Source organism: Sipha flava, unplaced genomic scaffold (genome assembly GCF_003268045.1).
Source record: "Sipha flava isolate LNK unplaced genomic scaffold, YSA_version1 76_pilon_pilon, whole genome shotgun sequence".
Classification (NCBI taxonomy): domain Eukaryota; kingdom Metazoa; phylum Arthropoda; class Insecta; order Hemiptera; family Aphididae; genus Sipha; species Sipha flava.
This window is the reverse complement of record NW_020273616.1, coordinates 2,185,915-2,330,093: the sequence shown is the minus strand read 5'-3', so window position 1 is coordinate 2,330,093 and position 144,179 is coordinate 2,185,915. Positions and strand designations below refer to the sequence as shown.

Genomic DNA, 144,179 nt, shown 5'->3' with positions numbered 1-144,179 from the left:
AAAATGTTTATTGTTCTCCAAAAGGTGAGTTCATAGGATTTTAATTGATAAGCAATAGGTATTTAATTAGTATATACATTAATTAATATTATAATATATATATAATAAATTATATAATACTGTATCACCCCTAATCTAATTATACTTATATTACATGACAAATCCATCCATTAATTAATATTTCTGTTGATCACGTGATTCAAATATACCTCCTTCGAGCGGCCACTAATGTAAACACTATCATAGATAGATTAAAAATTAAATCTCATTCAAATCGACATTCGTTTATGTTATTAATGTTATTAAATTAATTATTTCAAGTAACAATTATAATAGAGTATAAATGGTATATTATTTTTAATTCAAATACGTCATAATTTAGGGAGGGGGGAGGAATAAACTAGCAACATCGCTGATCAGGAGTCCTGATTCACGAAAATGTTAATGATGTTAACTACGCGTCGAGCGTATGGCATTGAAAGTGTTAAATATTATGAATTAAATAATATAGTTAATTTTCAGTAATATTACTTAGATTACGAAAATTCTTTTGGAGTCCCAGTTGTCGTGGCACCCGTTGTACACGCACTTCTCGTACCCCCCTAGGCATGAATCTGCATGTTACACAAAGTCACTATATTAGTAATCATCAAATTCATTGGTAATTATTTTTCTAGAAAGATTTTAAAAAATTATATGATTAATATTTCAGATTCAGACTTATTGAAAAACAATTAAAATCACTCAAATAACCTAAAAATATTGAAGTGAAAGTGTTTTTTAGATTTGTGAGAATAAATTATTATAATGTAATATTACGATATTAACGTAGATCAATTAGTGTAATGGTGGTTATACGTAGGTCAGTATCATAACAAATCGTTTTAAACATCACCTTAATGAATAAATTAAATTGGCTTTTTGTACATAAAATGGTTTTCATTAATATAATATAGCTAAAAGCAATATAATAATAATAATTATAATAACAATAGTAATAATAACAATAATAATAACAGTAACAATAATAATAGTATGTATACTGGCTTTTCTTTCCGTCGGAAATGAAATATTTTTTTTTATAAGTAATGTAAAAAAAGTTTTTCATTCAACAATTAGAAAATCACACCATTAAAAAGGGTATACATGTTATTGTACTTTCCTCATCTTTATATAATACTTTCTTTTTTGCGTTTTCTTCGAGTAGTAATTATTTTTTGCTTGCACACATATTTTTTTCTATTTTTTTCTTTAATACAACATAACTATCATTATTCATTATCATTTGATTAACATTTTCTTTAACTTATAACGTAAGTGAAACATATTCCCCAGAACTATCAATATTATCAAGGATAAATTCCATGGGTGAAATCCCTTTAAAAACACCTTCACCTTAGTGCTTCATCGAGTGAGAATCGCGTATATATATATATATATATATATATATCTGGGGTGGCCGAACGGTCGATCGCGGACGATTTCAGAGTCGATCATGTTAGTATTTATTTTTAGGCCACGTGCATTACAACAATGCCCAGATAAACAAAATAAATATTAATATGTTAATTAGACTTAAGTATTTAGATTTTAGAAATTATTATATTATTTTTAGTAATTAGTAATAAATTAATAATATTTTATGTATATTTATAGACTCTTTTATCAAGTATTTTTCTTAATAAAAAAAGGTGAAATATATTTTTAGTAGATCGTGGCCGAAAAAAGTGTGGCCGCCTCTGATGTATATATATATATATATATATATATATATGACGATGATTACTTAAAAACCTTGGTCATACACGCGAATACAGCACTATGTTGCTGCCTGTTTAATATAATCTCTAATAATAATCTCAAAAAACAATTGTTTTGAAACAATGATTTTTTCCACTTCTAAAAATGTCATTTCTTCCGTTCATTTGACACTATAACTATCAAATAACTATATTTATGAATAAATACGTTACGTTACAATATATTAAGTATTAATGGAATACTTAGCCTACTGTAGCTACGTACGATTTTGTTGTCATGTTCGTCCGTAAGTTCGGAAAGACAAATTTGGTAAAGCATATGATTATAACGTATGACAATACAATAAAATAGTGATATTCACACATTCGTATGTACTTACGTAATATCTGCGAAATCGACTACTACAGGTGTAGTACGAAGTACGCACAGGATGTGTTCGGTACGTTTTACATTGTGTGTACGAATAATACGTAGACAATACGATACGCAATTTAGAGCGTTACGCGCTGCAATAACGATCCTATCTGCAACCTTGCGCATAAACTTTTTCATAATGTCTTACTGCGGCTTCCACGACGAGCCAGCGTCCACGTGTCTTAATGAAAAAATCCATACGCGTTAGCGAAAAGCAGAACCGTTAAGTATATTTGATGCGCAGACACTGTTTTCTGTACGTCGGATCGTCCCATTATGAAATTAATGGAAATCAATTTGTTCGAAAAAATAGTTCCTGCCAACAACAATACGTTTTACCGCAGTGACACTACGCGTGTTATAAAGTAAGATCAAGTATCTTACTACAGTCGACTCTCGATAATTCGAAGTTGACGGGACTATTGAAAATTTTCGAATTACCGAGAGTTCAAATTGTTGAGTAGTTCGAAAAATCGAGAGAACGAAAAAAAGAAATTCGAATTACTGAGTTTAGAGAAAAATTTTGTTTTTTATTACTGTACATAATTATTAATTATTTCAGAAAATTAGATGGTATTAGTTATTTATTGTTTTTAAAATGTAAATTTTAACTATATGATAATTATACTATGTAAATTAAATTATTATTATAAAAAAGTATTATTTTTTATAAAAATCTGTAATGTTTTCTGCTTCATTGAATTTTATTTCATTTTTTCAATAGTATTTTTTGAATTTTTTTTTTTTTTTTATTATTGATGAAGCCACAACTACAATGGTTATTGGCTTTTTAATCTAAAGTTATATTTACATATTGAAGGGAGGTACAACTGAATACATAAAGAGTTATATTAAATTAAATTGTACATTTTTTTTAATTTTAAAAATTTAAAAATTTTGTAAACATTTTCTCGGTCTGGACTTAGTGCTTGCTGGAGGTTGTCGGATATTTCTAGACTGTCCTTGATGTCTCTGTATTTTAGGCAGTTGCAAATTACATGTTTGACTGTGATAATTACTCCACAGGTGGGGCATAGGGCAGGATCCGTTCTGTTCATGAGGTGTCCGTGGGTCAACCATGTGTGGCCAATTCTTAATCTGTTGAGGATTACTTCCTGCCTACGAGATAAAAATGTAACTGGCCATGGATATATTGAGGGTATTATCTCATTAAGTTTGGTGTGCATTATTTGCCATATCTATTGCCATTGATTTGTTATAAATTTGTTAATTATGTTTTTGCTGTCTTGTAGGGTATGGATATTAATTTGATGTGTATCAGGAGAGGTAATGGCTTCTTTGGCGTATGTGTCTGCTAATTCATTTCCTTGGATTCCAACGTTGCTTGGGATCCAAATCATAGCGATTGATTGAGATTGGAGTTCTAAAAACGATATTTGGTTTTGAATCTTTCTGCTAATGTCGTTAGGTTGAAGATAGTTTTGGATGTTGGTTAAGGTGCTTAGAGAGTCACTGAGTATGATGGATTTAGTTATTTTATTTTGTTTAATGATATTGAATGAGTGAGAAATTGCGATGGCTTCAGCGGATGAAATTGTACATGAGTTAGGAATCTTGATCATTATTTTATTTTCTTTGTATATCACAGAGGCTCCTACTCCTTCGTCCGTTTTTGACCCATCTGTGAAAAAAATTGTGTATTATTTGTAGTCTTCGAGCAATGATTGTAGTTCACTGTTATACGTTTTTGGTAGAGTTTTGCTTTTGGGTAGGTCTGATATTGAAAGATTTACATCTATGTTTAAGATCCATGGGGGGACTATGAGGTTTTCGTGTTTAATGACCCCGGATGGATCGATGGATATATGTAGAAGTTCGTCTTTGATGATTCAGTGTGTCTTGAGATTATTTTGGATTAGCCTTATATAAAAGAGCATAGTATTTTTTTTACTTATTAGATGTATTGGGGGGGGGTATTGATGATGTTATATAAGCTGGAGGTGGGACTGGATCTGAATGCTCCAGAAACTAGCCTTAATCTGGAATTGTGTATCGTTTTAATGGTTTTGAGATGTGATGGTTTGGCATTTATGAAGAGGAAGGAACCGTATTCGAGCTTGGATAGTATGATGGATTTGTAGATCTGTTTGAGGGAAAGTGAGTTAGTTCCCCATGAGGTATGTACAAGTGCCTTGAGGGTGTTAATTCTTATAATGGACACTTTTCGTAATTCTCTTAGGTGTGCACACCAAGTATTTTTGCTATCGAATATGATGCCTAAAATCTTGATAGTCTTAGAGGTTGCGATTTAAAGATCATTTATTTTGATTTGCAGTGTCTGGTATTTTTTGAGTTGAGAGAAGATGATGCAATGTGATTTTATGGCGGAAAAGCGATAGCCAGAATTTGGATAGCCAGAATTTTGAATATGAAGCACTCATCACAAGAACTTTACAACTGACCAAACTAAACTAAAATAAAACTACGTTTGGCTGAAGACTATCGAAGTGATATATTACGATTAAGAAATAAAATAATTAAGTTCTTATAATATTAATTCTATAGTTATCGAAAATAATACGCTAAATTTGTACACGGTTGTATAGTAAATTATTAACGATAAAATTATACGAATACAGATAAATTTTCTGAATATACTTTGAATTGCCTAGCGTTGAATGGATGATACTTCGAATTGTCATGTGTTAGTTGCAAGTTTTCCCAAAATTTAATTCCGAATTACCGAGTGTACTTAAATGCATTGTTGTGATTCGAATTGCCACGTGATTTTCAAGGAACCAAGCATTTATTTTGAATTGCCGAAGGTTTCGATTTATCAAAGGTTTGAATTATCGAGAGTCGACTGTAGTATGTTTGGCTAATACGTATTGTCTATGTGCGTCGGTCAAATCACTCGTCGAACGTGTAATATTGTACCTGAAGTTGAAACGAGAAAGTCGAAAGTATTTTTTTATTAATTTTGTTTTTTTTAAGTTCAACGTTTATTTTAACATTCTTCTTCTGCTCCACGTAGCAACATCTCTCGGCGGACTGCCTGTGATAGGCAAACTTTGTTACGATGATTTATTGAATCATAATTTACAATTATTAACATAATTTGCAAGTAGATTAAATCGACGGAAACGTGTACATTACGGTATACGTCCAGTAATTAGGTACAATACGCCATATGGCGTTAGTTTTTACCCTAAGGTTTAAATTGAAATATTTTTCGAGAGATGCTTGCGTTATCAAGATTTAAAATTAAAGTTGGGAAACAATTTTCTTTATGTGTCCGGAAAACAATAAGAGAGAATCTATGTTTTAATAACCGTTGTGCTTGCATTCTATCGCACTGCGCATTTTCGCTTGTTTATTTTAAACGTTCACACGCATACTACGCACTTGATCAACAGTCCCAACAAAAGGGTATTGTATTATTCATTATTTTTGCGTACATGGTAAATAAGTTGAATGCGATCGCAGGTTAGGCTGTTTTAGACGATTCCACTTAAATTTCCACTTTTCAAAACGTCTAAACTCTACCATGCTTCGTTTGTTTGACTTTCAAAGCGCAAATACTTCGTACAGTTACAGAAATTATACGTCTTTCGCTTGGCTTTAAACGATTTCACTATGATTTCCAACCGACAGTTACGCGTAGTATATCTGGTACACTGATCGGTCGGGTACTTGTTTTTTTTAGTTCACTAAAAGCCGCCAGTGTTTGAAACTATACGAAATTAATCAAACAATTATATATCGGTTGCAGCGATTGTTATGGTAATTTATAAATCCTTAGAAACGGGGAAACGATTTTGACCAAGGGCCCTGGGCTCGTGTAGAATACAATAATTTTACACGACGATTTCGGTATCTGCCAACGAGATCCATCATCCCTCGAATCAGAAACGACCGCATAATGTCGCGCCGCGGTTCGCGCAGGTACCATTACCGCCACTACGGGCCGGGGTAAACCCTGGTCGCCGAAAGTTTCCGAACATCGATAAATTATGTGATTTTATTGCACGCGATAAATTAATTGAACGGTGTAATTTAATATGCGTACACGGGCGCGCGTGCGGTACCACCACCGTGGTTACAGTATTTCACGGGGACCAGGTGGTCCGACGACGATGCATGTCGATTTATATGTGCGCGCGGAGCTACCGGCTAGTAGTGGTGGTCGGACTCTGTGGGGACGGCAATCCTTTTAAATTAAACCCATTTCAGATGTATTAAAACACGCGGCCGATTGTTATTGTATAAACATATACGGCGTAATTGACCGCAACGAGTTTAACTCGAAAAACTGTAACGCGCCAACAGCCGAATAATACTTGAAACGCCAGTGTTTTTTTCTTTTATTGAAATATTAATCGTTACGAGTGTTTTCGGTTGTGAATTCAATTAAAAATTAAAAATCCACATTTTTTTTTTTTTTTTTTTTGTTGCACGAAACGTTTTTATTCGTTGACCTTTTTTTTTTTTTTTTAAGACGTTGCCTTTACGTTTCTAACCGTACGTTGTTTAGCTACTAAATTATACATTTGGGAAACAGTACAGGAGAAAAAATATAAAAGATAACTAAAACTTTATTTTGCGCAAAATTCAAAAAAAAAAAAAACCCAAAATAAACACAAAGACGTTTTCCGAGCGCATACTTCTACGTACTCATAAATGTACATCATGATACAAGATTAATTTACGTTTACGTAACGTAACGTAACGAACTCGGTTACCAAATTAAAATAATACTGTCGTACGCCGATTATAATGTCGATCATTCAAACGAGTGACCCGTCGTATTCGTTTTACAACAACTCGAACGCTCGGTGTTCGATTCGCTGTGTATTGATGACCGGTGTAGTCAGTAGCTTACTTTACGAAACGTGCCCTGGGATGAAATTATTTTTCCATCCACCACCTCTGGAAAAAGAAGAAATTCCAAGCTAGGCAATAACAAAGTACATTTTACGAAACAAATCATAAATCAGCCGTTTTACAATATTAGTTTGAGTAACTATAAAGAAATATATAAATATAATATAAATCTATACAACTCTAAAGACCTACCATTTTTTAACTTTTTTTTCCAAATCGCTTTAGATAATATTTTATATTTATTATATACACAATAATTTATGCGACTATATTAACAATAAATAGTTTTTATTATATTAAATATATTATTTATTTAATCGAGTTTATATAATATAATAATCGATAAGCTAATCAATTTTTTCTTCATTATTTACAAGTAAAATATTCAATAATGTCATTAAAATAAATTGTTTTTGTTAAATCAGCTTCAATTTTGAGGAGTGTCAATGAATTAGGAATTATTATTGTTGCAACGCCTATAACATTATCATTAGTTTTTACGTAAAAATAATTTTTACACAGGCGTCTGAATTCTGTAGGTACTTCAATGATTATATTTGAATGTTATTAATCTTAATAATAATAAATAATAATAGTATATCTATGTATTTGTTTAGTTCCTACTATCCAATAATGACATATATAAATAAAAACAATAAAATTATTAAAAAACCAAAATAATTCGTAAAAACCTTTACGAAAAAGTATTGGACAAGTTGATCAGCGTTGTTCACACAACAATTCAGTGAAAATAACAATTGTGGAACTACTCCAAACGTTTTTTCATAAACATAATGAATTGGTTACATTATTCACGACCGCTTTGGACCGTATGTTATCTGATAATCACTAAATTCTCATCAAAACTGATAAAATGTCTGCAGGACAACACAAAAAATGTTTTAATGTACCAAAAATTGACGAAGACGCTATTGTCGTCGTGGGTGAAAATTTAGGGTTATCGAACGATTGAGAACGTTATACCTTTTTGGCCGTAAAAATTGAGAACACTTAAAATTAACAAAGAACTTACCACTGACCCAAAAAAAAACTCAAAAAAAACGATACGATTGAAAACGAATTGATGTACAACGTTGCCATAAATTGCCATATCATTTATTTGGTTTTTGAAAAATTCAGTATACATACAACAAATATTCTTGAAAAAATAATATGTAATATATCATATGAATAAAAATTAAAAGTATGTAGGACTTATAAAAATAAAATAATTATAAAAATAAATTGTAGAATATGTAGAATTAATAAAAATATCTAATTCCTATATAGTGTGTATATGTATAAAAAAATTTTAAAATATATAGAACTTATTAAATTATGAAATATATTGACGAATAGTTTGTGCGACGACTGCAAAGCCTAACCGTCATTATCTCGTATCTGATATCTAAGTTGCTATTAACATCCAGCATATCCGATAAAAGTCCGATAAATATCAACAGATTATTGTGCTCATATTATGGATAGATTACATTTGGCAACGTTGAAAAAAAAACTCGAGCGTTCTCAATCGTGTTACCAAAAATAACGTTCTCAATCGTATTTTACTGAAATTTAGAAAGCTGAGATATTGTTTTACATCGGCGTAGCAATCATCTGCAGTGTGTACATCAACGGTTTTTTTTTCCATTCATATCGCTCTCCAAACGGCCCTAAATTGTTTGGTCACCAAGATAACTGTTTTATTAATATTTCAAAAATAATTTATCATTAACTGCGTAATATCAGTTAAAATAATTTAGATGGTGTAATATAGATTCATGAGTATTATATTAACCCATGTTACAAAGTATTCATACAACAACGATTAATGCAAATAGTTTATAGCTTAAGCAATAAAACATTATTAACAAAAAATTAAAGTAATATTGTAATAAAATATAAACTTAAATTTTTGGTTTGAATATTTTACATTCATACTGAAACCAAAAAAATATAAGTTTCACAGTAATGTATTTCAGTTAACACATTTTTCGAGTAATAAAAGTGCTTTGAAAGTTTCATGTAACACTGCATCCATCAACTGAAAATTGAAACACGCAGATGGTATTTTAGAGAAGATATTTTTTAAAATTAGGTTTCGCAAAAATTGTCGAAAACTAAAAAAACAGCGAAATTTACTGTAATCTATTAAGTATATATCAAACTAAGTACTCATTTTTTAATGAAGCTTTATCATATTCGGGTAAAATAATGTTTTAAAAAAAAGCATTATGATATTCTACTAATAGTATAATGTCGGTAATGTAAACATAAGGACTATATTCTTTGTTTATTTAAATGCGGTTTTTGTATTTTTCTCCTTGTTGTCGCAAGTTTATAAAACTAATTTAATAAGTTAATAATTATTTTTGAAGTAAGTTTTCATCACAATATTAAGATTGTAAACTCTGAAATAAATTAATTTTAAAGACGTATTTCTAGATAACCCGATTCTTCATTTTGGAATAAATTTAAAAGATTTTTTTGTATTTATTCTAAGAAATTTTTGTATTTCGTATAATTATCGATTCCAACGCTGTACAAAAAACGTCGAAAACGCAACTAGATTTAGGGCTTGAAATCGCACATAGAATTTTTAAAATATGTAATTCATAGGATTAATCTCCAATCGTGGAACGAGTTGCGTAAATTATATACACTGCAATAGTACAATCATTGATATTTTTTTAACCAACATTAATTTAATATGCGACTATTTACACAGCGTTTCAAAATGAATAAAACCTTTTGCAAGGACAGTTAACATCGAAAGCGAATAATTTAAAAAAAATATATACACTTATAATAATTACCATTATATTTATTAATATAAATATATACAAGTAAATAAATCAAAATACTTGCACCAGTGGTGTGGGAAAGGGGCAATTGAAAGACGGCTGATTCTCAGTTGTATACTAATGGATTGTCTATGAATGGATAATTTACTCGTAGTTTTATTATTATGAATGTAGAAAAACAATACATTACAACAAAATATACATTGATATATTAATATATTGATGTCTGTGGAAGTTAGTATTCATTAGCTGGTCACAACAAGTCAACAAAAACGTGCTATAAACGAGCAATAAATTGAATACGGTGATTATCCCTGTATCCTTCTATCCTTCTATGTTTTTGATTATTAGGTATTAGATTATAGGTGCATAGTTTTGATTTTTACGTGCAATTATTATTCTGTAGAGTGCCCTGTAGATGAACGAGTGAGTATCGAAAAATATACTTGTCTCTGAAAATATTCGAGTTCACCACGCCACTGATTTGCTCTTAAATTCATAACGAAAAAATTAGAATTATTTATTTAATGTTTCAGTTATTTTATCAAGAATGACAATGTTTTTCTTAATGAAAAACGTAAAACCCATTAGTTTTCTCGGTACCGACTCAGTGGTCTTGTGGATCATGACACTTATTTAGACGATGATTTAAATATAATATAAATGGGTGGATGGAATAAGTTTCCAAAAAATCATTAGTATGCAGTGACTGCGAAATCTATTATACGTTTCCGCATAATATTTACTCTGCGAAAAACGTAAAAACGACTTGAAAATGTCAACAATGTGAAATGCTCATCAAAATGTAAGTAAAATTAAACCAATCAGTCTATAACCAGTGTTTGATTGATATCGTAGGGTACCTACGATACATTATGACCATACTAAAATATTTACTTCAGTATTATTTTAAATTGTTAATTTGAAAAAAAATTTAAATTTTTTTGAATAAATAATTTTGTTCATTTTTATTTCAGCACATGAATATTCCACTCATTGGAAATCTTATTATACTCAATGATGGTTAATATAATATTCTTAAATCTATTTAGAATAAAATTTTTAGAATGATTTAGACTATTTCCTTCTATAATTGATTATCTATTTGCAATCAATAATTAAGGGTAGGTACAGTTTTTAATTTGAAATTGTATCTATTTGAAGTCTTTTTCAGTCTCAATAATAAACGTAATTAAGTATTTCATATTCAATGATAATTGAAAAATCTTTGTTTTTTTTAATTTAATATCTCTCTTGTCCCAATCGTACACTTATATAACTACAACAACTATTAAACTAAACGTTAAGTTAGATCATACGATTGGAATGAAAACAAACGAGTGATTCAAAAAATTAAAAATCGATATATTTATATATATAGAAATAAATAAAAAAATTATTTTGCCACGTTCTTGCAGTACAAACTATTTTTCTAGCGATATATTTATGTGACGGACATGAAACCAATATCCGGTGTAATCGAATTCCTTACTCATACGTATTTCAATGCATTAGGCTGGTGAACGTTAATTATTATTGACATACGAACGTAAACATTAAAGGTATATGTGCCTGTACGCGCGTACGTGTTATTAGTTTAACGATGTTTGTTCTGATGTGTTTCAAGTAATTATTACCTGAACCGAAAGAGAAATGTGGAACGTTTTATTCCGTTGCCAATAGCAGCGGTCCTTCGCTTGGGCGTACAAATTCGATATGTTGTAAGGGCCATTTATAGAAATGCAAAGCCAAAATCGGTTAATGGAAATATTTTGGGTGACTAAAAATTTACCGTCGACAAATATTTCGTTACTTGAGCGCGTCTAAAGTTGGAAATTAGTCGAATAAAAAATTATTCGATTAATAAAAATTTTCCGTCAACAAATATTTTTTTGTTACTTGAACGCAGCCAGAGTTGAGCACCATTCAAATAAAATTTGATTAGGGTTATATTCTGAATAATTGTTATTCTTTGCACTCTGCAACAATCTGAATAAGCTAGACTTCTAAGTATATTTAGTTCAAGATAATCTACTCCTAATGAATTCGATATCAAAATGGTGAAACTAACACAAATTCCTTAACCCATGATTCGTAACAACTATGGCAGAGGTCCATAACGTTATCTTCTTTTGCACTGAAAAACGATAGCGTGGACGCACGTCATTACGGCTGTATTACTATTTCGTATAGAGCATAAAATATATGAAAAATATACAATATTTAATCCGTTATTGCGTGAGTGTTTTCATTATGAACAAGCATAGAAACCGCGTAATATTTATTTCAAACTACGGTCAAAATAAAACCAACTAGTATCGTATCTGAAATATCGAAACTTATAGCAGGAATTCAACACTGATTATTGCTGGGCTCGAACTCATTATTTATTTTTATTGCATCATTAAAGACTTTTTGGCATAATTATATCTAAAAAAAGAAACTGTGGAAAAAAATGTAGAAATTTTATTACAATTTACAAAAAATATAATTTTTCCTTCATAAATTTAGGAGCTCGTGACATCAAAGAGATCCAAGTATCTTAAAAGACTTTTATTCGATATTCTTATAATACAGTATTTATCGACATATACTTTGTGAATACAATCATCTTATACATGAAGAAGAGATCATAACACACCATGGTAAATTAATATTTATTTTTAATAAAATATATATATACTTTATTGCGGTGTTTCTTATATGTAATCGAGGATCTTAGGAACTAAGGAACACTGTAGTGAACAATAATGTACTATTTTAACAACCAGATTATATTTTAATCGTATGTATATTTTCGTATATCATACAATAATTTGTAATTTCGCGTTAATGATTAATTTTTATTGCAAAAAAAATATAAATACAAAACAAATACAACGAAAATACATGGCAAGACCATTTTTACTACGATCATATTATAATCTACAATATATGCTAACATTTTTACGACGGTCTTGTTTAATTGATCTGATGATTTTTAATGATTGGTTTACAACAATAGTATCATTGACGTTTTATTTTATTGACAGTGAAAATAATTTATATTTTCCACAAAATAAATACATACTACGGTTGTACATTTATGTGTCGTAAATCTGAGATCATTAAGATCATATATTTTTGATCAGTTCGTCACTTTACTGTGATCTATAAAAATCATTTATGTTTTCACAGAATTAAACAATATATTACAGCGTATTTCTCTTTTCCTTAGGAACCCACTATTATAAAAATAAGATGAGAACTTAATGCGTAAAATTGAGAGTGTGACTTTGTTTTTCTTATTTGATTTTTTACGAGGATTTGCAATTTTAAATATGTTTTGTTCCACTCACTCTCTCTTACTCTACATAAACTATACAAATATAGACATTGATGGATAGTGGTGTAAAATTTGAATTATTTATAATAATATAGGACTTTAATATATAATGTGAAATGAGGGAAAAAATGTTATTTATAAGACACTAAGGCAAAAAAGTAATGAAATACCAGAAAAAAAGTTAATATACGTGTATAGTAAATTATTTGTATAAACGACGGTGTGATATATATATTTTTTTTTTCTTTGTTGGTCATAGCTAACAAATTATTCAAATAAAAAAAATTGGGTTGATAATTATCACCATTCGCGTACTAGCAATAATTATACGTGAATCGAGTACAAAAATAAAGTGCATATTTTAAGAGCACTACAGTCGAGATAAAATACTATAACCATTAAAATACACATATGGTATTTTTATTATAAATATAAAGGACTATTAATTATTAAACTGTTTATTTTAAACAACCGCCGATCCAGATGACGGAAGAACGTTTTATATCGACTTTATTGCAAGTTAAACGCGGTACGATGGCTCGTTAGAGGAACGACGGAATTTACGAGTTGAATTATTATCATGAGCCTTGTGTGATAAGGGAAACGGTTGTTAATTATTTAATATTTATTTTTTTGTGCTCCAGACTAAAAATAATTAATACTACTCGGGCTCCACTCAGTGTTATTCTCTTGCAGTCTGCATTTATGATAATTAAAATATTATATTATAATACTCGTATTTATGTGTATAAAAAACCGTTTACAGTAACCTATTTTAGATGCTGCTCGTGTGCAGAGAAACTTTTAGTTTTCCGTCTAATGATATTAGTTTTATTTTTCCAAAAATACTAGATCAATGAAAATATTCCAAAAGTCTAAATTTTCTCTACATCGAAATAGAAGAAAATGTCATTTAGTCTTGACTTGGAAGAGTTCATAGACTTTACAAAACATCAAAATAAGTTGATAGTTTGAAAAAAAAATTGCACAAACCTCTTAAATTAACAATGACCTTGCCTCATATCAAATTAATCGTGATAAATATACAGTCTATTAATTAAATACATATTAATTATAAGACAGAACATAGATCATAATATATATATATATATAAGAATATCTCACTAAATGGTAGTTGGGTTTGTTTCCGTGATCATCGAAGAAGTATGTAGCAATTATAATATGTACCTCCTCAAAAGTATGAACGAATCATATTTACTTTAATAAATTTAATGTATTCAATCAAACCAATTCTCTTATTTTTTCATTTGTACTACAATTATACTTTAGTCACTTTAGTCACTTTAGTCACTTTAGTCACTTTAGTCATTTAAAAATAAAAAAACCGTTTAAATCTCTAAAGTACAACTCGTCATCGATCCAGAACAAACGATTGACCAATTACGATTATTCGAAAATATAGTAGGTATACATTATGCTGGCGAACATGTATTTTATGAGCCTTAAAGCGTATTACAGTCCACGTTATTCAATCAAGGAAACAGTGAACTTATAGTTACCGAATCAAATGACAGTGTACGGTGGTGGAATGTCTTTCATCCGCCGGTATTTATACTGTACCGCAAACTCGGCGCTCCGGAGTGCTCTGCTTTTTGTCTATTGTTCATACTCCGTGTACACAAAAGTTTGTAACAATAAATGATAATTCATCCGCAACCAACCGAGAGAACGAACGGTCTTTTATACATCATATTATTGTTATTATTATTATTATTTTTATTTTTTTATAATAATTATTATTATTATTATTGTTACTATTATTATTATTATATAACGCAAAGACCGTATTGTATTTCATCAGTTGTAAAATATAATACTTATGTATATATTTTAAACGTTTCGGTGTTGGTTTAAACGACCGCTTCTTATACTGTACAATATGTTTGTGTTTTGGAGTTTGCATTTTTGTTGTACGTTTTTCGAACGCCATCGTATCGCGCGCGCATTTACAAAAGCGACGAAGCGGAAAAAGCGTTTGTACAGATCCCACGCGCGTTTTTCTCCCTCTGCGCACAGTTTTAACCGAATAAAATGAAATACGCTTAATTCTGACGCAACCGTCGCGGTCCCGGACGTGCGGAACGAGTAGGTCTTTAAAATGAATACTCCCAGTGCGACAAAGCCGTTGACTTGGGTCTCTAAATAGTCCAAACGACTGTACAAACCCTCGGTCGGCAGGAAACGGGGGAAAAAAAAGAAAACCCTCAAAATTATTATATATTTTCCTCCGTGCCATTTGTATCTTGAGTCGATTCTCGAGCGACGCGCACGCGCTAGCATTAAAAAAAATCTACTTATTATGGTGGCAACAATAGAAATAATCATACAGAAGAAAAATAACGCGAAAACGTTTTGTGTCTCTTTTTCGCGACAACCCCAGATTCCAAGATCATACGTTTGACCTAACACACGAGAATCCAAATAAAGTATAAAATTAAAGTACTACTCACTCGCTGATTGGTCAACGTAAAGCCAAAACTACCATTCTGATTCATTCGAAATTTTGAGGAATTGTACTTTGTTTAGAAAATCGCATTTTTAAGGGTATTTCAGTTTTGGACTCTGAGGTGAATGCTATCAATTCTTTATTATATTATCTAGGAAATATTTTATTTAGTATGTTGATTTTATCGTTCAAAGTATATATAAATATATATTTTTTTCTAATCTAAGTCAAGTAGAATTTATTTGGTTATTATTTACTATGCTAAATTAAGTATAAAATAGAGAGACAGGATCAATTTTTAATTGGTGGTTAGGTATCAAAAATATAAGTTTACTCATCATAAATAAATAATGTTAATCAATTGTTATACGAACAAAATTATGTTATACTTTGTCGACCGCGTCGAGTTCGAAACAACTAATATGACCACGCAAATATTCGTGTTTAAGCACAAATATATTAAAGTTCGGCGGTTCCAAAACGTCAACCAAGAAAAAAATTATAAACAAAATAAGTACGATCTTTGAATTTAATTTTTCTCAAAGAAAATGTGCTCTGGACAGTGATAACATGAAATCACACATAGTGTGACATATTAATTTTTAGAAAACCGCATTGGTTGACCACGGGAACAGAATTTTGATAAATATATATATATATATATATAAACCTGTAGACCTCCACACCGCAACTGGTCGTATGGAACCATACATGGTCACATTATAATTTACATTTTGAAGTGACGAGAAAATAAGGTTCTGCTTGAATACGGTTGATTGCTGGTGGGAACTCGGTATAATTCGGGAAACTTAACAATATACTTGACATGCAGTACAGTTCTAGAGTTGTAATAATTCGGGTCATAAAATGCGTACGACCAAAGGCGTATTTAAGTTGAGACCATGGAGGGGGCAAAAATAATTTTTCTTCAATACAAACTTAAAAATAATTTACAGTTCATTACAAGGGTGTACCCAAGATGGGGTTTTCGGGTCCGGACCCCCCCCATTAAAATTTCTACAAACTCAATGGTTTAATAGTGGATTTTAATTTTCCATTATCTTCAATATACAAAGTTTATAGATTATATAATATACCTATAATGTATAAACCATGTTTAATTTATATTGCTATTTTAATATTATTTATTATTATTCATTAAATAATATATTTTTTTATAACATTTTACTATCAAATAAAAATTGATTTATAATTATAAACACTTACCTATTATAGTAAACCTTTGTACAGAATACGTGTGATATGTGTACCTAGAACTATTGTGACTATTACTATAGTTATTAACATTAATTCGTTGGTATTGAATTAAACTATAAATATAATTAGAGAACAGATAAAATTAAATTGTTGGAGCCCCCCCCCTCTCTAAAAAATTTCTGGGTACATCCCTGGTTCATTACCTACAGCTCATGTTCCTGTTGCTCATTCGAGCGAATAAATAAAAATACAAGTATCAAATTGAATTAAATACCTATTTATTTAATAAATATATTTAAAACCTACTGCATATAAGTATTAATAATAACACAAATAGTTCTTATATTAAAATTATACCTTCAGTCTGGATCCTGTATAAAAAAAAAACAACAAATAATCATAGTAGTAATAGTACCAATTAATTATTTTTTAAAAACTTTAAAAATAATTAAGATACGTAACTTAGTTCAACAAATATCTAAGTAGAAAACATAAGGTTGGTAAGTAATCAAATAACAAATTCCAAATTTCTTTTTTTCATTTTGGTAAATTTGTTGATTGTTTCATCAATGGATACAATAATATTTTTATGCACATGCAGCAAAGCCAATCCTGTTAGTCTATGCTGGCTTATTCTTGATCTCAACCATGTTTTCAATTTACAAAAATATTTTTTGGCCAATATTTGCAAGTTAAAGAATATACATAGGCGTGTCTGAAAGTTTCGTGCAGGTATGGCCAATAACATTTTTCATTAGGAAAATTAAAATTTTTATTTAGGATACGAAGAAAAAGAGTGACTTATACACAATACACTACCTCGAGAACTTACGTAGTAATTGCAGTTGCTACAGTAACAATAGCTAGCAAATAATATACTTACTCTCTTCAAAAAAATAAAAGTCTATAACAGAAAATACAACTAGAACTACATGGGTACTTATAGCTATGGATATTAGATAATAAATATTATTGGTTAGTTTTTATCACAGACATATTATACATATATAATATTTTATGTGAAAATATTTATTATTTAGTTCTGTTTTATTTAATCATTATTTTTTACTTTTTAGTAATTTTTAATGATTTAAGCATAAATTTAAAACGGACCTGGATTTTGCAAGTCTGACCATTGATAGAGTGGCCATAAACGTAAACACGCCTATGAGAATATGGAAACAAATATTGTCAGTTATAATCATTATATTATTTAGGTTAGGGGCTTTTAGCACTATAAAATACACAAATATGCATGCATTTGTGCACAAAAAAATGACTAAGTACCAGAGCTGTAAAGAATACTTTTAAAAAGTATTTAAGTAAATACTCAAATACATTTTTTTTCAAGTATTTAAGATACTACTTAAATACTTTAATTGTATAGTATTTCAAATATTACTCAAATACTTTAAAAAGTCTTTGGAATATATTTCAAATACTTCTGTAAAAAAATATTTGGAGTAAATAGTCTATGGTAAACCAACATTTTGCAGAGAAATATTCGAAAGAGATGCATTATGTGATTCTGAATCATTACTTTCATCATCAGTATTATGACTAGAATTCAGGGCTTCAAAACATTATATATAAAGTTATAATTTATAACATTATAACGGAAAAAATATGAAAATAAATAAACGAAAAACGAAAAATGTCGAATAACATTAAAAATAATATATCATTAATCATAATTAATGATTAAAAATAAACAATAAACGAATTTTTAACGTAAAAAAATTACAAATAACGTTATGTGGAAAAACGTTTGTGCTTTTTTTTACTTTGAACCCAACATAATTTCTTTTTTTAAATCTTATACGGAAGGTAAAAAAAAAGTCTCCGTACACAGTTGATAGCTTTTTTAATAACAAATAATAATAATTTATAAGTTTTATTACTTCATATTTTTAACAAACATTTATTAAGAAATACATTAATATTTTGTTTTTAGAAAAAATAAGCATATATATTAATTATTTAATTATTAACAAGTATAATTATAAATAATATTAAGATAATAACAGCAAAAAAGTCTCCATACAAAATAACATTGATATTTTAAACTTAATACAATATCATAATTATTATCACTTTATCATAATTAATGGTCAGTTGGTCCTCTTTTAGCTGTAATTATTTCATGCATTCGCTTTTCCATTAATTCAACTAATTTTGTTGTAAAAGCTGAGTCAATACTGTTCCATACTTCAAATATTGCATTTTTTAATTGATTTTTGCTTCTAGTTTGATAATTTTTTAATCGTCTACCTATTTCATTCCATAAATGTTCTATCACATTCATGTCTGGTGATTGTGGAGGTGTGTTAAGTTGCTTTGGCACTCGGTATAACAACCATTCTTTAACTTTTTTCGCGGTATGTTTTGGGTCGTTGTCTTGTTGAAAAATAAACGAATAGCCAATATTTAGTTTTTCAGGACTTGCATACAAGTTATTTCTCAAAATATTTAATTATATATGTTGATTCATAATACCATCAATAAATACCAAATTATCAACACCAGTAGCGCTCATACAGTCCCAAACTAATACGGGATTTTTTTTTATATAAATTTATTTTTAATAGTTTTAATTACAAAACTGTATCTCCTTCAAAATACTCTCCTTGGGTAGCAATTCACTTCTCCCAGCGCCGCTTCCACTGCAGAAAGGCTCTCTGGAAGTCTCCTTCCGGAATGCTCTTCAGCTCCTCCAACGATTTTTTTTTTATGGTTTCAATATCGTCAAACCTTTCTCCTTTCATGGGCCTTTTCATTATTGGGAACAGAAAGAAGTATGTTGGAGCCAGATCTGATAAATAGGGAGGCTGGGGAATTTCAGTTATCGCATTTTTGGTGCAAAAATCTTAAATGACCAACGAAGAATGCACAGGGGCGTTGTCGTGATGCAGCACCCATTTCCCGCTTGACCACATTTCTGGTCTCTTCTTTCTCATAGCTTCACACAAATGTCTCAAGGTTTCAAGGTAACGAAAACGATTAATTTTCTCACCTCTAGGAAGAAATTTGTGGTAGACAATGCCCTTGCAGTCAAAGAAAACTGTAAGCATGACCTTGACTTTGGATTTCACTTTTCGAACTTTTTTCGGTCATGGAGTGGTGTGAGTCTTCCATTGTGATGATTGAGCCTTTGTTTCCACGTCGTACTCATACACTCATGTTTCATCGCCAGTAATTATGGTTCTTAAAAAGTTTTGATCGTCATTTGCCATTTGAAAAAGATTTTCAGAAACTTAAATTCTCCGTTGTTTTTGTTCCTCGGTCATCAACCTCGGAACAAACTTTGCTGCCCTCGACGCATGTGCAGTTTTTCTATTAAAATTCCTTGGCATGAACCAAATTAAATATTGTATTCTTCTGCCATTTTACGAATGGTTATACATCGATTCGAAAACACGAGGTCATTCACTTGGGAAACATGCACGTCGTCAGTCGAAACTGTTGGGCGTCCTGAACGAGGATCGTCTGCGATTGATGCCCGGCCTTCTATGAACCTTTTAAACCATTCGTGACACTTTGAACGACTCAAACATTCATCCTCAAGAGCTTTTTGTAACATCTGAAAAGATTCAGTTAACGTTTTCCCCAACTTCACACAAAATTTGATGCAAACGCGTTGCTTTTCTTTCCCTTCCATCACGAACAAAACTACGAAATCGCCAAACACGAGAAAATCGATTTACTAAAACAACTGACATTCCACTTTAAAATTTCTTATCAACTATTTGAAAAAACAGCTATGCTCGGGAGAACTTCTTTTACACAGTGCTACTAACCGCATTTTTCTCTGGCACCCTGTTGGCACGTTATTCAAAAATTCCCAGAACTTTTTGATCAGACCTCGTACATTATCACTCCATGTTTTACCGTGTGGCACAAATTGTTGCAATCCATCTGCTTATTAGGTTTTTTTCATACCATATCTCGCTCATCTGAACCAAAAATATTAAACTTACTTTCATCACTGAATAATATGGATTTCCAAAAATCATTTCCCTTATTAATGTGTACCTTCGCAAAATCTGAACGTTTCGTTTTATTTATTTAACTGATAAATGGTTTTTCCTAGCTACACAATGTTTATATCCTGCGTTTATAATAACATTACGAATGGTCTGTGGCACAACTTTGACATTATAATCAGTATCAATCATACCAACCAGCTTGTGTGCACTGGTTTTTGGATCTATCACAAATGTTCTTAGAATGGCTCTCTTTTGATATGATTTTAATTTTTGGGGACGACCAGTACGTTTTTGATATTCAAAAGAATCAGTTTCGTTGTACCGATCTATAATATATTGTACAGTCGAGTACGATTTCTTTAATATTTGCGCAATATTTCTGAACTTATTTCCATCTTCTTTTAGTTGAACTGCTAATTTACGAATATCAATCGGTATTTCCATTGTTCAATGCTATTTAATGAGAAATACGGTACGAGTACGACTGATGACTACAAAAACTTACTGTCACGTACGCAATGCTTACCAGGTTTTATCGCCAGTTTAAATTGCCAGTTTTATCTGAATTTAGGTAGAATTCTTAATCTATACGAATTTTTCCCATCTCAATACTATTTTTATCTATTTTTCATATTATGTACGGAGACTTTTTTGCTGTTATTCTCTTAAAATTATTTATAAATATACATGTAAATCATAAAATAATTTACATGTATGTTATATTTTTCTTAAAACAAATTTTTTATGTGTTTCTGAATACATGTTTATTAAAAATATAAAGTTACTTAAATTTTAAATTATCATTATTTATCATTAAAAAAATCTAACATTAGTGTACGGAGACTTTTTTTGACCCATTGTAGTTATAAACAATTCAAAGTTGGCTAACCTGTGTTGACAATAATTTATATTTTCTGAATTATTTTATCGAAGATTTATTTTTAAATATTGAATTTATTACTTGATAAGAAAATGGATACCTATTTAACTAATTGTCCATTTATGTTCGATTTAATTGGTGAAAAATGTGAGCGTGTTATTTGGAGTATTATTTAATGTAAGTAATTTCAAGTTGCTAGTCAGTTGTAGATATTTTGTCGTGAATTGAGATAACCCTTTAATTTCATAATAATTATATATATATACAAAAAAAATAATAATCTCAATACCCCTGTTTGAGAACACCCCCGCGTTGGATCTCTTATTTATCTTTTTTCGCGACAAAATTTAGCTTAAACCTTCTCCTAGGTCTAATCTGCCTCTGTATCGAATTTCATCGCAATCGGATAAACAGTTTAGGAATACATAATCAGGGGCGGATAGGGCCACCGGGACACCGGGATTTTCCCGGCGGGCCGCTGTTTATATTGTCGAAAATGGGCCAATGAAAAATATTACTATTAACACTATTAAACATGTACATTATACATACATACAAATAAAAGTATATAAATACTATAATACTGATATTTTTATTTAAATCTAGCACAAGTATAATTATTATTGTATGACTGAACAGTGGGGAAGTCCACTTTATTCTCACATCATCACGCTAACCACCGCCAAATGGTGTTTATCTTGGAATTCGAGTTTCGGGTATTATTGTTGTGCGTATTGACCCGCTGCTGCAGCTGTCATCAACTAATATATATATATAATAATTATTATTATTGAACAAAGGACGTTACAGTAAGATATTTCCAACTAGGCAATAGACTACTAGACACTAGTTTCTATACGTCATTCAGTTTTTGGCTTTCTGTTGTCACTAGTAAATTGTACACTAGTAAAAATATATATCAATAACGTACCAATCTATTTGGATTCTGGAGTTTAGACAAGTAGGCACATTTTCGTATTATAATTTACACTATAAACACTATAAACTGATACACATCATAATCATAATTATTTATGTAAATTATGTGATATTTTGACTATACGCAAGATGCAACACGCTTATTGACCAATGCCATGTTACGCATATTAACACGGCTGCCGCGTATATAATAATATATGATAAGTGTTTGAAAATTGTATGAAATATTTTAGAATTTTAATAAAATTTGATTTATTTTTTAAGAGGTTCTAAAGCGATTACATTTTTCATACATTTAGATTTTAGACTAATAAGCTGGCGAAAAATAAACTTACTTCTATTAGTCCAATTTTAATTTTGAAAAATAGTTTTAACTCGTCACCTTATTTTCTATTATTTGTAGCAAAAACTTTTTCATTGTTTGTCTTGTTGGCACTTTAAAGTGCATGTGAATTTTGAGAAATTAAGTTAAGTGATTGGGAACCGTATTACATACATTATCCAATATGTCCATAATCTTTTTCCTACCAAACATAGAATAAATGTATAGCTAAGGCCAATATTTAGGTCAGAATTCCATGTTTTTGTGAAATATTTCAAACATTAAACGCTATATATGATAATATATTCTAGATAACTATGCTTCGAAATAAATTAAAAAGAAAATGAGGAGCAGAAAAGAACAGAGATAAAAAACGAAAAGAGTTATTAGAAGACAGCAAAGCATGTTTATGATTGGATAGTATGTTTAAGAACGTTGAAAAAAAGGATAAATGTAGTTTTAGTAAATCAATATTCGGATACTGAAATTAAAAGTTATAAATCTCGACCCGAATTACTAATTAACAATATCCCCAATAACTGCATAATTAACTACGAAGAAAATTATTTGACTAAAGGAAATAAGAAACAAGATAATATTTTAGATGAAGATGAAATAAGAAAAGATATTTTTGACATTTTAAACATACTATAAATAAACCTAACGCATTTGATTATTTTAAAAAGCCGAAGTATCAAAATATTGAGGACTTCTTCGAATTTCATCCTTGTCAACCAAAAGTACAATATTCCCTTCAATCCCCAAAAAGCTTATTATTCAGAAAATAATAAACGTATATGGTTATCTTATTCTACAGAATTAAAAAAAATATTTTGCACGATTTGCATTGTTTATGGGAAAAAAGGAGAGCAAAATACTTTTGTTGAAGGTTCTTCTGATTGGCAACATATTTATTTGAGAAACGGAGAGCACGAAAACTCCGCTCACTATAGAGATTGTGTCAATAGTCATTTTATGACAAAAGAAGGTAAAGATATTAAGAAAATGATTATTTACGGTTGCACAGATGTCAGAGGGCAATAAATAGAAAGACGTAGAAATATTGTTGAAAGAATTGTTGATGTTGTAAAACTCATTGGAAAATTTGGTTTGGCATATAGAGGAAAAAGAAACGAGGCTGCATACACATTAAATAATCCAAACATCGATCATGGTAACTTTTTAGAGATAATTTTGTTTTTAAGTAAATATGACTCTCTTTTAAAATCATATCTTCATGAAATAATAGTTAAGAGTGAAAAGATCAAAGACAAAGGCAGTAAACAAGGTGGTGGATTAATAACATTTTATCCAAAAATACTTTTAACAACATCTTAGAAGTATGTTCCGATCTTATAACTGAAACAATTGTGTCAGAAATAAAGAAATCAAGAATATATTCTATACAAATAGACACGACGCAGGATGTCAGTGTGTCGGACCAGTGTTCTATAATCATAAGATACGTAAATGATAAAATTTATGAACGTATTATAGGATTTAAAAAATGTACAATAACAACTGGTCAAGCATTTGCAGATTTAGTGGTTCAAACATTGCAATCAAAAGGTATTTCACTAAATAATTGTATTGTGAATTCAACCGATGGGGCCAGTAATATGCAGGGACAATACTCAGAAATCGCTAAAAAGATGGAAGATTTAGCTCCTAATCAAGTGCACGTATGGTGTGTGGGATATATTCTAAATTTAGTATTACAAGATGTCACTAGTAGCGAAATTCATGCTGCAAACTTATTTGAACTACTCAATAGCACAGCTAGTTTCATTCGATGATCACATGTACGTATGGATCGTTGGAATGATATAGTTACTAAAATGAAACTCAATTTAATTGGAGAAACGAGATGGTGGGCGAAGGAAGTAGCACTCAAAAAAATTTTCGGACTATTCGACACTAAAAATTTTAATGGCATACTTTTTAAAAACTTAATCCAAGTAATGAAAACAATTAAAGATTCGTTACAAAATGACTCGGAATCTAGAACTAAAGCGTCAGGATTCATAGAAAACTTCATAAAATATGAGGCAATTTTAACAGCAATGGTATTCCTCAAAATATTTAGTATTACAGGACCTCTATCTAAATATCTCCAGGGTAATAATTGTGACATATTACAAGCATACAATATGATTAAAAAATATGAAGTTCAATTACAACAAGTAGAATTTTCTGAAATTCATGAAAAAACCAATATATTTATAGAACATATGAATGATGAACTTGATGAAATTGATATTGTTATTGAAAGTGAATTTCCAAATAAAAGACGTCGAGTTCTCAAAAAAATGTTTAACTATGAGGCTGATGATTCTTTCAAAAACATTTCAGCGATTGATGAATATAGAATAGGCACATTTCAAATTATCATGAACACAATTATCAATAAAATAAAAGTAAGGTATGGAAGTTTATCTCGAGAAATTTGTGCAGATATTTCTTGTTTAGATCCAAAAAACTTTGAAAATATAAAAAATGTGGACTTCCAGAAAATGCAATGAAAAAAATTAGTGAAAAATTGAATTTTATAAATCCAAATGTAACTCAAGCTTCACTAAAAGAGGAATTTCTTGACTTTATACACAAATTTGACTCTTTAAAACAAAATATAAGTTTTAGTTATGTAAACGAGGATGAAGATATAGATGACTTAGATGACTATAATTTAGACGAAAAAGAATATGTAATTAGTGAAAATGTCTGTAACAAGTGCTCAAATTGTATTCATTGCTGTTATATTATTTTGTTGAGATATTCTTTGTATTGTTCAGCCTATCCTTCATTATTCTTGGCTTATAAGTATATACTAACTTTGTCTATATCACAAGTTTCTTGCGAACGATCATTTTCTAAGCTCAAATACATCAAAAACAGGTTGCGTAGTACACTATCATCTTCACACATGGAACAACTTATAATTATATGCACAGAAAAAGATATATTAAACCAACTTGAAAATAAAAGAATTATTGACAAATTTGCATCTCAAAATAAACTACTCAAGACACTATTAATCTTATAATGTATTATATTTATCTTATAAATACAAAATAAATATTAATATTATATTACATACTTGTTTATTTATATTATTCATTAAAAGTTTAAAAATATTATACATGCCTACTGGTATTTATTGATAAATGTATACATGTTTGAAGAGTTAGTTACTTTTTTTTTCACCAGTACAACCAAAATAATATAAGTGAATTTGTCGAGTTACCTTGTACAGCTATACATTTATAATTATTGCCTTAAGAATTACTATAAAATAATCTAATATAATATAGTATAAAAGTGGTATGGTAAAAAAATATAATATTACCACTTTAATACAGTGATGTAGTAAAGTAACAAAAAATTTAGTTGTAACTTTTAATAGTGTAATATTAAATTCATGTTATTCCTACCAAAAAATGGGGGGAGGGGGATTGGTTGGTTCCCTCAAAGTTGAGTAAATTATTTTTTTAGATCTTGGATATGATCATATGGGCCGCTAAATTTTATTTTTCCCGGGCCGGTCAGATCATGCTTATCCGCCTCTGTACATAATGGATATACAAACCTTTTTTGTCTTTTATATATAATATAGATAACGTATAACGAAAAACGAAAAATTAAAATAACATTTAAAAATGTAATAACGTTAAACAGAAAAAATCAAATAATGTTTCAACGTACTATAACATTAAACATTAAAACTGCATAACGTTTCAAAGTACAATAACGTTAATACCGTAACGTACAATACCCAAAAACGGAAAATCGATATTTTTTTTTTACAATATAAGCTCTGCTAGAATTACTCATATTAAAACTTGAAGTAATTGTAGTAGCCAATAGGTTATAAACACAACTACACATAGTAACGGTGCTAGAGGTTGTGAGGCCCAGGGCAAAATAAATTTTGGGTCTTATAATTTATATTAATAAAATATTTTAAGTTCAGTTAAATCAGAACCACGGGGCCTTAATTAAGGGCAACTGCCCCTATTGTCCACCCCCTCGCGCCGTCCTTAACTACACAAGTCTTTAAATTAATAAATAAAAACGGTGTAGACTTGCAGCTATATAATGATTTGTGGGAAAATCTATATTTTTCTCGTAATCCTGTATGAAGGTCGATTCACACTATACGAAACGTCAACATCACGTCACAGACCGGCAACGTCACGTCAAATTATGTTACTATGTATTTATATCGCAATGTTCACATACACTATCATCAATACGTAACGTCACCATCACGAAGCAGCAACGTTTATCGAAAACTATATTTTGACGTGACGCAACCGGTCCGTTCTTGTCCGTTCGGATAGTATGAATGTGACAACTGAACGTTTCCGTCAAATTTACATAATTATATTTTAGTTATTTTTTCATTATTTTATCATGGATGATAAAAATTTAATAGAAAAAGTTCGTTTATATGATGAACTTTACAATATGGCACATAAAAAGTACAGTGATAATCATCATAAAGATGTAATATGGACGAAAATAGGAAAATAATTTATACTTATTTATTTTATTTATATTATATTATAGGGCAAGCATGTAAAAATCGATGGATCTCACTAAGAAATCAACTTAGGGAGGCAATAAAAAAGAAAAAAACAAAAAGTGGACAAGCAGCGGACATACAAAAAAAATGGAAGTATGAGGACTGCATATCTTTTGCAATACCATTTTTTAAAGAACGAGAAACGTATTCTAACATATTATCTCCAGAAAATCCTAGTGAAGAGTCAAATGACGAAGATATTTCCAATAAGAATGACAAAACAACAAATAATGATGTTCTAAATGAGGATGAAGAAAGTGAAAAAGAAACTACGTCAAAACGTAAGGTTATGGAATCTCCAAAAAAAAAATGAAAATTCCAGCTTCATATTATTCTAAGACAAAAAAAAATAATAAACCACAAACAGCATCATCTGTTTTGATGAAATATATATTGGATAACGAGATAAATTATGAACCAAATGCAACATCTTATAAGCATCCAATCGACACATTTTTCCAAGGGCTGGCTGCTACTGTTAAAACATTTTCACCAGAATACCAACACATGGCAAAAAACAAACTGTTTGGGATTGTGTCTGATTTAGAGTGGGCACAATTACAAAATAAATCAGCTAATCCTCAAATCCCACTATCAATAAATCCTTCAACATCATACTTTTGCTCTAACTCTCAAGTGGCACCATCACAAAACACGATTCAATACATTCAAACACCAACACCGTCTCCTATTTCTAGACCATCATCATCAACATCAACTACTACTCAACATTTTTATGAAAACTTTGATCCTACAAATGTTCAAAATATGTATTGACATTTTATTGTTTTGTTAAAAAACTGATCACTCAAGGTTTTATAATAACAGTAAAATATTATAATATATGAAGTCAATGTATAAATAAACAAGTAAAGTATATAACATTGTTTTATTTTATAAACGAATATTATTATATTCACCTTAAGCACACCATTAACTTTTCTTTAGCACTTATAGCTTCTCGAAATGTTGTACTTTTTGTGATTTGAAAATCGATTTTAGATAATAGAACATAAAATTGATGTTGTGACATTCTAAAATATTTGTAAAATGAAGTTTCTTCATCTTGTAAATCATTGAACAATGTATGATATTCCCCAAATTGCTTTCCTTTAATTAACATTTCTCGAACCCATGTTGTTCTACGTTTTTGGTGACAATTCTCTTCTTCCTCGTCCAAAATAATTGCCATCATTGCTAACGTTTTTTTATTAAACTTTGGCATGATGAAATACTTATATAATAAATTGATAATTTATATTTTGATTTAAAACCACAAGACAATTAAAATAGTAGATAACAATTGTTTCAAAACACTAGAGTGGTACACTTCCGTTGACGCAACCTCAGTAAACTGCAATGATTCCTACAATTTGACGCTTACGTTTGACGTTTTAATGTGAATGTATAACACATTTGACGTGACGTTGCTGGTCTGTGACGTGACGTTGACGTTCCGTATAGTGTGAATCGACCTTAACTAGACAGATATCGTATCTGATATTAACAGTTACATATCTAAAAATACAAAAGGAAATTTTGTTATTGAATATATATTTTTAGAAACCTGGTTTTTACAAACCTCCGGGTTTTGGTTATAGTTGGCAATATTTTTCCAACCAATTATTTTGAACAAAAATAAAATGTTTGAAAAAAAAAACTAAGTATTCAATACAAATAATTATTCAATAGAAAAAAAAGTATTTAAAATATCATTGGAAATACTTCGTTCTGAAAGTATTTAAAAAATTATCAATACTTAAAAAAGTATTTGAATACTTTTATTCAAATACTTTTACTTAAATACTTTACAACACTGCTAAATACCTATGCATAACAAAAAGTATTATATTATGTTGTAAAAAAAATAGGCGAGTAAAATTATTTAAGTCTTATATAGCTCTAATAAATACAAAAATATACAATATGCATAAATGAACCAAAAAATGACTAATTAGTAAATTTGTGGTAAAAAAGTGTTACTTTAAATTACTTTATATAATCTGATAAATACCTCGGTTATAGTTGTAAATGTCTATAACCGATATATGTGGAAGATAATACCACTATTCGTTCCACAACCAAAAATGTTATGATATACGAAGATAAACAAAAATTGATACCCGTGAACAAATTGACATATTATTAAATTTACTATTATATTATGATAGACTAGTAATAATTTATATTCTTAATTATTTATACATTAAATTTTTTAAATAAATCAATGTATTATATTCAAAAAAAAATACGATCCATGAGGGGCGAATGCCCTCTTCGCCACCCACCACCAAATTAGCCCTTGCGTACGACACACGATCAATACAATTTATTTGTTTATCTGTTAAATTGTAAGGAAGACAAATTATATCAAAACTTCACTACTTTAGTGAAAAACACATGTTTTCATAATTGATGACGCGTACGTATACGAATATAAAAAATATTGTTATCTCGTAAGAAAAATGCGTAGACTTTACGCGTCTAAAACACGTTGCGCACTCTTATATTTTCTTTCATCAATAATACATACGTGCCGTATGCGAAATTGATATTTTTGTTTTAAAGCCGCCATCAGGGCCGTATTAACGCATATGCACTATAGGCACTGTGTTTAGGGTCTACGAAAATGTATAGATACAAATTGGTATAAAAAAAATTTTTTTTATGGCTTTTCACAATTTACATTATATATGTTTTAGATTAAAATGAATTTTAAAACATTTGTTAAAACTTTACCGTATAAAAATTTATAATAGTTATATAAAAGTTTAGATTTGATTTTTATGTTGTAAATATAATTGTTTTTAAAAGCTTAACACTGCATAAGATTCAATACTTCCTCTCCCAAAGAGAAGGTTTCTTAACCATTTAAATACTGGACAACGGTCCTACAAGGACTAGGGGGCTAGAGCCTACGATAATGTTAATCCGAGCCTGGCGGCCATACATATGTTAACCTGAATATCCTATAACTCACTCATGTAGTAGAAAAACTGTTAATAGTCCCAGTCAATGGATCAGATCAATTTTCTTCGTCGATTTAAATTTAAACATAAGTTTTGTGGAATATCTCGATCACCAAGAAAATAAAAAATTCTATAATACCATAGTGCAGGTTTATAAACATCGTCTGCAAATGAACCAGATTTTAGTGGTCATTCTACTATATTTTCTTTCCCAACATTACTCCGTAAGCTATTATTTTTTTTGTTTTTTTTATAAGTTTCTTTAGTAGCGTTTGGTTCTAACTATTTTAGTTCTTCGATGGGTTTATTACAAGCAATTGATTTTTTTCCCTACAGTGATAAGTCTTTGCTTCTTATAAACCAAAGATAAGGCTCGAATTTTTATAGTTCAATAAATTCTTCAAGAATAATATCGAGTTCGCGTGACAATTTTTTCGTAAATGGTTTCGTTCGTTCGATGCGGATGACCAAGATCTGTTAGAACCACACACGTGCAAGTATACCTGGAGGTGGACCTTTACCGCAGGCAAAATTATAAATATTCAATAAAGTTCAAGTCGTCTGCGCAGGTAAAGGAGAAATACGTGAACTGTTTTATCATGCACACGTTCCGGTTTTCCTTTACTTACCTGTCAAATAAAACGTTTCATGTTTGGCCGCCTTCAATCAGCACACATTATGTGCTCGAAATCAGACATCTGAAACAAGACAGAGGAAAGGACGTTTAGCCCCGTAATTATGGTTAAAATGTTCGTGAGTCATCCTGAAGCAAATATGATCACGAACAGAAACGTATACAGTCCGCGCGATAACCACTGTTTTTCGAACACAACCGATCGTGTGCACGTGCATAGTGTTGAGGTAGAACACTAGGTTGCGTGGCCATATTTATTATCGCGTCCGGTGTTTTTATTATTATTTTAACTTAACCGGCCGGACATCTGCGAGTAGAATTTCCAATTAAATTCCTATTTCTAAAATCGAACAAAAAAAAAAAAAAAAAAAAATAGGAACATAATTAAATTAAAAAAATTAACTACTATTTATTTCGCTAGATTTTCAGTTATAAAACTGACTATCGTCAGGTAAAATAATGTTTTTATTATGAAGTGATCGGTGCATAATCCATACAAGCGGTTTCGTTTAATTCAAACCCAAGGTAATTATTATTTAATGAAACGCCACAAAATATGTTGTTAACGTATTGTAATTGTTTCCAGCCTTTGTTGTTTGAAAGAACACGATTCAATTTAATAACCCTATAAATATTTTTCCGTATTCCAGGTTTTTACATTGCTTATTAATTAAATTGAAATTTTTTTTTATTACTATAACATAAAAAACATATTATAATGCCACTAAGCTGAAACAATTGCAAAGAAGCATTTACTTATATAAAAAAAAAATCAAAAAAAAATCGAAAAGAACAAAAGTAAATAGGTTTATTCGGAATCAGAATAATACGAAACGAATTTGTATATGAAAATTAGATTTCTATCCCATATATGAATTTGAATTTTTTTTTTCAGAGAGAACTTCTCGATCTTGTCGATACTGGTTTAAAATGTGACCATGATCTTTCACAACAGAGTTGCGTATATATGATAAGACAGTTACGGCTCACCCGCACCCCAACCATGCCACAACTGATCGTATCGGATCTCGCACATTTCGATACACGGCATAAAAACGCGATTCCCTTATATGTTTTTAATGTAAAATCGCTATTTTTTAAAAAAAAATCGAATGTGGACCGCTTTGATTCGCATTCTTCGGCTCGAAAGATATCACCAACTCACCCCGGATAAATTAATCAGAGTTATATTATACGCCACTCGGTTGTTGTACCTACTACGCCGGTACGATTAAACGCGTCATGCGACGGCGACGAGACGCCTCCCTGATTTTTATGCGAAATCGTTAAGGTCGTGCGAACGTTAAATTCGGACACGGCACGTAACACAATCACGTAACCGAACGTACGAGCGCATTCCACCGGTGCACGCGAACCCGCCCGCGCACGCCCTCGACCGAACGCAAATTTCGTCGCCGTACGATTTTCACCCTCTCGCAACGTATACACTTACGGCTGCAGCGATTTCACCCCCGTCGAGTTCGATTCGCTCACGTCCGAACGGATTCGCCGCATGGAAACGGCAACAATAATAATATGCGTCCCCACGCGCAACACATGCTTTTCGCACGGTGGCAAATGTTTGCGAGTGCACGTCCATTTGATTATAATTTTATTAATTTTTATTCTTCTCGCCGACCTCCAACGCCCGTTATTAAAACATAACTACGTGCACTCTGCACCGTACTTCGCATGCGATCGATTATTGTTTACAAATTAAGGAGGCAGTGGCGTATTTGAAGGAGGGGCGATGGTGGCGATCGCCCTCCTATTGCCCAAATTATTTGTATACATTATGAATTTATGTTAAGAAAATATTATATTTAAATTTTAAATTATAGCTTACCGCAACTTCCGAATATGTTACGGCTCCTTTGTCTTTAGCATAGCCTCTATAAATGCAGGTGTTCCTCAAGGAGGTATACTTTCCCCGATACTATACAACATTTACGCATCAGATCAACCTACCACACCTCACACGCTAATTGCAGAATATGCAGACGATAAAGCAATAATTTCTATCAACGCAAACCCCCTGGTAGCTTCTAAAAGTTTACAAAATCACCTACATCTTATGGGAAAATGGTATACCAACTGGAGATTCAAAGTCAATCAAGATAAATACTTTCACACTACATTCAATCTAAAAAAGTCTCCATGTCCAAACGCTAATCTCTACGGTGTCCAAATTCCCTCTTCCCAAACAGTAAGATACCTAGGACTTCTATTATAAAATCAAAAAAGTTACAATTAAACAATCGCTTACGCACACTAAGCTCACTGCTACACAAAAATACACACACTAATCTTAATATTAAATTAATAATATATAAAGCTCTTCTAAAACCAATCTGGACCTACAGGCTCCAGTTCTAGGGCAGTGCAAAAAAATCAAACATTAAAAAAATTCAAAGTTTAAAAACATCTCCCTAAGAAAAATAACAAATGCCCCTCCCTTTGTTTCCAATCTTACACTCCATAATGATCTAAAAATAGCAATAGTGCTTGATGAAGCAAAATGCTACTTTAAAAGATTTCACACCAAACTACCTTTTCATTCTAATCCTCTTACTAAAAAACTATCTACCTTGTCCATTCCAGATAATCCCCCTAGGCGGCTTAAGCGAAGATGGTGTCGTGACCTTCTATCTTAAATCTAAAATTAACTTAAGACTTAAAAAAAACTCAAAATAGGTAGTGTCACTAATGGGTAGCTTCTTCTTTCAAATAATTCATATTTAATTAGTCTGTGCACATTTGCTTATTGTTCTAGTTAAGAACAGATTTTAAATTTCTTATATAAAAAAAAATTTAGCTTTATTGCATTTTATTTACCTTTCTCAAGATGTGCAATGCGTAAAAGATACAAGTATAAAATGAACCAATGAGTATTTGTTCAAGAACATAAGAATATTTATAAAAAGAATATTGTACTTAACTAGTGTAGCTAAGTAGTAATAGCTCGTTCATTTATTACCGCCCCCTCCCCATAAAATTAAGTCAAATATGCCACAGTAAGGAGGACTCCAGAGGTTTTCCGTCCAGACGTTTGGCATTCAATTGTTAAACAGGTAAGATGTTCAACAGATCGTCGTCAAAACCCTTTTCCACGCGTTCGTGACACTTTTGGCGCATAAATTCGTCATATCCTCAAAGTATTTTTTTTTTACACTTGGAGCAATTTACACCGGTCCGCACGTACAATCCCACGCGATTCGTTCGTTAACGCTTTACCATCACGTACCAATGCGAACGGTATAACGGTTTGGACACGTCACGCACAGTGGCAGCGGTGCAGTCTATACATTTTTGTAGTATTAGAATTATTATATCTCTGCTAGTATTTGTTCATCGCATTAATATGTTTTTATGCATAATACTCTTTAGGTATTTAATATGTATAATAAAAAAAAATAAGTACGTATTAAAACATCTTGAACCAATTGAGAGTAAGTAATTGAATACGTGATCAATTGACTGTAAAATCATTGATGGTTCGACAAAATGCTAAACAAAGTAAAAAAAAAAAGAAAAACATTTTAAACATTGTTTTCTGTATTAATTTTACTTGAGCTACTTTGTTACTCTATGCATTACATAGTAAATCAATTAGGTTTTTTTTTAATTTTTTTACCATTTACGATCCGATTTTAAATGACTTTATATATCGTAATGCTCTGCACTGCTATACAGTTTATTATAAATAAATATACAAACATTTACATAAGTAACGAATACTATAACCTTTAATATACATACATACAGATTTCGAAATGTTCACAAAGTATATAAATGGTGTCTAAGTAACCGCGTACGCGTAGAACAAGAGTTAATAATTTTGAAAAAAATATTTTGTAATGCATCACCACTCAAAAATGAAGGACTAAAAATAAAGGTGTGCGTAACTATTATAGTGTCGTAAAAAGCAGTCTGAAATATTTAAATATTATAGTAATATTAAAAAATGAACACTTCGATCTCGATCCGTAAAATATATTAAATCTAATCAATTTAATTTTGAGACAAAAATAATAAAAACAAATTAAGTGCAATTTTCAGTTAAAAATATTAAACCACTAAGATATTATAAAAACCTGATAGGTAGATATTTATCAGCTGTACGTTTACAGCAAAATGTTTGAGTGTATATAAAGTTTAAAGATTTTAATCGAAATCAAATATAGTATTATTTTTGATAGCAAGTTTTTCTATTTAATCCATAGTGTTTATTTTACTTAATGTTAAAGAAAAACATTTTCGAAAATGTAACTTGTTAATATTGTAGATTTAAGTAATTTGAATTATAATCAATGAAATCTAAATGGAGTGTATTAAAATAATTAGTCGTTTTAAGTTATGTTGTTTCAAATCAAGTGTTGATATTCAATTCGTACGTAAGTATTTTTAATCTCTAGTAGAATTAATAATGAGTTTTTTAGTGAAGGGAAAACCAATTTGTTTTTATGTAAGAGCTTTTCCAGGCCATTTTTTTTAAGTCTTCTAGGTGGATTCTTAGGAATGGTGATTACATATAACATACAGAAGATTAGAAGGTTCAGGTGTAAATTATTTTAAGTCCGTTTATCAAAATCCAGTAATACGAATACAGTTTAGATACGAAAACATTTTTTTTTTTTATTACCTTTAATTCATATCTATTTTTTGGTGGTAACTATAAAATTGCGTTGTTTAATACAAATTATATTAAAAAGTGAAGATATTTTTGAACCTAATGTTACCTTATAAATTGAACTTTAAAAATAACTAATTATAAAAACCAATACCTACCTACGTATTTTAAAAAAGACGGTGATTTTATTTGACGGTAAATTTACATAATTATTTAAATTTTTAAGTGGAAATAAGGAGAACCAAAATGATTTGAAGACTTAAAATTGAACTATACAAATGTTTTCATCTCTTAACACAATGTTTCAATAATACAAAATAATAAAAATAAATAAACGTATAACTACTATATTTAAAAAAAAAAAAAAGAACACAATTTTATTTAAGTGTTGCATTTTTTTTTTGATTAGCTGTACATTTAATCAAATAAAAAAATTCTTTAAATTCATTATTTTTAAATACTATAAAAACCAAACTATAAAAATAAATAAATATTTTCTTTATTCGTTAAACAGTAAAAACAGTAATCAATTTTCCATATATAATATAAGGTTTTTTGCAATTCAGCCAATTCGAAACACTTGTACGAATATGAAATACAACTACATAATGAGTAAAACATATATTTTGTTGTAGTATTTTTATTTGTTTACAATATAAACATGGTTTGATGTCACAAATTTTTGTTTGACTTTCAAAGTCTATTATGGATACATTTTAAAATAAAAATAGTACCTTATTACAAAAATCATGACGAAAAAACAAAGTTATAAACTATTAATTGAAATAAAAAAATAATAAAAAATTACCTATAAAAACTAATATATTTAACAGTTACGAAGTTACAAATAATAATGTCTTCTGTAAAGTTTTCCTTTGATAAATTAATTAATAATTATTTTTTTATATTGTGCAACTTATTTATAAGTAAAGTTACTCTTCCAAATATATTACTTAAATATTACTAAGATTATTATTTTATTTTAATCGTACACAAATTTTAAATATTTAGAATATAATTGTAATGAACGGCTTTTAAGAACCCTAACAAGTTGTACCCATTCACATTAGTGGGATTTTAAATTTGACATTTAACTGTTTCCGTTAGGCAAAAATGTACCAAGAGTAAAAATAATAAATGTAATTAGAGTATGGAAGAAATGGCATATAGTTCATGTACGTTTGAGATTTTTCTGCGTATTTTTTTATTAATCAACTAAAGTTAACTATAATTATTATAAAACGTTAATTATTTTAATTTTTTTTTTTTTTACTTTTATAATACGTATTACGTGTATTGTATGATTCGTATTTTGTACGATTCATATTATTTTTAAAGATATAGCTGGATGTAAGATACTTATTTTAATTATATTATGTATTTTATTAAAATGAACCATATTTATCCTCTCGTGTGTGCAAAATTATTAGGTTTTTAAAGCTAATTAATAAACTATTACTATATTTTATCATCAGGTGCACATTTATACTATAGTAAATATTGTAAAACCCTAAGTACATTATATATGTTAACTTAATTTTTCTATTTCGTAATATAAAATAGTTTGAATGGTATAACACGTACCTATGATATATATTAAACGAGTAAAATAATTTAAAACTTGTATTACGAATCCTTTTTTTAGTATGATATAACAAACAATTATAAGAAATCGCACAATTACAATATTTTATCATATTTAATTACAATTCATTGATTTATGGTTTACATGAAATCGTTTCTGGAATAATTCATATTACACATCAATGTATCGATGTAATTTTATGATTATTACAATTATTTAATAAGTATTTATAAAAAAAAAAGTAGGATAAAAGGTACATCTTTGATGTGATCAATATCTCAATTATATATTTATTTCCGTACAACTTATTGTTTATTTTTCCGCTATAATTTAATTGTTTGATAGGTTAAAATATTTAATAAATAAAAAATGTTAAACATGTGTAATAAAAATGAATATTGTTAAACTACAGTCTGGAATAGCTAAATCGACACGTTACAAAAAAATTACATCACGTTTTTATTTTAGAAAAAGGGCGTACATAATATAACCTTAAAGTCGAAAAAATTCATAATTATTTACAAAAATTACTAATATATAGAAAAATTATTAGATTTTATGTGTAGGCAATACAAAATAACCACAAAATATTGCCATTGAATAAAGTGATATATATTTTTTTTCACTTATTATTTTTTTTCAATAGCATTGTCCTGATATGTGGTTTATTCTTTGTGTTTAAATATTTTTTAATAGAGGAATTTGTAACATCTCACGAAGAATAGGTATTTTACAACGTCATCATGAGTAGTTATATAGAATGGCGGCAGATTAACGCTTGTATACTTAAAAATTGATAAAATAAGTCGCCAAAGCAGCTAAATAATATTAAAAGTTTATTTGTTATTGATAAGTGACAAAATCGTACAACGTATAATAAAATGTACAAAAATATATTTGTCGAATCTACACAATTATTCTTCTAAACTACAAATTAATAGTGTAAATACGTAAGCATGTACCTATTACCAATTGGATTATACAATTATAAACGATCAATATGTGATTAGGTTAGTTGGAGTAAAAAAAAAAATTGTTTCTTATGTTTATCTAGCCAAAGTTGCATTTTAAAATGCTTTTTATGTTTATACCGTAAATTCGATTATCAATAACTTCGAAAAAGACTATACAAATCTAAAATGTTATCCAAGACAACTTGTATATGTATACTGAATATGTATTTTAGTGTAAATGTGAGACTTAATATTTTATGGATTTGTAGACTTTCAATGATTTGAAAGGAAGTTTGAGTTCCAAAAATATGATTTAATCTTTATAATGTTCACATTTAATAATAATTTATAGAGGCGATGTCTTGAAAATCCGGATATTTTTTTTCTTTGTTTATTTTAGTTTCAACGTGTATTATATAAGTCACCAACAATTATTATTTTAATAAAAAATTAAAATCAATCTTATTCAATAGAATTACATGCATTCATCATGAATTACGAACCTTTTTCAATCATCGACGGTACACGATTTTACAATTTTAATAAAACTTGAAGCCCATTAAGCGTAATGTAGATTAATATATAATCTATATGTATGTACAAATCTTGTTGAGTAGCCATTTCATTAATAGTCTTACACTCGTATTTTATTCAACACGTTTTGAACGTATAACAATGTGCTGCGATTAATTTGAAGTGAATACAATTATCATAATACTACAATAAATTCATAAAGAATAATCTTTTCAAATGCTCAGGTTTTAATTTATATTTTGTTCTATGTGCACTGCGAAGTAATTATTTCATTATTTTACTCGATTAACAAAACATTAAATAACGCGTAGTACCATAATTTCATTTTAATTAAAACTTATTAAATTAAATTCCTCCTTCATTTTCTAATTCCGTAAAATTACAAGAGAAAACATAATCATATTTTGCTCAAATGTACATCTTATATTTAGTATTATAAGGCTATAGTACTATATTACAATATATTATAAGTTAAACATGGTCCACGACGCAGGATGACAAGAACAAACTATTGATCTTCGAAAAGAAAATACTTAGAAAATTATATGAGCCTGTACCCCGATACTGGCTTATCTGAGAAGAAAAAACAGTGAAAAGATTGAAGCAGACTATAATAATGCACCCAATTTACAAGACTTTTTGATGTCAAAAAAGCTAGAGAATGTATGGCTAGACTATGAATAATCAGGTTCTTATTAACAAGTCAAATAAAAACGACCCGTGGGAAGGTCACGGCAATGTTGGATGGATTCGAAAAAAGGATGACTTAAAATATTAAGAAATTTACTAGTATTACTAAATACTAGTATTGAAGATACAAAGGATCGAGAAGGTTGTAGAACTCAGCTCTGGTAGAAGTTGCAAAGCGCCTGCATAAATGGCGCGTGAAACAAAAAAAAAATATGCAAGTACTTTTAATGTAAATGGAGAGGTCAAATACTCATAATGTATCACATATGTTCCGGGTTCAATAAAAATGTAGACTTTTTTTTAATTCATCGTTTATTGTTTCATTAGTATGCATAAGATAATGTGTTATCTGATTTTTAGATTCTTAGATTCTTGATAACCGATGTAGTTTATAAACTGTTAATAATCTGTTTTCACGATGTTTTTATCAGACATTTAACTCTAACAAGAATCAAAGCGCATAACGAAATACGATGTAAAAAACATTTATTTTTATTTTGAAAAATATTTATATTATAACCTAATGAACTGTGATTTGGTTAACTTAAATAATTGTATTATTTAAATTACTTACCATGACCGAACACTTAAAAAATTTTCATTAAAATACTAACTAATAACATATTCTAATTTTTATTGATATTCTCTAGTTATGATATTAAAATAAATAACATTTTGTAGAAACCCCGTATTGATTTTCTTAATTTATATTTGCATGATTAGATTATATTATGTATAATGTAAATAAACCACCAAACAGTCAAGGATAGTACGTAAGTATAAATCAATAAATCAGTTATTTTTTGACGATCTGAACAGGAAATATGATAGTGTTACATATGAATATGCATACTTCCATAAGTCAGTAAAACATATGCCTTGCCTTATTTTGGTGTTTAGTGGAAAATTTAAAGAGTGTAAATGATAAATGGTATTTTAATAATACCTATTCACAAATTACATTATAATGGCAGTCAACATGTGATTAAAATATTTGTACACAAAATATATGCCATTATTATAAAGATTAAAAAAAAATATCAAAACTTTAAATAAAATAATATAATATTTACCAGTATTAACTAATATACCATGAAAAATATTAATGTACCAAAATCAACTACAAATGTAAATCTTAAAATCCGTTAGTACATTATAGATTATATTTGTTTTTTAACATTTCACTTTTCGGTCAGTGATACAAAGGCAATGGTAATAATGATAGGTCTAGATAGAAGTTTTAAATTTTAATGAGTACGTTTTGACACTCTTATGCTGTTAAAATGAATGGGTACATATACAGTTGACTCGAAATTAAAAAATACATCGTTATAAAATGAATACACTGTAATCGTTCATAGTCAACAATAATAAAAACTTCTATATTACTACTATTTTGAATGAGAAAACGATAGCAAATTTATTTTTTGTGTTCACTGAAATTCACATATTTTATAAAATATGCTATTAAATATTATGTATTAGAGATTTACCTTATCTCCTCAGAGCTACGTTAGTCAACATTAAGTGTGGTATGTATAAAATTAAATATAATACATTTAATCGCCTTAAAAAGCTGTTTAAAAGAGATAATAAAAAATTATTTCACAACTAATTTTATTATTGTATTGTTGTGAACTATATATGTATTCGAAACTATGCATAGCAAAATATAACACTCAGTAGATGATTTTTACAACACCTTAACAGAAATCCTTATCATAACGCAAAATAAAATGTGTGTATTTTAAGTGGGTGTAACAACAAATTTGTAGTCATCTATACATTCTCTCACGATATAAAACAAATGTACATAGATATAATTGTAGCCGAAGTATATATAGGTATATATTAAGATTATTTCAATATTTTCTGAGCACTTCCTTAGATTATAAACGTTTTTATCTCAGCAGCGTTATGTCTGTATTTTTTTTAGTTTGTTAAAGCGTGTGGTTTCTAAACTGTTGCAGTTATACAAAAATAAAAAATAAATGAATAAATATATATTTTGTTAAAAGGATAGGATAACCAACACTTTACCATCGATAATTTCATGTTTTAATATTTGTATCAACCTCATCGCCTACGGAATATAATATTCAAACAAAATACGTAATAAACGTGCTTAAATAAATGATATTTTGATTTGATAAAAGAAACTTCTAACATTCCAAGCATCGTAGGTAACTGAATGGCTAAACTGATTATAGTAATAAAATATTTAACAATTGTAAGTGTTCTCAGATTGCTATTTTTAATATATTCATAGTCGTGCAGGCAGCCTTCATATTACATGGGGCTTAATTTGGGGAAGGCCAGGGTGTGCAGGCTGCGTCAGAGTACGTATATAGTTTAAAATATTCTTGGCCTAATATGCCGGACATTTAATGCGCACGTATATTTTTTTCAGTACACAACACCGCGTATATTTTCTGTTTTCTATTTTATTTTAAAGCAGATTATGAAGAAAATCATTAAAATATTGTTTTCACGAAACGAATGTCTATCAATTATCTTTTTGTTCCTTCTAGAAAACATTATGATCATCGTGGTGAAATATTAGTCAAGATCAATATTTCTCATTGTTTATTTCACGCTACCCTTATAAATAATAATAAAAAAAATCATCTCCACCCACCTTCGAAGTTGACCATTCCCTCTGCGAATCATTGCCGCTTTAAGACCTACATTACATGTGTAGTAGTATCCCGAGAGCGGTCGTAGATCGTAGACCATCGAGGTGGTGTTGTCTTCGATTTTCCAGGATTATCGGTCGGTCGTTAACGATCGACTCGAGATCGCGGTGTTGATGTAGCGGACGCTTGGAGATTTCGACGAACCGGTCTGCGGCGCGATCGAGGAACCCGGTTGCACGGCGTACCGTTCGTTTCATATACTCCGTGGTGTTTGGTCGCCGAGCGGTGGGGCGTTAGTTTTGTTACACCCGGCCGGGCGAGGCGGCGTCGGCTGATAACAACGAATGGAATGCGGTGGCGGTGGCTACGGTGGTGTTGGTGGCGGTGGTGGCGGAGTGTTAAGAATGCAACCGATTCAAGATGATCAACAGGTTCGTGCGCGTGCGTGCGCGCGACGCGGTCTTGTGCCGTATTTCGTGACCGCCGCCGATCGGCCAGTTAGTTCCTGTGTGCGCTGCAAGCCGCTGCAATTGGTGGTCGCCGCGTTTACCGCGCGTTAACGCTCGCTCGCTTTTTCCTTATCCCGTTCCCTCTCTTTATCTCTCCGTTGCTTACAAGTTTTACCCTCTTTTCGTCCATTATCACTTCGCGCCATCGCGTCGTTATCGCCCGTATACCGCCGGGGTGCGAAATCGTTTTATATCACGACCCGTTCTCTCGCGCCGACTCGTCTCTCCTCGTCGTCGTGTTCGCTCGCCAAATCGGTGTCGCCGTGAGAATAACAGTCGTGCGAATGTGCGCGGGTGTGCCGGTTACGACGCGTTCGCCGCTCCACCGCGGTTCGATAACAACGCCATGTTAGTCGTGCGCCGCTAGTGATTTCCCGCTGGTGAATCGTCTAGTGCCGCCGTCACCGTACCCTCTTTCCGTTGTCGATAGAGGACCGGACGCGCCACTTAAAAAACAAAATCCAAAGGCGAAGGGATAATTTTCGCCTAGTCAGAGGTACGTTGATCATACGTAATGCTGCTCATCGCCTCCCTTTAAATGTTTACCTACTAACAGTGGTGGCGCGATGAAGTTAGTACTCATTAGGGTGGTAGCTCTCCCCTTCGGGTCTCGACTGCACGGGGTTCGTCCGGCCCTACGGATAGCGAAGTAACGATATACCGTGGCGGTCTTGTGAATTGCAACGCGCCGAGCGATAGTGGTCGACTGTTAGCTTGGATCTTTGCCCCGTGAAATAAAATGTTTACGCCGCCATGGCCACCTAGGCATACACAACCCCTGTTGACCCTTTGACCTCGATATGCTCGATACTCGGTGTTAAGCCAGTCGCTATACGATTTAGGTACCCGAGCGATCGTTCCGACTCGACCTTAACTATATATCGGTGATCAACGACCAAGGAAATAATCTTATGGTTTGGATTAATTGCGATAAACCTACTATCGTCCATTGGCCAACCGTCGGATTTCGTTGTAGCAGAACACTGTAGCACCACATAGGTATTATGTTATGTAATGTGTTTAGTATACTCTGTCCACCGCAGATGTCGACCCGTTGAACTCTCCGGACGTTCACGTCGTAATCATATCCCTTGCGGATCGTGCACCTACATCGACGTAGCACATAAAATAATATGTAAACACACCCGCGCCCGTCGATAAATTATACGTTACTTGTAATATTAAACGCGCAAGTGTGGCGTAATAAATCACGCGTTCGGTTCGTCTGCCGTAGGATGTGCGGTGGAATAAACGGGAGAAAAATAACAAAAAAACCGTGTCGAAGAAAATGCGTACTCTACGTGTACGCATGTACAACATGAGCACACCGACCCGTACTAACGAATCCGTAGAAAGTCTTCGGGCAAAACTGTGCCAGGCCGGCGTTATTATACGCTATTACGTTACGTGGTCGGTTATGGAACGAGGCGTATGAAAAGAACGACTGTTTATGTGCTGGGGTCGGCCAGTACACGCGCACATAACGAACAGCGTTTACCCAATTATATTTCTGCGGCAAAACCACGCGCGTTTCGAATAACTTCGTTCGGCCTCTGTGTACGTTACAATATGCGAACGCGGTTTTCGCATATTGTAATGTTTGCGAGGATAATAACATTACACAGTGCATAGCCAGTGTGTCATTGAAATCGTTTCGAACGGAACGCAGCAGTCGGATCCGAACGATAAGAGTTGGCCTTAGGGTGGTCGCAATGACACTCGGAATATGCGCGCGCAAGAAATGTTTAGGTGATTTTTTTTTTTCATACACAATACGTGTTCGAGGTAATCATATTGATCATAAGTACCACAATGCAAAGACAATTTTCATCGCTAAATATCACGTATTGGACGACGAACAATTAACAGGAAACATGGTTCGGGTACCTTGATATTTGCACCGACGTAATTATACCTATTCGTGAATTCGTAACTCCCGAACTCATATGCGTGCGCACACTGCTGCAGTACCGTGCATAGGACGTCAGTTTGGTTTGGGTTTTCACTGTGTTAGAGATTGATGTAAAAATCATCCGAAAAATGATTGACGCAAAAATTTGGAAGAAACCATTTCGAAGGAGGATTAAAACTCTAGATAGAACTCCTGCGTAGATCACTTGCACGTGCACGCGCGGAATCAAATGGAATAACGAACGTTATCGAAATGTGCCGCTTTGTACCTTAGGGAATCATTTTAACGCGTGTTAAAACTAGCGTCGACAAACTAGTGAATATATCGTTTTCAAAATTAAATTAATGAAATTATCGTTCGATTTGTGCGCCTCGTCTCGACGATGCAATATCGTTGTACGCAAATAAACACGGAATGAGTCGAATATATATCATGGAATTCTTTCGTTTCGATCGCATATTATATAATGCACTCAACATCATTTGTCATGTCAAATATGTTTACACGACCGTATGGTTATTATCCCCGTGAACTCTGGCCTACAATAAGTATACGGAATTCTACGGCGCGGTGTCAAGCAACAATGAAATGGGCTCGAGGAGTAGATTCAATGTAGGCATACACAAACAATGGTATCACTTGTATACTCGCGTACAGCTTTAGGTAAACGATGTGTAATGCCGATTACAATCCCTGCGCCTTGTTCGTTATTGTTTAAAACGTAATCCTTCGTCGTCGTCGTGTTTTTAAACTTCTTGTTTATGGTCATCGTAAAATAACGTTTGTATACAATACGCAATGACTAAACTGCATATACATAAAACACGTCTACCGGTAAACTTATTCGATCTGCGTGTTACACATGCGGTAACTTATCTCCACTGCCAGGGTACAAATTATACATACGTAATATCCTTATTAACAAGTTCTATCGCTGACTTATCCGACACGAAACCGATTAATTTGACTTATAATATACACGGGAACGAAACCGTCTCCGCGTATCATTGACATTTTATTTTGTTTTTGTATCGTAAATGTACAATACACAATATACCTACGTATACATGCATATATACATATATATATACATATATCGTTTGTACTCTGGTTTATACCGCGCAAAAATGCATTTGTCAGCCACGAAAACAAAACCCGTTTACGATTACGACCGCATTGCTGCACGCCGCCGCAGTCGTCAACGGTCAACCTTGTATGATTGGTGGACGGCTGATTTTGAAAGGAAAAAAAACAACAAAGTTGAATTTCGGCCTAGTGCAGTTCGCCGTACATAAATCAAATAAAATTATAACAACCATACGTTCTGTTAACGAACTCTCGACGTAAAATCCCTTTCGCTACTGCGGCTCGCGGCTTTTCACAATTTCGAATTTTAATCTCGTTTAAACTCGACCATGCGAGATAACGGCATGTAGTAGACAATCGAGTCGTTTGTAAGCAACTAGTATTTTTTTTTTCGTAGTAGCCCTCGTGTTTTAAAACCTGCGCAAAAAAATATGGTTGCTCCGCAGGTGTATTTTATTAACATCATGCGAATAATAATTTCCCATCAGTTGTATAAAAAATATTATACATCATTAGATCCGCAGCGGTTCGAAAATGTATTATTATTTATTGTACATTCGAGAATAAAATCATTAAGCACTCACGCGTATACATATACGTATGTACTGTACGCACGTGTGTATATTTTATGTACGTAGTGTATGTGTATAGGTCCATAACGGTAATTAACGATTCTGAAAGGGTCTAACTGCGCGTGTCCGTTTAATACTCCAAATGGTTTCTGTGGGATGTTTAAATGTCGTTTGAGAAATTAAAAATAATGATAACGAAGCTTGTATAATGGGTCGCTAGACCAGAAGACCTACATACAGATGTATACATCTCTATCGAAACAAAATGTCACCAGTGTCGGTGGTCATTGACCACGCTCGTTAAAGGCAGCATGCGAACAGTCACTTTGATTGAATACGATCCCTTACGTCGCCTGACATTTACCTGACTGAGTCCTGCAATGACGAATAATAAAAAAATTGACAGTTTTTATCGGTTAAGGATTTTCTACTTATGGGCTCTCTTAAATAGCTTCGAATGAAATTATGTAAATTAAATCCCCACATTACGCACGACGAACAGTCGATTTCAATTTAGTAATATCATCATGGCATCATTGATTATGTTTATCAGTAATCTAACCTTGTAGGTTATTAAAAATTAAATTAATAAATATATACTTAAATCTCTGATTTCTCATATAATCTATGGGAGAAAATAAAATCAGTGTCCATACTTCTACTTCTAATGTTTATCATTGCAACTGTAGAATATTTCTTTTGCACTCTGAAGAAAAATTAAACTTTGATTTTCAGAAAAATTTTAATATAAAACTACTGTTTTTAGTAATTATATTTGTATATCGTACTAAAATAAGGTAATTGATTATTATTCATTTTAAATTAAAAAAATTACACATCAAATTATTTAAAAATTGCAGATATTATCTGCGGGTACAATTACTTACGTTAATACTCTGCGATAACACACAAATATATACAGAAATCCTTCCACCTCTATGAATAACGATGAAGTATCATCATACATGGCGATAAATAAAATTTAAGTTCGTCCTACACGATGTATGCATCACATTCATGTATTTATTTAACTATTCATCAATTCATATTTTAAACATTTTTATTATAATCATGTGTACTGCACCAAATATAGCGATTTCCTCTTTAAGATGATAATAATACTCAGAAAATATTCAGTAATTAATAACGTTTATTTGTACAAGTGTACTTACGAGTATATAACTTACACGTCTCGTACTTGAATTAAATATTCGGTTTATATTTAACATCTACAGTTTTTAAATTTTAATTAATTGTCTGATAAATATTATTACTTAAATAGATTTTTGAAAAGATAGAACATTATTTTAAAAATAAATACTTATTATTTGTGTTTCAATGTTGTGTTTATCATTGTAATTTATATATATATATATATATATAAATACATTCCTTGTTTCACTCAAAATCTTAAACAGTGCTTAATCATTTTAAAGTCTAATCATAAAGTTTAAACTTTTCCTCTAATTCATCCAATCCAAAATTATTCATTCTCTTGTGAAAACAAAAAAAAGAGATTTTATGACAAATCGTTGCTTTTAAAACTTTAATCTTGTCTAATGACAAAATAAAATATACTTTCGTGTTTGTATAATAGTACTTTGGTATCTCTATTTTAAAATTCTATTCTATACTGTTTAAGGCATATTGTGGGAGGACACTTATAAATTAACTTTATTACTATAATAAAAACTGTGAAATAATATTATCGTATGATTTGTATTCAAGTATTACAAATTTGATAGTGCTAATATTGACGAAAGTTTTATAAAATCGTTTATATCGATTAATTCCAAATATTCAGCTATTAAACATTTTCAAATTTCAACTAAAATATATATCAAATATGCAATAGATATGTGTACTTCATAATACATGTAAATATTATAATATAATATTACATGTATAATATTAGTTGTATTATTTTTCAGAAACCACTTTTTTCTTTTTTTTTTTTCCGTTCATAAGTTAATTAACCTTTTAACTCAGAAAACGTTTGACGATTCAAGATGCCTGATTATATATTCGTTATTAATATTAGTATATCTGTATTTAATAATTTCTATATTTCTACCTGAAAAAAAAAATAGAACAAAATCCAAATGATAATATAACTTATTGTTTCACAACACCGATGTTGGTAATAATTACACATAACTTGAATCTGAACAACAACAAATAATATATATATATATACATAAAAAGGTAGTAGATACGAACATATCAAACGAATCAAGCTGCGCGTACAATTATTCGGTTACACCCAAGTGTTATTCAAATATAATTTTATAACTTATAGATATGGTATTCACATTGTTTCTAAACAGTGAGTATAATATAATCCGACCAGAAGATTGAATTTTTAAATGTAACAATTGATTTTAATTGAAAACGAAGCCTAGAAGAGATTTTTTTTTATTGATTTTGATAGGTCGCTGGAAATCTCCGATCGTTGTCGGTGCGCAACTAACACAGTAATACGTGATTTTATCTATGTAAGTATTTTATATATATATATATATATATATATATATATTCGCGCATGCGCATACAACCAATGTGCAAAACGATTTCATTTGTAACGTGATTTTTCGCGTGTATCGGTTGTGACATTTTCACATGCAGAGAAAGCGCGGACGTAATAACATACGTTCGTCTTGCACTGACGTCGAACGTAAATAACTGCGCTTTTATATTTGCAATAAATCATTTGACTTTATAAATTATATAAATCACGTTGAAAAATTGACCATAGAATCATTGATTTTTGTACGCATATTTCATAGCTTTTAAGGGTAAGACGCGTTTATGGTATATTATAATGTAACAACATAATGTGTACATGATTTTGTAGTCAGTATTCAATTGATTTTATTCCCAGTATTATTGACCAAACGAATTATATTACCAATTAAAATATAATAATAAATTTCTTCAATGGTCTTTTTGTGCTTATTTATAATGTTTATAGTTAACAAATTCGACAAAGCTAAAAATAATAATAAAACTTTCGAAAAGTTAAAAAACAAGATTAATTTTCAAAAGTATTTTTTGTCATCGTTCGACTGGAAAGCAATTTTAATGAACCAAAACTGCTATAGTTTCTGGATAGTATTCAGTTATGAATATTAATTAACTGTGCAGGGTCTAAGAGATAAAAACAGTCAAAAGAAGGTTCAATCTCAGGGCATACTTTGAATTTCTCTTTGCTTTGACTGTTTTATATAAAATTGAACCGATTCGTAAGCAGAACGATAAAGTAAACAAACGAAATGCATTCATTATATTATAATATCTATCGTGTTACACGTTTTTTATTCGCACGACACATACTACATGTCATATTTTATAATTATTAGTTACCTTGCTAGAAATTTTATTTTACGAAACTCAACTCTTTGATTTTAAACTTAAATAAATAATATATATATTGTATACATACTTGTATTTTAATATTCAGTATATAAGTATAAAATTATGTCAAATATTCTCACAACATACACTTTCTACTTGCTTTGCAGTATGACCTTCGCTTTGTTTAAAATTCCATATTAAAGTGATATGTCAATAAACTTAATTTTAATATGTTATATATGTTTATAGCATTTATGAATATTATACGATTCAAACTTTTCATTTAAAATGTTTGTTTCGCTTATAGTTAGGTAAATACTTAAGTTATATTATGAACTAACAGTAAAATCGGCTGATTAAATAATTCTATAAATGTGTAGGATACGCCAGTCCACACGTAGAATTGGGAGTGTATGTGTGTATAATTCTATCGTTAAAATCTACACGTGTAAAATTAAATCTACGCTGAATTAACATTATATATAAATAAATTAAATTTTTTTTAAAGGGCCAATTTATAAAGAACATACACTTCGAATAATAATGTTGGTACATTGTACGCAAAATAATAAAATGTTCATAAATAATATTTATATCATCGTAAAATTATACGCATAATATAAAATTATATACAATTTCGATGTTGTACGTATTTTTTACATAAAAAATATACCTATTATCTATCTATGTTTGTATACTATTTACATACATTATTATTATACAAATTTTAAAAAATTTAATTTAAAAAACCTGTTTCATTGATAATTTTGTAAAAATTTAAGCAATATTCTGTAGGGATTAAAAACTTAACTTGTCATGAAATGCTTTATTTTAGTTTTGATTGTATGTAAAGTGAAAATGTATTTGTTTGATGATGATTTATATTTAAATATTCGGTTTGAACAGCTGAACGAGAATAATTCATTTGATAAAAATTCAAACTTTTTTTGTTATTATATAATTATTCGTACCTGCAGTATTCGTTTCAATAATATGATCAATAGCTCAACATTAAAAAAAAAAAGCTATTAGAATTTTACTCGTAACAATAATGCATAATAACGTTAGAAGATAAAATAAGAAATTGTGTGTGCATATAACTTTTTACGTAACAAAATATGAACTTTAAATGGATTGGATATTTTACTGATTAAAATGTTCAGCTATGTGCATGACAATCTATTTAAATTAATATTATGCACATCAACAATTGAAGTCCGAGAAATATAATAAACATGTTTTGATAAACATCGATGTGTTATTATATTTTTATAATTCACGTTAATAGAATTGTCGCATAAAAACTAAATAAAAAAAGGGTTAAGCTGATTATTTGAGTCTATCAGTTGTAAATACCTCATTTGTTTTTAATTTTTTTGTATTTTTTAGTTATCAGTTGCGACATTACAATAATTACATTTTTATTCAATTTGCAATTTCAGATTATCGTGAATTTTAGATTCTTAGTGAAACGAGGATGTTTTTGTATTAGAATTGTGTAATAGGAACAATTTTTATAACACATTAACGTTGAATATAATAGATTTCTTAGCATGAAAAAAAATCTTATATTTATGTATGCGATAAAATTTATCGCGTGTGTTCGGGTGCATCATTTGGGCGCTTATTTGTGTGTAAAACCATAATTATAAAAAAAATTTTCAATGTAATGCATAATGTTTTTTCGGAGATATCAATTTTGGATGTATTACATTTAAAATGCATTGGGATCCTAAAATTAAATCAGGATCCTTATAATGTTATAAAAATAACAATACTTTTTGTTTTTTATTGTGTACTTATTCAAATTAGGAAATAATTTATCAATTTATCGGTAGTTCTTAATTGTTTTTTTATTTTTTTTTGCCTAACCCCAATACCAATGTTATAGTTTTAAATTAATTTTCTTATAAAACAATATTAATGCTATTAGGTTACTATTAACATTATACTTAAACTTAACTATTTACGTTGCAAAAGTTTTTGGAGAATTAAATGGCTTTAGCTTAGGTTTACGGTAATCTGGTTTTATTTATGAAACGTTTTATACTATTATAATATTAAGTAAATGATTACTTTTATATGGTTGAAGCTCTTGTTGATAGAGTAAAGAAATTTTATATTAAAATAATATTTAAACTCAAAATCACTTAGAGTTAGGTATTAAAGTGATTGTAGTGTTTTTATTCCTAGTGAATACTAAAATTGTAAGTTTTTTGCAGTAAATCCAAGTGGAAACCATTCTAAAAGGAAATGTGTAGAAAAAGTTACTCGAATTTTGAGTTCTATTAAAATTATGGTAAATATTACTGTTTGTAATGTAATATATTTGTTTATCTATATAGATTTCTTATTAAATTTTACATTTTATAGATAGGCACCTAATATTAATAATCAAATTATTGAATAATTCATTGTATTTATTATCTGATTTTCATAAAAGAGAAGTCTAAAACTATTATTGTCAATTCGATGACATAAAATTTTGAAAATTTGATAATTGTTTTCTTTATAAAGATATTAACATATTTTTTTGTACCTACAACCAATTTTAAAAATATTACTTTACTTTTTTATACTATATACTAATAATTATTATAATAATTATAACTAATATAAATACAATTTTATATTTAAATACGTTTAGCATATTAGTTTTAAAATTATTTTAATTTGGTATGTTGTATAATATAAGATTACATATACAATGTAATTCAATGAGAAATTTATAAGCCAATTATAATCTTTGCATATTGTAAATATAACATACAGCTATATGTTTTATACATTTTTCTTTTTTATATTAACAAATAATTAAAATTTTAATAATATTGTACAGTGTAACACGAAGAAAAAATTACACATTTCGTTAAATTAAATTTTTATAGTAATAATAAAAAACTTTTAAATACTCTGTAAAAAATTATTCATTTTATAATGTCTGAAAGTGTCAATACTTAACATATTTGATAGTAATTAGTTAATGCATTTATGGAAAGTGTAATTTTGTATTTTTTAATTTAATACTTTAATATATTCCAACACTTGCACTTATTTTAAAAATTAATCTTACATTTTTTAGAACAATGCCTAATTTAAATGATATTAATTAAAGTGTATCACCAAGTATCACTTAAGAAATATTTATGAGTCGTAATTATTTTTCAAAAATGAATAAATTAGCACTGTTCTTTTACTTGTAGAATTCTAAACCTTGTAATATTTTATTTGATTAAACTTCAACCAATTTCGTTAGTAAAATGTCAATTAAAAATTAAAATTCATGTTTATTAAATTGGTGCTTGCTTATTAATGTTTAGAAGATATTTTTTTTATATAGTTTATTAATTTAAGACTTCTAGCTAGATTACTATCTAGATCTACTAATGTGTATATACATTTGTCTCTACATAATTACGGTATAATAATTATAATATAACAAAATAATAGGTTTAATTTAGATATTTAAAAAATAATAATAATATTACAAATATAGTTAAGGTTAAACAATTCATCGGGGCGTATTTAAAAGAAATAAAACCCGTCAAATAATTAAAAAATTATGTAATATAAATAATGTAAATAATAATATTAATAATAATAAAAATGATGATGCATTTAAAATAAATAACTAATATGGAGCTTAAGTAATAAATATTGAAAGTACAAAGGACATTTTCAATATTCCTTTAATCATATAAATATATAATATACATAATAAGAGAATGTTGAAAATTTAAATAATACAATTTCGTTTTTGCCTTGTTTATTTTATTAATTGATGAAATAGTGACAATGTATTTTGACTCAAGGCTAATTTGTTATGTTTTGCGTGGATTTATTTCAAAATGTGATTTGAAATAAATTGATTATCAATTAAACTACCGTATATAGTTTCTTTATATATATAATACAGTGTGCACACATTATAAATACAAGCATTATTATGAAAATATGCAATTTACACTCAAAAAGTCGAATTTCATTGTATTCTGTTGCATATATTTATTAAATAAGATTATATTCTGCGCGTTTTTTTTTTCTTAGGGACTGTACACTTTTTTTTTTTTTTGTCAACACTAAAGCTCGTCATTAAAATGTGATGTTAAAATATTATGTTCCTTTCCGGATTATGGTAAAATTCTTGAATGTTTCGTTTTCGCCCGACATGGTCAGAATTCGCATATCCGAAACTCGTTTTGGATTATAATAATATGCAGTTTCGACAAAACTACTATATTTATAAACACATTAAATGATGTATACATATAGTTCGTAGTACACTAAGTACCGTAATGATAGATTTGCAATACAAGACAAGAGGACACACGTATCGTATGCGCATAATCAGTACCATTTAAGCTGACGTGTATGTATAATTTCGGGAACACACGGAATACCGCAGGTGTAATGTGTGCCTTGTTATCAGATACCTTAATCCTTAGAAACAAGCTATTGTATCAGAACTCAATTTGAAATATATCCGTTGCCCCAATATCCCATAACACGAGCTAAGTATGAAATCGAAAATTTATTAATATTGCAGCGCAGATCCTATTCTGATATATCATCGAATTTAATTGGACGAACACGACCTTTATTTAATCAGCTCCAATATTATTAATTGCATTTGATACGATTTCGATAATTCATATAACATAATATATATCCATATATACACACCGTATACAGCTGTGTTTTAATCCCCATGTGATACAAGCATCGATCTTTCCGTTTTTAAATAAAACCAATTGCGAGACTCGTGTAATTATATCACGACACTGATCGAAATATTGGATATGTGCTCTAGTTTCGAATATATATGTTTCGTTGTTTTATCTCGATAAATAAGTAAGTTTCAATAGTGTAAGTCTAATTTTTTTGGTACAACGACGATTGGCTGTCTTGATTCAAAATCCACCGGATGTATACAAGTAGCAAAGCCAATTATTGCTCGCCCAATTGTAATCAATAATTACGATTGTGAACCTTCAATTTTTGAATTACGCATATTGTTAGCAAATCGAAAAGCTAAATCTTATAATGTAACTTCTTCGGGTAAAATAATGATACTGACTATAAGTAATTGCGCGTATGGTCCACATTTAATTTCCATACGTCAAAATCATAAGGCAATGAATACTACTCAAAATTGTTCGTCACTTAAAAACTTAAATCTATACATAATTATTATACTATAATTAAAATATAGTCAGGTTATCTAGATATCTGATTGTATTATATCATGTGTAATATAATATAATGTCCAAACTCCTGTATAGATAACACTATAAATACCTGTTAAAAAATGCGTACTATGCAAGGGTTAAACGTCAAAAGAATATTTCTCAAAATGTGTAATTCAGCAGCTTCTACGACTAGGATCACCAATACAAGGTCATCCAGCCAAAATGTTTAATAATACCGCGAAGCATAAACAACTGTTTAATGTATATATTTTAATATTCTCTTGGAGAGATTTAAAAGGTCACATATTCTTTTTTAGCAATAAAAACATATGAATTTGGGTTCAATAAAATATTTACTTAGCACACAGAAGTTGACGTTTTTAACAGTTATTTTGATACCTACGGAATAAAACGTATTAAAATAGAAACCCTTTTATAGGCTTAGGGTTGGGATTTGGACACTATTTAAACGTTGAGTTCGGACTAACGTTGTGTAAAACAAATGTCTCTCAGGAGACGATAAAAAACGACCTGATGGGGATTAGTTTCATTATATTTGAAAACAGGTTATATCCTAATACCGTCCTTATATATTTGCTTGGTGTATTTTATTTATGTGTAGAAGAATCGAATTTCGTATTTTAAGTGATTTTGTTTGTATTATTATAATGTATATCAGGATTATTTATACGATATGTAAATGCCATGATAGCATTACAATAATATAGCTAATATATTATAGATACGTTGACATTAGTACATATAGTTTTTTGAAAATCTATACTTATTTTCATTTCAAGTATAAAAAACGTTTCATAATAATACATGAACCCGAGTAAAAAGCGTTTGATAGGTATAAATGTACGGTAGGTATAGAAAACAGTCGACGCGTAAACTTTTACAGATAGGAAGTATTTGTTTTTAACTTTTGTTTTTAGGCTTGAATTTTTATGTAATATCCAAAACGGTGGTGTAAACCGAAAACCAAACACATTGTAAAACCAGTTCATCATAAAATATAACAGTCGTCTCTGTAATTTTGAAATAGTACCTACCTGGTAATCGGTCGTAGTACAACTTACGGGAATAACTATTGTGTTGGTCGATAACGTCTTAATACACAACGATAACTTGAAGAGATTTGATCGGGTGCATAATATTACACGTGAAATATAACGGTGTAAATCTGTAAACTTCTATTATATACGTATAAGGATACACGATGTGGGATTTTGCAAAAACGACTCCGTTGTTGCGGTCGCGCCGGCCCAGAGACAACAAAAATAATAATATGATATCGGCGACGGTGTGTGTATGTGTGTGTATAGTCGTATTGACGAGTAAGAAAAAATCTACACTCGGGTCATGGAACCTGTACATACGTGTGCGTGTGCGTGTGTGTGCGTACACTACATGTGTGTACCTATGTAGTATGTAACTCTCTCTCTACCAAAGAAGTCACGATCGGTTTTTTTTTTTCTTCTTATTTTAAACAATTTTGGGAACCAATCCTAGAACACATTATCCCCTTCGTGTTCTCCTGTCGCGTCCGTAGCCGTAGTCCTAGCTACACCGAAACGTTTCGTTCGCATTTCCCCGCACATTAATTCTCATTCCACTAACTTTTGCTAGCCAACGGCAACATCGCGGAATCGTCTTCACCGTACGCGTTCGATACGCGCATAATAATGGTATTATTATTATTATTGGTACACGATCACTGCGTGCAGCGTAAAATACGATTTTAATTTTGGGGCGACCGAGTCCGCGTGGAATGCAGATGTGCGGCGGTTGCGTCGACTCCCGCGGGCGCGTTGCACGTCCTATCCCTACCCAGCCGTCGGTTGGGTTCCACAAACGCTCGTGGCGCACACGCGTAAACGATGGCGGTTTAGGAAAAGAGCGAAGCCGTCTCGGATACGATAAAGTTACACGTGCGTGTACGGTAGTAACACGCCGCTGCCTCCGGACCCTGTGGTGAAATCCCCGCGAAGTGCGGTGTAACGAGTCTGCTGCCGGTGGGTCGACCTTGAAATCGTCATCGCAGCAGAGGCCACGGAATTATAATATGTGTGCGCGTCTGCGCGCGCCACTGCTACGATTTTATTATTATTACCGCTTTTTTTTTTTTAATTTTACTATTATTATTATTATTTTTATTATTATATTATTTCGACAACGATGAAGAGGAGGAGGAGGAAAAAAAACCTGATCGCTCATCTGTTGTTTTTTCCACGTTATTAATGCTGCTGCCGTTCGTCTGCACGGCTATGTATTATTATTATTATTATTATGTTCACTTTTATATATCGTCCACTATCTGCAGCAGCAGAGTTATTCATTGCTCATACCTGTCCACAAATACGCGCACGCACGCGCACAACTGTCAGATAGGTCCAAGGACGTTTGGTTTATTATTATTATTATTATTATTTCTTCTCCCCTCCCCCCCCCCTTTATAATTATGACGTCTTGCGTCGCGAACACTATATCTGGCAGCCGTCGGGCGTGCGGTGACGATTCCTAACCTCCGCGGAAGTTTCGTAAAAAATCGTGTAGTACAAAAATAATAACGTATGACGCTTAGTGTCAGGACGTAACGGTTGCACATGGACGCGAATGCACCGAGACTTCGTGGCTGAGATTTTTCTCAGGTGCAGGTTCTTGCTTTTCCTAATGATATAAAACAATATTTTATACGATTATATTGATGATATTTCACTATAAAGTATTGAATTATGATTCGAGATTAAACATTTTGAGTTAATATAATATTAGATTTTTTAATCTGTACTCGTTTCTTCTTGCTTATCAAAATTCCTAATAATTCCTATATTAACTAATTATGTCATCAATACTGTTGTTCAAAGAGCCCTCTGGCAAATAGTTGCACCTTGTTCTTACTAGACTTATATCTGGTACTGACGGTACAGTGCGACTGCGACGAAACGGTTTCTACCCCCGCTCAGTGCCGAATCAAGGGCCGATGCCGCCCTGGAGCAAATATTTGCCCCCTCCCTCTCAAAGAAATAAAGTTTAAGTGAAACAAAAAAAAAAAAAAATGGTTTCTATGTATAAATTAAAAAAATAAAATATAGGTACCTAATAGAACAATTAATCTACCTAAACTAAAAAGTATAAATAGTTATATGTCACACTCAGTGCCGCAACTACACACTATGAGGCTGGTATGCAAATCTGAATTTGGATCTTAAGTATTTTTTCAAAAATGTATTTATCTACTATAATTAAACTATATTAATTGGTGTTTATATTATGGAAGGTAGTCTAGTGGATCTTTAATTTTAAATGGCCTGCATTATTTTCTGCTATTTCTGTTCTAAGAATTAATATTACCATAGAATTATAAATACTTTAGTAATAAAATAGTATTTATAACCAATGCAATCATTGGTCATTGGCAACTAGTTAGTACTTGAGTATGTTATTTGATTATAAATATTTAATAATATGATAAATCTGTTTTTTACATTTATCAATTTACTTCAGTTAAAATGTCTATAATAATACATCGTGTGGGGCTTATAATGATTTGGAGGCCGATGTGTAATGCACACCTTGCACACCCTGTAGTTGCGGCACTGCTCACACTGTCATATGAGACAAAGCCAATTTATGTTTTGTTCTGTATGAATCGTAATGATCAATATAGTTTACTGTTTTTATAGATCTGACCCAAAACATGGCGCATGGTATTGAATTATTTAATATTCTTATACATAATGTTATAGTAGTATTTACATATCAAGCTGTGCTTTTGTGCAAACTCTGATTTTGAAAACTCCAAACCATGACATTTTTAGTAGATAACAAAATACGTTTTCAGAAAATATCAATCTTTCTACTCATACACTGATAAAACTAGTGGTATATAAACTATGTGTTTAAGTTAAACTTTAAGCGCAGATTCGACAAGTAAAATAAAATTATATTCGCCATATTAACTAAGCAATGGACTTATTTTAAAAATCTATTACTGTTAAGCTATGTTATGCACCAAAACACAGTAACTCTTATTGCATAATAGATGATTTTAAAATTTTATATTAAAGCATTTAACAAGAAAAAAACAAATAAACTCCTACGAGCAATGAGCAAAACATTATTTTAGCTTAAGAAAAAAAGGGTTAGTTTCCTATATTTTTCATGTCTCATAGCACTTTTTGGGTTGTATTTGGAATCTATTACTTTTTGACTTACAGAACATGAAATTTTTTTTCTTGGCCTATGTTTCACTAATTTAAATTGCAAAACGTATTTTTAACTAAAAATGTGTTTTTATCACTTTTAATAATAATTAACTTCGTCTCAGTCCAAAATGGAGCTACTCTGTTTTCGACGATTTTGACATAATTATATTATGTGGGTTTCTTTATTGATAAGAGTTTTTGACTAGTTTTGCTGTATTTCTTGTATGAAAACTATTGTGAAAGGAAAGTTCAAAACAAATAAAGGAAGATTCAGAGATAATATCTAATTAACACATGCATGCTTAATACGCGATAACATAATTTTATGCTTTTTGGGTTTAGTTTCCTATAATTCTTACTTTTAGTGATCATATATAATACTCTAGTACATTATAAATCGAGACGACATATTTTATCATAACCAGTACTTATAGACATTTGTCGTGAACATGAAGAATATGCTCGAATCGCAATAAAATAATCATTATTATCTGTATGAAATTGCTGTGTATGATTTTACTTATAAATGGATCATCGGTCCAGTTGAAGGATTAAGAAAACTCAGGGTTAGATTTGATCAAATAGAAACAATCTAAAATCAGAATCTCTCTGGTCGATTCAAGTCGATCACTGTTTGTGTTTTTTTATGTATACAATCAGTTTGTAATCGCGCATTGGACCCGAGCTGAACCGGTATGGTAGGCGTACAACAGCTGTAATATCTCGAACGTTTCACGAGTCGGTCCCCGTGCGGTCCGCACGGCAAACCGACAAACCCTAACCCTTGCGGTCGGTACCAGTGGCCTACCGATTCCCGTCGGTTTAACGTAACCAAAAGAGCCGTTTGTTATCGCAATCTCTCGATGGTCGTTAATCGCGCGCCACAGTCGACCGCCAAATCGTGGCATCGGACATTGTTCGTCGACTCACACACGCGTTCGCCCGTCCTTGACCTTATGACGATTTCTTTGGCGCTTTTTCGTGGTAGGGGAAAATTGTGCGTGCGTTTTATTATGTATTTCGTGTGCAACTCTCCAGCGCGCGTTTCGTGCTAGTTCTTCTTTTCCAATAGTGAATACCCGGGTTCGTATAGTCCGTCAAATAAATTGAATCGGTCGGTCGGTCGGTACTAGTCCAAAGAATACAATTTGAGATAATCAAGTTCAAAGTTTCAAAATTTTGTATGCTGTAACATATAGACTGTAAAAGTCAGGAAATCTTATGACTACTTTCATATAGTTCTTAATGACTTTTTAATACAAATTATTTATTATAAAAAATGTTTTGTTTATTTTAAAACGATTTAAAAAATTATTGGACAAGTACTGTTTTTCTTCTTAATTACTTTTTTGTTAATATTTAAAATTTTTTAAAAATAGTATACAATGGATAGTTAGAGTAAAACACGTGTAATATGTAATTAAACTTTATTTTTAATAACCTTAGCTTGTTAAATTTTCACAAAAAAAAATTTATATTTTTTAAAATTAAAAAAAAAGAGAAGTGAGACATTAAAAACTTAATAATTTTCTTCTACGCTAATGGTCTTCCACACATATATATATATATTGATAAAAATCAGTTGCTTCTGAGGGTATGTATCTCTCCAACTTTTTTATGTCTTGAAAATTTTTTTTCATTTATAGAAACGGGTTTCTTGTAAGCCTTTTCGCTGGGTAGCTGTTACTCTACTCGATTCTTCACAAGTTTAAAAGTCCTAAAATATAATCCATCGATGTAGTCAAATGTCGTGATGTATCCAGGCATTTCATAATCATAAACAAAAATTGTATATTCTGATACAGAAAACGCACGATTTTTTGACGTTTCCATTTTTAACTTTGCGTTTCTTTCCTGTCTTTGATGTTTCATTTTCTTCATCAAACGTAATTACTGAGTCACTCATTTTTATTTTAGTAATATACAAAAACTTACAAACAACAACAAAACAAAATACGTACTCATTAAATAATATTGTTAATATTGCAATAGATCAATAATGTATTAACACCACAACAATAACGATAAAAATATAAATAAACGAGTGTTTATAAAAACAGCTGAATGGAAAAACAGTATTATTACTCAGGACAAGTACTGTTTTTCCGTTCATCAAAATTATAAATATGCAAGTGAAAAAAGGCTAGATTAGTACTGTTCTTACACTCAATATTTAGATCTAAATTAGTTGAGTTGATTCATAAAAAAAATGCAATATCGTATTTTGGTCTAATACTGTTCTTCCATTCACCGATTCAATTATTGTTCGTATGTAACTGAATGATCCCGTTGATTAATTCCTACCTTTTGTATTATAAACAGCCAGTTAAAGTTAAATCCATATAACATTCATGTAATTTTTGTATTGATTTTATTACGACTAGACCATCGATAGCTTAAAGTTGGCTTGAGCCGAAATTTCTCATTTGAAACTAAGTGTATACATAATTTTGTCAATCCCTCAGATGTTAAATCTACTGAAATATACTCTGACTCCGACTCCTTTAAGTTATAATCAATAAAAATAACATAACAACAAATGAGAACCAATGTGACATTAGGTAATTTAAATCAAGGATCCCTCACACATCTTTTCAGGTGACTCCTATAAATTATAATAGACTATGTGTGATAGTAGATACCTGACATGCAAGTTGAATCATAATATTGTAATATTGTAATAAAATAAATACCTAATCAATTCATATTATAGCCGATTGTAGGACGGGACATTTTATAAAAGAATATACTCTAATATTATACACTCGTTGATCGAATTAAATCAAAACAAAACAAATGTTATGTACTTATGTGTAATACGTTATCACATCGTTTATATTATTATTACGGGTTATCTCAATAATAACATAATCGCATTAAACCTGAAATCATTATTGTACGGTTTGCGTCTATTTAATTTGTTAATTATAGTAATCAACTCTTTATTATGATCATGTTTATAAATATTTTAATCATTAATTTTACTGTGGGCAATGTCATCAAATTTTAATAAGTATATAGTTAATTAATGAGTGTTAAACTAATACACATATATAAATATTTAGTATTTAACTAACACTATTAAATATTTATTTATTTTTACATGCAATCAATAAATTTATTGTTTTTATTTTATTTTCGTTTAAATTAGTAAGTGTAAAGTGTATTACTGTATATTAATATATTAACACGAATAGTAAAACGTTACTTGACTTTTGAGATAAATATATTCCGTGATTTAATTTACAAAAGCATTTTAAAAATTGTTTTATTTTTAATTTAGGTAGATAAGTTGTGCATATTTTCCATTTGATTAATTTCAATTACTGCTTGTTAAATATAAATTTAACAGCTCATAAATTATGTGGTATTTATACTAAATATATTATTGAAATAATTTGTAAAACATTTTTATAATGATTCGATTTATGTGATGTACAGCATATTTAATATCGTAAAAATTATACGTAAAAATACTATAAATTACATGTTAAATCTTGATTTAAATATTATGCTTAAAACTTATAAAATATGAAGTATTGCTATAACTAAGAATGATGTAGTTACTAGTTATTATAGTTGGAAGTGTACATCTAATTATAATCATATTTATTGTAGATTCGTTAGAATAAATAGGAGTGTATTCATTAAAGTTATAGCATTTAAAAATGTGTTCAAGGACTTGTTTGTTCGTTTTTGGCGAAACAAATAATATTTCTAATTATTATTATTTTGTCTAACACAATATAGTTGCTGATTTATTTTAAGTATAGGTAATTTCGTAACTAAATCCGTCCATTAGTATTTGCAAGTATCTAGGTTGATTATAGTACAAAAAAAAAAAAAAAAAAAAAAAAAAGAGACAATTAGTAGAATGCAGTTAATTTTCCTATTCTCAATGCCAGTTGTGTCTGATATTATACAATTTCATGTACAAGTGTTTGACAACTTCTAAAATATTTTTTTTTAAATTAATTAAATATTATCAAATATTATTACTCGACGAAGATAAATCTATAATATTAAATAATAATCATTTAAAAATAATTTCTGAGTCACTATTGTAAATTTTATATACAATTTCACCTACATATATGTAAAAGCAATGAATTATGTACTTGCCAAGATTTTGTGCCAAATAAGGTATTTTGTCACATTGTCTTACCGGCGTCCTAAAGTAGGTTTGCGAAACTATTAGTAAAGAAACCACGTGAAATAACAGTTTCGAATCAGACGAACCTTTTGTAAAAGTTACTTATTATTTGTGTTAAATTCGAAAGTTATACAAAAAGAATACGCACATTTCAATTGATCTTATAATTAAATTTCTAAAAATTACATATCAAATCAATATAAAACTTTGTGGAAATAATTCAAGTCCAAATTTGTATAATCTGTAAACTGTATATGTCAGTGGCATAGATACAGTTGTTTTCTGGGGAAGGGGGTGTTTAAAAGTAAGTTTTAAGTGTTTTTAATATATCTTAAAATGAGGTCATATGTAATAATATTACATTTAAAATAGTATTATTATTATGTCCCGTATTTAATGAAAATTATTTTGTTACTCAATTTTTAATACTATGATATCATAATGAAATCAAAATATTTTACTATAATATGTAAATATTAATAAATAATAATCAAATATCATTAAAAAAATCCGTGGGGTATTTGCTCGGAAAAGTATCGTGTACTGTATTGTGTGTTATACTCGTATAATTTTAATTAATTGAAAAGAAAAAAACAACGAATATAAGACTTTTTATCCAAAATAAAAAGCTATATGTTATCGAAAAATTGTTTGTATTTGTTTATTTTTAGTAAATTAAAAACAATAAATGACCCGCTTGTTACATATATATAGTTAGATTATAAGTAATAGGTAACGCCTGTATTATAATCAAGTTGTGTTGGAAACGCAATATTTGTCATCTGCGTATTATTTTTATCTGCGACTTTAGTATACATTAAAAAATATGTTAACGCAAAGTTTCCAAGTAATTTATATTTACAAAAGAATTCCTTGTTTCTAAGGTTTGATCTTGCACGCTAAGAGCTTTTATGATTAACACGCGTAATGAAATAAGTTTATCATTTAATTTTATAACTTAATAACGAGTAAAGTTAAACGGTAGATAATTCATTCAAACGAACATAGTGTTCTCAATATCGTGTTATTCGTGTTTGTCTAGTTGTTTTATTACATTTTGTCAAGAATCTGCATAGTCCGTGCATATTATCAACATTCTTAAAATTATTTTTTCTCTATATTTTTTCATTCAAGCTCATATTGAACTTATCATAATTAAATTGTAATTATGCGTGATACGTTCCAAATGTTCTGGTATTGCAGTGAAGTATTAATAATTATATAATGTTGATTTTATGAATATTGCTTTTTTGAGTTACCATCAAGTTGTTAATATTTTGACGGTATAAGGTAACATTTTATTGGTATATTAGAAGCTGTAGGTGATATTCATTTAGTTCTTAGTTTATTTTTATAAAAGTACCTATATACCTTATTAATGAGTAGACATATTTATTAAAAACAAATTTTTTCAAAATTGTACATTTAAACGTGACTGAATATTATAAAGTTACCTAGTAGTGTACTAGTATTATTTGTATTTTAGTTACGTTAAAATAGTTTTATTATTTTAACGAATAACACATTGATCATAAAATTTAAAAGCTATAACATAGTATCCCTATAGTTTATTTTGACGTACCAATTCCTAATAAATAAAAGACCATCACTATAATACAACTTAAAATAATAAACCACGATCCTTGTTTAAACCATACGTTTTCTCAAAGTACGTTTTTTCGTTAGTGTTTATACTATAATAATAAAAAAATGCGCTGTGTGAATGTAAAAATATCCATTTATAGATTCCCGAACCAAATGTCGCTTCTATTGTTAAAAATAATAATAATAATAATAATAATAATAAGCAAAAATAATAAAAATTGTGAACTTTTATAAGTTTTATTCATGAGCCCAGGGATCTTCATGTTTAAAGTATGAGATGGTTTTTGAAAATAAAAATGGTCTGACCATTATTTATTTGAGAGAATTGCGATGTTCGATTTACCCTGAAACACTGCAACGATAGTAACAGAGAATTAAAACGTTCAGAACGTCATATACAGATGCTAATAAAATGATGAAAAAAATTTAATGGAAAAGTCGTAATTCATTCTTTCTCTCTCTCTCTTTTTCTCTTACTTTTATTTCCATCTTTATCCATCTACGCACGTAACACGCCTTACTCAAACCCGTCACCGTTTGGTCGAGTCCCGTTAAAAATAAAACTCACCGTGGTGTACATTTATCCCCGAAGGATCGGTGTGTTGGCGGTTCAATATTACACTAATCGGACCAACGTAAATAATAATAATTATTATACTTACGCGCACGCGCGCGCAGTGTATATTTTCGAGAAATGTGAAGGCTGCTCAATACCCCTTATGTGTGTGTACATAATTACAATATTACGTCGTGGGAGTTTGTGCACTCCGGTCGTCCCTACCCTCTCCCCATGTGTCCAACAGATGTCGTTTTTATTTTTAAGGGTGACGACCACGACGACGATTGCTCACCGTGTATTTCCGCACACACGCAATGTAGGTACCGACCGAACTCATGAAACAATCTTATTTCAAAAAACATACCGCCGTTTTAATATCATTATTGTTATTATTCTCGTGTAGTGCGACGTACCGAAGAGAGTTTATAAAAAACGTACGTATAAAATCGGTGAACAGTTGTAGTAATGTCGTCGTGCATCAGTTCATTTTATATATATATATAAAAATACGAACAAGTGTGGCAAAAATTATTACACGTACGACACACAAAGACTCGGTCGGCACGTGAGATACCGCGTGCACAGTGAGAGAGAAATGGAAGAGCGCACGTCATAATATCGCGCATATCATACATCAAATAATAAATATAATATATATTTATATATACATGTGTATAGACAATACCGCTTGATTGTCGTTCGTAATCGTTGTGGTTGGGAATCAAATAATAATTATTTTACGGGTGAGGATTTCCAAAATGTATTGCCAAAATGCATAATTCCTGTACATCAACCTCTCAAAGTTAAAACGTTGCGAGTTCAATGAGTTCAATTACTCTTAACACGATTATTTGCTAATTTTTGTACCCTTAATTTATGAAACTTCAGATCTTGGATCCTTAGAGCAATGTGTCCCGTGACAGTTTTGTTCCCCACATATATCTACTTTGTCTCGTTTGCTAATTCTATTGCATTCTATATAGATTGTAAATAATGAAAAATATTTTTTTAACACTACTATATATATATATATGTATAATTAATTTTGTCTGTTCGACTTAAGTTGAGGGATATTCCCCTTAGCCGCAGACCTCCTATGTCCTTAGTTCGGCCCGGCAAACAGGTACTTCTGCAACTCGAGTACTTATGTATACATATTATACACCATATAGCATATACGTACCTCGGCAGACAGTTCTAATTACACGTGCGCAAATGGTGGATCTGTGCAACACTTTGGCTTACACGGAATGGAGGTCGACGAAATAAAAACGACCATCCGTATTTTTCTGCTCGTATAACCTACGGCTACCCACCTATTCTACAATATCCATGTCTACACTTTTGTCATAGTACGATGATTACGCAATCGAGATATTTTAGGTTTTATTTTTTTAATTTTCTTTATTTATACCTAAGAACAAATAATATAATTCCTCGCACTCGTCACGGTGACACTCCTTTCTTCGCGGTCGTGACGCGTGCATATCCACATCACACACCATGTATAACTATCTCGTCGAGGGGAATTTAATAAAATAGTTACTTGCTCGCACGGACGCAATATGTCCAAATACCATGACCGATAAGTACATTTTTATAGGTGCGGATCGATAATATTAAGTGCATATACCCCCTTTGACGTTAAACGTTCGAAAAACGATTATTATGCCGTGTAGTATTAACATCACACCCACAAAAGGAACTAGTATTTTTACTTTCTTTGTTTTTTGTATCTATTTCTTGCATGTATATACATGTAGATAACTAAATACTGTATATTTAATAATATATCTATAATCTGTATTGTAATTTTAAATATATGCATTTATGAGCACTTTAATAGTATGTACCCTCACATAGTGTAACTTGGGTCCAATTTTTTTCATCGTTACTACGCATAATTTGAACTTTGATGATGATGTGAAAAAAACTGTATATTGTTCAATCGTTATATTTGGCATTTACAAATATTAACTCATGTATTCGTTAAATCATTCTTTTTGTAATTATACACTTTTATTTTCATGGAATGTACATGACTTGACCAGCCCTTCAGGTCTGTATATTATAATCATCATTGCGATAAGAAATTCCAAAAATATAATATGCTCTCTATTTTTAATTTTACACGAATTCTCATTAGACACATTTTAAAATGATGCATAAAAAAAGCTGGTTTATTATTGTTAACTTCTAACTTATAAATTATGTTGGTAAGTTCCGTGAATTGGTGATAGTGTTTATTATTACATGTTATATAATATAAGATAAGGAAGCAAACAATTTTATACTCCTGGAAAACTCGGAGTTATTTTTCCCTGATCCATTATCGTATATATAATTATATTAATGAACTCATTATTTAAAATCATCTTTTACTTATCAAAAATCAGATCAAAAACATGTTATTCAGCAAAATTGTACTAATAACTTCTAAAGTGTACAAGAGTATAATATGTACTATGATTTTATGTTAGAATTGGTATAGTATGTTTAAACATTAATTAATTAATAACACGTTTTAGTTACGCTTCTAATTTTTAGATTAATTATTCATAATCAATATGTACACCTATATATCGTGTTTATGAATATATATTTACATATTATGTACTTACATATATAGTATATAATATTTACATTCCAAAAATTCTACAAACATAATTACAGATGTATTGAATGTTTGATTTCCGATAACATTGAGGTCAGTACCATAAAAGCTACGGATAAATATTTATACGTGTTGTTGCTCTAAGAAATGTTAATAATTAATAGAAAATACAAGGTTTTTTTCTTAGACAAATTTATTATCATCATATAATTTAATCAACGATTAATCAATCCTATATAAACACTTTTTAGTCAACAATATATAAATCATTCATTAGTATACTTGAATAAATCATAATTTTTATACAATACATAATCGGATGATTTTTATTAAATCTTCCGTGCTCAAATTCCTATCGTATTGCGGTCATCATAAATACGCCGTAAAAAAATATTGGTAAACCACCTAAAAAATACATTTGTGAAAATGATGCTATTATATTTGAGTAATCATGTTTTCATTGGTGCAATTTACCATTTACGTCAACGTGTTATTAAATTGCTTTATAACGTTATATTAAATAGATTTTTTTTTAGTCACCAATTTTCATATTATACAAACTGCAGGAGGGATGTGTATGTGTGTATTTTAGGTATAGTATGTTTATCAACGTGAGTTAATACATTGTTTAAAATACGTCATTTGCCTTAAAGTTACTGGGGTATTACCAAAGTTGATAAAATAAAAAAAAAATGCAATTGGTCCACCAACAATAAAATGCATTGAACTGAAATGCAACAATAGCGAATTAAATAACGTTTACAAAATCGTTTTCATAAAATATGTAAAAAAAAAAAAGATTGTCTAGCAGCTTTTTATTATTATTAATGTTATTCAAAACGCAACGAGTCGTTCAAGAGGGGTATTACTGATGGTAGTCAACCGATTCGTTTTGTTGACTGAGAAAATCATCTTAAAGCATCTTGATGTTTTATTTTTTACTCTATATATGTATACATGTTATGTATACCTGTAGTGTAAACGTATATTTATACTAGAAGAATATATTTGTTGAACCAACAAACGTGTATAGGTATATACCATAGATATAATATGTTTCTTAACTCTTATTATCCTTCTTTTTTTTTTTTTTCAAAACACTTAAGAAGATATAATATTCCAAAATTGTTGGTAATATATACATATAGAGTATAATACAATCGTTTAACGCTCTACGTATTATACACACTTGTTTTCTAAGCCAATTGTCATGTATTTTTACAGATTTGAAGTACATAGAATTAGGTATACATAAAAATGTCCACACCAAAACAATACTACAATGTTTGCAACGCAATCAAAATAAAATGAGATGGTCATTATTTTTAACTTGATGCTATTTTAAAAGTATATTTTAAATTTTCTTTTATGGCAACACTCACTTTTAATTTAAACTCTGAACTCTTAAGCCAAATGTTTTTCTTGGAATTCTGACATGAATAATAAACACATCGAATATTTTTATTATTTATAAGCGTTTAACATTCGGGAAAGTGGAATACGAATTTGCTGGGCGTACCTGTATTATTTCCATGTATATTAATATTACTATAAAAAAAAAAATTCGATAAATTATTTAAATTATTTAATTTAAATTACAAAAACACAAGAATGGGATGTAAAGCGTTGATTTTCACACCAGGTGTAGCATATGAGTGTTAAAAACGACGAAAAATATTTACAAAAAAAAGTATTTACACTTACATCGTTGACATTGCAATTTTCGATAAACCTTTTATTGTTTATCCGTATTAACATTACTGTGTACCAGGTCACTGACATATTATTCGCATATTGTATTATATGTGTACATATGTATAAGTACATACTTGTTTTACTACACACTTGCATATCTGTTAATGCACTGGGCTTAGATGCATGGTATTGTGTAATAGTAGACTTCTAATCAATATCGTGTATAACGACGAGACTACGGTTTCACACGCGTAGATGACTTACATGACAACATTTACGAACAAGGATGGTATTATCAGACCGTATATGTGTCAAACGTCGTGCGCACGTACCCATACGTACATTACCTACACGCGTTGCGATTCGCACTTTGTTGGATTTCTCCCATTTATTAGAGGTCGCTTGCAACAATATATTATAATTCATGGTAGTAATAATAATAATTATAACAATAACGTCGTATGATATTATTAAGTACCGCGTATTATTGTTGTATTATTATTGTGGCCCGGCATCGAAAACAATTTTTATTATTATGCTTAATAGTATGATTATACTATGCCGGTGATGGCTGAATTTGGACGAAACGCCTGTGAAATGACAAATAATTATTTTCGTCTTATCGTATAACAATAATACATTTTACCCCCATTGTCGTTGTAGCGATCCGCAAAATGTACGCACGGCGTACGGATTAAAAAAAAAGCCGGTTAGGTGAACACGTATGTGTGTATATATGAATACAAATTGAGATTTGAATTTAACGATTATACAAGTATACTCCAAACAACTTAGGATCGCAGTTTTCAACAAAAAAAAAAAAAAATAAAATAAAAAAAAAAAAATAACAGTTTTTTCTCGCGTTTTTATTTTCGTTTCGATCCCGTTAAATAACTACTGTACTCCACGATTCGTTTATCATACTCGGGTTTTAACGTGTCCACAATAGATTTCGCATACACCGTATATTGATGTTCCCATGCTCACATTTTTTTCTCTCTATTAATCTTTCCTGATATAACATTCTCATCGTTTTCTGTGCATAATAACGCTGTTCTGCGTGTTTTATTCGTAAATCGAATATTATTATCAATCCACTTCGACTACGATCGAACGTTTTTTGAATATTACGTGAATACCGTTAATGTTTGTACTTCGGCCGTAGACATCATGCAGTAGGATGTCTCAAAAACAAAAAAATAATATATTTATATTCACTGTATACACTTGATCGGAATTGAATTGTTTTCCCCCGTCTGTTGTTAAATCCAAACTGTGCGTCCCTGAAATCGCAAATAAGTCGGCACCGGCTTGAAAAACCGTCTACTCTATATTTACCCAGCGTTTATGAAGCATTTATTATTTTATCCAATACGATTGTTTTTTTTTTTTTTTTTTTTTTAATTAAAGCCGCAAAAACTGAGGTTATTGGCATATTGTACAATGTAAACATTAAATTAAATTAGGTGCTAAATAACATTATGAATCTTAAGTACAATGTAGATTGTTTATAAATTTATAATGGTTAGAATATAGAAGTACAGTAATGGAAGTGAAAGAAAGATGAATAGAAAAAATAAATAAATAAATAAATAATAATAATAATAATAATAATACAGAGTACAAAATAGATACAAATACAAATACAAATACAAGTGTCGGATAAGATTATACAATTTGGTTATTTTAAGGAACTTTATGATTTTAACAGTATTTTCATGATCGGATCCAAGTGTTTCATATAGATGCTCAGGTATACTTAGGGCTGTTCTGGTGTCTGCGTAGTTTCGACAGTATAGGACAGTGGTGCTCAACCCGCGGCCCGCGGGCCACATGTGGCCCCCAAAGATATTCTATGTGGCCCGTTACGAATTTTCTAAAATAAAAATTTTTTTTTAAAAATGTAAGAACATTTTTTGATTCATAATGTCGTTTGATATTAAATTCTTTAAAAACTGAAACATTTACACGACACACAAGACAAACGGCTTTCCATTAATTTCAATGAAAAAGTAATTTATAGACCAATGAAAATTCGGCAATCATCAATATATTTGCGTTTTTTTCTGTCGACATTTTCATATGTAAACTTCACAATTAAATATCGATATCATCCGTGTACTTAAAATAACGTATTAATCAAACTAATGTGTACCTTAATTCATAATCTTTTCAATAGACAATAAAAGATAAGAAAACAAGTCCAATATATAAGATTATTTTTGTACTTTTATACTTAGTGGCCCGCTTGAAGATAATTGTTTACCAAAGTGGCCCGCTAAAGGAAAAAGGTTGAACGTCACTGGTATAGGAGGATATGTTTGACAGTTAGAGCTTCCCCACAAGTCCAATAACAATAAACAACAATAAACAAGTTGTTTATTATATCGTAGCTTACGAAAATATTTTTTTTATCATTAAATTGCATATAACGACCAGATATTGAAATACATAAACATCCATTAGAAACTATTATCTATAATATTAATTTTTTCTGCTTTTAAATACGCAAATTTGTTTTCGAATTCTGTTTGATACATCCACGTGCTCGAGTATTTCCTTTATTTATTTTACACTCGTTAATACACTTTAATTATAATGTACCTACAAGCACAAAACAAACATATGAATAGTATCAAACGTATGCGTTTTATTCCACGCTATAAGTGCGTCTGTATCGGACTTCGTATTTCATTGATATCATTAAATATCATTATTATTAATATTTTTTTCATGACATTCGTACTATAACTGATTTCTATGTATTTGATACATTTTTTCATTAATAGTTCGGTAGCTATATACGAATTTCAATCGGTGTACACTAGGTGCTGAACAACCTATCATTATTTATACAGATCATCCTTAGATGCTTTATTAAGAAAAAATAACTGGATATCTAGGTTTTTAACGTATCAGGATAGGAGCAAGTCGATAAAACATAATTCATATTATTGGTGAATTATGTTTTTAATGATATTGTTATTTTCCGGTATATACTCCGAAGTAATCGCGGTGTAAGTATTACTATATAATATTAGTATAACATTTTGCGACTGCAGTGGTCAAATGATGCGTAGGGCATTATAGCCTAACCAATATAAGTTTATTATAAAACATTCAAAAATATTTACCTAGTTCGCATCCAATCACGAACACACCCGCAATGAACATTTTACCGATCATTATCACATATATAAGTAGTAGTTGGTATACATATATGGATTGCTAAAGTTTTTATCGTGTATTTGAAGATAATATGTATTATATGCTCCCTCGAATGCAGTTGTCCAATAACATGTGTGCCATTACCTGCGTCGGAGTAGTTTAATAATTTTTTTTTTTTTATATTGTTTAAGGAATTCATTTAATAGCGTAATTCGTAGGGGGGAAAATATCAATACATATAAAACGGTCGATGAACAATTTATTTGAAACAATTTTAATCGATTTAACTCACCACCATTTAATTGTAGACTTGTATGTTCATAATATTTTCCGTTTATCGTGACTGGTCGTACGTTTCTGTTTTTTACGTATTGTAAATTAGTTGCACTCGCAGTTCGTCCAAGTACGTAAAACGAGACCTCACAAGATTTAACGTGTCATCCACGTGGAAAAAAAACATATTCATTACGATTATACATTAAAACTGCAATATAATCGTATTACAAACAAAAGTGAGAAGTACCTACGTGTTAAACCATTTTTTTCCTTCCTAATTCGTAATGGTCAAATTATGTGCATAAGATGCATGGTCAAATTAAATTTTAAGATTATATTTTTCAAAGAATGTTTTAAACCTAATTATCTGTAATGTGTATTATAATGATATAACTCGCGTGTTGAACTAATGTAATATGATTTTAAATACGATAAAATAAAAATAAAAACGTTTACTCTTAAATGAATCTATACCAGATAATTTTAAAATAGTTTAACAATGTGTCTATACATATACATACTTTCATTTTCAGAGTTTAAACTTGTACTTAAATGTGCTACAGTTATGCAATCAACTTTTTAATTAAGAAGTTACAGTAAACGGTTATTTTTTTATATCATCGGCGCACGACATTTCGATTTAAAATTATACATGATTATAAAATAGAAATTCTTATTTTTAAATACCTTTTAAAGTAGTAAAATATAAAATATTTGTGAAATTAAATTTGTAAACAATAATTATATACAATGCCACAAAAAAAAAAAAAATATTTTCTTTATGAATGCTAAACAATAATTAATATATACGTTATACATTTTAATAAAAACAGTGTGCATTTAAAATTATGTTTATTTCGGTTTCGTTAATAAAAAAAACCACTTAAGAATACAATCCAAACTCAGATTATTGTTATTTTCTCTTTGTGTCCCAAATACAATTAAGAAAAATATATGTTTTCTTTGAGAAATATTTCATGTACGGATTGCAAAATATAGAAAAAACATCATACAAATACTATATTTTTTTTCGATCCGAGATTTTTCAAAAATTATTATTTAAATTAGATTGAAAATAACGGCAAGTTAAATGCATTTCAATGTTACGTTGATTTATTACGTGCTTTATTTGCATACGTACCTATAATTGTATTGTATCAATGTTATATACATAGAGTTCATAAAAATAACATTAAATCTATGAAATAAAAATTTTACTGAATATGTGGACCATGGAAAATTAATGCTTTAAAATGCAACAATAGATATATAGGTACAATAATCAAAAAAACAAATAATTAAAAAAAAAAAGTGGAAATAATAAAAACCTCTATGTTTTGATCATAAAGAATACATCAACATTCATCAATGACAACATATAAAGCCCATTCATCATTTGCCATCAACTATAGGAGACATCGTGAAAAAATTGGTATGTCTAAAATAGGTATATTTAAAAAAATCAAAATAAATAAAATATAAAATTATTTTCGTCATTTTTCATTAGATAATATCGTTTAAAAAAATAATACATGTTATATACATTATATATATTTATATACATGTTTATGTAATGTGTAGGTAGTATAAGTAGTACTACTAAGTAATGTACATTGCAGTTTCTTGTTGTTGAATACAAATACAGTTTTTGCGAATTAACATATTTAGAAATTATATTAAAATTATTTTATTTGCATTTTAAAACGTTAATTTATTCATAATACATTTTTATATAAATTAATTATATCATTTTTACACGAAAAATGTGTAAATTGATACAAATCAATTAACAAAGATAATTTTTATAAACTCAATCATAAAACAAACTACCAATGTTTACCTTGAAAACAATAATCGTTTTCTTTATGTTAATTACTGAAATATTGTGAATCACCTATCTACTAGGTCAGTTATTATAGTGGGAGTACCTCCAATGGAAAGATTATAAATGTTCTCACGATTAATTATAAAAATTAATTTAAAAGAATTTATAACCAAAACATTAATACTCTAAACATTGTTTTATACCGAACCTTACGCGTTGAATTTTTATCATTACAAAAACTAACAAATGTCTAATAAGCTACACCTCTGAGAATACACTTGTGAAATTTAGAAATAATTCAAACAATAAGAAAACGGCTTGTTTCACAAAACGAGTAGGTAATTTATTTCTATTACAATAAACAATCTAATCCAACCCTCGATAATTAATCAATACCCAGGCATTTTCTGGTGTTACTGAATACATAGTTATTTTATCAGCTGTTTTAGCGTGTCAGCAATTTTAAAAGTAAATATTTGACTTTTTTTTATATTAAATTTTTTCTCGGTGAAATTTTATACTTTTTTTGTCTTGTTTGATAATTTATTTAACTTACCTCATTATTTCAGTAAAAAAATTGTAATCGAATACCAAACATTAAATTATGCAGGCCTTCGAAAATCATATAATTACGATATAATGTACACAGTACACAAATAACTATTGTATAGCGTTACGTCCCAATCTAAAACATTTTTTTTTTCTGATTTTATTTCAAAGGTATACCGCAAATCGATGTATTATTGTACTCGAATATCCTATCGGATCATCCAATATGAAATTATAATGGCATCTGTAGACAACAAAAAAATCCATTTCACTTCATCTGGAATATATCATGGACTGTCAAAAAGGATTGATTGTTAGTAATTTGTAATATATATATTATTGCACTTATATTTCGAGCTTTTGAATACAATTACTCATTCGACTTGTCTAAGCCGAAAGCCGCTTCAGAGATGAACACCTGAAAATTGGATTGAATTTATTTAGAATCCCCATCAAACTTTTCTGGCTTCCAAATTAAAAGAAACCGCAAAACTTTCAATACGGAAAGTCGCTGTCGTGACGAAGCGTTTTAACGCTAACATTTAGAATATAAACATATTAATCTCATTATTAATAATATTTTAAATTGTTTTTATTCAATAGTTGTATAATTTAACTCAAAATAAACGAATTATTATTTTTAACGCATAATTGATAAAAAATTATTATATTGCGTCGCCTTGTGAAGGTTACTTAGAGCGTGACTGTTAATTGAACAATAAATTAACATTTATCCGATGAAAAATGTATTACAAACACCGTTTTTATGTATAAACACTTCCTAAGTGTGCACTATTCATGAATAGTATTTGGATTTAAATATCATATTTCTCCCAACACTCGAACCATTTATTGTTTGAGTTATATAAATCAAATTAAATATTAAATTAATCCACACAAGTTGTGTATATCTGTTATTTTTCGTATTGGATATTTATATAATTCTTACAGACGATTTTAGAACTGTTGACATACAATATCCAATATAATAATATTGGTGTCGTCCAATAAATATTTTATCTAATATTGATTGCGTGTGTGAATCGTATTGATTTAAATTTAAATTATAATAACGTATTCGGGGTTTGTTTCAGTATTGTAAAATGCCCATTCAAGTATCACACGCTACGAGATGACGCAGAGGGAAGATGTACTTAAGTTTGAACAGGGGCGCATTAAAGCCCTCCAGGAGGAGAGGCTACACATACAAAAGAAGACGTTTACCAAATGGATGAACTCGTTCTTACAGAAAGTAAGCTTTAAACGGAATTTCCAAACGCAGTAAACATAATTTTATTTACAATTCGTTGTAGGTAAGAATGGAGGTGGATGATCTGTTCCTGGACTTGGCAGACGGGAAAAAACTTCTTAAATTATTAGAAATAATTTCTGGTGAAAAACTAGGTAAACCCAACAACGGTCGTATGAGAGTTCACAAGGTAGAAAACGTCAACAAAAGTTTAGCATTTCTGCACACGAAGGTATAATTACATAGACCTTAAATTACATTTTATATATAATTTTCTTATTATTAACTACTGCCACTTTTATGTTCAAATTAATTTAAAAAATTTAAAATATTTTACTTACAGGTGAGATTGGAGAGCATCGGGGCAGAAGATATTGTTGATGGAAATCCTCGATTGATCTTAGGATTAATATGGACAATTATCTTAAGGTTTCAAATTCAAGAAATTGAAATCGACGTGGTAAGTGATCAATTTTGTACATTCGCCATCCTCAATTATTATTCCTTATTTTTCTTATTATATAATGGTATATTAATATGTTCATCAATAATAATATTTATAACAACTAGGACGAAGAAAATGAAAGTAGCGAAAAGAAATCTGCTAAAGATGCATTGCTTCTATGGTGTCAACGAAAAACGAATGGCTATAAAGGCGTTAACATACAAGACTTTTCAAGTACATAATATTATTATTTAAAACGATTTTGTAAGAAAAACATAATAAAATATTTATTTTATTAATTTTTACCATAGGCTCGTGGAGAAATGGCTTAGGTTTCAATGCATTAATTCATTCTCATAGGCCTGATCTTCTCGATTTCCCTTCGCTCGAAAAGAATACCAATATTGAAAACTTAAATATAGCATTTGATGTAGCGAACAATGAACTAGGAATTCCTAGGCTGCTCGACGCTGAAGGTAATTAGTAAATTAAAACTGTAACTCAAACACATAAATTAAATGTTTTAAAAAAAAAATAGATGTCGATATAAACAGACCAGATGAAAAATCAGTTATTACGTATGTCGCTTCGTATTACCATACATTTGCGCGGATGAAAAATGAAATGAAAAGTGGCAGAAGAATAGCGAATGTAATTCTCAATAATATTTAAATTATAAATGTTCATTAAATTGAACGGATTTATTGTTTTCATAGATACTTGGTCAACTAATGGATACTGATAAGAAAAAAATTATATACGAACAATTAACGTCAGATTTATTAGAATGGATACAAATGAAAATTAAAGAACTTGATAACCATAATTTCCCTAATTCCTTAGAAGGCATTCAGCGTGAACTATTAGCATTTAAAAAGTACCGAACGGTCGAAAAACCTCCCAAGTATGACTAGTTTGTTTTGAATTACATTTCGACATTATATATATATATAATATAATGTCGAATATATATATATAATGTCGAATATATATATTTAATTTCCGGTGTTCAGGTACATAGAACGAAGTGAAATTGAAGCTCTTTACTTTCATATAAATACCCTACTCAAATCACTTAGCCAAGGCGTGTTCATACCCCAAGACGGGCAATTGATACACGATGTCGAACGCAACTGGGAAGCCCTAGACAGGGCTGAACACAAACGTGAAGTTGCTTTACGTGAAGAACTATTAAGACAAGAACGTCTAGAGCAACTCAATTACAAATTTGAAAAAAAAGTATAGACGAATTAGAATAAATAAATAGAATCTATTCGTAATAAACATCGGTTTATTTAATTTTTATTTTTTTTTGTAAATTATTTTATTTAGAGTGTTCTTCGAGATGGATACCTAAAAGAAATGATTCAAGTGCTGAATGATCCTAGATTTGGCAACAGTTTGACACAAGTCGATGCTACAGTAAAGAAACACGAGGCCATCAGCGCGGATATTATGGCAAGGGAAGAACGATTTCATGATTTAAATGCGATGAGCGAAGAGTTAGTGAAAGAAAACTATCACGGAGCTTCGAGAGTGAAAAAGAGAGAAGAAGAAGTGTTGCAAAGATGGAAGGACCTTTTAATACTTTTAGAAAGTCGTAAAATAAATTTAAACAACATAAGCACAATGTTTTCCATGCTCAGAGAGATAGAAACGGTTATGTCTACTATACAGGTAATATTTGAGTGAAACCTGGACTGATCTATAACAGTAATATAATATTTATTGTGTAGGAAATTGAAGTGACGTATAAATCTGAAGATGTTGGGCCGCACTTGCTTGTCGTTGAGGATTTATTACAAAAACAAAATTTGACCGAAATGCAGACCACAGCTATTGGTGAAACGGTTCGAAGATTAAATAGACAAGGTCAACAATATGTACCCTCCAAGCATAAAGATACTGCTTTGTTAAAGGAAAGTCTAAATCTATTAAACACTGCATACAATAGGTAAATGTTTTAAAATAATTGTGAGAGTAGGTGTACTAGTAAAAAGTATTTTAAATTGTTTTTGGAATAAAAATCTTTGTGTATGTTCATAAGTTCAGACATGAGGAGTGCCGTTCAGACAGTTTTCCTTATATAATGTATATATTGGGTATGAGCGGGAACTATGAACTTGGAGAGAAACATTTGAGATATAAATATGATTTCTAAAAAATTTGAAAATTTACATTATAACTAACCAGTAACCACTATTATGCCGATAAATTTGTGATAATATACATTTTTAATACATTTTTATTTTGTTTTTTTACCATTTTGGGTTATTATATAATTTAAAATTGTCACCATACATATGTTACGGGTAAAGTTCGAAAAATGGTATTTTAAACATTACCCGGGTAAAGTACACCTTATTCATATGAATAGTATAATGTGTACATTATCCAGTGTGCTATAAGTTTAATTCGAAAAAAAATTATTTAGTACCTAAACTATGTATAATTAAGTTCTTATTTTATAATAAAAAATTTTAAAAAATTAAATAAAGTTATTTATTGGAACACTTTGAGGCATTTTGAGTTGCAAAATATCTCCCCAGATTTAAATGTAATCGTACATTTATTTGTTAGATGATTATTTTCACACAAACCTTTTTTAAAACTTTGACCATCGAAAAAAATTGTGCATTAGCTATTTCACAAAAAGATTTTTTTGTAATCGACACTTATAAAATATTGATAGAAGTTTCATTATGATTTATTTGTTTTTATTCACGTTTCTTATTTCAGATGTATGTTATAATATTTTGATTCCGTTAAATTTTCCGAATTTTCATTCTTTTCATTAATTTATTTATTATAATTTTCATATAACTTCTCTTTTTATGAAGACAACTTTTTTTTTTTAAAAAAACTAAATGATCAAACATTAATAAACCGAACAAGTGAACTCGAAAACCAATAGCACCGTATGTAGTTTAAAATTATTATACAATATTAATGCACACGATTATCATCATGTAGGTACAATTTATGTTTTATTGTATTTTATTAATATTATCTACAGTTCATATTTTGTCGTATTTTATTTTATGAAAACACTTTATCCATTCAAAGGTAGATAATGTAAAAATTACCCGATTGATGTACCTACAAAATAAACGTTTTATAAATATGTTTACTTTATCCAATGGGCATGGGTAATGTTCACATTACCCGATTTTCTTACTCTACCCGTAATATATACATTTATATATATATATATATATATATACTTCATATAATCTTTTTCCAACGTACAAATGTATTTTAAATGTTTGGTGGCTTGATCATAAATTATTGACATTAATAATTTGTAATTTGTACAATTGATAGTTAAATTAGTCATGTTGTTGCATTGTGTTCAAGTTACGTTTATTTTAATTTTAAAAGGATCCTGTAATCACAAATTCCTGATTGTGAATTAATATTTTTCCAAATCTCTATTTGATTTCATCTTCTCACTCAGCTCAAATATACATTTACAAACCATAGTTAATCAAATTATTCATATTATGCATTCTTAGTATAGTTTAAAATTGTTAAAATTACCTATCTAAATGATCAAAACAATACACTATTCTTCAGACTATCTGAATTAAGTAAAGAAAGAAGAGCAAGATTAGAAGAAGCCAGAAACTTCTATCAGTTTATTGAAGATCATGAAGATGAAGAAGCATGGCTTGTTGAGAAACAACGAATTTGTAAGGCTGATATTTCAGCAAAAGACTTGAGAGGTGTTTTGAGTTTACAACAAAAACATAAGGTTGGTTAATGACTTTTAACAATGTAATTATATATTTACTGAGATTTCAGCTAATTTAATTAATTTTAATTAGGTTTTACTGGATGAGATGAAAGTACACCGTCAAAAATCTGATCAAATATATAAATCTGGTTTAAGTATAAATGCTAGTGAACCTACAGAAATTCAATCAAGAATTGATTCTTTGCAAAGCAATTGGAATTCGTTGAATAGTTTATCCCAAGTGAGAACTAAACAATTACAAGATGCAGCTGAGGCCTACCAAGTAATACATAAAAATATAAATTTTATATTCTTATTTATGATATAAATTTACATATTTAATTAAATTTATAGTTTTATGCTGATGCAAATGAAGCTGAATCCTGGCTACATGAACATTTAACCGTACTGAGCACAACTGATCACGGAGTTGATGAACCAAGTGCCCAAGCTTTGTTAGCCAGGCACAAAATACTTGAAGAAGAGTTGGATGCATATAAAGGAGATATACAATCATTGAATGTACAAGTTGAAAATTTGGTTAAAGCTGGAATATCAAATATTTTGGTGATTAAATATTATATTTAACTGTTAAATTTAATATTTAAATGAATACTAATTAATATTGAAAAATAAAATTTCAGTTATCTACTGACACAAATCAAAAAGTTGAAACTGAACCAATTGAAGAATGGGTCTTTGAAACAAGGTTACTTCCTCAAGAGGTTTTAGAAGAAGAAATAATTGAACACATTGAACATCGAACTGTTGTTGAAGAACGTCAAGTGCCCCAAGTAAAAAGTCTTTATCCGTTTAGTGGACAAGGCATGACTATGACCAAAGGAGAGGTATATATATATAATATTAATCATTAAAATAATAATTCAGACAAAATTAAGTAATAATATTTTTGTATTACAGGTTATGTTCTTATTAAATAAAACAAACCCAGATTGGTGGAGTGTTAGAAAAATAAATGGTCAAGATGGTTTTGTACCTGCCAACTATGTTTGTGAAATTGAGCCTAAAATTATGCAAGTTTCAGTTAGGAGGCCACATGTAGTAAAAAATTCTAGAAAAGTCCCTAAAGTAAAAATGGTCAAACAAAAGGTTCGTGTGAAAAAAACAAGAACTCCGGATAAAGATGGTAAATTAATTAATAAGTTTCTAATAAAGTTCTTTTCATAATGAAAAACAAATTAATAAATTTTTTATCAGAGTCCAAAAAGATAGATAATACTAACCTTAACAGCGAAAGAAGTATTGAAAAACGTATAACAAACATTAACGAAACTTACAAGAAATCTCAAGATTTAGCAAAAAAACGGCATGCACTTTTGGAAGATTCAATTTGTCTTTATGGATTTTATCGTGAATGTGATGATTTCGAAAAATGGATTAAAGATAAAGAAAAATTATTAAAGACTGAAGACAAATTAGATACTGTTGAATCTGCGAAAAGAAAATATGAAGTATGTCTTTTTTAATACAAAACTTTTTTTCGGATGTTTCAAAATACATTATAGCTTAATAATATAAAATAATAAATTAATTTTACAGAAATTTTTAACTGATTTATCCGCAAGTAACAAACGGGTAGAAGACATAGATCGTGCAGTCAAAGAGTTTACTAATCTTGGACACAGTCAACTTGATATGATTACCAAGAGGCAAGATCAAATACATAAAATGTGGGATCATCTAAATTGGCTTAAGTCACAAAAGGAAAAAAATTTAGAAGGAGCTCTAAGGTATGATAACATAATTTTATATACTTTTGAATATCTTCAAGTATATTATACATAAAAATTTAATTAATAAATATTAAATAATTATTTATTTTCTAAATACCAATTATTATATTTAGCGTTGAACTATTTGAAAAGACCTGTGATGAAGCCAGGGATTGGATGACAGAAAAGATGGAAAAACTTGATGGAGCCGAAGTAGGATTAGATTTAAAAACTATACAGGCATTGCAGAGACGGCATTTAAATTTAGAGAGAGAATTGGCACCAGTAGAGGAAAAAGTAAACAGAGTTAATTTGTTGGCCAATTCAGTGAAAGTTTCTTATCCTAATGAAAAGGGTATGTAATCTATAGAATATATTTTGAAATGTTTTAACTTAACTCATACTATATTTATTTTTTTAGAAAATGTTATTCAGAGGCAAAAAGAAGTTCAAGTTTTATGGCAAAACGTTAAGAACAAAGCACTGGATCGAAGATCACGTTTAGAAAATGCTGTTGGACAGCAAATTTTTATGAATAGTTCAAAAAATCTTTTAAACTGGTTGTCATCCGTAAAAGAATTGGTAAACATAGATAATTCTGTTCGAGATGTTGTAACAGCAGAAAATTTACTTAAAAACCATCAGGTATTTATATTTTAAATATTTTTCTAATCATTAAACTCTTAATATGAGTGTATATTTGCTTAGGAACTTGGTGATGATATCAAAGCACACCAAGATGAAGTGAGAGAAGTATCTGAACTGGGCCGACAACTGTTATCTTCTGGTAACTGTAGCAGTGATGAAGTGAAAGAACGAAATGATAAATTAACAGCAGAAGTGAATACTGTGACAGAAGAATGGGCTCAGAAAAAAGAATGGATTCAACAATGTTTAGCCTTACAAATATTTAACAAAGAAGCAGATCATATTGATGCTGCTACTTCAGGCAATGAAATGTTTTTGGAGTATACTGATTTAGGAGTAATGAAAAATGTAATGTATAAAATAGACTGCATTTTTAATTTTTATTATTTTTAAAGGCGTCTGTTGATGATGTTGAAGCGCTGTTAAAACGACATGAAGATTTTGAAAATTCACTTTATGCTCAAGATGAAAGATTAAAAACTTTCTGTGAAATGGCAAACAAACTTATTTCGACTAATCATTATGATAAAAATCAGTAAGTTGATATCCAAAATAATATTAAATTATACTTTATAATTTTTTTTTTTTATATATATATATTAATATAAATTATTTTTTTTTTTTTTTTTTAGTGTTGATAAACGTAAAGAAGCTGTTTTGCATCGCCGTAATTTGGTAAAAGACCAAGCGGCTGTAAGGAGAAATGCCTTGGTGGCTAGCAGAAACTACCAAGCGTTCCGAGCAGATGTAGATGATCTTAAAACTTGGCTTACAGATAAACTGAAAACTGCCAGTGATGAATCATATAGAGATCTTACAAACATAGAAAGAAAACTTCAAAAACATGAAGCATTTGAATGCGAACTACGTGCAAATGAGGGTCAACTAAGAAATATCAATAAAGTAAACTAAAACTAAAACTATCCAGCTTATCTATTTGTATATTCTGGTAGCAATTTTTATGTATAATAATTTTCTTTTGTAGTGTGGTCAGAGTTTGATAAATGAAGACAATTATCAAAAGAATGAAGTAAAAACTCAATTGTCAGAGTTAAACAATGATTGGAAAAAATTGGTTGAAGTTAGTGTGGAAAAAGGTAAATGTCTAAGACAAGCAGCTGCTCAACATACTTACAATAGAACTTTGGATGATGCCAATTTAAAATATGAAGAATTAAAAAAAGACCTACAATCACATCAAGTAGGCACTGATTTAAGACATTGCAAACAATTAATAAAAAATCACCAAGTAATAGAGACTGAAATCCAACACTGGAAACAAAAAATAGATGATTTAGTTTTTGCTGGAGAAGAAATGGCTCAGGATGGTCATTTTGATGCAGACAACATATTACAATCTAGCAAAAAATGCCAACAAATGTAAGTATATTAATAATTTTCTTTCTTATGGTGGTGCTGTAACATATGTATGTTATATGTTTTATATATCATAATGTATATTCAGGTTTAATGGATTGAACGAACCACTTAAGCTTAGAAAAGAAGCTCTGGATGAATCATTACGTTTTCATAAATTTGGTTTTGAGTTAGAGGCGGAACTTAGTTGGATACGAGAACATTTACCTATGGTCGAATCTACTGAATTAGGTACTAATCTTCACCAAGTACAAACATTGTACAAAAAACATAAAAAACTAGAAGCAGAAATACAAGGTCATCAGCCAATGATCAATAAAACCCTTGAGTCAGGCCAATCATTGATTCATCAAAAACATCCAGAAACTAAAAAGGTTCTATAAACTATTATATTTTTATTATTTAGATTTTAACTAGAAAAAATTAAAATAAAACTTAATAATTATTTGTTCAGGTATCATCATTATGTACTGGGCTTGAAGACGCTTGGAAAAATCTCTTAGATAAGGTAGAAGATAGAAGTCGCAAACTTGAATTAAACCTAAAAGCTCAACAATTCTTCTTTGAAGCAAGTGAAATTGAAAGTTGGCTACTTGAAAAGAACAACATGTTGTCTTCTACAGACTGTGGTCGAGACAGAGATGCAGCCTCTAAACTTCTCACTAAACATAAAGTGCGTGTAACACCTTTACATATTTAATTCACACTGTATATAATATCCAGATTATAACTTTACTCCGTGTCATAGGCTTTAGAACTAGAAATTGATACATATGAAGGTATTGTCAAAGAAATGTGTCACACCGGAAATAATATGATGAACTTGAAACATCCAGACATTAAAGCAATCTCGTCTAAACAACAATATATTTGTGAACAGTTTAAATTGTTACAAAAATTGGCTACTGCAAGACAACATAGATTGGTCGAAAGCATGTGCAGGTAATAAACTATTATATCATTACATAAATCTATGTACTATTTATTTAATCTTATTTTAGACATGAATATTTAATGGAGAATTATGAACTAGAACAGTGGATTAGGGATAATATGCAAGCTGCATCATCTGAAGATTACGGTCAAGATTTTGAACATCTCCTGGTATGTAAATACTAAAACACCAATGTATAAAAAAAAAAAAAATTACATTTATAATAAATTTATGTTAGGTGTTACAAAACAAATTTGATGATCTCAAACACAGAGTGGAAACCGGATCTAAAAGGTTTAAACAGTGTGAAGATCTTGCTAATAAATTGGTTGCCAATGATTCTGAATATACATCTGAAATTGAAAAACGGCAAGAAGAGATTAGTGAGCTTTGGCAACAGCTAATAGTTACAATTGAAAATCGAGAAAAACGACTGAAAGCAGCAGGCGAAATACATAGATTCCATAGGGATGTTGCTGATGCATTATCTCGAATTAATGATAAAGATGCAACTATTTCTGATGATTTAGGAAGAGATTTAAATTCAGTTCTAACTTTAATCAGAAAACATGAAGGATTTGAAAACGACCTTGTTGCTCTAGAAGCACAACTTCAGGTAAACTCACACAATATTGAAGCAAATATTATCATGAGTTAATTATTTTATAATTTTAAAATTAAAAAACTCTGTGTTCAATATTTTAAAATAATAATAAAGTAACATTAATATTTAAATAGTTTATTAAAAATGATTGAATATTCCTGATAATATTTGTTTTACTAACATACAATTTATTACAACTCCATATCAGCATTATTAAAGGAAGGAATATTTTTGTAAAATGTATTTCTTAATCATTTAATTGTTACATTGGATGATTATTAATTTAAGATTTCACTTTTATATTAACAGTATTATATTATTATATTATATTTTATATTATTTAAAAATTTTAGAAAAATTATCAGATAAATGAACATATTTGTATATAGTTTATTTAAATCAGAATTATATTTTAGATTTTAGTGGAAGACGCTGTTAAATTACAAACTCTCTACCCCGGGTCAAATGCTTCTCATATTGCAAAGCAACAAGAAACTGTCGTCAAAAGCTGGACTTCACTTCAAGATCGCTCTGCTCACAGGCGTGAAGCTTTACAAGCAAGCTGTGACTTGCATAGATTTTTAGCTCAAGTAAATTTGATTTGTATTAAATGTATTTATTTTAATATTGGAAATTGAAAGTTCTTGAACAGTAAATTATTACTTAATTTTTTAGGTTAGAGATCTAGTCAATTGGTCTAGTAGTTTGCGAGCTACCATGCTAACCGAAGAAAAAGTAAGAGATGCAGCTAGTGCTCAACTTTTAAAAGGAGAACATGAAGCTGTAAAAGCTGAAATAGAAGCTAGAGAAGAAACTTTTCAAACTGTTGTTGATCTTGGAGAAGCTCTAGTGCAAGGTGGTCATTTTGCAGCAAATGTAAGATATATTATGACTCCTTAATATTTATGCTATATTTTATAATTATATTATATTTTCAGGAAATTCAAGAAAAACATAATCATTTATTGGAGGAGCGACATCAATTACATGCATCTTGGCATCATAAAAAAGTTCATCTAGATCAGCTTATCGATTTACAATTCTTTCTTCGTGATGCAAAACAAATTGATACAATTTGCAACACACAGGAAGTAGCATTAGCCAGCTTAGAATATGGTAAATTTCAATAATATTTCATTGTATGAAAATGAATAATTAATGCAATAGCAATAAAAAATACATTTAAATATTCTATCAGTTTATTTATTTATTATTTATTTATAGGAAATACTGTTGATCAAGTATCAACCTTAGTAAAAAAACATGAAGGATTTGAAAAATTATTTGAAACCCAAGAAGAAAAAATATCCCTTTTACAAGAACACTGTGATAAGCTACTTAGTCAAAACCATTTTGAAAGTGATCTGATATCTAGAAGATTAAATGAAGTCTTAACTAGACGAAAACAAATTCGGAAGTTAAGTGTTTTAAGAAAGCAAAAGTTAGATGATGCTTTGCTACATGCTCAATTTCTACGCGATGTTGGAGAAGCCGAATCATGGATTAGTGAAAAACGGAAAAAGCTGGATGTTGAAATTAGTAAGGGTGATGTAAATAACTTGGAAGACAAAATAAAAAAATTGCAAAAACACCAAGCATTCCAAGCTGAACTTACAGCTAATCAAGGAAGAATTAATTCTATAAAACATAATGGTATGCTAATAAATTAAAAATAATATTTTTCTTGTACTAAATGAAATACATAAATATATAAATATTTTTTTTTTTTTCATAGCTGATATGTTGGTTGAAAAAAAGCACAAAAACTCAAAAGATATTCAAGATTCTTTAGGCAAGCTTTTAGTTTTATGGAGAAATCTGTTACAAGAAACTAATGAAAAGGGCCGAGGCTTAGAAGAAGCTCAAGATATATTAGAATTTAATAATCAAGTTGATAAAGTAGAAGCCTGGATTAGAGATAAGGTAAGATTAAAATATTGTATGTTTTTGGTTTATGGCTGAATAAAAACCATTTAATATAAAATTGTGTTGTAGGAAATGATGGTCCAAGCTGGAGAAATGGGATTAGATTACGAACATTGCTTAGCATTGCAAAGAAAACTTGAAGACATCGATAATCGAGTGGATGAAGGAAAAATTGAAAGCATTAATAATTTAGCAGACAAACTCATAAGACAAGGTCGAAGTGACACACAATCAATACAACAACGCCGACAAAATCTAAATAATAAGTATGGAAAATTAATTAACGAATATATGTTTGCATGTATCTGCATTTCATACATCTAATAAGTAATTGATTTGTGTTAGGTGGAAAGCACTTCAAGGCGCCTTAAGTGAATACAGAGAACATTTAAACGGAGCTCTAGAAATACATTCATTCAATCGAGATGTTGATGATACTTTGCAGAGGGTTAGTGAAAAAGCACTAGCAATGTCTACTTATGAAACTGGTAAGAACCTTGGAGGTGTTGAGCAACTACAAAGAAAGCAGGATGCTCTTGAAAGAGATATGACAGCCATTGAAGGAAAAACAAAAGAACATGAATCCGAATGTAGAAGGCTCATTCAGAAATACCCAGATATGTCTTCTCCTATCAAAGCTAAGTTATCTGAACTGCAAGACAACTGGAGGAACTTACATATGTTATCAAAAAAACGTCGTGAAGCCTTAAATGAGGCATATGTTAGAGAAAAATTCTTATCAGAGTTAAAAGAAGCGGAACTTTGGGTTGTTGATTCAATTAAAAAAATTAAAGGTCATGACATGCCAACAAATATGGCAGAAGCAAAAGCTTTATTGGAATTGAATCAAGAAAGAAAAGCTGAAATTAATGGTCGCCAAGAACACTTTAAGACATTGAAAGAATCTGGATTGAAAATTAATCCAATTCCTGAAAAAGAACTTGCTCATCTCGATGAGTTGCGCAGAACATTAAGTGCCGCTTGGGAAGAAAGAAGAACGATGTTAAGTCAAGCTTTAGAACTTCAAATATTTAAAAACCAAGCTGATCAAGTAGATAATTGGTTAGCATCAAAAGAAGCATTTTTAAGTAATGATGATCTTGGAGTAAGTAGTTAATAACAATAGTTATTTATACATTTAAAATAAAATAATAATTTAATAATAAATTTAGGAATCATTGTCCAGCGTTGAAGAGTTAATAAGGAAACATGAAGCTTTTGAGAAAACATTGACAGCTCAACTAGTCAAAGTTGAAGAGTTAGAAAAATATGCTTTGGAACTCGTTACAGGTCAACACTATGATAGCAATGGAATACAAGGTCGATTAATTACCATATGTAATAGACGAGATAGACTAAAAGAAGCTACTGCTTCCCGCAAAAGACGTTTAAACGATTCTAGGCTTTTGCAACAGTTCCTAAGAAACATGTATGAGGTAAATAAAATGATAATAATTTTATAAATAATAGAAAATTTAATTATCTAATAAAAAAAATACAATTATAGGTAGAAGGATGGATAATCCAAAAACAACAAGTAGCTGGAGATGAAAATTATAGGGATCCTACAAATTTACAAAGAAAAATTCAGAAACATGCTACTTTTGATTCAGAACTAATCGCTAACCGTACTCGGGTTAATGCAATTTGTACTGAAGGTGAAAACTTGATTAGTAGTGGGCACTTTGCAAGTATGGAAATACGAGTTAGATTAGATGAACTTGAAACAAAGTGGCGAAACTTGCAAGAAATGAGTGCGCTAAAGAAACAACGGTTACAAGATGCTTATCAAGTAATTTTATCAACTGATTTTACATGATTGACCACCATTAATTATCATATTAATATTGTTTTTATAGGCATTATTGTTTAACCGCACATTAGAAGAACTTGAAGCATGGACAGAAGAAGTAGAAATGCAATTACAATCTGAAGACCACGGAAAAGATTTACAAAGTGTTGTGAACCTATTAAAAAGACATTCACTGTTGGAAAATGATGTGCACAGTCATGGTGAAGCATGTCAAACTCTTAAAGATACTGCTCTGACATTTCAAAATTCAGATCATTTTATGAAAGATGAGATAGAAGAAAAATCTCAGGCAGTTCTTAAAAGGTATATATTTGTATATCAAAAAATAATTTATTTACTATCACATACTATAAAAAACTATATAAAAATATTTTACAGATATTACTCTCTTCAAGAGCCAATGCAAATAAGAAGGGATAATCTTGAAGATGCTTTAATCCATTATAGACTACTACGTGATATTGAAGAAGAAATGGCTTGGATTGATGACAAAGAACTACTAATAAACTCTAATGATTTTGGTTCAAGCTCACACTCAGTACAAGCATTGCAAAATAAACATCAGGTATGTTGTATTTTAAGTAGGAATAAGGTTCGAATGCAAAATGCAATATTTTTGGACTGTTCAACCAATATTTATTTAGTTCTAAATTAGTTTTGTTAGTTCTGATTTTAAAATGAAAACTTTTATTTTAAATATTTAAAACAATTTTAACTTTTTAGCCTGTTTTTAATATTTTAAAATATTTTATTTAAATTGTTTTACTTATTCAGTTAACCATACCGAGTATTATCCATAAAGAAAAAATATTCATCCACAATATATTAAAAAAAACTTTCTTTTATTAATTTATTTAATGTAAATTTTTGTAAACAAATACAATTTACAAACAAAATTACAAATTTATGAATCCTAATTATCAGTTATGTATTAAGTAATTTTTGAATTATCGTGCATTTATTTTCTTAGGCTTTGGATGCTGAATTAATATCACACGAGCCAGTAATCGCAGCTCTTGTTGGCAGAGGACAACAAATGGTTCGTAGTGGACATTTTGCTGCTCAACAAATTGAAATAAATTACAGTCTACTTCAAGAAAAAATGTCTCAACTTAAAGAGCAATCCAAGATCAGAAAACAAAAGTTATTAGATGCATATGAATCACAATTAGTAAGTATTTAAACACCCTTTATATTGACTTGAATCATTAATTGTATTAAAATTTTTAGTTCTATGCAGAAGCTAATGAAGCTGAGGTTTGGTTAAAAGAAAAATACCCTTTGTTAGCGTCTAATGACTATGGAAGAGATGAAGATTCTGTACAGACTTTAATGAAAAAACTTGAAGGAATCGAAAGAGAACTAAACACATTTCAACATACTCTTGAAAGACTTGCAAAAATGAGTAGAGACCTGATAAATCGTTCACATTTTGATTCTGAAAATATTCTACGTAAACAGGTAAAACTAATAAAAAATAGATTTAAAATTTATTTTATTTTAATTGTATGGTTTTGTTTTGTTTTAGACTGATATTGAAGAAGTTTATACAGAACTATGTACTTTAAATAAGAGAAGAGCCACTAGATTAGTAGAAAGTCGTAAATTTTATAAATTTATTCGGGAAGCAGAAGATGTTGCCGAATGGATAGGAGATCAAACAACAGTAGCTGCTTCAGAAGATTATGGTCGAGATGTTGAGCATGTGGAACTTCTAATTCAAGTAATTAATTTTAAAATCATAAATTATATATCAATAATCAATGTAACGTACATTTTAGGCATTTGAAAGTTTCATGAGTGGTTTAAATGGTAGTGAAGGACGTATCTCAAGTTGCATTAGTATCGGTCATAAATTACTTGAAGAAAATAACCCTGAACGTGACCAAATTAGAATTAGATTGGAAGACACACAGCAACTATGGGATGATTTGAAAGAGTTGGCCAATGCTAGACAAGAGGTATAGTATTAATCAGTTTTTACAAAAGTTCAAGTTTTAAAAATATTCATATGATGTTAGGCTTTGATGGGAGCCAAACAAGTTCATGTATTTGATCGAACAGCTGATGAAACTATCAGCTGGATTCAAGAAAAAGGAACATTATTGGCGGCTGAAGATTATGGCCATGATTTAGACACTATACAAACTTTAATTCAAAAACACCAAGGCTTTGAAGCAGATCTTGCAGCAGTCAAAGAACAAGTAATTTTAATAAATTACAAAATTCTATTTATGTTGTTAATTATTTTTATTTTTAGGTGGAATGTGTTGTACAAGAAGCTGGTAGGTTATCAGCCATGTTTCCGGACGCTAAAGATCACATTGAAGTTAAACAAGAAGAAGCTGTTGATGCTTGGACCACATTACTTGAAAATGCAAGTCAAAGAAAAAGCAAACTGAACCAAGCAGAACACTTGCAGTCTTACTTTGACCAATATAGACATTTAATGTAAGTTAAAATTTTATTTATATAAGACAAATTCTAACATGGATGTAAATATAATGTGTTAACATGATACAGTGCGTGGATTAACGAAACCATTGCCAAAATCACATCGCCAATACTCAGTCAAGATGTGAGTGGAGCAGAAATGCTAATATTACGTCACCAAGAATATAACGCTGAGATTAACAGCCGATCCGAAGTGTTAGGAGAGTTTTATCAAACTGGAAAAAATCTCATTCAACATGTTTGTGTAGAAGTAATTAAACTACTCGTATGACACTAATTTATGTGGTTTTAGGGTCATTTTATGTCGGACGAAATTAAAGAAAAGATTCATATTCTTGAACAAAGGCATAATTTCATGACTGATACTTGGGAAAAGCGTAAAATATTATACGACCAGAATTTAGACACGCAGGTACTTGGCCCGAAAAAGTCTCAGACCGGTTTAATTTTTAACACACACTTCATCGTGTATTATTTAGTTGTTCAAACGAGATGCTGACCTTTTGGAATCATGGATACAAACTCGAGAACCCGTGTTAAACGATGATAAACTAGGTGAATCAATATGGCAAGTTGAAGAACTCATCAGAAAACACGAAGACTTTGAAAAAACCATTGAGGCACAGGAAGAGAAGTTCAATACACTGAAAAGAATCACTTTGGTAGGAAACATATTATTCAGAAACATTTAAATTGTATATAATATTGTTATACGTGTATAATGTGAATGTATTTATGCAGCTGGAATTAGCATTCAAAGAACAATTGGAGACTGAAGAAAGAGCTCGGGTGGCAGAAAAAGAACGTCTTGAAAAAGAAAGGCTTGAGGCTCGTAAGCAACGTGAAGTACAACGCATTACAGACGTAAGTATAAAAAAAAAAAAAATGAACTTTTTTCAGTTTTAACATTTTTCATTTATCAGGAGAGAAAGAAAGAAGGCGATAGATGGAAAGTTAATAATGTTGGTGAAACGATGAACGGCGATGATGATGAATTTGATCCAAACATGAGGTACGCTTCGTATATTGTGTATTCAGTATTTTCTTATAGCTTTTGATATGGTTTAGGCTAATATATTTTTTATAAAATTATGGTGAAAATTCGCATGGAATGTTTTCTTTTTATTTTAATAATACTTTAAAATATTAACAAATATAGGTGTACAATTATTATAATTTGTTGTACTACTATATGTCAATGGCGTAGGTAAAAATTATTTATCAAGAGGTTTGAGATATATACATATATATAGGTAATAATTATTTGTATTACCTATTAATTTACTGAGATTTTGCTATGGGGAAGAATTAACCCTTCTCAACCCCTCTTACCTACGTCATTATAATATGTATAGCTATGATGTTATTACTTGTAAATCGGTTAATCTTTAGATTAATCGAAATATTCTATGTTTTTTTTATGGAATTGCCTTGTTTTTTTTTTTTTTTTTGCTTAAGAATGCATGATAAAAATATTACGCATGAAAACGATGTAGTAGCGCCATTGAGGTTACCTGAAGTGTTAAAAGCCACAAATTCTTCATCTAAAGCCAATGATTCGGATACGTAAGTTAATTTGCTCATATCTAACGCTACTAATGCTTATAAAATGATTGTTTTCATATATAAATACATAAATACTTTATGTTGAACAATTTAGTTATCTTAACGATTACATGGAAAATGTATTTTATAGACTCATGGTGCCCGGATCGCCGGCTTTAAACAATACTGGCAATTTTTCGTCAATATTCGGAAATCGTTTGAAAAAAGGTAATTTTAACGGTACCGTAATATCCGTTCACATATGTTTATAATTGTGGCATAACCCATTTATTAATTGGAGAGGAAAATTTAACAATATTTTTTAATATAGACGTAAAACGGGCCGAAAGTATGAAAGCGGACGCGTACAAGAAACCAAAGCGAACACCTAGTTTCACTACTCGCAGGAGAACGCAGAGCTTCCGTAAGCTCCAGAAATTAGAAAACGTGGACCAATTGCCGCCGGTAGAAATCCAAGGGTTCTTGGACAGAAAGCATGAATTACAAAGCAGCGGGAAGAAGGCGGCCGTTAGGTCGTGGAAGACTTTTTACACCGGTAAGCACTATATGAATTAAATCGAATGGAGATGACAGTTTTTTAAATTTATATTATAAATATATTATAGTTATAATATATTATAAATTTATATATATATATATATACCATAATCATGTGGCGTTTGCAGTATTATGTGGTCAGCTGTTGTGTTTCTTCAAAGACCAGGAAGATTTTGTATCCAGCAAAGCGGCGACGTCGCCAATAATTATATTCAAAGCGAAATGCGAAAAAGCGTTCGACTACACGAAACGGAAACATGTGTTCAGGTAATATCTAGAGCTACGTGTAATATTGTCATATTCTGAGATGTATTGATATATGTTTGATAACGAAGCGAAATGAATAATAATTAATTTGTATTTTATGTTTATCAATAGGCTTTGCTGTACAGATGGTTCCGAATTTCTCTTCCTAGCGGACACGTCCAAAGAAATGGAAGAATGGGTCAACAAGATCACTTTCCACGCGCAACTACCTCCCAGCCTTCAACTTCTAAGTTACGATGACAACCAAAAAGTATGTATAAATATATTTACCAATAATGTAACAAAACGTAACCGTAGGTGTATGCAAGGTTATTATTTTAATTTAATTTTAAATACATTTACGGACTGAAGCCCTTATTACAAAGTATAGCAATGTGCTTAAATATTACAATATGAGTTTATATTAGAATTAATAATTAACGTAAAAAACGTATAGGTATAACACAAATTATAAGGAGGAGTCTGCATTATAACTAACATCAGTGATGCCGAAGTCCATGTTGATGTATGGTGGTTGCCACACAATAAATTGTGTACATTAAGTAGATCATTTTTAGATAATTTTTGTTGATGAGTGAGTGGGTTAGGTACATTTAAACATAAATTTCAGTGCCACTGACTAACATCATATATACTATTATATATTATATAGTATTGTATGATTACCGTTAATCGCATATAAACAAATTGTGTTAGTAGAATTATCGACGTGCGCAGACTTGTATTTCAAAATGTGCATACCATACTTTTGCACCTATCTTAAGAAAACGTGTTTGTATTTTTAATAAATTATAATGTATACACATGTAAATAAAACTTTAAAAAAACTTTAATGTTTTATTTAATATTGCAGTATATAAGTACCAATGAATATGTTTTCCTCAAATCTCGTATATTTTTCTTTTGTAGTTTCTATTATTTATGATTTATAGTCAATTGTAGCTGTTAAATTATCATAACGAATTATTGCACGAAAATTTAGAACAATTAGTTTTATTTTATCTATTACAAATAATCATTTATTTTACCAAAATGTTTACAATAAATTACTTTAAATTTGAAAAACATCGGTTAAAATACTGGTCCCTTACTCTTTGACTTAAATTCCGAGGTCCTGTTTACATTTTGAGGGCTGCCCGAGCACACGCGTGTGAGCACAATATCCTTAAGTAATTACTATCACCGCGTGTTCATACAAAAATGATATAAAATATTCTGATGGCGTTTCGCTTTTTCAATCGCAGGGTTCGCCCAGGTCCGACCAAACCCCGGTTCCGTCGACGGTCATAAGCACGAGTTCGAGCGCGGCTACAACGCCGGAAACCGAGCGTAAGCCCATGGCTCCGCCGCCGCCACCGCCAGCCGTAAACGTCCGGAAAGACGGTCAAATCCGTCGGCCCATACCTGTACGACCGCCTTCGGTGGACAACATACCATACCAAAATAATCACTCGGCCGTCGGTAAGTGAACGGTTGCTTGTTGATATTCTAGCCAAAAAACTTGACTCGAAGCACGGACCGTAAAGGACGGAGTAGAGGACTTGTTAGCGTCTGCAAGTCATCGTGCTACATGTCAACTACTAATCGACATAAGTCATTTCATTAACATTGCACAAACTAGGGTTTGGTGTTTGAAGTTCGAGAGAGTATTGGTCTTACGATATTACATAGGTTTAACTTCCATAAAAGAAAATTTTTCTTTGGACTTGCGATATTTGTTACGTTTGTTTCAAAAATTAAAATACATCTTATTCTGCAGCATACATCACACAGGGTTGATTAAAATCCGACCGGTATCCAATAGTCAACAACTAAACGTATCATGTATTATTTGTCTATAGTCAAACGTGACACATCTATTTGTGGAATACTAGTATACGATTTGAAAAGCTGATCATTTAGCGAGGGTTCAACGTCGAACCCGGATAATCAATTTTTTACTAATTCCTAACTCAGTTAAGTCTGTCGAGAATTAAAATTGTACTCGACACGCTCAACCCAGATTGAGCGCTTTATGCACTTTATACTGCATGTCCTTGCAGTATATTTTACCATTCTATTCCGTACTTTGTGTACTACACAATTTTGTTTTTTCAACTATAGACGTTTATTAAGGCCAATTTTCGTCACGCGGGACTAAATTATTATTTTACGCGCATAATGTTTAGGTAACGCGTTTAATTATATTTTTCAGACTCCACGGATTTCAATTCCAAAATTTCACAATCCGGATACCCCGCACGGCCGCATTCCTATTACTCGAACGGAAATAACGATTGGAACAAAGAAGCGATCCACCCCAAGTCACCAGGTGCGTTAATGAAAACCCGTCTAGGCGGTGTTTTTGTTATTATTATGATTTATTATATTATATTTATTTAACAACGACGCGTTGGCCTTCGGAAAGTTGATTTTATGATTTTTTTTTTATTTTGTAGATGTTGCCCCGCCACCATTGCCCACCACGGCTCCACCGGTGAAATCGGCCAACAGAGACACGTGGACTTCAGACTATAGACACAGTGCCGGTTAGTATTATTCCCTATAGTATGCTTAATACTCATGGGCGTAATTAGAAGGGGGGGCTAAGCCCTCGACTTAAATTTTATCTCCCTCCCATCATAAATCCTAGTTGGTATGGTTTCTTCTTCTTCTGACTCTTAATATTGTCTAAGAGTTTTTGCCGCCATCACTAAATCCCTTCATTTCACTCGATTCTGTGCTAATTCTTTCCATTCTTGAACTCTCATTTGTTATTTTTATACATACGTATATCATTTTGAATTTCAAGACTCCAAAAAGTACAATTAGATTCAAAAAACATCATTGAATTGTCACATACAAAATACGGCTATCAATTATTTATTCGGGTTTTCTTTTGCAATTATTTAAGTAAACCACACAATGCCGTTAGATATATGGGTATCCTTTATACATACACAGCAATGCACCCATCGACGTTCTGGAATGTTTTATGGTAAAAAATGTCCTAGATGACTTTAGAATACGATAAAAGCGAAAACACTCAATTTATACTTATTGTTTATGTCATAATTAACCTTAGGGCTTGCAAATATACGCAATAGCACTTCAATTAAAACTCCCATTTACAGGTGTTGACAGTTCTTTTATACTCCATACGTATTCTGTTTTCTCAACTTATACGTCTCGTTCACTCATTAATCAATATTTGTTAATAAAAAAATAAAACTCATTGTGTATATTTTTGGCTAAATTTTCTCCGCAATCACTGATCGTGATTTTTTGGTGATCATGTGGGCGAGTAGCATATCATTTTCCACTAAGAGTAATCTATAACTCAACGTGTAATATTTACACAGTAATTACTGATAAATCGAAAGCCATTGAACACCAGTAAAATTAAACTATGAAAAAAAATGCACAAAACCATCTAATGTAAAATATTGAGTGCGGTGTCATTTTCGATTGTTGCGAATAATTAAAGGTATAATCGATAAACTGTTGAAACTAACGAAACTACAATGTAATTAAATAAAAAATTTCGAGTTTTCCAATTTCGTCACAATCACTACTCGAATAGTGTGGGTTTTCGGAGTCGCTAACTTTTTACGTCGTATTAGCTATTTCAATACAAAGTATATATTGCTACGATGAATAATATCTACGTTAAAATCAATTCGTTTTTATGATTAAGTACCATGGTACCAACCATTGGCGGTTCCACGGGAGGGAAAGGAGGAGAGTTAATAGGAAAAATATGTATTAAAAATCAATAATATTCATTATCAAGGGAAAATATTTTCAAACCCCCCCTCCAAATAAAATCCTGGATTCGGCACTGGTACCAACGCCAATAACTCATAACCGATTTTTTTTTGTCCTGCAGTGTACGCGAACGTCGACGCGCTCAAACAACCACCACCCCCGGTGCCGAACAGATCGGCTACGTTGCCGGTGACCAGTGGTCAGCGAGCCAGCGAAAGTTCCAGTGAGAGCGAACACCAGACGCCGATTGGCCGCAAGGACAAGCGGTCGAGCGTTCTGTCCAGCCTTTTCCGAAAGAAAAAGGCCACCAACCTGTGAATACGTATATTATATAATATTATCTAACCTCTACCCATCGACGATCGTCAGTGTTTTGTTATCAATTGTACTCGTAAGTACAATGCGATACACTATTTTTATACGCGAAAAAAAAAAATAATAATAATAAACCATTAAATATCGGTTACAACGACACGCTCAAAATTCCTTACTTCCTTCGAGTGGCCACGTTTTGAGGATGGTAAACAACCAAACCCAAAACCATCTCGAACTCCCAAACATCTCCAATACAGGTACTTAGGATTACAATGTCTGTAATATCGTCCCCCGGCATGCGCGACGAACGTATTTTTTAATTTTTTGTTTCATTTCTCTGATATTAAAGTTTCCGGAATTCGAATTTTGAAATGCCATGTAGGCGGATTTCAACAGTTCTCGACTGCGTTTATTGTGTAGTATTAAACATTATGTTTGATCGATTTGAATAACAACAACGTTCTTTCGCTGCACGTGGGACTGAGGAGCGGTACACGTTGTATTATGATTGTGAATATTTTTATAATTGTTATAATTGTTCGTGTTGTGTCTCGTATCGATCGCCGCAAACCCGTGTGTACGTTATTTTACGTGTTAAGTCGGTGTGCCATTGTTATACTTACGTCGAGTGTCGCGAACACTCTGTAGGACGAACACGCGTTTTTCGGTAGGAGGCTTCAACGCGGACGATTAATGTTCCGTACACGTTATTGTCGCCTGATATTGTTTAAATCGTTCTACCTTTTTTTTTCTTCTAACCGATCGTTAATTTCGTACGGGTTCTCACTCGCGAAAATTCCCTTTCCTATACGAACGCTTTCACAGCCGTTGTCTCTTTACCACCACGTGTTGTAATATTGGTCCGCGAGAGAACCGATGTTACACGTTCCGACGATATCGTATTTTACCATCAATCAAACGTATTTACTGCACCGTGATCTTATGATCCGCGATATTACTCGGATTTTCGTATACTTCACTTCTCGTCCGTGAACCAATACTAATTGGCGTTTCTTTTATACATATATATACACACTCGTATTTTACATTATTGAATAGTTATGGCATTACTTAATATTTATATTATTAATATTATTATTTTTATTATTATCATCGTCGATACGATATTATTTTATTTTATGATGTACACTATTATAACTAGTGAATAGAGAAAAACTACTTTATTATTTTTTAAATTTGAGTCCATGTTATGTTTGATTCTTATGTTTAAAATGTTTTTTTTTCAAAGTTAAAAATAGGTGTATGCCCTAATTTTTAATTACATTTTTGTTATCCTGTGAATTTTATGAATTAAGATGTTTTAAATTATAAACAAGTATCATTGTACACTATACTTAATGTGTATATGAATAGTAATAACATTATAATTATTTTAATTATTTATTTGATCATTTTATCGTACATGAGTATAGTGCCTTATATTGTTATTTATAGCATAGAAATTAATTTATGTTCAACATTTTAAGCTGTTTGTTTTTTTTTATCTATGAATATTTGAACAATTCTTCATTTTATTAAATATATATTTTTATGTACATACTATAACATGCCACATGTGTATTTATGTTGAATCTATACAATTACCAATGTGAATGGTCGAAATGTCTTCCAGATCATGTCCCCTATACGTCCATCCTTATTTAAATTGTTATGAAAACTATTGAATGTAAGTATTTGTTCATTTATATGTAATTATAAACTGTATTCCTTCAGAATAACATTTTATGAAAATCGACTGGCAGAAATGTAAGATCCAAAGACCCATACTGTGAAAAAAAATCTCAGAGCCTCAAGTTATACTCCTGTCAGCCTGAGAATAGATTTTAATTAAACATTCAACAGTTTTTTTTTTTTTTATAATTTAGTCATCTTATAACAATAATGAAATGTTTGTCATTAAAGTTGTTTGACAAAATTATATGTTTGTATAAATAAATAATTTCTACAATTTTACATGATACAAACATTATCATTTACATCGTATTATAACTATGTGCATTATACAATGTTGAAAAACCCTGATAAGATTGAGTCGTTGAGTAATATACATTATCAAATGTCAAAATAGTTTATTTAAACTATAACTACAAGTTATATTAATCTTATATCTCAGCCACCTGGACGAAATAAGGTATGTACATTCAAGCTTTAAAGTTAACATTTAAAATATGAAAAATATATTTTGGGCAATGTCAAAAAAGGTAATTTACAACAAATTTCACATACTGTTCCTGAACTCCATTTTATATTAGAAAATAGAAATATGAAGTCATAAAAATCTATAGTAACAGATTAGATCACATTGTACTGCAAATGTTTGTAATCAATATCCTAAAATATTATAACAGAGTGGATTTAAAATAAATATATATGTATTCTGATTAAACATATATTATTAGCTGCTTAGATTATTAAATGGTAGGTTGGTTCGAGCTTTGTGAATATCCAAATGAGAAATCAGTGCATGCCACAGATCCTATTTAAATGATTAATTTTCTTTTTCAAAACTGTTTTAGTAACTAACTGATAAGATAAAAATAAAATTTCATAATTTTATAAAACATTTTTTAATGATTATTGAGTTATGAAGTACAATTAATCAATAAAAATTCAATGAAGAACACAATAATTTTATATACACTCATGTAAACAAAACAAATAATTATTTGAACTAGAAAAACTTAATCATCGATTGTTTTTAAAAAAATGTACACTTAATATAAGGATAAAGTAAGGAAACAATTTACCATTTAAATAATAAACTAAATTAAATATTAACAGACCAACTGCCTTATAAATAATTTGAATATTCTAGTCTTAAAATTTGAACAGAGAATTATTTTTCAGTTTTTTCATCATAATTTGTTTGTGTTCTTTTACTTTTTCTTGGTCTGATAATTTAGATTCAATGGCACCATATTTTCTTTTAAATGTGCTTTCAGTATTTTTTAAAATATTACTATCATTTATCACATTTGTCTGTCCGACGCTAACGTTATTATCAACTTTTTCTATTATATCTGTATCACATATTTCGCTAAAGATAGAATCATCACAGTCATCCCATAAACTTTCACTGTCATTAGCATTTGTGTTACTAGTAAAACAAAAGAATTATAAACAATTTTCTCATAGAAAAATTGTTTCATATTGAAAAATAAAGATAAAATTTACTTAGAATCACATGTCTTCATATTTTCATTAGCCTTGATATCAACTGAATGTTTACTACAAACTTCTATAACTTTACTCACTATTGCTTGACCGAAACGTTCAATTTTGGCTTCTGTAAAACCTTCGACTATGACCGAAAACGGACCAATTAATATACAAACATAATACAATACAAATTATTTATAACAATTTACCATTTTTCAATTCAGACATATCTTTTGGTTTCAATTTTGCCACATCAATTAACATTTTGTTGCTAGCAATCATATACGGCATACAATCTGATTGTTGAGCCAATATAATTCTATACGTCACCAGTGTTGAATAAATAGTATTCTACAAAATATTATGTAGTGAAAATTATGTATTTCACACCTTATTTTAATATTTACTTCAAGATCTGTGTTTTCAATTTTTTGTTCAGGACCACTATTTGTATTATTTTGTGTTAATAATGATACTGGATCCTGAGAATACTTTAATTTCAAGTCTAAGGTACCAATCACCTTATTAACACATCTACAAAAATTAATACATTTAAAAACAATAGAACAAGTGTGTTTACATATTATTTGCATTACTTATCAGCAGACTTGGATTTGAACAATTTTAAAACATCCAAAGATGGGTCAATTTTAATACCTGACTCGTACCCACTGAAAACATAAATTATAAAATATTATTTACACTCCAAACTCAATTTACTAAGTTTTTAATTTATTTATTACTGTTCTATGAACTCGTATCCTTTGGTTGAAACAGATACTGTGCTGATTGGGAAAGAAAATTTAGTGCCTTGCTGAAATGAATTACATGGTTTTTGTTGTAACAAACTTTCTCTCAAACATAATTTACCTAAGTAATAAATAATAATATAATTATTATGTGTTCAATGAACTAAAAAATAGTATTTTTTTCAATCAATTCGCATGTTGTTACATTCATATATTTACTTAATGTTTTCCAATATGTTTCTGTATTATATTTTCCTGTTCCAAATAGCATATGATTCAAATGGCGTTCATAAAATTTTTTGTTTCTTTTACCACAAATGAAATCTACTAAAGTCAAAAGTCCATAATAACCACCTAATGCTTGGGCACATTTTAAAACTAATTGTACATCTTCAAGCAAATCCACATTATTATCAGGTTGTAAATTATTAGTCATTAAGCTGAAATATAAATAAAAATATGTGTTAATTTCAAATGACAAATTAGAATACATATAAGACAGGGGTTGGTAATAGATGGCCTGCGGAAGGGAGATAACCAAAAATATTTTGTTAGTATTAAATTGTAAGAAAATATCTCATTGCAAATGAACAACAGTTTGTCTACTGAAGATTTTTGGATAAAGTATGTCTAAGAAAAATACATGAACTGTAAAACACTGGCCATACAATTAGCTACTGTTTGGCTCCACATATATATGTGAAACTTTGTTCTCCAAAATGACGTTTTTAAAAAATAAATATTGTTCAAGATTAATAACTGATGAACACTTTGAAAACATATTGCACATCATTTTTTCTCCAAGAGTATCAGGTTTTAAAGATGCTCAAGAAAAGAAATGTCATTTCTTTCATTAAACTTATGTATACAATTTTGTTATTATTAGTATGAATTTATATTTACTTTATAAATAATTAATAATAATATAAATATAAATAATAATATTATTATTATTATTATTATATTAATATTATTAATATTATTATTAACAATTATTAATTAATAATTAATAATATAATGTTTTTTTATTACAAAAATAAATACATTATTGATATAATTACATCTGTTTTTTCTGGCCCTCCAAATATTTTTTTTAAATTATCTGGACCGCCATAGAAATAAATTGCCGACCCCTGCATATAAAATGTATTTTTAAAATATCATACTTATAAGTACAATTATCACAGCAATTTTTTTTACTATTAGAACCATTAGCTGTTGACAGTGAATTATCTTCAAAGTAGGATAATAATAGTTGACGTCTACACCACCTAGTCTCCATATATTGTTCAATGACTTTGGCCATTTTTTCTTTATGCGCACGGTATGTGTCGTTTGTAAGGCTAGAAAGCATAATATTTCTATTAAGAACAATATCAGCCTGATTGTAGAATACATGACATCTTGCAGGCAAGCCATCACGTCCAGCTCGACCAACTTCTTGATAATATGATTCAATATCTTTAGGAGCTCCGTAATGAATAACTTGACGTACATCTAATGAACAAATAAAATTATCTCACTTTAATTCCTAACGGTATATTAATTAGTAAATATTAAATTATAACAATCCATTATTTAATAAAACAATTTATATAAAGTAAACAAAATAATCACCTGGCTTATCAATTCCCATTCCAAAAGCCACTGTAGCAACAACAATTTGTAAATTATCTTTTACAAAATTTTCGTGAACAGCATTTCTTTTCTTCAATGGAATGTCAGCATGATAAACCTCACATTCTATTCTATTAGCTAAAATTAAATAATATTCTTAACATCACATAAGTAATATAATTTAAAAGTAATATTTTACAAACATCTTAATTCCTGTGCAACTGCTTCAGTTTGTTTTTTTGTAGGACAATAAATAATTGTTGCTCCTTCAAAAGATATTTTTAATCCACTCTTTTTCATGTATTTATTCAAGTCAAGAAATATACTACTAGTTTTTTTTGATACTTCAAAGTATAAATTTGTTCTATCAAATCCCGTACAAACATATTTTGGGTTTCTAAGTCAATATTTATAGAAATAATTTTTTAATTATGTTATTCAGAAAATAGTTAATTTATATCCATTCCTATCCTATTTAGTTATTTTTTTAATAAAATAATTATAAAAAAATAATTACAACAAATTACTATATTTGTTTCAAAAACCTTTCTACACCCATCAATGCAAATGCAAATTATAACTGAAATTTTATTAAAATTTCCTAATTAAACAAAATACAGAAATATTTATAAATATTTAATGACTTCTTGTGTAACAAATTTATTTTAATTAAATAAACACTTATTAAAATTTGTGGTGTAATTAAAATATTTTTAAAAAAACAACAATATAGGACAGAAACTATGATACACATATTACATAAATTTAGTAATTAAATCATACTTGAGATTCAATGAAGTGCAAATGTCTTTGCGTACTATTGGTGTTGCAGTTGCAGTTAATGCTAAAATTGGAACACTAGGTAATATATCGCGAAGTTTTCCTAAATTTCTATTGAATAAACATACATGAATTATAATTTATATACAAATACAATATTTCTACTAACCTGTATGAAGAACGGAAATCAAAACCCCATTGACTAACACAGTGCGCTTCATCGATAGCAACAGCAACTATTTTAATTTTTGTTTGTAAATCATGTAAAATCTGTTTAGCTGATTCAGTGGCGATCCATTCTGGAGTAATATACAATACTCTTACTTCTCCAGAAAAAAGGCCACTTAAGGCATCAGCTTTAGATGCCTGTGCTGAACCTAGCAGACATGCTTTAATATTGGCCATCTAATATAAAATTTAAAATTATAATTAATTATTAACAAAACCTTATCATATAATAATTATTAAGACTACATAAATAATAAAAATAAAAATGTATTATTACAGAATACTTGACTCAGTAATATGGTAGTTTTTACATTATGCGTTTAGATTATATTATAAAGTATGATAATTTCATTTTCTATAATATATTGTAAAAATAAATAATAGATTTATTATTTTTTTTTTTAAAAAAAATAATTTACTAATCTAAAAGTTATAAATAAATCTGTTTTTATTGTTTTAATTAAATAGATGTAAGAAATTTTCAAAATGACAAACTAGATTTAGGTAGCTGTGCTTCAGATAAAACATGTTAGAAATGTAATACGACTACATGTATGTGATTGGTCCTGAATTATTTAACAAAATAGGTCCAAACCTCTAGAGAGAGTACTTGATCCTTCATTAATGATATTAAAGGGGAAACAACAATGGTTAGTCCTTTAGTGTAAACAGCTGGATATTGGTAACAAAGGCTTTTGCCATAACCAGTAGACATAACCACGCAAGCATCTCTTTTTTCCTGAAAAACAGAAAAGAAAAAGAAAAAAAACACAATACATAGTATAATACATTAGAGAACACGAGTCTAACTTCTAAAACAGAATGTATGATTTCCCATTGCATAGATCGAAAATTAGAATGACCGAAATATTTTCTGAGTGCGGATATGTGTTGCGGGCTGGGTTCAGTTGAAGACATAATGATAATATTTTTCTCGTTAAATACGCGCAAATCAAAACGGGCGATTGTAACGTAAGCGTTTCCAAACACGATTTAAAATTATCGCCAAACCAATCTATGTTCAATGTAGACACGATTAAAAATATCATTTACTGACGGCGGACGTTTAAGATTTTAAACACAACTTAAGTTGTCAAAACCGGACGTATTAACAAATAGTGTTTACAATTCACAGACGATTGTCCACAACGTACCCGAGAAAAAAAAATTATTCGTGTTCGCGCGCATTATGTTCGTGATATCAAATACTCGCTATCAATTTATCAACAACGCCAAAAAGATAATGGTTTGAATTAACGATTTCTCTTGTAAAAAACATTAAGAGAGTACATTTTGCTGTTCCCGTTTCTATCGGGAAAATTACCAAACGATTTAGTGTGAAATTCTAATCGAAAACAATTGGGGTCCGGCGTTGCGATCAATTAATTACAATTATTATCGTTCGAATGATCGTGATAAAACGACTTTCGTACGAAATTCTAACCTCAATCCATTCCCGTGCACTATCATCGTCGTCGCCGTTAACATCAACAAACATATCGGTTGATGGGATCGCGTCACGGTTAATTTTTATGAATTTTGTCAAGTGACAGCCGACTCTTAAACATGGCCGAGAGCACTGATTGGAGTTCCATCATGATGACGGCCGAGAAGTTGCAGGCGAACGCGATCACCGACACCGGAATGCCGAGTGTCACTCGTAACATCCGCCAGCTATTGGACGCTGCGGAAAACTTGTGGACAAAAGTCGGTGTCCCGGGCGTCGAGGCCAAAGGCAATGTGTTCTTCTGCAGTCGCGGTGTAGACGCTCCGCAGGTGCCCAAACAGTTGGAGCGGCTGAGTTCGATGGCTTCGCTGGACACATTGGACCCGAAGCCCGACATGGACGTGGACAGCTTCGTGAAGAATGAAGTGCAGAATGCCATACTCAGCCTTATAGAGTCTGTCAAAAAGAGCAACGAAAACTTAATAGACAGGAGACAGAACGATACCACAATAAAGAATTGGAGGAACAAAAAAATCAACATCATCAACTCGTTTCCAGGATACGTGCCAAACTCTTCCAGTCCTGGTTCCAATACAATGCCTTCCATTACCAAATTCAACTCGACCAATTTCGGTCTGAATGCTCAATTGGATCAAAACGAACTGACATATGCTAAACATCTATGCGAATACAACCAACATGTAGAAAACCATGGTATTCAAACTGACATTTTGCAGTCCTTCAAAGCGGCTTCAGAAATTGCTCACGATGATCGTGTGAGTGAAATGTGGAAGATAGTAAAGTGCATGAGTCAAATTGTACCTGAACATAGTTCCAAATTTGTGAGGGGCTCAATAATCAATCAAAACATTATGATTAAAAATGCCAGGTCTTATTTAGAACAAAGGTATATTGTATTTATGAAAAACTATATAAAAAGCCATTTATCCAAAGCAAAAGTAGGTGGTATTCCAGGTACATATCCACTTGTACGTAGTTTTGTGAGTGTCTACATCAATCAGTACAATAATCCTGATCAGCTATTTTATGAAAATCTTCCTTTTTGGCCATTAGTGTACTATTTGATTCGTTGTGGTGATTTAGAATCTGTAGTTCGTATTTTAGAAAAAAATAACCTAGATCCAGTATTATTGAGCATTTTTAATAGCATTAAAAACAATCATGATTACATAAATCTTAGTGATCAAGGATTCAATTCATCAATGGCATGGGATTCCAACGATCCGTTCAAAAGAGTAGTTTATTCATTAGTTGCTGCTATTGATGTAACAAGTAAACATTCAGATGTGATTAAGACTGCAGATGATTACCTATGGTTAAAACTTTGTCAAGTCAGAAACAGTCAAGATAAACTTACGTATTCCATGCTTCAAACAATGATTTATGAAGAATACAAAGACCAATTCAGTGATGTTCAGCCTATGTCATATTTCCAATTGCTATTCTTGACTGGTCAATTTGAATCAGCTATTCAGTTTATATTTCGTCACCCTAAACTTCGTTCCCATGCTATACATATAGCTATAGCTTTAAATGAAATGGGCTTACTGTATTTGTCTGATGATGTTGATCAACCAATTTTATCTAAAGATGATAACAAAATAGACAGATTAAATTTAGCCAGAATAATGAAAATATACTGCGCCAAGTTTGAAAATCAAGACCTTAAAATGGCTATTAACTACTACTATTGCCTAAGACATACTGAATATGAAGGTACTACACTTTTTGTTTCATTCGTTGCTGGTCTAGTAATAGAAACTGAGGAATATAACAAAGTTTTTGGATATCTGAAGCCAGATGGTAGTAAACAAAATGGTATTTTGGATTCGTTTATTGTATCGGATTTAGTGAAAATGGAGGTTATTAAAAAAGCAGCTATACTTGCAGAACAAAAATGTGATCTTGAAATATCAGCTAAATTGTACGAATTGGTAAATCAATATGACAAAGTAATTGAATTAGCAAATATTTTGTTGAGCCGGGTCATTCAACCAGATACCTTCACACCACTAGATAAAACTCCCAACTTGAAAAATAAAGTTTTCGAATTTGCCGAACAACTGAGTCAGCGGTTAAACGGAGTAGAAATCAATGCATCCGAAGAAGCAATTTTCACTTTTAACATGTTAAAAAGTATTTTTGTATTTTTTGAACGTTACAATAATCACAAATACACATTGGCTTTTGATATCCTACAAACAATTGGTTTGATACCACTGTCTGTTGATCAAGTAGAAGAACGGTTAAGTGCTTTCAAAAAGTACGATGAATTAATATTAAGAATTATTCCTGGAGTGTTGACAGCCTCAATGAACATGTTGTACTCACAATATAGTGAAATTAAGAGGGAAGAAGAATCAAACAAAAATTCTAGGAATCCAGAACAAAGACAGGCACACTTAGAATACATCAGGGAAAGAGCAAAAGCCATCACATCGTTTACAGGTCGTGTACCATTTCAAATAAACTCTGAAGTCATCAATCATTTAGTACAAACTGAAATTTTATTATATTAATTATTCAACATTTGTATAACTGTGTTAAAAAAATATGTGTTCCATGCTTAAATATTAATATAAATATCTTAAATATTTTGAATGGAAAAATAAATTGTAATTGAAATTTTTCTAAACATTTATAAGTTTTGTTAATAATATTTATATCTTATTGAAATCACAAAAAAAAAAAAAAAATGATCAAAATGCATAGCATTATGTAGAAAACCATATTGGTCAAGACTTGGTATTATTTTATATTCAACATTGCTATTGTTTATACTGATTGTAACTTAAAGAAATACCTGCAATTATGATTAGAAAAAATATTATCTATAAAATGATTGATTTTAAAAATATGTATATATAATATGCAGAAGAATTTAAATATGATTTTTGATTTAGGTTACCTAATAAAGTTGGAAATAATGGGATAAGATCTATTCTGTTTGAGTAACTTATAACAAATTTAAACGTGTATACATAAATAGACTAATTAAAAAGATATCCAAATTTTAGCTTTTGGTTTTACCACTAGGTGACTTCTTAACTCAAGCCAATCATGCTCTATAGTAAATTAGTAAATTATTACATTTTAATTTTATTAATTATTAAATTTTAATGTTAATTAAACTATTATTATCAATTCTACTTATTGAAAATAAATTGTTCTAGATTGTAAAATTAAAAATGTAGAAAAAAAAGTATGTGAAAAAGATCCAGTACCTAAGGTCTTATACTATATTCAGGATTCAATATATTATCTGAATCTGAAATTATTTTTGAAACCCTAGTGGAAATATTTTGTGATTTCGCTGCTATATGCATTTAAATATATTTTAAATTTCTCGTCGATATTATTTACATTAATTTCTACAGTTCTAAGTGAATATAAATATTTCCAACGGAATTTTACGATTACATAATATAATTTTTAGGTACTTGTGTGTATTTCAAGATCGAAAATAATGCGTTCGCCGCTCATGCGTTCATTTCTATATTAAATAACCTGACATACACAAGTACATGTCTCCGGCACCATCCATTTGAAATTTTGGATTCAAACCCGGGGCATTCGTTTGTGCTCAATCCTTTCAAAAGTTATTTGCGATTTACTTTGTGCTCAATTCCTTTAAAAGTTATTCGCGATTTATTCTAGGCGATTAATTTAATATTAGTACGATTAATCATATAATCTCCAAAAATTAAAATAATAATGCAGCTAAAACCACTACATCAAACTCACAACAAATACATCAAGAATCCATAAACAATATAAATAATTTAAAGTTGTAACTAAACATCAATTTTTAATAAAATATGATAGGTATTTTTAGTATTTCTTATCGTTGTTATTTTGATTTTTCTATTTATTCAATACATTTATAATTTAATATTCAATAGCAGAATATTATTCGAGAAATTTCAATGTATAAAAATCAAATTACGAACGTGTAATTACTTTTAACAATAGGTAGTTATAATAAGAGTAAGTACTGATTTTGAAACAATAAAAAACTAAAGAAAATCATTGATAAAAAAGCATTAAAAATTTTTTATTCATTACTCATTCAGAAACTGGTCAAGTGTTAAACAATACAAATAAAAGAGGAGTGTTGCTCTTTAATGTAGAAGTGCAGTGAGGGTATGAATTAAAAAATACCAGACTTGGTCACAATGTAGATTTTACTACTTTGGTAGGCCGACTTTTTGGGAGGGAGTTAGGAACTTGGCTTTTTTTCACCGTTAGGTTTTTTTTGGGGATATTTTTAATCGTGGTACAGACAGTGCGCGTATAATATGATAATGACTTATCATAATGCGGCGACGACGACGATATTAGAATGAGGTTTCCAACTATTTCGATCATTTATTCAATTAGCTACTTGCTGTCGAGTTCCAAATCACGATAAACAGGAAAACATTCTAATAAATATTAATTGAAAATACTACATTATGTATAATACCCACATTTTATTTTCACAATTTCACTACGACCTTTGTAATTTTTTTTATTGTAATTTGTATTTATATATTGTCATGTAAATAAGATACTAATAAGTATGTACATTGCGGGACAAAAATATAAAGGCACAATATTTAACCAAATAAAATTGTATATATTATGACGTGAAACTAGTTATTATTAATACAAAGATAATTAATATATTCTATGTACTGATAAATTTCGGGAAAAAACAAATTGACAGTAATTTAATCTTAATTTTTTTAATTATAAGTTTATAAAAAAAGATTTATCGATGAATTTATTAGATTTTGTTGTGACAAAATTATAAAGGCAGTCAGTTTCATTATGTATTTAGCAATTATATGATTAAATTATCCTTATTTTATAATTCTGCTATACTTAATACAATCTAACATTATATATTGTATTAGCATAATTTGTATAGTGTTGTAATTAATTATTAAATTATTTACCATGGGAAGAACAAAACCATTATCAAATGAAGAACGAGCAAAAATTACAGCATTTAAGGAATGCGGTCTTTCAAATCGTGAAATATCGCGTAGACTAAATAGGAGTTCCACGGTTATAGATAATTTTGTAAAACTTGGTCAAAGTTACAATACTAAGAAGTCTACAGGTCAACCGCAAATATTAACTGATCGTAAAAAAAGAGCAATTTTAAGAGTTGCATCAAATTCTGCTTTATCTGCACGTATTCTCGATCAATGTGGTGTGAAAACTGGTATTCGTAATGTACAAAGACTAATAAAACGCACGCCTACACTCATTCGAAAAAAAATATTATGAAAACTACATTTAAACAAACTTAATAATAATGTATGATTGAACTTTTCAAGAAATAAAATAAAATGGTCAAAAAAATGGAGACAAGTAATTTTGCAGATGAAAAAAAATTTAATTTGGATGGATCTGATGGAATTTCGTACTACTATCACGATTTAAGAAAAGATGAACGTATAATGTCAAGACGTCAAATGGGAGGAGGATCTGTAATGATTTGATGTGCAATTGGTTATAAAGGACGAAGTGAAGTTGTTTTTTTAGATGATGGAATAAATGTTTTGATGTATAATGATCTCCTCTATACCCAAAAGTCATGTCATAGGAAAACCGCAGGAAGAAATTTTATATTTCAATAGGTCAATGCGCCAATCCATATCGTTCGAATCATAAAATTATTGTTTGAAACAAATTCTATACCAATATTAGATTGGCCTGCACGATCCTCAGATCTAAATATCATTGTAAATGTTTGGGGATAACTTGCCAAAGAAGTTTATAAAGATGGCAAACAATATTCTTCAGTCTGTGAGTTGAAAAAATCAAATTTAGAAGCTTGGGCACTAATTCCCCATGATGCTATAAAAAAGGTGTATGACACAATTCCAAATAGAATTTTTGCCACTATTCGTGCTAATGGAGGTTCCACTAAATATTAATAAATTAAAATTATATATATAAAATATTAATAAATATAATAAATTTTGTTATATCGATTAGTTTGTTAATATTTATATTTGCCTTTATAATTTTGTCGCGAAAATGTTATAGTAATTACAATAATAATTACAAAGTAATGAAAAATTAATAAGAAAAATATTTTTTTTTTTTTTAGTAAATTTACTGTTAAACTATTATTTTTCTTTCATTATACCTATCATTCTAATAATTAATAATAATATATTACCTTGCAGTATTCAATTAAAAATTAAGACTCTCTTTGACCTTAGAAAGGAATTAATTGAAATGTTGTGAATATTGTATCCATTTTATCTATATGGCCAACATTACATTTTATGGCATCGTAGAACGAATTCCATCTGAAAATTAAAGTAATTTATTTTGTTATTAATAATGAAACACTTAAGTCATAATACATGGTATTCAATTTTTAAGTATTGAAATTTAAATAATATTAATATGCCTGTTGGCGTTTTGCCCTGGTGGCAGAATTTCTTTAATTTTATTAACACACTGTGTCGATTGATTTTGCTTATTGAAAATAGATTGATATTTAGCAAACACACGTCTACTAAATACTTTATATTAACTATCTTTTTCTTCTTCTAGAATATCAACTGTTGCAATTAAATTCAACGTGTAAGCAACACATCCTTGATGTTTCGGTAATTTTGTATCTAATACATCATTTATGTTTTGAGTATTTTGAGTTTGACCATTAAGTATTTCAATGATATTTATGGTTCTCAATATTTCATAATTTTCAATTTCAATTTCACACATTTCATTATTATAAACACTATTGTAAATTTCATTTTTAGTACCAAACACTCTGAAATCAAAATAAAATACATTTACAATTGAAAAACTTGTAATAATAATTGTAATTATAAAAATAAGATAAATTACTATTACAAAAAATAACAATATATAAATATATACAATTAGTACATACTATAAAAAGTAGAAAAAAAAACTACGATCGTATGCGTATCGTATGCGACAAATATTTTCAAGTTCGATTTTCGAATAGTAAAAGATGCTTAATAGTTTGGTTCGATTTTTTTTCATCCCGGGTTCGAATTTCGAACCGAACTGAACATAAAGGGTTCGGTTCAGGGGCGTATTTATTTACTTCTAGGGGGGGCGACTCAAATTTTTTCTTTAATTCAGGCTCAAAATTTACAATTAAAATTGTTGGTAATATTTATAACAGGTGAATCCTTAAGGATTAATTAATACTTGTGGTTTTTTTTTCTTTTTTAATCTAATGCCGGATGGTTAGAATGGTATTTTGTGTAGTTTTTTTTTAACATCTATCTGTATTTTAAAAATTTCGCTTGTGTTTTATCTAATTTTTCACTAAGTATGGACTGGGTCTTCAATCAAAATAATATGTATTATTTATCGTTATGGGACATTTAAACATTTTAAGCAATTGAGTGTTTAACGCTATAAATAATTTAAACGTTATTCAATTTAAGCATTTAAACATTATACAAATTTAAACGTTTAAAAAATTTTCCGTTTAGCATTATTGACAATTAAAACGTTATGAAAAATTTAGCATTTTACGTTATTTAAATTAGTGTAAAATTTGAAACATTTTCAAATATAGTAATACTATAAAATAAATCATAATTTTTGTTTCTTTATAAAATACCCATTATTTGTATAAAAATTTTCTTGGTCTAAAAATTCTCGGGGAGGGTAGGTGATTGTCCCCCTCGCCCCCCTCAAATACGCCACTGGTTTGGTTCGGTTCGGTTCGAGATTCGAACAGTTCGACGCATCACTAGTATGTATGCCTCCCTAACATACATCTACAAGCGAGTGCACGGGAATTACATTCAATGTAATTGAATGCAGCCAATGAATTGTAAAACCCCTTTATGATCTACAATAAATTTATTTTGTAAACATAGATTTAATATTATTGTTAAATAACAATTAAAAATTTAGTTTTTTGATAATTTAAAAATAATATTTTACCTGTGGAAAATACTTCAATAATCTGCAGTACCTAATGCAAACATATTCAATTTTTTTTAGCTCAGTCTTCAGTTGTTGAATCATATCATTAAACCATGAGCTTACATTTCTCATCAAGTTTCTTCTGGATATAGGAACTTTATTCGATGTTAAATGAAAATATTTTATAAATGCAGGGTGTTCAATCAAAAAAAAAGGTGACACAGTATTTATAATGAGTTCTAGGTTAGCCTTATCAAATTCTGTTTGACTGAGATTTTTTACTGTTTTTCCTACTTCCAATAATTTCAATTGTTTTTTGGGTTGAGTAAAATTATTATTATTGTACGGCTTCCTTTTGCCAAGCTCATTAAATTTAATTAATTCACTTGGATGAACATACTGAAAAAATAGGTTCATACCGCCAGGTATTAATTTCAATAATATAAAACGCATAAAAATTGCACATTTTTAAATTTATTCGACTATTTTTCAATACTTAAAATAACTGTAATTTATACCTACGAGTTTTAGTTTTACTTTAGATAATATTGTAAAATAACAAAAATCATAACAATTACTGAAAGTTTTTCAAAACAGGTAGTTAGGTAGGTAGTACTTCAACGTTTTATAAACACGATTGATCAAAAAATAATTTTAATCATTAATTTTTGAGTTGTTTACAAAAACTGTAAAATTGGTACTTATACTATAGTATGATGATTTATTTTTATATTATTGAAAACAATTTAATAATAATAATAGGCATTTGAACCTTAACATTAACCGGATATTTTTTCCTAAATTCACAAATAATTATAATTATAATTGTCCAATATGCATGAGGAACGATATATTTAATATACACGTATATTTTACTATAAATAAACATATTTTGATGTGAGTTTTTAAATTTTAATATGAATTTATAAAAGTTTATATCAATTTTATTTTTGCATGCATAGCATGCATTTGAATGTAAAATTTTATTTTTTTTTCAGTTGTATCTAATGTTGATAGTTGTTGTTTGAAATAAGTTTTTAAATAAGGCCACTTCAAATGGTCTTAAGACATTGTAGTTTAAAAAAATAAAATAGTTAATAAAGAAATAATAAACTTTCACAGAAATATAATAAGCTAATAAAGTATTAAACTAATAACAATATATTTTAAATTCTAACGACGTGTGAACAGAACACATGTTAGTTGAATAATGAAATTAAATTGAAAATTATACCGCCGTTGTTTTGTGGTTAATCCCCCACCAACACTCGCTCTCATGGTATTTACTATTTTCACAGAATATTTTTAGGATTTCCATTGGTTTATAGTGTTTATACACTAACAATGTTATAAAAATATAATGATAAAATATAGTCCATATAATGACTATTAAAGTTATTTTTATATTATTTTCGTCTACAGGAAATTCATATTAAAAAAATTTAAAAATACTATAAAAATAGTAAATTATAAATACGCCTCAGTTCTAGACTGCATTAACTCAAATTATGAAACTACTGATTCTATAATGAAATAAACGTCCTTTAGAGGTGAATAATGCAACTAAAAGTCATTGCGTAATAGAATCGAAATCGTCGTAATTTTGCAAATAATATTACGTAGATAACTCAATTCTGAATATTTTTGAGTTATTACAGTCTTGAACTAATGCGACGATATAACTGAGTGTAAAGTACATTATTGGTACGAATTGTTACAGATAGGTATACTTATAAATTATGCCACTATGTAATATGAATACATACAATACGTATGATATATTAATACATTATGTAAGTTATTATATACGTATATATGTATATAATAATATATGTAATAATAATAATATATAATATATGTATTTTGCTATAATCATGAATCTCTTCAACTCTATTTGAATAAATTACATTTGATTAGTGTTAATGAAAATGTATTTTTCAACTCATTTTTACTATATTCGTATCCAACAATATACTCATTGAGGTATAGTTGTATCTCAATCTACGGCTGGAGCATCGTCTGCAATCCGACGCATTTGGATGGCCTACCTGGCTGGCTACTGAGTACGAAACGAATATTGAACTTGCATTGCATCCTATCCACCATAGGCGGATTACACGAATAGTGATAGAATGTCACACAGGTAGACTGATACCTAGACACTCAAACTCAGATTCCGATTTTCCGATTTTAACACATATAAAAGAATCGGACATACACGCTCAAGGCATCGATTCTCAAACTGATCTTTTAAATACTTTTTACATTCCCGACTAAGGACTCTCACTACCGAAGCACAATTACATCAAGTCCCACTTGTAGCGAGGCCAAACAGAAGCTAGTAATTTAATAAACTACTTGTACTATTTTTGTTATCAAAAACTATTAAAAAAAACTCTCTAAAAAAATGAGGAATAACTATTCGAAATACTTTTAAAAAGTATTTTACCCAAGTCTGATTGTAGGTATACTAAAAAATGGTAATTATAAAAATTAACAATAAATCATATAAGAATGAGTACATTTGATAGTCACATTACACTTCGTATTTTGCCTGCTTATGTTATTTTGAATTTATTGAAGCGAACAAAGAGTATAAACATACAAACTTATTACTAATGGTATAAAGGACTGATGGAATTTATGCGCAAAGTAACATGAAATGAGCAATAATTTAAATAAAATTAATATCTATAAAATACCTACATAATATCCCTTAAAAATTAAAATTAATCCTCATTTATTTTTCTTTATTATTTTATCCCACAATTATTTGTATAAATTTTATAAATTACAAGATGCAAAAGACAGCTATCATTATTTTTAAAATTATAATTAATACATTTTTCAATGTTTTTAATTCTTACTAATAAACAGTAATTGTTATAATTTTAATTTCATCCATACTATTTGTATAATATATTATATTTATTATTTATTACAAAATACAATATCATATATAATTGCAAATATCAAAATTTGATTTTATCATTTTATACTATTTTACATTATTTTTATAAATAATTTTATTTATTATTTGTATATTTACCTCCCCTATTTTACAGGCTATAATTATAATCGTGTATATATTAACATATGAGGGCAACTGGTACATTTGGTCGAGGGCAATTGGTATATTTTAAAAATCCCGATAACAGCCGTTGGGGGCAACTGGTCAACTCCCAAGATGACTATGCAGAAATCTGTCGAGCAAATATTTCTAACAGGTAAGAACTATTAACCCTTTTCCAACCCTTTCAAGCCTATACGATGAAATATTAAAAGAAAAAAATTATTATTAATTATTTTAAGAAAAAAATTATTTTTAAGAAAACTGTTATTTTAGGGTCAAATTAGCATAAACAATTTCTTTTATAATTATTGAAAAATTTACTTTTTATTTATTATTATTATAATAAATTATTATAAATATAAGAATATTTAAAATGTATTATATTATATATATAAATTATTTATTATTATTATTACTATTATTTATTATTTGTTTTTATTAATTTTTTTATTTTTTTTTACTTGTTTTATAAACCTTATTCTTAAATTAATTATTGACAATTACCAGATACAACATTTTTTTTTAAACTTTTTTCATTCAAGTATACTATACTCATAAGCGTATGGAGACTTGCATTAAGGAGGTGTCTACTACACTTTTGGTCCTTATCATAACAAAACAAATAGATATATTTAATAAATAGTTCAATAAACATAAATCAAATTTTTTATTTAATTTTGTGGTAATTAGTCTCATGAATATGTTTTCCTGAAATCTTGTATATTTTTCACAGACACTTATAATTATTTATGATTTGTACTTTTGCAGTCAATTTAAGTTGTTATAATAAGTTTTTGCACTAAAATTTAGTTCTAGTTTTTCTAATAGAAAACATACTTTGTTTTTTTGTCGAGTATTTTAGTTTACTTCGTTGTTGGTAAATGACATAAATTTTCGGAGAATTTTACTCCTTTGCATTTAAAATAATAATCTTTTAGATTTTGATTGGTATGCTGAAAAAATTGAAAAAAAAAATTACATTGTTTGCTTTATAACTTTATATTCACTATAACTTGTATTGGCTATTAACAATAACGCGTTACTATGAAGTTTTAAAATTAAGTTTTTCAACCTAACAATAGTTCATATAAAATATTTGTCACAACAATAACAGAGTTGTAAGTAAATACATACAATTTTCATCTTATCTTTTCTGAAGGCACCACAAGTTTCATTTATACTAAAGTACTTACTACTAAAATACTTAAGTTTCAAGTTTAAAACGATTTTAATTTGTCAGTTAACTATTTTCCTAATATCGCTGATCAGTGGTCGATTTGTCGACTATTCAAATAGCGAATTCACCAGTCGTTGAAGATAGTCTTTGCAGAAATCTGTCGGGCAAATATTTCTACCCGGTAAGAATTTTTAACCCTTTTCCAACCCTTTCAAGCCTACTCTATGAAATACTTAAAAAAAATTATTTTTAAGAAAACTGTTATTTTAGGGTCAAATGAAGATAAATAATTTATTTTGTAATTTTTGAAAAATTTCCTTTTTATTTATTATTATTGTTTTTATTATTGTTATTATTATTATTTATTTAACAAAAACTAAATAAATATAGTTTTAAGTAAACTTAATTTAAAGGTTATTAGAAACACATAATTATTAATTGTACAGAGTGTGTATTACGTCTGTTTCTGAAAATGTACTAAAGAGTTTGGTAATATTTGTTAGAAAACCATACTGTATAATATACAGTGTATATGCTTATAGTTTAATATAAAATATGACATATGTTGCTAGTCACTTATATTCAACAAAAGAGTCTTTTTTTTCAATTTTCGCAGCAACATTTATTAAATTTTTTATTTTGGATCGAATTAAACGAAAATTATATAAATCCTTATAAAAAATAAATACAAAGTTTTTTTTTTCAATAATATAAAAAAAAAAAAAATTAAAAATTAACACTCAAAATGCTTGATAAAATTATAAACAACCATTAGGTACTACACAAATACATATAGGTTGTAAAAATGCTTATAGTTTGGCTAATCCAATAAATAAAAACAAAACACATTTTACGCATCGCGTAAAACTTAAAAAAAAAAAAATTCAACAATATATACTATTGCTTAACCGTCTTTCAAAACCGTATTTATCCATTTATGGTTAGACTTCACTTTATCGTAGAGCCTAGGCCTCATCATACCATCGGCCGAACATGCGATACGCCAATTGGTCACGCCCACCAGCACCCAGCTTTTTTTGGTAGCTGACAGACACATCATCGGACTTCCGGCAAACTCTTCCTCCGTGCAATCGTTGTGATCGTAAATCGAATCGTAACACAAACCGTTTACCGTTGTAATGCTAATATTGGCACAGCTTTCCATCGAACTTTCTTTGACTTCGATTCTTTGAAGATTATCCCCTAAAGTTAAAACCATTGTCACAATGGTTACGGTTAGTTAATCGTCACGGTTAGACAATACTTGACATCGGCCGATCATGTTTAATGTGAAAAAAAACATGTACTTACGATTTTTTGCCCATCCCAACGTCTGGCAGTGCGAGTACGGCCCCTCGTTTTGATCGTCGCTCAAGCACACCGACCGAATATGATCGGAGTATGTTACCGGTGAACTTAGCTTGACCATGACCAACGTGCTTCCTTCTACTGGCGATTTGACCATTCCAATGATGTGTCTTTCTTGTTGCCACGGGGACATGGCGTTCAGCCTTACCGCTCCCAAGCGTGCCACCCATTCTGCTTTACTTTGGCTAAATAAAAATGCAATCAAAACGTAGTTTTTAAGTATAATACGCATTCAAACCTTCAACTACTTGGTGATAATTTGATGTATATCATATATACACGCGTTAGTATTGAAATTATTATAATTAATATTAGCCTATGTAAATTGCATTTGTATACTACGAGTATTTACGTTAATTTTTGTTTTGTTAGAAATTGTTCATTTATGCAAAATTTACCCTTGAAAACACGAGGCACTAGTTAACAACCATTCAGGTGATATAAGACTACCGTCGCAAACATGAATTCCGCTTTTATAAAGTATAGCGTGCCACGGCCAATCTCCGTGAGAAGCCATTTTGTTGAAACCATCAATGCCGTATTTTTGTCTCCTATTTGTTTGCGTACCACAAACTGCGTATTAACAAAAAAAGGAAAAAAAACCTCTCTCAAAACTTGTCAAATTTAGTAATTAAAACGTAAATGCCTTTACGAGTACGATTTACTTACCGGCATCGTTACACGTGACATGCAAAACTTTTTTACTTGGACATGCTCCCAAGTTAAAAGTGATCTCGCTTGCGAACGGATCTACAACGTGCACGTATCGTGGAGGAACGGACGTCGTTATATCTTCGTCATCAACGATTTTGACACTAGTCAAATTCCTATAAAAAAGTATGCCGACGTTAATTATAATCGTATGATCGTAAAATAATACAAACAAATTGTATTACACGAGCGCGGACACTTACTGGTAATTGAGCGTGCGACAAAGCGATACAGCGATTGTCTGAAGCGCCGCGGTCATTTTTTCATTTGGAATGTCTGTTTGGAAATTAGCTGCACACAACTTGCCTGACATTCCCCGTTCAATGAAAAATACATAGCCTTCCGATGGATACGCATCAACAGATGCTAAAGGCAACATTTGATCCACAGACCGAGCAGCCGATGACATCAATACTAATACAAAAATATATATATATATATATTCTCATATTATATATATACATATATTTATTTTCCGTAAAAGATTCTGTAATATTATAAAATGTGATGGAATAGGTCTCTCGCCAGATACGGTTAAGAGGAGATAGTGAAAGGAAACTAACGGTAATTTAAGGATCTAGCGATGTTAGGCTGTCAACCTTACGCAAGTATACTTACTATCTCATCAACAGTGACGATGAAAGTATGGGTAGACCACTTCATTATACATATTCAGTATAGATACAAATTTTATTATGAATGCGATAAAAAGACGATGTAGTAAGTCATACTTACTAAACTGATGATGTATTTACATAGATTTATGATTTTTAAACGAAAAATAAGAAAATTGCTTTTCAACGATTATTTTAATGTCAAATAATTTCGTAGCATAATTTTACCATAAAAAAAAATTGAAAACTTTTAAACACAGTTATATTTAGAAATCCCTTTTATTTAAATATAAAGATTTTCCTTGTTATTGAAAATAGCTTCCACGCTCGCCGAATTTATTTCATAAGCAATTGCAGTTATTACTCAACGATTAACTATTTAACTAAAATCAATAGGTAAAATATTATACTTGACAAAAGTACTTACAACAGTTACGTTCATCGGCTTCGCCCGGACAGTCGACCACGCCATCGCATCGAGATCTAACAGGAATGCAAGTTCTCGAAGTGATACAATGAAGGTATCCGGCAGGACAGTAGCCGCAAGTTGTCTCGTCCGACATATCCGGGCAGTCGAGAACACCATCGCACAAACGGTTCGATAGCCCGGTCGTTCGTAGTTTATAATCGCAGCCAGGTTTCGACGTGCAGGTTGAACCGATATTACTGTAATCGGGTAATTTGGTACAATCGAAACCGTTCTGGAGTTTCAGCGGTATCCTGTGTCCACAGCCCGTCGTGAACAGTCGGCAGCTGTGCTTGCAAGGCAATATTATCTCGTCCTGATCAAGTTTGACGTTTGGATTACAAGCTGGCTGAAGGAGTTGGCAAACGAAATCCAACGTCCTCTGATAACACTCGGCGTCTACCAAGTCCCTGAAAAGCAAGCAACGTATAATCATATCACGTTAATGATATATATATATATATATATATATGTCATATCATATAACACGATAATTACGACACGCACACTACGTACGTATAATTATTTCGTCGGTTTATGCATGCATTCCGTACGCGTTATTATGTTACACAACCTACCTGAATGCGATCAAATCATCGTGAATTTCGTCCAGATTTCTGTGTCCAAAATGATTGGGATAACTCGTCAAATTGTAGTCTAAAACCGATTTGCATAGATTCAGTCTCACAGGAGTACATCGCCTCGGGGATGGCGTCGTCGAATAAAGTTGTACAGTTGTTATTTCTGGCGCCAATGTTGACGGTTTTGTAGAGAGAAGTGCGTTGTTGAAAATTTGAATAATGTGCAAACTTCCAGGAACGATTTTCGTCGAAGGATACATACGACGGAATGCCGACAGTATGTCCTCTACCGAAACGGACATTCGCCATCTGACTGGTTCGAATCTTAACCGAAAGTTCACTTTCAATTCGCCCTTTTCACTAAAAATAAAACAATTTATGTACAGCTTAGTGTATTTTTTCCACGGTAAGTTGTGTACTCGTGTATATGATATTATAATCGGTAAAATATTTTAAATCTCTTACGGTTCAAGAGAAATAATTTCTGCATCGATAAACTTTTTTTGTAAAGGACTGCTGTTAATTATGTTTTTGATTAAATGTGTATAGTTTAAGACATAATGTTGATAGTCTTGACTGTCTGGATTATTAAAGTCGATTAAATCTATTCTTTTTTCGTTTGCCCTTAAGTCGCCTCTAAATATTTTTTCTTCACCGTTGTACGTACGCTGTAAATAATCGTCTAAAAACCACAAGAAAACATTTTTTTTTTTGTTATTAATTATTATTATTACATACAATGAACGGTAAATACCGTTATGATAATATTTATTTCAACTTATTGGCTTGAATTTCACGGTCACTCGCATATCAAATGACTCGAAGTTTATAACTGAACTAATTAAAGTTTCCGTTTAATATGAATATTATTTTACACTGTACAGAAATATAAAGTAAAATATTTATTGTTTTCATAGAGACTTTTAACAATTCCAATACAAATTTACCTACTCTAATCCTAAAAATATATATTACAAAATAAATTTCAGTTTTCAAACATAATACATTTGAGCATAACCTATGCTTTATTTGTTCATTAAAAATTATTAAAGATTATTCCACAGTTTTCTAACTATTTTTATTAATAAATTACATGCATGATGAACATGTTTGTGTTAGAATAAAAGTTAAAAAAGTCATGTTTCTTGCAAGATTTTTTTTTTTTAGGTCCACGACAAAATGACTAAAATTATTTATTAAAAACACGTACGTTTTCAAGTTTCGAATGAACTATTGGAATAAATTGAAAAAACCCTTAATATTTTAAAACCAATACATTACACAACATTTTCGTATATTTTTGAAATATGATTTAACGTTTAAGCTGTTATCAACTATACAATTTATCTATATTTTTCTATGTGGCATGTGCGATATATTAGTTATAATTTATGCACAATTTATTGTTTAATGTATAACTAGGCATTAGTCTACGTTATATAGCTATTATATTGAACACGTAGATACAATTTATTGAACTATATTAAAATAATTATTGGTCATATTATGCAGTTAGGCGCCTTACTAATAATTTTTGTTCATTAAATGTGTGTATAAATATAACGTGTAAATTTTCTTTACAAATATTGGTCAGTCATGCGTGTATTATGTGTGTAACTAATATGTTTATAATATCGATTGTTTTTTTATGTTTTTTTCTAACATCATATTTTGAATCACGTTCACCTAATTTCTCAAGATAGAAAATCAATTTCCTTTAGGTCTTTTTTCTTTTTTATTTTTTACATATTTTTGAAACGTTTTTACTGATGAACAAAATAACGATTCATGAACATATGTAATACTTGAATAGAAATACCTACAACACAATGAATATAGTCGATCATTGGTGAAAGGAAGCGCCGTTTTGATACACTTTCAATCGAACTACCAAAACTCCCATATATTACATACAATAATAAAATGACGATTTTCGTACACGTACATTGTTACAGTTGTGATTCGCTAAATAATAATTACATAAAACGTGTAAGCAATCACAGAATAGAAAATGTGTGTATCCAAATACGATCTTCGGCTGCACGCAATACAACATTCGAATTTAACGCGGTAATAAATGATAAAAATAGGTATGTCTATATTTTTCAACTTTCCAATCTTCTTATTGTGCGTGTTGTAAAGGTTTAGTATATATTCTTAGAAACTATGAAAGGTCATTTGGCGATGGATGGCTTTTAATCAACTTAACTATTAATGTTCTTATTCAATATGTAGACATGAACATAATAATATAATGTTTTATTTGTCTATTGAAAACTATGTGAATTTGTAGTTAATGGAATTTTTTTAATTATTGAAAAACATAGATTTCTAGTAAAAAAAAAGATTCATGCCATGGAAAACAGTAAGAAAATATTTTTAAATTTATATTTTTCATTTAATGATAGTTGTATTATTAGGTAATCATTTTTATTGTACTTTCTAGTTTCGTTTCTTTAAAATATTTAAAATATATCTTAACATCATTAATTAAAGACAACTATATCAATTAATTTTTTTTAAATGACAAATTAAATTAAAAATTAGAAAAAATTTAAATTATTATATAATCGAAATTGTTAATTTTATTGATAAGGCTATAAAATTTCGAGTCCGCTGTGGGACTGATATTCAATAATCAATTATTCAATAATTTATAAACAATATATACGAGTATAATACATTAACAGATGAACAATTTAAAAAAAAAATAAAAAAAAATATCAATGACAAGTATTATTATTGGTTTAACTTAGTAATCTCGAACAATTGAATAAGAACGACATTTTAGTAGTTTGATTCATGAAAATCTGTGTATTTTTTTTACCTGGATGATGACTATAAATTCTTTAAAACAGAAATACATGTATAAATATATACTTCTAATATTTATTGAACCGAATAAACATAATCCAAATGAAATAAAACAAAACCTCCCATGAAATCATTTATCTGCAGTGTTGTTACATTCAAACATAATGCATTTTTCATGGTGCCAAAAAAAGAACGGTGTCTCATTTTAAAGATGAAAAAAAAACTTATGGAAAACCCGTTAGCCCAAATACTAGAATCTGTAATTTTTGATATCCAATAAAAAATGTTCATTAATTAATGATGGTGTTCGTCCATTTAATAGTTTTATAAAAAATGATCGAATTAATCGATTAGTAAAACGATTCTTTCACGGGAAAATACATTTTTATTAAAGCCATGTGCTTATACTTATCTAGTTTATAAGAAAAAACTAAACAAAGCTATTTATAATCCTATATATATATCCTGTAATAATTTAATGAATACGAAATGTAATTAATACCGTAAATTATAATGCATTTCTTTTATACATATTACACGCAAAGTTAATACCTAATCATTAAACGTCAATGATGATTTCACCATTTTTAATATACAAACTGGAAGATGATTAGGTATTATTATTGTTATTACATAAAATAATATGAATATTTTAAAAATAAAATGTGCTTTCTGTTGTTAATAATTTTCGAGTATATTATATTGAACTAATAGTTGTAATCTACAGTTATAAAAAGACATTTTAATAAAAAAATTCGTGAATCAAGATTGCGCAAAACGAAACGTAGTTATTTCATGCGCCTGAATTTATTATTTATAAGGGTTTATCTAAATTTCCATACTTTTAATTTTATATAATCTCATATATTAGTTATTTTAAACTGTATACTACTAGTGAGTACAACGTCTGTGATATAGTATTTAATTCCTTTCGAAAATAAAGTTCAAACCTGACAGTAAATGTTAAAATGTTTTTTATGAACTTTATTGAAATTGATAAATAGTGGTATTGTTATGGTTATACAGCATAATCTTACTGGCGATGTAATATAGTGGATTATTAAACTGTGTGTATGTACTACTAGAAAAAAAAAAACCAATTACTTTTTGAACTCAAAATATATTTTTTATACAGTGATCTATTGATCAATGATGCTGACCTAATTGATACAGATGCTAGTTTGACAGTATTCAATTACAAACTTCATTTATAAAAGAAAATTAAAGAATAAAAATTCATCAAAATAATTACAATTTATATCATGTAACGTAAATCTGAAATTATATTTTCAAATGACCATGACGATGATTAATATGAAAATATTTTATCCATAATTTGATACAACAAATGTACTACTAACAGTGTTGAGAATTATCTAGATAAATTATTTTGATAAATAATTAATTATTTTTTATCTTATCTAGATAACAAACAAAATTAGTTATCTGATGAATTAACTAAGATGAATTCTTCAGCTATTTAACGTAATTCATTCGGATAAATAAATACGAGTATATTTATTCGAAAAATTCGAAAAATTTTACTTGAAAGTTAAAAACTAATAATAATTTATAAATAATGAAATTTTTTATTATTATTAATTTATTAACTTTATAATTAATTATTATTATTTTAAAAGTTGTGTTAATGCAATACATGTTTAGTTATATTATCTAAATTATGACTAAGTATTGTTTTTAAGAATTGTTTACATATTTAATAAAGACTATTCAATTTATACTTTCAAGTGACTAAAATATTTGATTCTTAAGAGAATTAAATAATACAGATAATGGTTGAATTAACTTTTAAATATTTTAACCACAAATATTACACCATAATAAGTATTATATAAATTGTTATGAATTGTTTTATATAATTATAATATATACTATTATGTACTTATTATTTATTACTTATTTCCCATACGTACATAAATATATATAATATAAATATTTGTTACTCATTATTTATATCGGAGTTATCTATTAGATTAAAGTTAAATTAATTTAAATTTAATTACATTTTTTATGTATAAATTTATAAAAAAAAAAAAAAAAAAAGTGTAAATTAATTAATAAAATAAGAAAAAAAATGTATCTTTTATCATTATTTAGATAAATTTTTAGTTATCTTTGCGCAACACTAGTTATCATTATGCTGTATTGAACGTAGTAGAACGTTGATTTCTCGAATTTTCGAATTCTCGAACATTTTTCTGTTGTCTCTAAGGTTCGATTCAACAATATTTTACCGCATGTATAATAATAGTTGAAAAGTTAAATATTATACTATATAACTAAAATAAAAATTACTTACAACCCGCGTACAGCGATAGTGAAAATATCAACAAGAATACCAGTATTGTTTCGATTATACAACACCTCCATCTATACCTTTGGCTGAACTTTCTTGTAAATTTAAGTTCACTATCAGTTGTTGAAGCGTAGGAACTTGTCGCTCCACTTGCAACTGATACCTGAAAATTAAAAAAACGAAAATATTAAAAAGAAACAAGAAAGTATTCGGAACTAGAAAATGTTAAATTGACGGATGAGATTAGCGAGAAACTTATATGGAATCGTCTAGAACAGGAGCGAAGGCCGATCAATATAAAGTGTATAGAACATGCATAATATTTGTACGATAATTAGTCATGATACAATATATACTTTCAAAACGATATGCGTTCATTATAGGCAGCATCTGTTATAGAGCGTATACACATCTATATAGAATATGATTTAACACTTTAATAGTTATGCAAGAGTATTTTATTGCTCCACGGTGCGTAGAAATACCAGTATAATGTATAGATACAAGATGATAGCACAATGGAAGGTCAAAATCGTTGAACTGAATAGAAGAACTTTAAATCACGGTCAATGTCGACACGTTAGTATTTCGATGAGCCCACGATATTTCAATTGCAATTATTAATGTTACTAAACATTTTGTTATATTACACGCTAAGAAATGTGGGCATTCAATTGTATACAAATAAAAGGATGAATTAATTTTGAATTAGGTCATATAACATATTGAGAATTTGCAGAAAACGAGTAACATAACATTATAATTTTTTTATTTTATTTTTTTTATTTCTACACTTTTCTTTATAAAATATTAAAGAACGATCAACTATTATATATAGTCTTTTTAAGATTGTCTCTTATATTATCCTGGAAATTTAAATTTTTATCTTATTTTTAAAAATATAGTGTACATCCTATAAATATAAAAATGTTATATGCTAACAAATGTATATACTTTTATTAATTATTTACTTTCTAAGTTTTAAGAATCTTTTTTTTTTTTTTTTTGAACCGGAAATTTTATAAAATATCATTTTATACGTTATAGTTTATATTTTATAGTAGACAAATCTAAACCGTTAAGAATTTCCATTAAATTGCATATTATTTAGTCACAGTCAAAAATGATTAGGTCATATGTCAAAAAAAAAAAACATGTATATATATATATATATATAAACATTATTTACATACATTTATAGGTTAATAGATCGCAATAACATAAGCTCTCTATACAATACCAAACTTCAGGGTATTAGAGCTCAAGGTAGCTACTAAAGAAAGGAAATTTTAAAAATAAATAAATAAAAACTGATTTTAATTTTTATAAATTAACATACTTTAATAAGAAATTATTATACGAATATTATTATCATAATTAAAAAATACATATATGTATTTTTTTAGATATACATTGTATATCTATTAAATATAAAAAAAAACAAATTTATAAAAAAAATTTACAAGTTATAACGATACTGTTTACAATATTATTTCATAATTTTTATATTACAATATTATATTGTTATACCATGAATTTTTTTTTCTGCTAAGGAACGTATGACTTCATTATAGTCTACTGATTGCATTATTTCGAACTTCACGTACAACACGAAGTGGGTAGTAAGCCTATAATCTTCTGTGTTGGTTCTTAAATAATTTTTAATTAGCTTAAATAAATGAATTATAATAGTTACAAATATAATCGAACAAAGAAAATAATCACTAATAAACACCATGAAATAAATAAAATATGGCTCCAATACATATTATTACTTTATATGTACGTAACAATATAGTGTAACATAGAATTAGTTTCCAAATTACTACCTACCTATCTCATAATAATATTCTCATAAACTTATTTTTATCTAAGCCTTAAAAAAAAAAAAAATTATAAAAAATATTAAGTACAAGAAATATTTCTCCATGTTGATATATTTTGTATGCAATTTTTTTTTTTTTTTTTGTATTTGGTCGAAAGCCCTGGCCCCGGAAGGGTAGGAGCCCATAAGCACCTACCTAGTTTTCCTAGACGGAATTTCAACATTTGTTCTAGAAAATAAGAACTTAGCTGGACATATTAATGGTAATAAGTATTTAAGTATATAATAAATATTATGTTCGTAAATAAATTTAATACGGTTTAGTTAGTTTTAATAAATGCAATTGTCTAGAGAAATATTATAAAAAAGAAATCTTATTCAATAGAAAAATATTTACATAAAATAAACGAAAAATGTTGACTTAATTAACATAATTAATATACTTGAATTGTATACAAATTTCATTTGTTGTAAGTGGAACACAATAATATAATTATTTATTCCCTATTTAATTACAATTTATATTTAATTTTTTATCAGTTTAAGATGTATTAATCATATTTAAAGATGATTTATACATACATAGTACCTATACCTTATATATTACTATGTAATATATGTTTTCATGCTTTTGTTTTACTTTTTAAATAATGTTTTATGTATAATTTTGACAAATTAATATTATGTATGATATAATATTATGACTAACCTACCAATAATTTAATCTCATCTCTCATCAAATATTTTTATGACTTAGATATTACATTCTTACACTAGAATAATTGAAGTTGCATATAGTATGTAAATAATTTGTTTGGTAAATTCTTAATAAAACTTTATTTGTCATTTGTATGTGAACATTTAAAAATTTAAATTTGTTCATTAGTATTTATTGTTGATGTTAATTAGTTTGCGTAAATCATCATACAGTCAATCCAATTTAAAGTATTTTGTATGCGCTAGTATTGGTATACAATATTAATTAGAAGGTTTTGTATTAAAGTTTAACTAAACTTTCACTAATTATTTTCACTAAACCATAGGTTTTCCACACTTTTGCAGAATCATGTGGTTATTGAATGACATATTCATATTTAACAAAACGATAGTTGCCTAGTGATCGGATTACGTGAAATACCTCGAGAATCAATCCTCATGGTTTTAATTAATGTTTTTCCTAAACGTAACGAATGTTTTAAAATGTTAGAATCTATAATGCGTTCAATTACCGGCGAGGTTTCAACGCAGTAGCACTACATTATAATAATATTATATTATTTAGCACGGTTTACATGTTTATCTATCCGTGAGATTAACAAACATCGTTTTCTCGTAGACTGTATTATTAAACACGCGACGTGGGAAGAGAATATTAGTTATAATGTTCAAACGGGAAGTAGGTAAACGACACGTCTACGTGGATCTATGTTTGTGTTAATGACGCGATCATGTCAATCGAAAGATTCGTTAAAAAAAAAAAAAATATCTTAGTGCAATAAACGTACACGAATATATAAGTGGAGTAGACCATAAACGATAAAGTATACTACCGCGTATCGGTAACAACTATCACTTGGCGTCTAATTGCGATTGTTTGAAAGTGTTGAACTGCTGATTAGTATTTTTAATTTTTGCTAAGAAAATTGATTCAGTTATCTCGTAGAACAGGCACAGCGGTTGGTCCAATTGCGGTTCTCCATTTTTCAGTGAAACTCTTTTGACGATATTTTAATGGCCATTGTTACTCCGTGGTGATCGCACGTTAACACGAGTAAATTGTCGTGGGAATAATAATCTATTTACGAATTACCAGGAAACCAAATGAAATCGAAAACTTTTACTCGAAAACTACAAGTTCTCACGAATTAATATCACATAATATATTTCATTTGAAAGTACAGTATTTTTGAAAAAATAAAACTTTATGTTTCTCATTAACAAAAACAAAAGAAATTATAAAAATTACCGGCTTCGATGTGTGCCTATGATTAATTATCTACACGCCCACTATAATTTTATAGAAAACTTTTGTTTGAATTTCTAAAATGTATTAATATTTAATGTGTATTATAATTTTCTACAAAAACGTTCACCTTACATCTGCATATTTAAATATGATAACAAAAACAACTAGGTAATGCATCATAACAAAATGCATGGGTAAGAATATACATACCACTTTTACTATTCTTTAATTATACGAATACCATTTCAATAATAATATTTATATTAATTAAACGTTAATAATAGGCAGATTAGATATTTTTGTTTCTAAATACTTTCATTAATGACACGGATTATGGTTATTCATCACAAAATAAAAATCGACTAACCATTTATTTATTTCACACCTTATGGGTAGTTTATAATAATTGCGATGCACACCATACGTGTAGAAAATGAATCATTCACAAGCTTCACACGAACGACGAAAGTTTCAAGGAATACGGAAACTATAAAAACTTTCGGATGGGCCATGTAATCGTTTCGATTCTTAGGGTTTTTCGGATGACCACGAGCTGCGGTTTCTGCGCGTGATATACTTATTCGAACGTGTATATAACAGTACTACGACGTTACCTTTTCGTAACGTTTAACAATTTTTATACGCATTCGTTTCAGTCCTTAATTGTTCGTCACACGACTAAGCCCATCCACGCACACGTTGTGGATATTATTGTTTATGGTAGGGATGGGCAACTAGTGGGCCAATGTTTAGAAAATTAAAATCTAGCGGGCCAGAGCATAGAAAAAAAAAAAAAAGTCATTCAAAATATGAATCTTAATTAGTATTTATATATACACGGAAATAATATATAATAAAAATAATATATTCAATGCACGCGACAGCACGATACGAGTGATATGAAGAAACTGATATAGTTAAATGGTTTGGTACAAACAGCTATGGTTGAAAGCTATACATACATATAACATTTAGACATTTAACGACGTTTAATACCAGATAACAATTATCATAAGTTAGAGTACAGACGATAAACTTTAAAACTGTACGACGTAATTTTAAAATATAGCACAGACCGGATAAAAAAAGGCTCGCGGACTACCAGTTGCCAACCACTGGTTTACGGTATTCTTCTGGGATGAAATATAAATAAAAAAATTATAAAATATATACAATTTTAAATCGTTAATTTGGAAGTCAACTAGTCATCGCTTAGGTGTACGAAATACAAATAATAAATTATAATAAATACAATTTTAAACCATTGATTTGCAAATTTGAAACTAACTTTCTTTAAATATTTAACTCTCGTAATCTTCTCATTAATGTATTCAATCGTACAATTTTTCAAGTATTTGTTATTTCTTTCCTGTTTATTAGTAATCTATAGTCTATTATATTTCTATACTCTATCTTATCGATTAATAATCGTGTCTATATGTCATACATGTAGCTTTTAAAATTTTTTTTTGCTCTCCATGCACTGGCCCGCTGGATTTTGATTTCTGATAGTGTAGGTAAATTGTGTTAAAATTTAAAATTGTCACTATTTAACTTGTACACAAACGGGAACCGATTCGGCTAAATGGGAACCAATTCTGTTACTGCCCCCTGGTTTACGGTATTTTTCTGGGATGAAGTATAAACAAAATATTATCATAATATCATAACAATAGTATAACAACAACAACACGATATTGTAGCCGGACATCGGAACCGTCTCCGTTGCAACGGTCGCCGGCAATGCGCACGCGTTTTAATGTTTTAATGTGCACGAGTTGACCTAGATGCTCTCCGTTTTACCCAAACGACCGAATGTCGGCGTGCACGTGCTTGCGTTTTGAAAAACGGCTTTGGTGTCGGCGACAGAAAAATAATAACCGCTTGACGAGTCCCGGTGTCGTCGGACAAATCACGTGGTCACCGTTGCCCGTCCGGGAAATAACGGACGGTCGTCGTTGTCAGCATATCACAACAGCAACGCGGTAGAAGAGGAGATAGAAAAAAAAAAAAACGCGTTGACGCGGTCAGTCTTAGGTCTATACCAGCGGTTCCCAAACTTTTTTTCCGCGGTGCCCTGCTGTGAATAACGTTAAAGACGGAACAAAACAAAAACACTCACAGATAACCGATTTTATTAATTTTGTTAAAATTTAGCTAAATTATAAATAATAGATTTTCGAACTTAAAAAATAAACGAATAAAAATTATTGTTATTACGATCATAATTATAACATAAAAATATTGTAAGGTTAAAATGACAATGTCCGAATATACGATAGAAAATATTACATTACTCCCTATAACGTTTTAACGGGAATAATAAGGAAAAAGTATTCTATACATTTCAAACTATTTGTTATGAACCGTAGGCCACGATGCCCTTGAGAAGTGCTCGGGGTGCCCCTAGGGCACCGTGGTGCACGGTTTGGGAACCGCTGGTCTATACTATAAGGTTTATAGGCAGCCGCGGCGCCGTCCGACAGCTGTGTGCGATCCGTCGTGCGTTTACGCGCGTAGCATCCGGTTTCGTCCTTACCGCAGTGCCCACTGTACAACGTCTGCAGCGTTTTTTTTTTTACCGCACAATACGCACAAGCTATTGCCCGTTGTAATTTATTATTATCATTTTTATTTTTGTCGAAAAAAAGTTGTAAAATAAACCGAAACTCGCGCACACCATTACAACACGTGTACGAGGTGCCGACGGATTTTTGAATTCCTGCAAATCCTACGGAATGTGTTTCGCGTGTACGGCATGTGCGTTTTATGATTTTATGTACACAGTACATTAGTCACCGCAGTGGCGGCGGCGGCAGCGGTTTCTCTTGCTTTCACGTGCGTCGAATAATATCCGTCGCAGACACACGCGCTTATACGTGTTTCGATAACACTTGGCCCGGCAACCGAACACAGCGGGTTGAAGTCACGAATTTTTATTTTCTTTTGCACACACACACGCGCGCGCGCGCGCACACGATTTATTAACACTCGTCATATACGGTTACAAAGCATTGTTCGGCCGATATAACGTGCTCGGAAAACCAGCGACACGTGCAATGCGACCGTCGGCGATTTTTCGGTAGTTTATTTGCTATTAAGGCTTGGTAGATAATTCGACGGACGTTAAAAAAATGTTCTGCTCGAAACGCGAATTTCACAATGAGTCCATCGTTTTGATTGTAACGCAAGTAACCGCGTTAACCGACGGCGTAATGAGTAACATCGAGTACAGCTGTGATTTATGAGTGACATACCCAATGAAAAATTAAAAAAATTGATTTCGAAACAATAATCACATTATCAAAATGTCTTCAAACACTGTTTTTCAGCGAACGCATTATTTCGGTTTGTGTTTTTAAACTTGTTTCGAAAAAATTTAAAATAATAGCATCAAAGGAACTGAAAAACACAAATTTTCCAATAAGCGTTCTATTGTCATGATGCAATATGAAAAATTAATATTAATACTTCTTTATATATCAGAGAAAAACCGTATTTCTAGTTAGCTTATTTGTAATAGTTACGATGCTTGATCGAATAATACGCAACTTTGAAATTCTTCAAGAAATAATAATTTTTATCTATTGATTTAGTTAGAATTAAATAACTGTATGTTCAAAGAAAATATATGATTTTACATAAAAAAAAAAAAAAGAATAAATAATGTATTGGATTTAATGTTTATAGTAACTACATTAAATACAATATGAATTATTAAGCTCACTCAATTATTTGAAGAAAGTTGAAGTGATCAACAAGAATGTAAAAAAATAAAGGTTTATATAGAAAGTCAAACAAGCAGTCCAAAGCAGAAACCCGCGATTTCCGGGATGTTTGATTATAAAAAAACAAGTTATATGTATGACGTATTCATTTTTCTTCATGGAAAAGGATAGTGTTGAATTCATAAAATTTCGCTCAGCTAATCGGTGTTATCATGGTACTATTGGTCATAGTTTTTTTTGAAACCCAAATTATTTCCTTGACAAATAGATCCATGGAATAACTGTTATATTTATGAAAGTGTGTTATCTTTTTAATAAGAAAATATTATATTGTTAAGAGATTATAATAAATAGCTTATAGTATTTACTTTATACGAGTATATAAATTATCTTATAATAACATGGGCATTATTCGATAAACGTACACGGAAGCTCATATTACGTAGCGTGAAAAATCATTATAAATAAATAGATCATTAAACCACGGCAGAAAATCTTAAATGCGAAAATGACTGAGAAACTCTTTATATAATTTGCTCTTATATGATACCACATGACAGATTCCGTCAATTTATCTATGATAATACGATGTGAGTTGAAATGTTCTGCTTCATTAATTTGCAAGTAATAACTGATAATTATTTATATTTTCCGAATGTAGGTGTTACCTACCGTTTTATTTTATATGGGGTAAGCATAATGATAAAAATAAAATAAGTAAGCAACATATTTACGAATATTATGTGATATTTTTTATAACCAATTAATTTATTAATTCTGATAAGGTTTAAAAATAAACTGTACTACTTATTTGTAATTTTTTAGAAAACGTTTTTGATTAATTACTATTCTTTTAATTTTAAATATTTTAAATACGACCAAAAAGATAAAAAGTAGTTATAAACTATATAATTAAAATAACTAGATAATCAATTAATCAATTGTAATTGAGCTAAGGAAAACACAAAGGAAGTTAATTTTCTAAATTGCTACGGTTGATAATTATTTGTTTTTAATTCACTAAATCTGACGAGTATTTACAATTGACAAAATTATATTCTGTAGGTACTAGTTACTGATTAGAATGATTATAACATTTAGTTTTTCTACTTTTACTTCATATATTCAATTGAAAAACTCGCAAGACGTCATTTTATAAATAAAAAAAATACGTTTAATAATATATAATACAATTTTGGTATTAGATTGTGCACTAGTATAAATGTGCAAATGTTTATGAATAAATTATATTAATAAATACGAAATCGCATAAAAATGATTTCTAAGATCTATACATTTAAACGTAATAACTAATTTAATAAACCCTATTTCAATATGAATACAATGTTATTTCATTATATTGTGAATGATACAACTTATTAATAATATAAAAAGCAAAATGTGAGGTACAAACAAATATTTACTCTAAAGTATAAATATATATATATATATAATTATAAACTTTCAACTACTCACTTTTGTATCCCAAGGATTTTTTCCAGTCATATTATTATCACGATCCTTTGCATCTTTTAACAAATGACATAATTTTATTATTTTTATTTTGTACACTTATAGTATATATTTAATCTACATACATCGAAAATTGCGTGCACTAAAAAGAAAACTTTCAACAACAGATACTAGAAAATAATATGTTGATTCGTTGATTTCCAAAAATAATTTCAACACAAAATTATCGTGAATGTATTAAACAGTAAAACATTATACTATTCTTATAGACGTCCTCGTGAGTAGACTGTTTGCACATGTACTAAAACTACCGATATTCTTAGCTGTATCCGTTTGTTAGAGTAGTCGGGAGATCACTTTCTCCAACATTTCCCCCGTTCCAGTTTTTTTCTAGTTCGTCGTGTTGCAAGGATATGGTTTTTTTAGAAATTCATTAGTTAAATGGTCAGTCTTCAAATGACATATAACCTTTATATTCTTATGATTTCACGAAATTACAAAATAATAATACGTTTTTAATCATACATATTGAAAAGGAAAAATAGTTTATTTTATCATTAACTTGAATCAAAAGGTATTCTGTTTATGATTTAATTTTTTTTCATTATGAACCGATATTAAATATGAATAACACAAGTGTGAAAATAAAATAAGATATATAATTCAAATAAACAATTATAGATTCTTATATTTTTGAATGAATTTAGGTCAAACTTATAAAGCTGGTATACTTTCCAGTATATAATAATTTCCATTAATCACAAATCTCAATTACCTAAAAATAAAAGAAATGTCCTTCAAATGAATTTAATATATAAATAAATATCATTAATTTTTTTATAAATAATTTTTTAGTATCGTATTTAAAACATCAAATGTTCATAAAAATTTTTGTTTCCAACGAATATTTTTTTAGAAAACAAACAGTAGGTTAATAGATTTTTTAATGATAAAATATAAATATAATTTATATGTCATGTAATATATAAGTACATTCAAATCAATCCTAAAAAAAAGTAAATGATTGTTTTATTTAATTAATTGATAAGAAAATTTCAAACTGCTTATATTGACAACTTTTATAGTATTTTTAATCTTATAAAATACAATTATGCATTATTCCAATACTATTAGATATATATGTGTGTTATAATTATAATTTACTAATTAAATTTAGATTAGTATATTATTTCAGGAAATGATGCATTTTAATTAAAATTTATAGTTAAATTTATTCCATTGACTAACTAAAAAAAAAAAAAAGCAACAGTAAATTTAATAAATAACTGTAAAAAAATTACAATAAAATTATAAAAAAATTTAAAAATAATTAAATTTCAAATTTTAATTTCAACGATTCAATAGATTCATTCAAAAATGTGAAAATATGGATTTGACTAATTAAGTTAAAAACATTGAAAAATCATAAATAAATGTGTTTTTATGTTATAATAACCACCTAAAAACAGAATTCAAATTGCAGGTCTCTATGCAAAATATTCAGTGTTCTCAATTAGAGTTTGCGCACCGTACAAATAATATATATATAAATAAATATATATTAAAAAACACAGGACAGTTATAATAATCACAATAATAATAGTAATAGGTACTCATAATAATAATACGGTGATATTACCTATACACCGCTATGCATTCCTCACAATATATATAATTATGTATAATAAAACGGTGACACGGATGACAAGATGGCCGACGAACGTGTGATCGGACTCATACGGACGACACTGCAATAGACAATAGACAGTCGATCCGAATTAATAAACGACGTTACATATTGTAACAGAAAGTTCGACGTTCTCAAATCGAAAAGAAGTATCGCACCCAAAGAATCGGTGATATAAAAAATGCACATGTTGTTAAAATTGTGTATTACAAGAAAAAGTTTGACCGTATTTGGCCGGAGCCGCAACGAAACGACGCACCGAATCGTTATTCAGCTTGCCAAAATTCCATGTTTAGAATTTAAAATTTATCTAGTTGACAACTCTGTACATTCAATATATTAATCAAGATCGAAAAAAATAACGAGGATCGTAAAAATTTATGTGGATATCGTAAACTATTAAAAATCAAAGTATTCAAAGATGAAAAACATTCATTAGTACAGAGTTAGTATCGTTGTACACGGATGTTTCACAACTTTTTTTTTTGTGTATACTATTCAAGTATAGAAAATCAAGTAGCAAATAAGTAATTCAATTATTTTCCACAGTAGTATGTATGTTATTAACCGTGTAATATGCTTTTTATTTAAAAAAAATATATGACTTTTGTATGTAATTTTAATTGAAAACTATATTACATACAATTTACACATTTTTGCATATCAATTACATAAAAAAAAAAAAGTTTGGTTGTATACATTTTAAAATATATAAAATGTATTTGTCTTCAATCGCCTATGTATTTATAATGTTTTTTTTTATTTATGTCCTATTATTAGTATAAATAGTAAAAAAAGTATTTCCTGTTCAAATGTTGATCTTTTCAACTTATTAAGAGAAAAAGAGCCACTTATCTACAAAATATTAAGTCCAGACAATATTTATATAGTAAATTATACGAAAAATATCAGATAAATTTGAAAAATATGGGCTTTAAATGGCGAGATTTTATGTTTAATTATACCCATGGTTTTACATGTTTTCAAGTGTCCAACAAATTATATTAATTATCAGAAGAAGCACAAGAATATAGTCACAAGGATTATAAGGTTTAAAGAGGCCACCGTCAAAATGTAGTACAAGATTCAATTCAAATACAGATTTGTTTCATAATTTTTTAGTTACATTTGATCCACTAATCTTCACTACTAGAAATATGGCATCTGTAAACAAAAAAATACCTGCTAAATGATCTGAAAGCTTTACTAGTTTTTGATTTAAGTTCAAAAGAAAAAAATACTGAAGATTTCGATTTAAACACTGCATAAATATTTAAATTTTTATTATTTATTATATTTAATTATACGTAGAAATAGTTAATATCAAATATTTGATGTAATGGAACACTACTTTTATAGAAGTACTAAAACATTAATTAATTTAGACACGTTTTGTATAACCATTGATAATGCTCACTGTTCGTCAATGTGTTATTTTATTTTTTTTTTAATAAAATGTAATAGTTATTTAGTTACTTCATTCTTATAACGTTTACTTTTACGACATCTACCGGACAACATAAAAATCTTTGGCTACGTTTGAATGTTTGTAAATGTACACTAGAGGTTTCTTTATGTCCCATTATTTTTCACATAATTTTAATATTTTGGATTTATTAGATTGCACTGTAATATTCTACGGATGATGCATTACACATACTTGGGTAAAATACTTTTTAAAGGCATTTTAAAACCAAACACAGTATTCTATAACGATGTAGCATATTAAGGTGACTCGGTCCGAATGACTGAGCATATACTAATATATTATATTATAGTATAGTAATTCAGATAATGTTTGATATTCAAATATTTTATCAATACAAACTAGAGATCGTAAATTGAAAACGTAAATTAATACGTATACTTATTGCACGTGAACTTCCTATTTGTATTCAGTTTTATTAGAAGTATTCGCGTATTCACGGATATTTGTGCAGTATCATATATAACATTTTATATGGTAACCAGCTTTTATGTACTCCATGAGTCAAACTAATTATTATTATTAATTAACTGATTATTATTATGGTAGATAATCGATGTAGATAATTGTTTACTTGAAATAAAACAAATACTTAACATATATCACCAATTTATTATTATTTGGAATATTTGGAATATTTGGAATTGAATCCATATTTTTCTACATGTTTGAAAAATAATTCAATGGACTTTAGTACCTAATACCATTGCTGGTCTAGAGTGTTTTCATTTTGTGTGCATAATATTTTTAAGAATTTAAATAAATTGTTTCAATTTTGTAATAAGATTAATGTAAGAAATATTTATTAATAATTATGTTTTATTAGTTAAGTATGTTTATTTAAATTGAAATTGTAAATATAATTTGGACTATGTGCACAATAAATAGCGTAAACCCAAATTTTCTATGCAAATAATAATATATTATTGGTTGACAGCTAAAGAAAGAATGACAATCAATAAAATCATACAATTCAAAATACCCTATATTTTTGTCTAATATTTGTTTAAATCAACTAAACTTTAAATAAATAAAGAAATCCCATTATAAAATTCAAGTCTTGAAAGAAGAACTATTAAATTACACATGCAGCTATGTTATTTACTTTTACATGTTAACAAGGTGTAAAAATGATATTTCTGATAATTATTTATAAATCCTTATTATAGGAACAGTATACTAATACTATATTAATAATACAACCTAATTAATTTCAGGTGGTACTCATTTTTAGTTTATTTTAATACTTCATTTGAATGTCAATAATGCAATTAATACATAATTAAACCAAATTAATAATTATTCGACCGTAACAACAAAAGTTCTACAAAAACATTGGCACAGAATATAGCCTTTCTTCCGTGAAAACTGCATTGGAATGTGTTCGTGAAGTGTGAGAAATAGGTATAGTATATCATCGAGAAATAATTATTGTTATTAATCATATTGTACGTTTTCTGTTTATCTAGTATTTTGTTTTCAAATATTTATCTTTCGGATTTAAAGTTTGTTTACATTATGAATAATTACAATCAATTACGAGAAATTAGTAATTACAGGTGAATAACCACGTTTAAAACGTCATAAATTAAGTTTTAATTTTTCATACCCCTATACAAGAAAGTAAGTGATTTTCATTTTATTTCCTGTATTACAATCAATCGACCAGAAATCTGATAGGTACCTGTATATATTTAACTAGGCTAATACTTCAAGTTTGTCAAAATTCTAATAAACCACATAATTTCTTAAACGCAGAAAAAAACATTTTTTTAATTAATTTCATTTCATTAATCAAGTATTTTTATATTGATGATGATTAAGATATTGTTAAAATTACCATAAATGTCTACTACCATTGATTATTATAATTATATTATAATATTATATCATCAATTATACTACTATAGCTATTTTAAACATATTTTCTTCGTTATTTCAGTTCTTATCGATTTATCATAAAAATTTAAATGTTTTAATATTGATATCCCTTGATATTAAAATATTATGAATTTATCCACTAATTGATTTCTTCTAAGTTATATTTGTTGCTATATTATTATGATATAATATATATTATATAGAGCGGAAAACTCTAAAAAAAAGTTAATAGTAAAGAAAAATATATCATATCACTGAGAAATCAATATATTCCTAGCATATAGATATACTCATATCTTATGAGGAAATAACATATACTCTAATTATTATTTTATTTTTATTTTCGTATTGTTATTAAATTAATATTAAATAAAGCATATAATGAAATTATCTACCTTTAAAGAAAAGCTTGTGGTAAAGGTAGAGAGCTCTACTATTTACTTAATAGAAATATTCAAAGAGTTTTATACCAAAAAAAAACTGACATAATATACATTATTACATAAAAGTTCAAATGTATATGGTTAGTGTATAAATATGAATAAATACCAATAAGGATATTTCAATGCTTTTTAAAATGGCATTTTGAATTATATTAAAAATACGTTGAATCCATACAATTAAAGAACACTACAATGTTTTAAATTTCTATAACGGGTATCTGAAAAAAATTAGATGAATTACATGGAATAATATACTAATGTACTTAGCTATATAGGGTTATTTTGTTTTATTATTATTTATTTAATATAATTACTTTTACTTTGTTGTACAGTAAACTAATATTCACCCCATATCTTATGCTGTATTCATTATTCATGTTGAGTTATATAGGCGCAATTAGAAGGACGCAATAGAGTTTTTAACACCCCTGAGTTTAAATGTAGCACTATTATTTTTTTTTTAGATCTTTATAATCTATAGTAATTACAGTGAAATACCATTCAATTTTATTTTCAGCAATTTCAGAACTCTCAATATTTGGGCTCTAGTTGCGTCCATGGTAAGTTATACTTTATAGAAAAGCCAAGAAACGCCGGATTATAAACTTTTAATCGAACGCCATAGACGGTATAGGTTGTCGTCTAAAAAATAAAAACCAATGAAAATCGATTGAAAACGGATTTGATTCACGTTTAAAGTCGCTCGTCTCAAAAATAAATATTATATATACGACAGCAAAATGTAAGTTCAGTTTATTTTTAACCAGTGAAATAGTATCGTAGTTAACTTTTCACGTGGGATTTTTAATAATAGTCATATAATTCATTATACAGCGTAATGGTGGTTGAACCACTTATCAGTGGTGAAAGCGAAAAATCAAATTTGTAAACTCGATGCTAATACGAGATACATTTTTTATTTATCCATTATTATACATGTATTTCCACTTCAAGGTTATACTATTTGAACGATATTATTCATTAGCTATCCACACCGGAATCAATAATATTCCGGAACGCATTTAGGAAAAAAAAAAATGAATATCAAAACAATGTATAATATTATATGCGTCTTGCATCGCGGTTATTTACATTCCAAGGGAGAACGTGAAATCGGAAGTATAAAATAATATATCATGAAGCCCGGTTGTTGAACATTTCAAGGAGCCATAAAAAAATAAATCAATAAAATACGCGTATTAAAATAAAGATGTATAGCTACATGTGATTTATTTTTTAAATTTGACTTAAAATAAGACAAATATAAATTGGATTAAGTTTTCATGGATCGATAATTTTTTTTTTTATTTTTCAAATATAATCTATATCTATTTTCTGTAGTATGCTAAAGTTTCGGAATAATCATTGGTGTTTCCATTATCTGAGTGTCGCTGTTATAACCATATAGTATATACTGATTATTTTACTTGTTACGGACCTAAATTTATGCTTCTAATTCTACACCCTTGTGTTCATCTTGTGTTATATTTTGATAGTTGCTCACATCGTCAACTGCTTTCTATATTGATTGTCTGTGAACAGCGTGAATAGTATACATATACACATTCTAAAGATGGATAACGTAATATTTCTGTAACGTCAGAGTATTACTGGATTTATCTGAAATATGAAATATTTTAATACAATAAATTATGCAGTTTAAAATTATTTATTTATTATGTATTATTTGTTGTTCTCATTTTTTTAAATTAAAAAAAATTGTATATTTTAAAAAATATTATGCGTAGATGTGCTTTTTTATTACATTCCCATTTTAATTTTTACATTTTTACATTTAAGTGAACGAGGAATATAT

The 144,179-nt window shown here is 29.3% G+C and overlaps 4 protein-coding genes and 1 pseudogene across 8 annotated transcripts; 2 read left to right on the top strand and 3 right to left on the bottom strand.

Moving 5' to 3' along the window:
* Positions 1–42,632: 42,632 nt before the first annotated feature.
* LOC112692811 (spectrin beta chain, non-erythrocytic 5) lies at positions 42,633–99,183 on the top strand. Of its 3 annotated transcripts, none has more exons than XM_025567603.1 (60): positions 42,633–43,182; positions 76,549–76,706; positions 76,768–76,935; positions 77,047–77,163; positions 77,274–77,382; positions 77,460–77,624; positions 77,687–77,799; positions 77,865–78,052; positions 78,162–78,387; positions 78,481–78,825; positions 78,885–79,102; positions 80,725–80,902; positions 80,976–81,167; positions 81,239–81,451; positions 81,529–81,732; positions 81,806–82,031; positions 82,103–82,356; positions 82,445–82,635; positions 82,752–82,972; positions 83,039–83,262; positions 83,326–83,601; positions 83,661–83,800; positions 83,898–84,168; positions 84,251–84,645; positions 84,731–85,016; positions 85,097–85,315; positions 85,391–85,584; positions 85,644–85,746; positions 85,815–86,192; positions 86,597–86,770; positions 86,856–87,056; positions 87,119–87,296; positions 87,405–87,833; positions 87,916–88,103; positions 88,176–88,372; positions 88,452–89,211; positions 89,279–89,542; positions 89,614–89,898; positions 89,966–90,222; positions 90,298–90,484; positions 90,890–91,090; positions 91,150–91,380; positions 91,448–91,642; positions 91,701–91,880; positions 91,941–92,123; positions 92,180–92,370; positions 92,443–92,611; positions 92,666–92,785; positions 92,853–93,035; positions 93,115–93,237; positions 93,297–93,385; positions 93,832–93,939; positions 94,070–94,146; positions 94,250–94,474; positions 94,605–94,743; positions 94,855–94,993; positions 95,988–96,204; positions 96,938–97,054; positions 97,182–97,271; positions 98,612–99,183. In XM_025567603.1, exons 2-60 carry the CDS (start codon positions 76,587–76,589, stop codon positions 98,806–98,808), a joined length of 12,228 nt encoding a protein of 4,075 aa, XP_025423388.1. In that variant the 5' UTR covers positions 42,633–43,182; positions 76,549–76,586; the 3' UTR covers positions 98,809–99,183. The 3 variants fall into 3 exon arrangements, with proteins under 3 accessions (XP_025423388.1, XP_025423390.1, XP_025423389.1); XM_025567604.1 differs by lacking the exon at positions 42,633–43,182 and adding an exon at positions 75,668–75,767; XM_025567605.1 differs by lacking the exon at positions 93,832–93,939 and having other exon boundaries at positions 42,634–43,182.
* Positions 99,184–101,483: 2,300 nt separating this feature from the next.
* On the bottom strand, positions 101,484–106,720 carry LOC112692693 (Werner syndrome ATP-dependent helicase homolog). The gene is made up of 14 exons (XM_025567436.1): positions 106,170–106,720; positions 105,955–106,098; positions 105,301–105,536; positions 105,135–105,242; positions 104,555–104,748; positions 104,352–104,489; positions 103,901–104,231; positions 102,954–103,174; positions 102,729–102,855; positions 102,582–102,656; positions 102,393–102,519; positions 102,195–102,336; positions 102,001–102,127; positions 101,484–101,923 (listed from the first exon to the last, which is right to left on the bottom strand). Exons 1-14 carry the CDS (start codon positions 106,275–106,277, stop codon positions 101,644–101,646), a joined length of 2,358 nt encoding a protein of 785 aa, XP_025423221.1. The 5' UTR covers positions 106,278–106,720; the 3' UTR covers positions 101,484–101,643.
* Positions 106,721–106,833: 113 nt separating this feature from the next.
* On the top strand, positions 106,834–109,390 carry LOC112692692 (nuclear pore complex protein Nup93-like). The gene has a single exon (XM_025567434.1). It carries the CDS (start codon positions 106,926–106,928, stop codon positions 109,344–109,346), a length of 2,421 nt encoding a protein of 806 aa, XP_025423219.1. The 5' UTR covers positions 106,834–106,925; the 3' UTR covers positions 109,347–109,390.
* A 3,204-nt stretch (positions 109,391–112,594) lies between these two features.
* On the bottom strand, positions 112,595–115,733 carry LOC112692781 (annotated as a pseudogene).
* A 4,010-nt stretch (positions 115,734–119,743) lies between these two features.
* Positions 119,744–137,161, bottom strand: LOC112692755 (atrial natriuretic peptide-converting enzyme). Of its 3 annotated transcripts, XM_025567539.1 has the most exons (11): positions 136,992–137,161; positions 136,870–136,922; positions 127,878–128,037; positions 123,209–123,425; positions 122,741–123,103; positions 122,124–122,572; positions 121,286–121,496; positions 121,041–121,198; positions 120,770–120,944; positions 120,315–120,556; positions 119,744–120,206 (listed from the first exon to the last, which is right to left on the bottom strand). In XM_025567539.1, exons 2-11 carry the CDS (start codon positions 136,897–136,899, stop codon positions 119,908–119,910), a joined length of 2,304 nt encoding a protein of 767 aa, XP_025423324.1. In that variant the 5' UTR covers positions 136,900–136,922; positions 136,992–137,161; the 3' UTR covers positions 119,744–119,907. The 3 variants fall into 3 exon arrangements, with proteins under 3 accessions (XP_025423324.1, XP_025423326.1, XP_025423327.1); XM_025567541.1 differs by having other exon boundaries at positions 136,870–137,161; XM_025567542.1 differs by lacking the exons at positions 136,870–136,922; positions 136,992–137,161 and adding an exon at positions 132,033–132,050.
* Positions 137,162–144,179: the final 7,018 nt, after the last annotated feature.

What these genes read in the sequence shown, in the direction of transcription:
- LOC112692693 (XM_025567436.1), bottom strand. Translation starts at nt 106,277, where the DNA reads ATGTCTTCAACTGAACCCAGCCCGCAACACATATCCGCACTCAGAAAA. An exon ending in TCATACATTCTGTTTTAGAA is followed by an intron (nt 106,099 to 106,169) that starts GTTAGACTCGTG and finishes TCTGTTTTTCAG; the next exon opens with GAAAAAAGAGATGCTTGCGT. An exon ending in GATTTCCGTTCTTCATACAG is followed by an intron (nt 105,243 to 105,300) that starts GTTAGTAGAAAT and finishes TTTATTCAATAG; the next exon opens with AAATTTAGGAAAACTTCGCG.
- LOC112692811 (XM_025567603.1), top strand. Translation starts at nt 76,587, where the DNA reads ATGACGCAGAGGGAAGATGTACTTAAGTTTGAACAGGGGCGCATTAAA. An exon ending in AATTTAGAAGGAGCTCTAAG is followed by an intron (nt 82,636 to 82,751) that starts GTATGATAACAT and finishes TATTATATTTAG; the next exon opens with CGTTGAACTATTTGAAAAGA. An exon ending in TAATTCTATAAAACATAATG is followed by an intron (nt 87,834 to 87,915) that starts GTATGCTAATAA and finishes TTTTTTTCATAG; the next exon opens with CTGATATGTTGGTTGAAAAA.
- LOC112692692 (XM_025567434.1), top strand. Translation starts at nt 106,926, where the DNA reads ATGGCCGAGAGCACTGATTGGAGTTCCATCATGATGACGGCCGAGAAG.
- LOC112692755 (XM_025567541.1), bottom strand. Translation starts at nt 136,899, where the DNA reads ATGACTGGAAAAAATCCTTGGGATACAAAA. An exon ending in ACTATCGCTGTACGCGGGTT is followed by an intron (nt 123,426 to 127,877) that starts GTAAGTAATTTT and finishes TGTGGTTTTTAG; the next exon opens with ACGATTATTTACAGCGTACG. An exon ending in GATGATTTGATCGCATTCAG is followed by an intron (nt 122,573 to 122,740) that starts GTAGGTTGTGTA and finishes CTTGCTTTTCAG; the next exon opens with GGACTTGGTAGACGCCGAGT.